The 110,192-nt window shown below is 36.9% G+C and overlaps 1 protein-coding gene across 1 annotated transcript; it reads left to right on the top strand.

Annotated features, from left to right (window-relative positions):
- The first annotated feature begins 5,606 nt into the window (after positions 1 to 5,606).
- On the top strand, positions 5,607 to 102,095 carry LOC139152840 (neuronal calcium sensor 1-like). The gene is made up of 8 exons (XM_070726194.1): positions 5,607 to 5,904; positions 8,544 to 8,568; positions 46,585 to 46,633; positions 63,672 to 63,761; positions 66,189 to 66,267; positions 72,278 to 72,366; positions 88,790 to 88,867; positions 100,003 to 102,095. Exons 1-8 carry the CDS (start codon positions 5,700 to 5,702, stop codon positions 100,096 to 100,098), a joined length of 711 nt encoding a protein of 236 aa, XP_070582295.1. The 5' UTR covers positions 5,607 to 5,699; the 3' UTR covers positions 100,099 to 102,095.
- The last annotated feature ends 8,097 nt before the right edge of the window (positions 102,096 to 110,192 follow it).

Raw genomic sequence — 110,192 nt, 5'->3', positions numbered from 1 at the left:
TAAAAAGAGTAATTCTTTTATGAAGAAATTTTAAAAATTTATGCTGCACTTTTTCAATTCTGTCAGAATGGTGTATACTTATGCTATTCCAGATAACAGAAGCGTATTCAAGTTTAGATCTTACCATGGTATAGTACAACAATTTTAAAACATGCTCACCGTTAACACAATGGCTATTCCTCATAATCAATCCAAGAACATTTCTCGCACCCTGAATCATGTTATTTATACAGTCACAAAAATTCAATCTTTGGTAGAAACGGAGACGTGACGCCATTGCTACGTATATGATGTTCTCATAAGCCGTTCGTTGCCTTTCTATATCTCGATGGAGATGAACGACATCGCTACATCGACTTTAATCAGATTAAAATCGACATAGAAGAGGTTAAAATTTTTAAAAAGTTAATTGTGTACAAAAGGTCAAGACCGTGTCTGATTTACAGTTTCTTACCATTTTTGAATAATCAGTATTCAGAAGTTATTGAATACTAGGGCTTTAAAATTTTAATTCGTTTTTTCAGATAAAAATTCAGTATGGCTGCTGCAATCCCAATGCTACATATTATTTGTGGTGTTCAAAATTTGTCTTTGTCATTGCTAGTTACTTAATGCACAGTCTTCTATGGGTAATGGTCTTATGTTTACGTCATCTTCGGTCACCGAATATTCTCCATTGACTCGTTATCTGTTGATTTGCATACCAAAACGATGCTCATTATAAACTTCAAATCGCATGAATGAATGCATATCTAGGAAACCGAGCATCAGATGTTGATAACACGATCGGAACTAGTTTGGGATAATTGGATTTTCATATTTTTCAAATTTCTCAAAAATGTTAGGTGCCCTATAGCTGAATGTTGCAATATTACAAATCACTCATAAAAACAAGTGCATAACTTAAAAAGAAAAGCAGATGAGCTTACATTTGCAGATCAAATAGACATTACTTCACCATCCAATTATCCCAAATTAGTTCCAATCGTGTTTGATGGGATTCATTTCGAAGGGGTTCATGAATATATTGATGAAATCACGTTAGGGGTGGGTGCATATCAGAAAGAATACTGTATATTCCTAAACAGAGTAACAATGTTCTTCAGCCCTAGGAAAATGAAAAAATAAACCATGGTACTCAGGTGTAACTCGCTTCCACGGAAGTCATAACTATGACAAGTCTGCTAGTATTCGGCTGCACACGAAATTTTACGATGATCGAGCCAATCATTCGCTCACGATTAGTACACTGGTGTTCTACTGGCTCAAGCCCTCGAAACAAGCATTGCATATACTGGTATTGATGAAAGTGGGCGTATAAGTCATTGTTTTGGTATCAAAGAGGACCAGAATCTCCCGCGAAATTACGTACGCCAGACTTTTGACGGTCACAATCTGGTTAGTAGAGTTCGAGGTAAGGATGAAAAGGTATCAGACTTGTGTAACCATAGACCCAAATAGTGCAACAGAGTCCATCAAATGACAAGAACTCATAAGGGGCCTAAACCCGATCGAACTTGTTTGTTGCTGTTTTCGCGTCAGGTGTTCGCTTGTGCGCAAGCGTTAAATTTCCAATCTCGCGATCGACATTCTATACGGGTACCTTAACTTGTGAGAACTGAGTAAAGTTTATTTGTCTCCAACTCGCAAACCAGACGTCATATGCTAGTTTCCTGTCCTCGGACGATGGGATTTTGTTCTGTTTCTCGGTAACGGCTTTTAATTAACGTCTATTCACGATAACATCAGCACTTCACTTTTCCATACGGATGTCACTGAATGATTCAGAAATGAGTTGAGATTAGGGCTTTTGTCTTCAAATCAGTGTATTTTTGAGGATTTTTTCACAATGTTAGCATGCGTTAGTCTGTTTTTCCAAACGCTTTCAAATGTGTTAGACTTGTTAATCTTTACAAGGTTCAGGAAGTGTTAATGTCCTTCTGAATTATCGACCTTCTGAATCATCGTCCATATCATCTCCACTTTACCAGCCTTTTTAAAAATACTTGAATAACATGTTCACAATCTTCGTATGATTACTTTTCTTGTAATAACTTAATCTTAGATAGCCAGTCTAGATTCAGCAAAAAGTATGCTTATAAAACAGGTTTTCTTAAATTAAGATAATCTTATACACACTGTCGATGGCGATTATTTAAACACGTTGTCTTGCTTGACTCATGGTCACTCCACAAAAGTGGAGTGACCGTGCTTGACCTTTTGAAAACTTTTGATGTTGTGATTAAAAACATGTTTTTTTCAAAGAAATAGCAAATTGATAGCTATTTGGGTAGGATGTCAGAAAAAGCTTTTGTTATTTAGGGTGTTCCGCAAGGCTCTATATTATGTCCGCTTGTATTTACACTTTTCATGAGCGAGTTGCCTCTTTCGGTTGTATCTTCCCATTTATATATGTACAGACGGTCAGACTTTATCTGTGCGTGATAAAACAATTGATAACGTAAACTAGGCTCGAAATAGCGACGTGTTACCTATGGAGTAGACTCTTATTGCATTGTTGCATCACCACAGAAGGTATGGATAAACTTTTTAATCTGCAGATGAGAACTGCAGTGTGCGTATGATCTTACGTTATAATTTTACTGCCTTGGACTTATTCTCGTCATATCATGTTATGTCAATAAGTCAAAGAATTCACTACTTTCTTGCTACTTTTAGCTTTCAAATATTAGACTTGAAACGCCCACAGTACATGTCTGATATCTTAACTTTCCAAGTTGAATTCATCAGTCAATTTCTATTCAGAATACGGGGTTGTAATATCCCGACAATATACCCTATGTATGGGTCAGAGAAGTTTTAGGTATCTTTCTACAAAGATTTGAAATTGTAATTGTAACCTTGTAATTTAAAATATGTTTCCGATGTAATTAACGTCAAGGTAAACTTGAAAGTATCTTATGAAAGAAAAGGTTCTTTAATCTTGTAACTTTTTTCTATAAAGTTTCACCTCTTACTTTTATTATGATTTTCCCTGTTGTTCTTTCTGTGTTTTTCAGCCTCCATGAAAACTAGTCTCCCGTCTTCAGCTGCTCATCAAAAGTTTAAATAGATAGATAGATAGATAGATAGATAGATAGATAGATAGATAGATAGATAGATAGATAGATAGATAGATAGATAGATAGATAGATAGATAGATAGACAGATAGATAATAGATAGATAGATAGATAATAGATAGATAGATAGATAGATAGATAGATAGATAGATAGATAGATAGAGAGAGAGATAAATAGATAATAGATCGATAGATTGATAGATAGATCGATCGATCGATCGATAGATAGATAGATAGATAGATAGATAGATAGATAGATAGATAGATAGATAGATAGATAGATAGAAGATAGGTATAAGATGTATCGCTCATAAATGATGATAGGGTGATCAAGTTATTACGTAAACATAGCAATCAAAAGAGAGCTGGGATAAGCACACTTGAACAATGCTACAGGATTCTAACAACTGCCAATATGATAGATTTATTAGCATTTGCTTCTACTGCCTTCTGATATCCTTTGCCTAGGCTCAGCGCTTCTTGCATAGATCTCATTCGCCGTCGTTATTCTCTTCTTCTCTTTATGATCAAGATGTAAAAATGTCCTGTTTCTGCAAATTTTGATGATCTTATATAGTAGGTATAAGTCGGGTATAGCAGAAACAGCCAGCCTTGGCGAAAAAATAAACTTAAAGGGGCGGCTTTTTATCAACGTCTGAAGAAATTCATTGAGCGAACACAACTGCCAAAGGACAGCAAAGGACTAAAATCAAATACTAGTAAACAATTACTGTCAACAGCCACTAATGCGAGAACCAGACATTAAGGACTGCCGAAACTTATCGGAATTATTTTGAACTTAAGCAGTAGTGCTAGTAAAATTTGATGAAGACTCATAAAGTATAATTGTGTCGCTGTATACCTAATGGACTGATTGACATCGACTTACACTTTACAGCCGACGTGTCTTCAACCACAGGATAGTTTCCTTACAAACACCGCTTAACATTTTCAGAGTTCAATAGCTAATCGGAAAGAGGAAGGAAGTAAGCCATAGTTGTCCCTGAATAACAGTTTTCGGTAATTCTTCTTTAGTGACAAAGGGCTGAAAAATTGGACTTGTTCCAATAGCATACATCTTAAACGTCCCTTTAAGCCTACAAGAATTCTCATCTATATTTTCCATATTTATGGGTTTCAGGTATGATGTTAGGTTACCTATATCAAACATTTATTACACTAATTTCTGTAGATCAGTCATTTTCGATCACATGACCGGTTCAGCGTGCCTTGTTTTGTACGCAATACAAAGCGCTAAGATGTACCTGCTTATGATTGAAAACATCAATTCAATTGTGTCTGTACTTTACCTAAACTATTTACTTCTTTCAGATAGGTTAATTTTTGTCAACACTTGGCATACTTAAAAAAGCAAATGCTCGCTCTCCTCAAATTTTCGATTTTCACAAAATACGGTGAAAACGTTCTTAACTTTATGGGAGCTTCAGAATGAATCATCACCAGCAGTAGATCATGAACCAAACTGAGAAATTGTGAGAGTCAAAATTTCTGTTTCCGAGCCGCGCTCTACGTTAATCACGAACTTGCTGTTGATATCGTTTCCATGACAGCTCGACCGGATCTGCCTATCAGAGCCGATTTGTACGTACAATTCAGCGCCGGCGGTCTTGGCAAACTTGCCACAACATTCGGATACAACAGGCGCCACCACGCGGTCGTACTGGCTCAAAACTCTCGACTTGCGCTGCGGAAAACTGTCCCACCTGTTGGCGTCGTGGTACGCTGAGCTTCGATTTACCAGTTTACCGTTTTCTTAACTGTTCTCTTTGCCAAAAGCAAAATAATCGTATTAGCAGTACGTACAGGTAACGTATTTACAAAAATGTCTGTTGCATAACCTAAAGGATACTGTTTTAATAATTTTCTGTTCGTGAAACTGACATATTTCCACGAGCAATTAGGCCTAACATCTTTGACCTGAAAAACAGGCACAGGCAGGGACAACAAACCTCGGAAAATCAAGTCAAAAGAAAACAAATCATCAAAGAAAATACTCCAAAGTGGAGATGTTGGGTTTCAAATACACGATGTTTTGGACAACAATTAGCATTGGTGAAAATTCTCATCGAACGAGACAAAATCAAGGGAGAAAAATTGAACAGACAACAGGACTCCTCGGGATTTTCGTGACCTCAATTTTTCATTGACTGGAAAAAACTACAATTTATGGAGTTTTTGAATTGCTCACTTCCCCATAGTCAAGTCATGGTTATGCATATGCTATGCAGTTCCCGATGCCTCGTATGATGAATCACGGACAAATAAAGGAAAGAAACATCCTATCTAGCCACAGGTGCTTTGGGGTGGGGTTGCCAATGTGATAATCAGTTCTGCACCAGGTGTATACAGTAACATGCACGACTCGCGACTGCGGCGGCAGGAGCGCCTGTTACCCGCCGCAACGCGATCGTATAGAAACGATCAGTTGGTTGAAAAGTTCCTCTGGTATTTACACGTGATACGGTCAACGCATACAAATTGTCCACCCGGAGCTGAAGGCTATAATTTAGTTGGACAGGGACTTCCCTCCCACTGCAATGTTTGGTCACGTGACGCCATAGTAATGAATTAAACATGGCGGTGGTGAACAGCGGTATATGCTACAGCTAAATGGTCCGGCAACAATCGCCGATCTCTGCAATATTTTCAAAGGAACCCACTTCTCCGGAACGGAAGCGAAGTTTCTGGATATTTCAAGGATTCTGCTGTCTTGGGACAAGACTGGCGAACTTCAAACGATGGGCAAGGGAACCAGCAAACTGAGCGCGAGTGAAATCAAAGAACTGCAGCAGTGTACATATTGTGAGTATGCGCGACTGTGTGTCAGTCGCCTTTGTACGTACACGAGTTGTAATCACACAACAATCGTCGATAAAAATCGCATTTCGTTGCGATACACATAGGCCTTTCTCATTATTATGGCCCACTTCAATCCTTTAGCGATACAGTCATGGTAAGGTTTAACGTTCTATCTCATAAATACTGCATGAAACGTTCGTGGATTCTTACCGCTTACGAGGCGGGCTTGATACTCATTGTGTCTTGTTCACTGAAGACACTGAACGTACGCTCGCTGTCAAAAGTGTGGATTTCTGTTACCATGCCTACGGGCTGCTCTACGATGGATTTTGTCGCCTGTCCGTCCCTTGATCTCCCGCTGGCCTGATGGCGCTCAGAAGCAGCGATCTCCGGCTGTGTCAGAATTTTCGAAATGCACAGTAGCAATAAAAATTCTCTCTCTGCACTGTTCAGTGATGAAGTCAATGGTATTGTTTGTGTGTCAAGGGTCTATGGTCAAATCATGTGCTTTGTTTGAATTTGTGCAACGCGTCTCACCTTCGGTCGAAACTACGGCACTTCAGTGTGTTGTAAATTCTTGTGTATTAAATTTAGGTCAGCCAAAACTTCTAACGGGAGTTGTTACTCAATGTATCCATTTTGCGCAGTACAGGGAGCGTTTTCCAAGTTTGAAGATTTCTCAGTTATGGTTGTTTATGTACTTAGTGTACTATGTGGCCGTGGAGTGATTGATTTTTCATAAATACTCGTTGTTTTGAAAACCAGATATGTAAAAACAAAATACATGTTTGATTTGCCGAGGCATTCATATCAGTGAACTTTTACCACTTAATATTATTTTTTGTGTTTTTTTTTTGGGGGGGGGGGGATGAACGTATTGCGGAGGATACACATACTTGCATGTTGGACTCGTAATGGTGGTTTTCCGGGAATCTAGACTCAGGACACAAGAGAATTCTGTTTGTTCCCCGTTCTGCCTGCAGTTTACTGCGTGTTGTCCAATTTCATGAACATATTTTGCAACTTTTATGCTAGAAAATTAGACACTGTTGATGTCATTTACCCCATGTCAGATTAATTATTATTTCTACTGGTTGTAACTTACTTGCCAGAAAAAAAAATGGTTAGGGTATGGCAATGCAAAGTTGCCTGCGACAGAAACTCTACAGCTTGAAGAATTTAATATAGATGATCTGAAAGTATGCCATGATTAATTTTTCTCTTTAGAAAGTATTTTGCCAAACATTAGCTTGTATGAGTGTTTAAAGGGACAATAGCTCGCATCATTTTATGCATAAAACGATTTATTTTCTCATCCTACTCCTTACATTGTAAGTATATTCATATGAAACATCAGCCATGTCAACACTTTCATTGTGAACAGTACAAACAGCAGTATTTTTGTCATCAAATGAACTCTAGTCTGGATTTAAATTTCACATTACACATTAAATACGTACAGACTGTGTTGATACATTTATGTCGAACACCAGGTGCGTCATCATGATTTTAGGAGTCAAAACAAAACTACATTTTACAAACAGAACAAAAATAAGTTTGAGAAAACCAATGTTCCACACCTCAACAGTTACATGTTAATGGAACTTAAATCCAAATGATTTCATTGCATATACTGTGACAACCCCCTCAAAAAAATAATTTTCACTCTTTAGCCAAAAAAACGCCACCAATTTTCATTTTTTTACGAAATCAATGAAGTGTGTGATAAAATTCATTGGCAAGGGTTATCAGTGTCTTCCATTATGGAAATTGCCCACGGCATAATGTGTTCCATATCATTAACATCACTGAATGCTTGTAATGGAAATGCATTTGAATCACTCTGAGCCAGAGATTTCTACCACACACACAATAAGAAGATCAGTGCCATCACTGTAAGCATTGAGATCATAAGGAGAATGCAAAACTAAAGATCAATATTTAAGAGGCATGTTTATCCAAAATATGTTTAGCTGCAAATAAATTGAAGAGCTCACCAGAAGCTTTGTAAGACAACTGTTTCTGGGATTTAAAAACTTTCCAGTCACGTGTCTTGGATACTTTTTTGAAAGATGTCTATGCTGTAGTTTTTTCAAGATCCTGTCTGTAATATCAGTTGTCATCATGAGTATTTTCATGCCTTGATTTCCACCTGCAGAATCTGTTGGTCTGGGCTTAATTTATCATATTTCAGTTTATTTTTCAGACAAAAGATCTGTCATAATATCAATAATTGCCCATGCATTATAAATGAGGGGGCTCAAAATACAAGGATTTTAATACTCGTGTGATAATTAGAAATTTTTCGCTAAATTTTAATAGAAGCTGCCATGTCCATAATTCAGTGGTGATAGTATGGTACATTGTAGTACATCAGTACTTGTGACAATATACTTTTTACTTAAGTAATTTCTAAATCTACATGATTTTTAACACAAATTTGAATCATTTTTTTAAATATCTACCAAGACATAACATTCTGAATTTTTGTGCAGTTTTTCCTGCCTGTATACACCAACATTTGTAAAGTAAATCATTTTTCAAATAAGATGACAATCTACTAACCTACCTCTCACTTTCTCTCTCTCTCTCTCTCTCTCTCTCTCTCTCTCTCTCCATCAATTTTCTGTCTCTAAACTCAGTTGACAAAAAGGAGCTGCAGCAGTGGTAAGTAATGTAATATCATGTACAACACTTATCTATTAAAATACTGCACTTTTATTGTTCAGTTTATCCCTAACAGACATACATCATTTATGTCGAATCAACAGGTTGTTTTGATTCCATATTTACAGGAAACTCCGCTTTCAGTTAATTCATTTAAAACGAAAATTTACTCACTGCAAGTTAGGAGCCCCGGCTCTCATAGCAAGTGGGCTGTATATTATCACTGTGAGCAAACTGATACTATTGCAGTATAAAACCTAATGCGATAACACAACATGGCCTCCTGGATGTATATGTTATCTTTATGGTGCAGTGCGTAAATATGATTTATCAGTTATGTGAAGGCCAGATCTGTTTTACAAGCATGTAATTCCTGAAACAGAAGAGATAATGATAGTAGCCAGTGTGAGTTGATGCTTGAAAAAACAACCAGCTTATCTCCTTGCCATAAATCAACAGTTGTGATCTAACGTGACTTGTTTCTACTGGCACACTGTTCAGTGAAGGTAGCAAGAGAGCTAATTACATCAATTTCACACTTCCGCACTCGCCTCAAAATTCGTTTTCAGATTCAGATTCAAGATGTATTGATAACTCTGTGCTTGCACGCTGATCATGTATTAATATCATTATCTCTGCTAACATGAATGAGGCCTCATCTCATGTAAACACCTGTCCAAAATTACATTTGCAGTCAGTAACTAATGTGATCCACAGTCTAGTATGTAGGCTGTACAGGTGCATGCATCTGGGCACTCTCGCTTGTAATATATGATCATTTGCCTTTTAAGTGAATCTTTCATCTCATAGTTACTGTACATGCATTATCTGGACTGATAAACTATGGTTATCTTCATGTGGAGGTGTTGAGTTGATTGAAGATACATGTTTGGCATAAGTCCAATTTGATGATTTTAGATAATTCATCAAATGGCATGTTTGCTCAAAGTATCGGTACATAGTTTTGGATATATCCGGTTAATGCTGAGATATGAGTAAAAAATTTAGAATTATTGAAAAGGGCATTCCAAATATTTCCAGTTTGGACTCATGAAAATTTTGCTGATTCAGTTAGTCGGTTTTATAGGTGATTTTAGATACGTTGTTTGCCATATTGTCAGGTGATGTAATGTGGAATTCGTGGAAATGGAAATCTCAGTAATTACAATACAAGGACTATATAGTAGTAGCTTCAGTGTACCAGTTTACCTGTTCACCCCCAAATCCCTGTAAACAGGTCCATGATAACCATTGATAACAATAGGTTTGGGACAAACCATGTCGGTGAAAGGGTTAGAATATGAAGAAGACCGGTGATGTTGTTGTTGTCAGTGTTTTCATTACTATGAAATAGCTTCCTGATATTGAAATTACCACCTGACCTAGTATATGTAAGACTCCCAAAAACTATGATCCGTACCGTTTTTTGTTTGAATTTTAATGTCGACATTTCTGACAAGGAGAAGAAATGTGTGCACCATGTAACATTGGTGTTGTTTTGATATTGTCTTTATTCAACTTGCAAAGGCATGACATACATGTACGTTGTTAAATAATGCAGTGTTTGAATGCATCAAGTAAGCATTAAGACTTACTAACATTTCAAAATTACACCAAGTCTTGTCTCTGACGAGTCATATTTTGGAAATGTATCCATATGTGATTTTGTTTCTCAGCATAGAGAACACATCATGTGAGTATGCTTTGGTTCTTTATTTTACCTGTAAATTCATGACCTAAACATGAGTTTTACGTGATCAGCCTCCATGGCATAGAACTATTTCCAATGTGATGTGATAATTCCTCTGCTTTCATAAATCAAGATGTCTCCGATAAGGTAGGATGCGCCTCTGGGATAGATACTTGGACTCTCAAAGTATTACAATATGCTTTCGGTCTACCACTTGTGGAGTCTCGTTTTGAAGCTTATGGATGAAATAACAGTTTTCAACAGCTTGTTTTTATGAAAATCAGGAATTTTTTTTTTCTCCCATACAGACAACAAACTAAGGTGATTTTGAATTTCAAATATTGATAAATTTTAGGTAATTTGTTTCTTTAGTACCAAAATTTGCAAAGTGACCAACGATTTTTATTCTTGATTTTGAAAGAGAATGGTTGAAAATTTGCTTGAGGAAAGTTTGAAGAGAAACAGTCATCGGATCTGCACTTGTGCGACTTTCTCATTTATAAACAAAGTATTTCGTGCAGGATATCAAGATGCACCTCATTATCATAGCTGCAGAATTAAAATTATGTGATGTAGACTATGACAGACATGTTTTAACTTTCATCAATCACCATCGTACCTTGGATACAGTGTTACCATTGGTCGTATGGGTCCCATACGACCTTTGACTCAAGCGCAGTATCCCTTTAAGCAAAAGTTTAATTCTCTCAGTTGTGAGGCACGAACCACCTTCAGAGGACGGTTATAGATTCTCTTTTTGATGAACTGAAATCCCTCAGCAACACTGGCAATGCAATATGCTTCTATTGTATATTCAGGGAAATCTGAAAACATCAGGGTTTAATAAAATGAAATATGCAAGATCATATTTCTGCTATGATAAATGTCCCTGTATCAACACACTGCAAAGGTTTATTTACATAAATGTCAGTAGCCAGAAGCCATTTCTCAACGATGACATTTCACTGTGTATTTTTCCAGGTGATAAATACTTTTTGAATCTGAAATATTTCATAATTACCCTACGGTAGATGATCAGTGCAAACCGACTGTGTGTTACCAAAACAAAAATTGTTGGAGGAAAAATATCAAGGGTTATGGCTACAATCCCTGTAGTCAAGCGTACATGTGTGCATGCCAATATTCTGTAACATCATAGCGTTTTTTGTTTGTATAGTAAGTCTCTGCAAAAGAAGTATATTATATGGCAGTTTTTCTCTTCATTTGTTCAGAAACGCATGTACTGAGCATTGGCCTAACGGTCTTAAATTACATTGACTACAGTTAATCTGAGCATTGGCTTAATAGTCTTCAATTACACTGACCTAAACTACAGTTAATGACTTCTTTCCAGTAATTGCTTCTACGCATGCAGCCTGACATAACAAGAATTGGTCCAAATCACTAGCTTTACCATGTCTTGTAATGTGTACATTATAGACAGGTAGACATACAGTCATGCATTGCGATAGGTCAGTGCTTTGGTGGTTCCCCTAATGATGGACAAAATATGGGAGAGTACCTGTGTAACATCAGTGCCAACTTTCCTTGGTTATGTCAACATCTCCATAACAAAATGGCCATATACATGTTTTACTGCACCTCTTTACCCTCATACAAATGAAGTCAGGAGTACACGAGCAATTCCATGTTTGATTTGATGATCCCTGGGCCAGTTTTAGAATATAGTTCAGCATTCCTGTAGTTGAGTTTGCGAGTCCGGCACACTCTGTGACAAACTAGAGCCGTTCATACCGTTAGTATTCACCGATGCATGATGGGTAAGTGGAATGGAATGCACAGGCAAACAATTTTGTATATCCTTAGACAACTTGGTTTTCCTCGGTTATGAAGGTCATCTCACCTTAGAGTGATGAAAATATTAGTATTATTTACCGATACAGTGTTTGACCATATATAACCATGTTCATGTTGCTAGGACTTTTAATGGTAATATCAAATGTAACTAAATATGACAGTTGCTCATATGGTGTGTTGCAGGGTTTCAACTTTTCAGGTACATGTAGGTATATGGTAGTATGGACATTGGCCACCCAGATGTGTATGTTGATACTTAAATGTTTTGGGTTTTATAATTCTGAGATATTTTTAAGTTTCTTAAACATGTCAGTTTTGTTTGTGAAGAAGTCCCTCTCAGTCAACTGTTTTCAATCCGATTATTGTCACTTCAGTGGAGTACGTGCAGGATGAGCTGTGACCGGTCCATGGCTTCCTCCACAAGTGTTGCATCACTGGTGTATTCTCAGGCCCACTGTATTTGAAGAATGTTCATGTATTTGCTGTTAGCAGGTGCCCTGTTCTGAATTTAGTATCGATGCCTGAGGTCAGAACCAAAACTTTATGAATAACTCCCAGAATGCAGCGATTGGTCACAAAACGGCTTTGAGGGATTCGGAACAGTTCAGGGAAAACTATAAATAACTTTCCCTTTTCATGCCCACAGACAGCAAGATCACGTCATGTCTGAGATTATCATACATGTGTACAGCATCTGTAACTCCTGTAACTCCTTCCCAGACTGTTTATTAGTTTGACCTCGTGATTTTCAAGGGTAAAGTTGGATTTGAACACTTTAAAATAGGGATGACAGGGGTCAGGGTTGAAGGCACTTCCACATACCTCAAGTATCCTGCAGAGACAATACAAACAAATTCTTTTACTTTTTTTCTCTAACATCTGTTGAACAGGTCTGTAGCAACTTTGTTTTTTAACTTGTAGACCGCATATCTAAAGTGTAAAATAATAGTGGAGTATAAACTGTGTTGCAAATATAGTATTGCAAACTGTGTTTTTTAAACACACATTGAGACAGGTTTTAGATTTCATAAATCCCTCAAGACAGGTTTTAGATTCCGTAAACCCCTCTTGATTTGATACTATCCAATCGGGTCTGTAAGTATGAAGTTTGCAAATAGATTTCTCAAAGGTTGATCTTTGATAAATTGGTCTATGTGATGCTGTAAATCAGTTTTGAAGACAACCAAAATGTGTAAATACACCAGACGATACTCAATTCTGAATAAGTGCCGAGAGTAAATGTGTGTTTGGTTTTCATTCCAAGCCGCATCAAAATGTGTTTAAGATGTAATAATTTATTCTTCACATCGCGAAAACCTGCCTGTTAATCCTCTCTTAGTCACCACAATTTATTTGTGTCAGTCTGTGTGGGCTGAAATTATTTACCATTCAACTCTGAAGTAGTGTTGTCTTGCTAACCTTTGTGTTTATTATTGAATACATTTCCTTAAAAAGTAAACTCAAGTTTAGTCGGGCAGTACTGTCACATGAATTTAATTTCTGTTCGATGGTGATTACTTCCCTGATATTTAACTAAGGTGATAATTGCTCAAGTTTACTTCAAATATGCAAATTATGTATTGCTATGTAAATTGTCCACCCTCTGATGGAGAACAAACCCAGTCACCCCTTCAAAGCTAATATTTGACGAAAGCTTTATTCTATGGATTTTGGCTGGCAAAATATAAGTATTTTTGATAATAAGAATTTTTTTTAGTTATCCAACCCCCATGCCTGAACTCAAGCTTGTAAGTATTTGTTTTTATCCTGCATCAGTTTCTGAAAGGCATCTCTCATTCTGACAATATAACTTTCCAAATCAGCCAATCAGCAATCTAGAAAAGCCCAGCTCATTTGCATATGCATAGACATACCAGGTATATTTTGACCCGTGGTAGTTATATGCCTATGACAAATTTTGTTTTATTCTCACGTTCCAAAAATGTAACTTGAGAAGCCAACTTTTACCGTATTGTTTTGATAAAGGAAACAAGTACAAAGTGTGTGTACGGAAAATAGCCTGTTTGAGCAGATGAAAAAAAATTGCCAACTATTGAAAACATATGCCCACCCACACAGCTCCATCAGTCCTGCACAACAGGCAATGCTTGAAGGATACGTGGGTGTGCACCACCAGAAATGTGACAGCCAGTACTTATTGGATATATAATTCTTGTGTGGGTGTTTTACTTTTACAGTAGGAGGCTAATATTGAAGTAACTCCATCCAACTAGCCAGCTAAATAGTTTTTTTAGCCATCAGGGATAAAATAATTGCTACCAATATAAAGAAAAAGTAATGTTGAGTGTGTTTATGTGAATATTAAGTGGTGTCAATAACCTGAAAGTGCTATGTGCAGTGCCTGCGATATTGTAAAAGTTTACTTTTGTCTTTGCATGGTTGGTTTTACAGTTAGATAGAAATTTTATCACATGTTGGGTCATAGATACATCTCAAAAGAACATATTTCGAGCCAAACTGGAGTCGAATCTGTATAGTGGTTTAGTTTGATGTCCTCTTGAGTGAAAGTCTCAGGTGTTGAAACATTGGGCCTCTTGCTGAATAGCAAAGTAGTAAACAAATAACAAACAAACGGACAATAACATACAGCCGAAAAATGGAAAATTAAAAAGATATAAATAAATACTGGTAGGTAAATAAACGAAGAAAAGAAATAAACATACTGCCAAACAAATAGTTACACAAAAACCTAATAAATGGAGTGACTGAAAACTGTATAACAAATATGTACCATAGAACAATTATGAGACTTCTAATCAAGGAATATAATCAACTTGCTGTGGATAATGGAATTGCTCTCCATGGACGTAAGTTTTTTTTTTGTCCATAATGATGATTGATCTCAGTATTCAATAGCAAGATGATGTAGTGTTTCTTTGTTGACCTATAATTAAAGGAGCAGGCTGTTTATCAGCCATATTTCAAAATAATTGAGTAACTTGATAGAACTAAATTTACAGGAAAACAAGACCCTGGCTGAAAGTAAATAGTTAGTGTTAACTGCGGTAACTTAAAAACCCAGGAATGAAGACTGGTAAACCTATTGTTTTCAGTTATACAGGTACTTGCTAAAGGATTCTTGTAGAAGTACCACAAAACTTGTGGTTCATGAAAATAAAAATTTCCCCGGTGAAAACAAAAATCAGGATTGAAGTTCAAAAGTAAATTGTCCACTCAACTACTTGTAAAGTGACAGGTGCAAGGTATTCTAGTGATCGACTCATCCTTCCAGAGACCTGACAACACTTCCTGGTTATGCAAATGAGTTCAGGGTATGACTCTCTCCCATTGTAAACAGTGATTGACCTGACCTCTTTGTGACCTCTCACCCAACAGCTCAATCTATGTACCTGCAGTTTTGACATTTGTAGAACCAATTTGGCTGGTTTTATTGCGCTAATGGGGCATGCTGTATACCATTTGATAACCTGATATTACCCATCACTGTGAACTAGTTATTCAGATCATGGATGTTCAGATGATGTTTAGTTCTTGTTCTATAACTAATTTTTCATCACTTGGACCTGTGATGTACAATATCATGTTTCTTTTAAAGTGGTGTAGATAGCTAATTACACAATCGACAGCTACTCTGTATGATAAACTCCTCTCCAAGCTGTGAGTTTTGTGCTGAAGTGACAACAGCTGTGTCGTTTGGTATTTTCATTATTTTTGTTCTATTATACAGACATATCATTTTTTCCGCCTGAAGCATATCCAAATACAAAATATTAACCTTGGGAACACAGATGTTGTATGCAATGCGATTGTTGACATATAATTCTGACTAAAAGTCAGGTGAACTTGTCAGCATTAACATTATACAAATATTGGTTGTATTGACAAGTTGGAACACTGCCCCTTTCTTCATGATATTTACAAATAGAACAAAAGGTAACGGAGAATGTGCACGTATCTCAAGTTACATCTATCGGAGCTTTAAATATGAAGGCCCCTTCAGATAGTGATAATAGCTTTTGAAATCTACCTGTAATGTGAGACTGAAAAAACTCATATTTTACGTCTTTATCATGCCAGCAGTCTGACAAAATCCAGTGGAAGATCTCTTACATGCACTGTACATCATGCAAGCAGAATATTCACTTTCTGTAACAGAAAGTGCCATGCATTTATACCTTGATATGCTTGATCACTGACAACGAATTAAATATTCATGAGAACACACAATGGCTATCAGTTACAGAAACATTAATTTGAGTTTTGCATTGTAGCTACAAGCAGACTACACAAATACATGTCTTTGTACATCTTTCATCATTTTGACTTTACTGCCATGTAATGCTACTTAGTTTATAAACAAACATGCTTGGATTTGGATTAATGCTGCTGTGCTGAGTTGTTGTGGTATTTTCGGTACTTGCTGGGAATTTTGCCAAAAATGGGCTGGCTTTGCTGTATTAGACAGTAGTAGTACTGAAACGCATGTACCATATATTAGTCAATGAATAAAAATATGCTTATGTTTGTGAGCATTCTATGTATTGTGAGTATTATATGATTTGTATTACATATGTACAGGTATTATGTATATTTTCCTCATATGTATATTTTAAATCTGTTCAAATATTTTAAACATATATACATACATAGTACACACTATATTTATTTCTGTTTGTTTGTTTAATTTAAACTACACATACAAACATACATACATACATACATACAAACATACATACATATATACGTACGTACATACGTGCAAAGATACATACATACATACTGTGGTACTTACATAAATACATGAATTAGGGGTTAGGGGTTGTATCATACCCGAGAGAAAGCCAAAAATTGGCCAAAACATTCACAACACGTTGCCTCAATAGAATGCGTGTAACACAAGTTTCATCAATTTATGCATTGAAGTTATTTGCATGTGTACACACAGGAACACACACACTGGCTTATTATGAAACTTGTTCGTGAAAAAGTATTGTAAAATTTGTAATTGAAGACGTGGCTACCACATCTCGGGGACACGTACAAAATCCCTGGACGGCTTCTATTACTTACGTTTTCCCGATCCCTGTGCGGTCTGGTCAAGCTCCATCTTGCCAGCCAGTTGGCCATTGTTATGCAAATGATCTTGTGCTCTCCTGTCGATACTGATTCAATACAAAGTTAGTGAATATGATTGTTCATCAAGTAATTTACATTATATTACCATGCCTTGCCTGTCGCATTTTGATTGGTCGAGCTGAACCACGTGACTGACCACAAATACACAGTAATGGTCTGTTTATATGCCCGTGAATATGAATAATAAGATTTTCAACTCAAAGTATCGTAACTGTATAGCTCAAACGTAAATCATAGTCAATCACAAATAAAATGGAGCACCTGTGGGCCAAGTTGAGATACTTTTTTCTGAAAATATTTCCAGATTTGCCAATATTTTACAGCGCGCGTGACAGTGCGTCGCGTATTGCTCAGTTCTGGGGCCAAGTTGTCGTTCGCTCCGAAAATTTTCGCAAATTTTGACGGTTTTCTCCGGTTCGTTGATAATATAATGGAAATAACAGACTCCGCACTGACCATTAACGTTTATTTATGGGCGCGGGCTCGAGGAAAGCCAAATTAACGGGCTCGGCAAGCCTCGCCCGTTAATTTTTGGCTTTCCTCTCGCCCTTGCCCATAAATAAACGTTAATGGTCAGCGCGTCGCCCGTTATTTACAATCATCATCATCATCATCACCGTGTTCAAACAGTTCTTAACAACACTTTCACAATGTGTGTTACAACAACACCTTATTGATGAAGGACTACAAAATCCATTACAGACAGGTCATTGAACCCTTCCACATCGTAGTTACCTGGTTACAAGTCCAATGTACATCTCCCATGGAAACAGTACGGTGGCGCAGCGGCTTGAAAGAAGAAGCTATAATTGCATATAGATCACACAAAAAAATAAATCCCTTAAATTTTCTCGGTGAGATTAGAAAGGGGGATGAATGAAATTCTAAACCAGTGAATAATTTCATGATATTAAATTCCTTCTTCCAATAAACATAGCTAGTGTAATAGAAACAATGTCCGATAAATGCTGTCTTGACAGATAATATACACTTCGTAGTGGAATAAGAAAAACACCATGACTGACCTCGCAATTTGAAAATGCAATGTTGAGCGTCCATCAGTGGTTGATTTTGAAGTAATTAAAAGTTGATTCCAAAATGGCAATTGAAAAAAAGGAGGAATTCTTGAATTCTTGCTGTAGATGAAATATTGTGGAAAAGATACAAATATTCACCTGCAGCCAATATTTCCCCATGAATGAGTGGTCGATGAAGGGAAAGGATGTAGGTCCATCCATAAATTCTCTTCTTACAAAACACAGCCGGAACGCTCAGAGATCAATCTACATCTGGATATTGTCACACATGTACGTGTTACCATTTCCTGAACTGGTGTTTTTCCCAGAGCAGCTCATCGCCAATGAATTATCAGCTTTATCCAAAAAAATCAAGTAACCTGTACAGGAAAAAAGTACCAACACCATATAAATAGTTAATTACAACGAGAACTTGGTATGCGATACCACAGACCACGGTCCCTCCACAAAACAGACAAGGTGGGGATACCCATGGATGTAGCAGTGTTGCCTTAATGACATACCATTTTTTCACATGGTCAAGTACAGGACTTTGACGTCATGCATCTACTGTTCAACTTGTACCTACTGTATCTAATGCTCACCGCAACAGTCGTTATTTATTATTGAATTTTAGATATGTTGGTACACTATGCTATGAGTTCAATCTCACCAGGAATATTCCCGTACAATACTAAGTCAGTAAATAGCTGGCTAAACTTAAGGAAATAATATTTAATTAAATACACATGTTGCTTTCGGTGTATGCCAATAGACCCTAGAAAATTTTCCAGGGTCTTTGGCTTACAAATCTAATTCATGCTGTAAAAGTCCTTTTTTTTACAGTGAATCCTTTGACACAATCAGCTTGCCATTGAATCTCGCCATTTTTAATTTTAAGGAAACAATAGCTACTCATTAACATCACAATCAATGAAATGCAAATTATAGTCTCTAGGATTGAGCTTTGAGCTAAAAAAAGGATGGGTTTAGGGCCTCTGTGCGGTGGGGCTATGTGTAGACAGTAGCAGGGCCCCTGTATATATGGGCTGTGGTTCATTGCAGTGTAGTTCCAAAGTACCTGTTGCCACACTGTTATTCGATGGTTGCTATGTAACAAGATATGGCCATAAACAAACAATTAATCTTACTTTAGTTGTGGGCAGTGTTGCTATGGCAACTACACAGTACATCCAATATGCTCAAATTCCCATGGTTCAGTTCATGTGATGACCTGTTTATTATACGTAGAGGTAGTGCCATACTACATAGGTGTTCAAACCTGTGTCCTGCCAATTATATATGTCACCACTAGGTCAAGTTTGTTACATGTCCCATACATTGCTCTATAACAGAGGTTTGATCATTTTTGAAGGCCCCCGTAAACAGAGATAATGTAAACATGTTTTGTATTGACTAAATGTACTCTAAGTATAACATAGCAAGTCAAGTTGGTGAAAATACACAAATGTTTTGGCTCAATTCTAGTCTGTATTATACTGACTTTGCAGATTAGGAAATGATAGGACTGGCCCAGTAGGATAAGGGTTAATAGTGTCAAGTCTCATTTATTACTGTTACAGTACTGTATAAGTATACTGTATGAGTATGTTGTGTAGTGTAACAGAAATATTAGTGTTATTCCTATCTCCTGGTTGTACTGTACACATCTTGAAGCCTTCATGGTCACTATGGGGATTGAATGTTGCTGAACCGTGAACTTTGCCACATAAAATCAAAAAGTAAAAATGTAAAATTACAATTCGTGTTGCTGAAATTCTTGTAGTGTTATTTCATCTTGACAGTATAATCAAAGAAATTGGAAATCAAGTCAAATTTAAGGTTCCATGAAGCAAAATAGTACAGTTCTGAGAAAATTCACTTTCTCACTCTTGGTAAATGTCTCAAACTGAGTGTGATGTTTATGCTCAATACAGCATTGAGGCTGTAAGTTGTACTGTACTTTAATTCCAGCAAGCATGTATGATGAAAAATGTCTTGTTTTAATTACTTATATCAACGTTATAGAGTTAGTTATAGTACTGTTGCTTTTTCAGTGTCACTACTGTCCTGTCAATGCTACAGTTTCAATATCAATGAAAATTCGGTTTTATGATTCCAATTTTGATTCGCTATAGTGTTATTGGTGTATATACATTAAAACAATAGTATAAGGTACGCTTTACACGGGTTTTCACAAACTCATGAAAAGTTCATCATGATGGCATTTATATTTCATGAGGACTTTGTACTTTTATCGAGTAGATGTGATTCAATCCATCTTTAGGGGATGAAGATGCTTCTACCCTGTAATGATTTTTTTATGTTACATGGCAATCTAAAGATCATGTTTCTAATATTCCACTCTGCCTGTTTCGTTCTTAGAGACTCAGAGTAAAATGATTTATGCATTGTTTAGGGTTGGTTTGCTACAGAGTGAGTTTTTTTCTACCCATTTGTCCAAACAAACCTATATGAAGTTGTTATTGGGGTCAAAGTTCCTTTGTTTCTCAATAAATTTGTAATCAACATGTTTACAGACCAGTATTTATCAATGTTGTGACTTACAACAGATCCAAGTTACAAGATTACGAAAAAAAGGACTCAAAGGGCTTGAAGCTGTAACTTCTTAATATTTTTTTCAGTAATTTTGTTTTTCGTGTTAATTGTGAGTTCTTGTTCTACTATATACCCACTGGTCGTATTTAGCTTGTCAACACAGCGTCTGCACATGTAGAATACAATGTTGTTGTTTACATTTGAATTCTAGTCCGGACCAGAATTCACTCACAAGAAGAAAAATGCAGTCAGTTTATATACATGTACAGGTTGAGTTGACACAGCTGAATACTGTGTACCTCAACATGCTTTGTGAAGCACACAAGTAGAACAAAAAACTACATGTACAGTTTAAATTTTAAAGTGAATAAATTATCATAGTTACTGCTACTGCGCCCCTTAATAGAATGTAACAATGACCTCATCGGTGATCTCTTTGTGATCTTATCTCATCAGATGTTTAAATTTGTTTTTGAAGATGAAGTTGTAAATTTCACCATCTCCAAGTTCAGTGTTTTCACAGCTATTCTCTTTCATTTGTCTTCCCTATTTCTAAAATCATGTGTCCATGATACCAAGAAGCATTTTCAGCTCATGCTTGGTAAATTTATTGAGCTCCAGATTCTAGGCTTCTAAGGGAGCATTCGTTATTTACGGGGAGGGGGGGGGGGTTGTGGAATTTGAGCGACAAATGAAACGTAAAAAGCGACCCCCCTCCAAATCAAATTTCTAAAATTTGACCCCCTCAATTCATCAATTGTAAAATGTGACACCCCCCCCCCCCTCCACCCCCCCCCCCCCCCCCCCCCCCCCCCCCCCCTCTGAAAAAAAAAATTTCATCAGATTTGATTCATTAACCCTTCGCACCCTGTGGCCCCGGGCTGAAAAAGTTTCCTCACATACTAGAGAATCAACATTTTTGGTGAAATGCCAAAATCAAATTTTTTGCACACACATGAACTTGTAATCGCTCTAGTCTAATCAAGTACACTAATATCAATAATCAAGAGTACATAAATATACAGATTTACCTAGTTTTATATTGGAAAAAAATTATTCATAGTTTCCATATAGACAAGATTATAGTGAATCAACATTTCGGTGACATTCCAAAATCAAATTTCTTGCACAAACATCCACTTGTTACCACCCTAGTCTAATCAAGTAAATTAATATCAATAATCAAGCGTACATAAATACACAGATTTAACTAGTTTTATATGGAAAAAAATTATTCATAGTTTCCTCTGACAAGATAGTGAATTAACAATTCGGTGAAATTCCAAAATCAAATTTCTTGCCCACACATGCACTGGTAACTACCCTAGTCTTATCAAGTACATTAATATCAATAATCAAGAGTCTATAAATACACTGATTTAGCTAGTTTTGTATTTAAAGAAATTATTCATAGCTTCTCATAGATTATGTATGGAGGACCTGTGTATTTCTATTTTGCCTGGGAGTTCTTGTGTGTTTCACTGTATACCTAGGGAGTCCAAGACGGGAACTTTCCAGAGAGTGTTTTACGTTGCATGCTGCACTGGCACTGGAAGGTTTGAGTGTCAGCGTGTGCTTTTTAAGTCAGATATTTCTCTATTTTGAGTCTTACTCAAGTCAGCAGATACCCTATGTAAAGAAACCGGTGAGTGGCAGAGATCGAATTTTATGCGGATCGGACTGTTTATTTAAACCCTATGCCATCCTCTACTTTAGTCGATGGAACGAACATTGCTCACACAAGTGAAAGCCGTGCCATATATTTGCAATATACGCACTGCACGCTAAGATGATAATATCACCACAAGTTGAAAGCTGATCTTTCTGCAGCAAATTGTGTGTTAACTGTGAACTTTATTCCGTTTATGAGTTCAGTCAGATGTCTGAGATTGTCATGATAACATTATTTATGATCGTTCCACTGAACTTTTGTCGATGCGCGGAGTTAGCAGAGGAAGACTTCAGATTAGTTCGGCATGTCCCGACCGGAAGTGTAAACAAAGATCTAAGATGGCTGCTCCCGTGGTAGCTGAACTGGACGCTGCTTAGCAGTGAATTGCGTGTGTTGTCGCCGACTTTCATGTGCAGACATTACACGGGACTTACAATTGTGCTCATCATCGAACATTAGTTAAAGTCGCGTGTGAACTATTTGTGTTTCCCAGCCGCGTGGTCAAGTCTGAGGTACCTCTGCGGTAACGTTAAGTTTTCCATAGAAATTGTTAAGCATTTAGAAAGGGTTTGAACAGAGTTTTTGTTCTGAAAGTGTGACTCCTGCCGTCGGGAGGTCGATCAGTACGGTTACTGTTACCATGGAGTAATATTTATAGTTTTGAATACGGTCTTACTATTTTATATGTGGACCCCGATATTTGACACAATATAGTAATATACAGAAGTTGTTTGTTACATTATGACTGTGTGTTGGTTCCTCATTTCATGCCCCATGCTGTGTAGCCCTGCGTACAGGTGTGTGCACGTGTGTTCCCAGCATTACATGTATATGGCCTCTACCAAAGCCCTGCAATGGTCTTTGAACAGACTTGAGGTCTCTGTGGCCTGGATCTTGACCGCAATGAAGACTATAAAAGGTCTTTTTGGCCGAAATTCTGCTCTATTGGGGCAAAATCCTTTCCCTGCCTACCTTTACCTCCTAACCAATCCCAGAAAAGATGCGATTGACTTCTCCTAACGTCCGAAACCGCTCATTTTCTGCAACATAACATACTCGACAAGTTGTTTACCCATGGAGATCCCCATTTTGAATCTCGCTGCAGAGACCCCGGTTATCTCCACAGACCGTTGCAGGGCTGTGGTGGAGGCCGTATACGCCAGGAACACACAGACCTGTACTCAGGGCTACATGCTCTGTTGCTGCTCTAGAGAGGTTAACGCCAGTCTCGGACTTGTTGGCCCTGCTAGAGAAATAAATTTGGCTGAGCTTTGGTCGGTTATTATTCTGCCGTCTCGAAACATCGGTTACACAAGCAACATTTCGGTGAAATTCCAAAGTCAATTTTGTTCTCCATAACTCAATACAAACCTTTGTAAAATTTGACCCCCCCTTCAATCATTGATTGTAAAATTTGACCCCCCCTAAAAAGCCGGTTTGTAAAAGTCAACCCCCCCTGATTTCCACCAACCCCCTTCCCCTTAAATAACGAATGCTCCCTAAGATACTGAGCCAATTTTCTCAGCAAGGGTGTAATGCTAATAATAATTCTGTGCAAACAAAAACACGAACAACTCTGCAATTGAAAAGGGAGTCTCTAAACATTTGCATTTCAAAAATAAACAATTTCCATCCAAGTGCAGCTTGTCCTGAATCGGTTATTGTTTGCTGATCGTGTGTGTACATTTGTACACACATCCTGTTCAGTTTCCATGGCAACAGAATTGTATCAATAAGCTTTGTGCAGTAGTTCAGCAAAAGAAGGTTACAATACCACAGCTGTAATAAACATTGAAAACCACTTACAAACAAATATTTATATTTTTCTCGTATAATCATAGCTTGATTTGAAAGGCCCGCAGCCATTTACCGGTAACTCTCACACTGTACTTGGAGATCAAGGGAGACTTACTCAAATCTCTGTACATTCCTATCGCTATGGTAACAGTGCAGTCTATCTTTGTATAACTGGTCAAATACATTACTCACCAGCAATTTATCAATGGTTTGGTATGAAGCATTACAAAATAAAATTTTTGTAGAAAATTTAAAACGAGTGACGTGTTGATCAGGAAAGTACATTTTTAGAGAATATATATTTAGAGAACTTCACTAGAAAATTAGAGAGAGCGGTGACATTTGAGTGTGGTACTTCAATCAACAGATCAGTCCTTCAAAGCAAATGGAAGCCAACATGGGAGATGTTTACTATTGTAGTCAAAGCATGGTGTTTTGAAAGAAATGAGATATTTACGCCAATTTCCAATGTTGTCATGCAGTAGACTTGAAGTGTGGTTTAGCTGGGAAAATAAGTCTTGATTTAAAATAATACAGATAATTTGAAATGCAGGGTTCTGTTGAAATGTAAACATTTTTCATTCCTGATGTCATGTATTGAATATTGTAATGATAATGAGAATCAATAGATTTCATAAACCTTTGATGGATGTCTGTTTGATACTTCACTAAGTTCACTGTAAGGTTCAAGGTGCAATTGTTACCCTGTATCATTTCAACCAATTGAAATTTACCTTTTGCACTCCACGTTGTTCATTTTCACATGCAAGAAATTTCTTTTTTGTCAAACAGCTGTAGGATAATTTAACCAGTGTAAAATAATACACGTGGACAAAATAGTGATTGCCTTTACATATATGTGAAAATTTCTTTTAAAGGCCTGTGTCAGGCGTCAGATTACCTTGTGACCAGGAAATTTACTTTTCTAGATTACAATTTCAATGGAAAACAGAAGGCTGTGACACTTCCAGAATCCTCTTTACAGACTAGAACAAACTTGATCCCTGGGATCAAGTCCTCTACCTTCAAAGAGGCAAGGTAGGGTAAATTTCAAACATTTATTGGTTGGAATATATTACCTGTCAGAACACAGTCTGAAATATTAACACATGAAAAAGCTACAATTTGTAATGGTGACTCTTTTATGCAACAGAATGAATTTCTCCTAGTGTAGTTTTTATCGTCAAGATCAACAACGTGACATTTCTACAGTCACCAGTCAAATACCTTCAATTCATTTCCTTGTTTGTAATACTGGGAATGGAGGCAGGGTTATGTAACAGGCTGGTTTGCAAACACAGCCATACAGAATGTTCAGCAGCAAATACTCTGTATCTCAGACATTCAGTTACAACGCGTCAAATCATGGATGTCGGTTTTTTTTTAACATCTCAGTACCAGCATCAATCAATCAGTATCCTTTTTGAATGACAAGGTGTGACCTAGTTGTTTGCACCTGCCCGCTCACAGACGGCTCAAATGATAATGTTGCAGCAAATTTAACCCTTTCACTGCCATGGTTTGACCCAAACACACTGTTAAACAATGGGGGGTGTGGATCTGTTTATAGGGAAATGGGGTGAACAGGTTACATGAGAACACAGACTCATCAAACATCCACCACTGACTGCACAGACCAGAACTGTTTTGTAGTCACTTTACAGATGTGGCATTTGTATAAACAACACTGTCTGGAATGAACTGTCTCTCTTTCAAACCACACAGTGTCAGAAAAGAAATACATCACATCTTTAATATCGTGATCAAATATACATGTGAATACTGAAAGCCAATTTTCATAACATCCTTCACCACGAGTAAAAAACTTGCCTAATTGACATCTGATCAATGCAAGGCATTGAATAGTTGAACTGTGTCAGTGTTTGGTTACACAAAGAAGTAGAGTGTGTTGTATTGTAAGTACTTTGTTTTTGTTTGCAAGATATTTACCTAGGTGTGCCATAAAAACAAAAGGGATAATATGTGACAATATTTTTAGCATTTATGTACAGTAAAATACACACTTAATCTCTTTACTTCTCCCGAAAGAAGGTAAAGTATTAATTAGCCTTGTAAGGCACAAGACATTGTATACAACAGTATGTAATATGTTACTATTGTTTGTGTTGACAAATGAATTGTAGCACACTAAAATTCAGTCGTCAACAATAACACTGGACTTAGCACGCATAAAGCTGACAGGTTGGGTACAGAAAGAGGAAATTTACAAACGTAAAAAAAATACTGGAAAATATATCAAAAGTTACAGTCACTTGAAATATTAGGATATTAATCAGAAATCAAATTATGCAGGTATGAACAAGTATCATGTGACATTGATCATGACAAAAGCTAAGCTGTTATGGTGTGGGTAGTATTTTTGGTACAATACTTTGCAGATCAAGTGTAGCAACACCAAACTTTTGTGTGAGACCGGATAACATGAAGCCCACAGGGAGTGTTGTTCAGTTGCGGCGAGCTATGATTATCTGAGAAGATGACATGGAAGTCAAGTCAAAAGGTGTCGGTCATTTCACTTGGCAAGAGGCTCGTATATGACTCAGCGGGTTTGTTTGAGAATACTGCACACCTGATCCCGCAGTTCCGAAATCCTTTAATTGGATATAATGGAGCCGGGATCATCCTTACGTGTTGAGCCGTCTTAATTTGTCCGCTGTCTAGTGATCTGACGCAGGATGTCTTGCCAGCTGTATATTTAATGAGCCGTGTCAAGATACTTCATTGCAATTGCCACGCAGTAGTGGATTCCGGGAAGTGCTCGTTTCTGTTACGTATGCATTCTCGAACCAACGTCATCTCCAGAATGTCTGACAGATGTATGCATAGATTAGAAGTCTCTTATTGAAATCAAAGCAAAGGAAATCTTTACTCAGACATCTAGTCTCAAAACAGCCATTAATAAATGATAATCCAGCAGTACTGTATCACAAGCCTGAAGGCTAAATATCTTCTAAATGGATACCATTTGGTAATTTATCAAACTTTATCTGAAGTAATCTGAATTCTTTGTCTGAAGATGAACTACAGGTCACAATGTTGAACTCGTTTCCAGTATTTGGTCAGTCAATGCAAATCTTAGGGGCATGTACATGTATATGTAGGGGCACGGACATGTATATGCAATTGCATGAGTTTCTAATGACTTTTTTTCTGCTATCCCACAATGCATTGCTGCAGCCATTTGAAATATTTATATGCACGTGAAAGAAAACATCTTTTTTTGAAGCATATATATTGTCCCGCATTACCCAGTGATATAATTCATAATGCCAAAAACAGTTTGGCGCCTTTTGTTTCCATTGGAGCCAATTATTTTGTCCAGGATACTGCGTAGCCACAAATTCCAAAAACTGATACTAACCCTAGTGCAAAAAAGCACCATGGAACTGGTCCTAATGGCGTGCAACTGCACAAGTGGACAAGTTTATAGTAACTGTAATGTATCATAAACTGAATGACATAGAATTAGAGATGGTACTTGTGATAAAGTTTAGAAGATAGGACTGATAGACTACACTGAAATGTACCCCCCATCACGTTTGATGCTGACCTGGGAGACAATAATTTTGGACCATGACTTTTAATTTGCTCTCCTGCTCTATGTAAATGCTTATATGTTGAGAGTTTGAAAGGGCCACCTAAGACAGTCCTAAGTATTGAAAAGTTTATTTCATTATACTTATAATGTATCAGTAGTGATGATTTTGTCAGTGTGTGTTGATCCTAACCAACATCATGCAACTCTTTTTTTAACATTATAGAAAAAAAACGTATTGCAATTCCTGTGACTCGAGCCCTGGAAACAATGCAGGATTGTACCTGCACTGTACCGTACAGCATTGCCGATCATGATTTCCGCAAACAAAGCAGTATACATGTACCACATACTGGTATATTGTAGTTATAAACCAGCAGCGTGTGCGTGGGCTGTATCTGATGGGGATTTGTTTGCATGGAGCAAACATCACTTTAAGTGTGTTTGTTTCCATCCATGCAATGAAAGTGCACATGCTCATGAACTGTTAGGTTTATTGTAAAATGTGCCTTGGGGACAGACAGATGTATTCAGTCTCTCAAATTTTTACGATTCATTTCTGATCTACCAATTGTGGGGGTTCATTTTAAAGCTCTTGGAGTAAGTAAACTTTTCACTGTTTTAGTTTTTAGAAACTTGAAAATTTTATTTATCCTCATAGAGCTAACATAGAGATGGCAGCAATTTTGAATTTCAAATATCGGTTAATGTTATTGTTAGGTAATATCTTTCTCTAGTAACAAAGTAACACAGTGGCAAGTGATTTTTATTCTAAATTTGATGAAAGAATGGTGGAAAATTTCATTTTGGAAAGTTTGAGTGAAGTTTTAAGTCTTTCACTTTCGAGGCGCATACTACATGTACCTTAAGTTCGTACAAACACATACCAACCCAAGCAGCTACTTTTCCAGTCAGGTGTTGTGTCTTGCTTTAAATGTCTGCAATGATGCGGCTGAGAAAATTCAAAGGCTTACTCACTAAAGATGGAAATGATAGCTTCATGTATATATCATCTTCCTGCATCCTGGCCAAAGATTGTCTCTTCGCCATGGAGAAGTATTATACTGGGGATACAGAGTGTTGCTTAGCAACTAAAATGCTTGGTCTCAAATTGACGTAGGACATATGCATCTGACCATGTTATTGTGTACATATGTGGTATTCATTTACTTGTCGCGTGACTCCGACTCGCACAAATACACGTCATTTGGTTCAGATGCCCGGAAAAGCTAGTAAGCTACATGTACCTAGTGATGTTACACACAGCAGTAATTCCCATACAAAGTGGCTGCTAATGTTTGCCAGGTTTTGCACAAGTATAGTCATTTGTATATCTTATAGTGTGTCAATTTTTGAACAGATAGCAAACAATGATGGGAGAAAATCTCATATCTTCCTAAATGCCATATTGTTGTCCATTTTCTTAATGTCACTGTTCTGTCAGACATAAAAGGATAAGCCAGGATTGTTTTTGTTTTTTTTTTAGACAGGGGGCTTTGATTATTATCCTAAACTTTCTGTTCCATGACAGTGTTCGCAGTGACTTTTTTCTCCTCGCGTACGGCATACGCATTAGTCTGCTAAAATTGCGTAATGGCTGGATTTGAGTGCGTAATTTCACTTCGCACTCGGTTGATGAAAAAACTGAAAGCAAAATACAATGTGCCGTTGAATAAACCTACACTACATATTCGGATTGTACGATGTAACATTATTTTAATGAAAACAGTTTAACGAACAACTTGAACAATGTTGAAACGTAACAGCGAAGGGTATACATGCAACTGTCACAACACATCGGGCAACCCAAAAGTTGGATTTATGGCAGCTTATCCAGACGGTTTCTGGACGTTTCGGCACCAAGTCGTTTCGGCCCAAGACGTTTCGGCCTTCCAATTTCAGGCCCCAAGTCCGAGTCGTTTCGGCACCGCAACCCAAGGCGTTTCGACACCGCTGAAGGCTACCTGTGGGAACTAGTGCTGGAGCGTAATGTTACAAATCAAAGTACTAAAAAGTATAGTGTCAACTAACATTCACGTATATGCTTTAATCTTTGTGAGAACATGGGAAGAGATCGTAAGAAAAAACTTCATATTATTTTCAAATCTGTGACACAAGTTTATCAATATCAATAGCCGCCGACACGGCAAAAGTTTGAAAGCGGTGAGGAAACAGCACGGCAAAATTCACACAAAATTCACATGAAGTACTGGTCAGAACGCAAAGGTCACGTTTACGAATATGACGGATCAGTCAATTACTAAATAGTTTGAAAAAAATCGAAACACAGATGCCGAAACGTCTTTGGTTGCGGTGCCGAAGTGACTTTGGGCTGGAAATTGAGAGGCCGAAACGACTTGGGCCGAAGCGACTTGGTGCCTGAACGACCAGTTACCATCCAGACACTTCTGCAGTGTTCAAAATTTATCAGGATTCCGACGAGCTCTACGAATGAATCATTTTTTCACGGACTCGTAGAGCAAAGTTGAAAGAAATTAAAACAGATTTGTCTGCTTCGACGCCATGCTGCGTGTGTGCTTGATCAAAATTTGGGAACAGCGAGATGCGATGATCGTGCACGGTTGGCATTTATATAATTTGTCGCAACATTTCTGTCAATCACTCACTTTCAGAAACTATCGCTCGCCTGAAAATTAGCAACGTAATTCATAGGCACAGCTGACATGATAACGTGCCAAACGTGATAACGTGTGGACTACAATGCCGATTTTTCAGACAACGCCCAGAGAATCCGAAACTTTCCACACAAAATGAGTGATTGACAGAAATGTGTTGCAACAAATTTCGTCTGGTTGTCGCCTAAGCTCAGTCATGGGGAGTGCTTTCGGTGTTATCCTTGCGTATAGAAAACGCATAACGATTAAAAAAATGCGTACAGAGTCAATTTCAATGCGTAAATACGCACGATTTTTGCGTAAACGCGAACTCTGCATGATTGTTGATGCCTGATGTAGCTTTGCTGTTAATGTTTTTGAGAAGTTTTATATCTGAGTCAGTCTGAATATGTGACAGTCCATCTTCTGGCTCTCAGACCCATTGGTCAGAAATCTTGATATTCCATAGACGTGGGTGATGACACAAGCAATGGACAGCAGGAATGACCGTAACTCCTTTCAGAGACTGAAAGTTTTCAATTTTGCTTTTTAAAGTGAAGACATACCAAAAGATAATTTTGAGATGGTGATCTAACAGTTATGTGTAACATCACTTCCATTTCCATGAAGTTTTGAATTTTCTGTCTTTTCTTCCCCCAAGTCACATGACTTTATCATTTTAATTGCCCTGGTTTTAGGAACAAAAGCAAGTTACATTGAATTGAAGTCTGGGAACTACATAATTATACAGGATTGTGGAGATACAATACTGTACAACATAAATTAATCATCTTGACCAGGTCTGTACACTATAAGGTACGCCAGTCATTCATAGTGATGTCATGACACAATTAATGATATCACTGAAATTGATTGCCAAGTCTAGCAAGTGGCATCATTACAATTAAACCACAACCAGTCTTGCTGTATAGAATTAACATCATGAATACTGTATCTTTCATGCTATATAGACAGTTGATGAACACTACAGTACAGTGTAACAAACACTCATCCGTTCTTATTGTTAGAAATCATGTCGCGAGCAGGTGGGAAAATGAACGGTGAGTTCTTCAAAAGAATAAATTTCAAGGGGGATGTAGGTACTGTATAATCCTTTTACTATCATCGTTTTGCCCAAACCCATTGTTATCAATATTTATTATGGACCTGTTTACAGGGAATTAGGGGTGAACAAGATAAAGAACTGTTCTAACGGTTGTATGTTAAACTTCATTCTAATGGCACTGTCATCTGTCTGAGCTTGACAATGTGTTAATATCTAGAAATTCTTGCTTTAAGTAAAGGGACAGGCCAACATTGCTAAATGGGGAACTGTTAACTGTAGAGTGTGAAAGTGGACGGTATCTGCGGCATTCTCTTTGAAACATCCACATCTGCTGTATTTTATGTAATCCCTCTTTTAATCCATCAAACCTGTGGTAAGTGAACAAAATTAGCGATGGACCAGCTGGTTTTATAGTTTCCGGAAGTTTAATGTATTTTTCATGTAATTTGCGATGCAAAATATCTCTAAACCTCGTAAAATATTATGTGATTTTTTGCCTGACTGATTACAAGTGCCGATCAGCTGATAAAACTGATCATTTTTTCACAAGCATTCACAAAACAAATTGCAAATAAATGTGATGATTTTACAAGGTCAGAGAGTGTCTTTGGCCAACATGGCCATGAATGCATAAATGTAGAGCTCTTCAGAATATTTGCTGGCAACAAGACCATCTTAGATTCTAAGATAGCGTACAGTGTGCAGTATGATCCATTTAGTGTTGCTTCCTTACTGTGTTTCCTCATTCTCATCAATAATACATGTAAATGTGTTTTTCAATGGAAAAGACGAGTTTTAAAGGGCCAGTAATGCTAACTTTTGATGATTTTTTCATTACTTTTATTTTGTATATCAATCGCAGCTTCTTATTATATTCCCAAAACAAAATTGAAACACCCACTGTTTACCTTGTCAACTTAGCGTTTATATGTATAAAATGCATTGTTATTGTTTACATATGAATTCTAGTCCGGACCAGAATTAACTTGTCAACGATAACAATGCAGTTTATACACGTACAGGCTGAGTTGACAAGCTGAATACTGTGTATATCAACATGCTTTGGGGAGTAGAACAAGGAATTATGATTCACATTCAAAACATAAATAGTGAAAATAATTGTCAAAAGTTACCATTACTGGCCCTAGAAATAAACAAATATTCTGTGTAATTTCCAACATCATGTTGGTGAATTTCACAGAGTCACTTTTGTCTCTAGTATTTGCTACCAGGAAATAATTTGCATAAAGACAGGTGTTTGGCTTAGGCCTACCTCACAGACACAGTGTGGGGAGGATGCATTTCCCACCAATCATTTAATTTCCCTTGCCATAATACAATTTTCGCCAAATTAATGTTAAAGCTTGTCTGACATTTGAATTACTATAATTATACTCTTGTGTGCAACCAAGTCAGGACTTATACCTGATACATCTACATGTAAAATGTATGTGTTGTCTGATGATTCCTTTTTGAACCCCATATAAAATGCGAAAACAAAAGGATTATTGATATTGCCATCCTATGGCAGATAATTGCACCCTGGAAGTCGTTGTGGCCCCGTGATGTTTGCCACAGTTGTCCGTCCTTCTCCCTCCAGGGACTGTTTTGAAACTTATTGTGACTGCAACGTCACCATTATATCTTCCTGCGGCCGCACTAAGCCAAAACTGATCTGGTGAATATGTACAATTCATTAAATACACTGTACAACATGTAAAGGTGATCAACACATTTCATCATTTGGATGTACGTGTAGTCCCGACTATCTGATACAGACGCCATTTGTTGTTGCAGCTTTCTATGTTCCCAGACTTATTGTTGGTTTCTCAATCTTTAAAATTTGGAAACTGAATTGCCAAGCAAGGAGAAAGCCTTGTAGTGTTAATTTACAATGATCAGTACAACTTATATTTTAACATTTAGCATTCAATTATATCATATATATACTTTAATAGACAATATCATATTATCTGTAATGCGACACGTATTGTTTCATTCCCGTAATTTATCATCAACTGTCAGAGCTTTTCCTACACAAATGTAGCACTACCAGTTGCAAATATTGATGTTAATATGTTTACTGTTCTTCCAACTCTTCTTATATTTTGCTTTGACAGAGTATCACGGCTATTTCACTTATCCATTCCTATTTTAATCTAGCCACCCATAATGCCCCACAAACAGGTCCATAATCACCATTGATTATAACAATTGGCTTTGGCCAAAGGGTTTAAAATGCCATTGAACTGGACTCTCCAAAACATTTTCATGTTGAGATACATCATAACACTGGTACACTACTAAAGTGAGTGCTGATTGGCTTGTCAACAAACAAAGTGAGGGCTGATTGGCTTGTCAACAGGCATAGTTCTGGTGAGTGTTGATTGGCTTGTCAACAGGCAAAGTGTCGAGTGTTGATTGGCTTGTCAACAGGCACAGTGCTGATGAGTGTTAATTGGCTTGTCAACAGACAAAGTGAGGGCTGATTGGCTTGTCAACAGGCACAGTGCTGGTGAGTGTTGATTGGCTTGTCAACAAACAAAGTGAGTGCTGATTGGCTTGTCAACAGGCACAGTGCTGGTGAGTGTTGATTGGCTTGTCAACAAACAAAGTGAGGGCTGATTGGCTTGTCAACAGGCACAGTGCTGGTGAGTGTTGATTGGCTTGTCAACAGGCACAGTGCTGGTGAGTGTTGATTGGCTTGTCAAAAGGCAAGTGAGTGCTGATTGGCTTGTCAACAGGCACAGTGTCGAGTGTTGATTGGCTTGTCAACAGGCACAGTGCTGGTGAGTGTTGATTGGCTTGTCAAAAGGCAAACTGAGTGCTGATTGGCTAGACAACAGGCAAAGTGAGCGTTACTTGCTAGCAGTGGCTGGCAGTGAATAATACATGTAGCTAATTCACGTAGATAACTTAAATTTAGCTGCATCAGTAGTAACTTTTTAGTCGGTCCATTTCGAGTTCATAGTTTTAGGTACAGACACTGGAAAACCTGACATTTAAAATTAGTCTGGTCCTCAACAATTGCTTTAATAGTCTCTCATACACAACTGTGTACGTTGTCCAAACAATGTGTGTTCATTGAGGTGTACAAGGAGTTTACATACACCTTGCCATTTCTGCATACATGTATAATGCTGATGTACAGACAAAAATACTGAAAAGATAGAGTAATTCTGCATTCAACGGAAATAATGGGCTTGGTTGGAGTTTTTAACGCAAAATCAGGAGATGAGTTCAAATTTGTCAAACAAAAATTGACAGGCAATCCCTGTTTGCTCAGATGGCACATATGGACGTGATAGACAGCTGTAAGTTGTTCATATATACCCCAGGAGAGATGAGAACTTAATTCCAATTAATCATTAATGTACTTAACCCTTTACAAATCCCACACTTTGTACTAATAAAAGGTCTAGCCACTATAATGAATAAATTGGGTTACAATCACAGCACATGGAATCCATAAACTAATTCAATCAATCTCTGCAATAATTTCGATAAACTAATTTCAACCACTCCCTCTGAACTTTTCAAACTATCCTGCCCTGAGGAGATATTTGTGAAAAATATTGAGTTTCTTTGATTCTGCTTTCTGTGAGACTGTCAGTTCAAATTTGTTGAGTGGACTGGTGCATCAAGGTTGTCTGTTCATCCGGAAGACAGAAAATAATTCAGTTTTTGAAACATTTTCATCGGTATTGAATAATGCGGAATTGGTGAGAGCTGCACTAAAATGGACTTGTTCAGTCACGACGAAGAGTTGATAGAAGACTTTTATTTTCTGTTAACGAAAACAGCGCTTGAATGCCTAATGCTTTTTTGTTGTCATGGATGAGTGTCTGTGTTGATGACATTTTCCGTGATCACCGGCATAATGGAAATATTTTGTCTGTTCATCCATGCATTTCCTCCATGTGTGTATTTGTCTGAGAGGATTTCAAATTGGTCTGGGTTCAAACATGTACATGGCACCGCTCTAAGCTATATTTTGTATTTTTCATAGCCTTCTTCTGCACTGTATAACCCTTTCAGACTTCAGCTTTGAATGTTTTGGGAATTGTGGTCAAACATGATACCAGTACTCAGTGTTTAAGGCAGCATGAACCTTGGGGACAGATATTCCGACTCTCAATTTTTTTCAAAAACTTATCCCATCTACTACTTGTCGGGGCTCATTTTGAAAGTCTTGAATATGAAAAATTTTCACCATCTTTTTTTTTGAAAATCGAAAATTTTATTTTTCTTCATAAAGTTAACACAGGGATGGCAGCCATTTTGTATTGTAAATACCGGTAAATGTTAGGTAACTTGCTTCTCTAGTACCAAAATTTGCATGATGGCCCCTGAAGTTCTTGATTTGGTAACAGTATGGTTGACAATTTGATCAACCCTTTGAGCGCTGTAATTGTTTGCAAAATTTTACAAATTTCAATGAATTTTTCTGTAATTTTTTGATAATTTTGGACCATTGGTAATGGACATCACATTTCATTTGCTACAGATTTTTCTCAAAATTTTGGCAAAACTTTTATAAAGGGGACAAAAATAGACTTTGGCGCTCAAAGGCTTAAGAAAATTTTGAACGCAAGTTTAAATCTTTTACTTTTTAGGGACATACTACCTTACATGTAACTGTGTGCATGCTTTTGTTTGTACTTGTAATGGTATACCAACTACATGTATAGTATTGTTGTTTCATTGATATTATTTTCTGCTTCGAGAAACTTTCGGGTAGAATTACGTTCAGGGATTACACAAGGTGTTTTTGTATGAAATGAGGTTTCAACACAGCAAATCAAGGGACACTTTACATTTTGATTGAAATGATGAATGCTTCCTTATCCATCGTATTTCAAGACTGAAGACGTGATTGTCTGTTGTTGTGCCATGGCATTTGCCTCGTTCTTTTGTTTAGTTGGTATGTTTTTAACTCCGTAAAAGTAACATTACATGTGATTACAGTATACTGTACATCATAACATATATGAGTGCATCGCATGAAACTATTCTTCCATGAAAACGGTTTTTGACTTTTCAGAATTGTCGACTTTTTCTAAATCAGTCTCATCAGAATTTTATGCCCCAGTTGTCTCAATGTACCCAGCTTTTATAAAACACTGTCCCCTGGTATTTTTTCAAACTGAACGACTTAAATCTCCTATAGTAGCTGTCTTCTCTTTGATTAGATCTGATCTCACAGTTACTGAAATTGCGTCCTTGAAAAGAACTTTTTAATCTGCAGCATCTTTTGAAATAAAGTGCCCCCAGGAATTGGGAATGTTAAGACATGCCACATTTTTAGTTGTCACTCAGGAAATGACATGTTCCCATAAATATATGTGGAGCATATTCATAAAATTAATATCAGTTAAACAGGAACTTCCCCTATAAAAGCCGGATTATCGTAAATCTATGCAAATGTAAAAAAGCCGTGCTACTGATTGGACGTATCTTTTTTGGTCTCCAAATTCCATATTTTTGTCATGTTTTGGTGTTCATTGTCATTGAATCTTGCATATGATGTCTGTGAATACATTAGGACTAAACTTGAGTGGAAAATAAACTGAAAAGCTGTTCTGTTTTTTGTTGGAAACACATATGTTTCAAAATGTGTTCCCTGTACAACCATTAGACCCCTCTTTGCAGATGTAACAAAAGTGCCCATCATGATAATTCAATTTATCATACAGTCAAAACGATGCTATGAGATTTCAAAACTCCCGCTTAGTATATTCAAATGACTGCGTCATCAGTAATCCCCCTATTGTGCGGCCACGGTCCTGTTCCTGTTTAAGAAAGCTTGATGGATACTTCGTGGCCATACTCCCTTTGCATATACCGGCAGACCTTATAATTTAACTGTAGTGTTCGTGGCTCAGCAGTTTTCTCCACAGATACTAATATCATTGAATTTGTATGTTTATTAATCTATTTTCGATATTCTGATATACTTATTGATTAAAGTAGCCAATACATATCATATGCCATGTTGTGCGACATTGCTGTTTTATGTTAGGAATAGCAGTACAAATTTGCATCATCCCATATAGAAGTTACAGGCAAGGAAGCTGTTTCGACAACTTGAAACGGTAAATGCAAATCCTGCAGTACAAGACTGCTGAAGGGAAGCAGCCAAATATAGCAAGATAGCAAGCAGGGAGTTCTGATATCATAGTAAAATGACAAATTTGCATATCAATAAACCATAAATTTATATTGATAGGCGTATGAAAGTTTTTGCCAAGAAAGCGGTCACTCTTGAGCTGGTCTACATACCGGTATATGTACACAGTGCCAATATGGGTAACATTTTTGAATTTGATAATGAGTCATTCGCATGCAATTTGCATACTTACAACAGTATCATGAATACACATGGCATACAATTACATAATTCAAGTTTGTCATGCGTCAAGCTTTTAGATGGCTCTGATCAGCGTCGTACAATTTCATGGATTTTGAACATCATGGGCTTACATGCACAAGCAGCACTTAAGAGACCAGCTGGTACTGTACATGAACTGTATACACAAGAACACGCAAAGCTACTCTCGCAAGCAGCCTTGCATGTGTGTCTGTGATATTTTTTTGTCCCCTGCTGTCGCCATTGGCTTATAATTGACAAGCTGGTACAATGTTCACAGATACGGTACATACAGTATAATCCATGTAGAATCTGCTCTCTTGGCGTAGAGATGCCATAAAACTCATAATAAAATGCCAAAACATTGTAATAGACACTGGAGATTCTTTATCTGCACAAATGACATTTTCCCAGGAATATACCGGAACACCGTCACCTGTAGGCAGCTCATACCGAATGGGTGAATGAGGAAGATGATATTTTGATAACACCTTGATTGAAGTTGATTTGTCAGAAGTTTTTTGATAAAGACATTACAACTATTTTTGTCCTGTATGATCACAGTTAAGGTAGTTCGCGCCTCGAAAATGAAAGATGTAAACTTCAACTTTTACTCGAATTTTTCTCAAGCTAACTTTCGACCATTCTGTTTCAAAATTAAGAATAAAATCATGGGTCATTGTACAAATTTTGGTACCATTGTAGAGGAACAAATCACCCAGTATTTATCAATATTTGAAATGGCCACCATCCCTGTGTTATCTGTAGGGAAAATAATTCTCTATTTTCACAAAACCAAACTGGCAAAAACTTTATTTGTTCCACAAGCTTCAAAATGAGCCCCCACAAGTGGTAGGCCAAAAGAATATTGCAAAAGTTTGAGAGTCCAAATATCTGTCCCTTGAGACTTGAGGCACATTCTTACTGTGTACGGGTTGGAGAACTCTAACATACACAGCAAGCAGACGAGGCACTGTACTGTATAGAAGATTCAAGTTGTGATAGATACATCTGTGAAAGGTATTGGTAAATTTGGAGCCACAATAATCCAATAATTAAACTTTATTTACCATGAAAAAAAAGGCATAGATATTAAAACCTCGCTGATTATATTATTTTTATTACTTCCTGTCAATTTTCTATTTTATTGTCCCATATAGAGCAAAGTATAATGGAGAAATTCATATTAAAACACGCATCATAATTTTTATAGTCTGCTACACAAGAAAGCACAATGATAGGCTACAAATTAATTTCTTACTGGGACGGTCCCAGGATTATCGTTGAATAAAATGTACCACTCTTAATAATTTGAGGTCGTTGTACCTCTTCCACATTTCTGATGCACATTGTATATTACCATCTTCATATAATTATAATTTTAAAATTCAAACATGTTCTAAAAATGTAACTTTACGCACATTTTTTGTGGAGAACTGTATTTTTAAATCTCTAACTGAATAGCATATTTATATATAAAAATACCCATGGTTACAAATTCTCAAAAATTGCCTGGTTGGCTGCTGTGATATCACAGCGGTGCTGTGGCATCTATATGGATCGTGCTCGGGGCAAGGGTCATCGCCACAGAACCGCTGCGATCCACCCCATAGACTTTTTTGGTAGTTTACCCGGTACTCCAACACTGATCGGTGTCACTGATTTTATAGCACACAAACAATGAAATCTATTAGTCTTTGAATAAAACAACTTGTACCCGCTTTATCATTGACTATTTACTACTCATCTCCTACTCCCGCTAAATATTTTGACGGTGACAACATGTATTTTCGGCCATTTTTCGATGAGCCATCGACAGCTTCTGCTCGAATTTGAACTTTCGACCTCAACGTATTCAACAGGTTTTACGTAAGAAGGCAAACGTCGCATAAATCGTTGACATCTCACAGGAAAATGATTGAAAATACGTGTTCTTATCGTCAAGGTAGCTATAGCAGGAGTAGAGCATGAGTCATTATTAGTCAATGATAAAACAGGCACAAGTTAATTTATTCAAAGACTAATAGATTTCATTCAGCAACACCGATCAGTGTCTCAGTAAACTACAAAAAAAGTCTCACAGCGGTTCTGTGGTGATGACCCTTGACCCAAGCACGATTGATAAGCCACAGTACCGCTGTGATATCACAGCTACCTGGGTGGCTGCCTCTGTATTTACATCTTGCTCCAGAGTCTATGATTAAACCAGTGAAATCAGGAAATTTTGTCATAGTTGTACCCAGTGGCTCATGAGGCAAGTTCAACCAAATATCGGTTCTGAAAAGTAACAGCATACATGCAATTATTATACATCTACCATCGAGAACAATAGAATTTAGCGTGCGCTAAAAAAGCCGAACGGAACGCGCGCCCGTTCCGTAACACGTACGGTTTCAAGGCGCCCCATTCCCTGCGGCTGTATCTGCGCGTTCACTGTAGAACGGTTTCAAGGGACCCCTTGGACGAATGCCAGAACAAGTCTCGCGCGCACTCTGTACGTACTTATGTGTGTAGACTCTCCACAGTCGCTGTGCCTTGTTTTGTGCGCGCCTACGATGGGCCTGCATTCGAAGGCTACGCTATGCAGCTCTGAGCATGCGCTGCCAGACACAGCAACTGTCTGTTCTTGCAAGGATATGAATATTCATAAGGGTAGTGACCTCAAAAGAAACACCTATCTAACTGGGCAGAGAGAATATATACTAGTAGCTGGTACACCTATATACGCGGTATGTTTTTATTTTTCATTTTTAATTTTATTTGGCTATGCTACTTGTTAGTTTTTGTTTTGATTAACGGATGTGTGGAGCTCTATAAAGTACCCGGATCAGGCAGAAATCCGACCGGTCGCTTGCAAGAACGTACAAACCCTGGGATTCACGTCGCGTCTCTGAAGGGCACGCGCGTGTTCAAACAGGGAAGAACGCGAATGGCAGGGTCTCTGCCAGACTAGTATGTGTGTAGTGCACACACTCCAAAACTTGCAGAAGCGCGTCCAAGGTAGCGTTCCACACTGGCGCGATAAAATCGGATGAAAAATTGTTGACATTGCACGAAAACGGTCACTACTCCGACATTTTGATGCCCGATCAGGAATGTAAGATGTATAATAATAAGGTTATTACGAAAATACCACAAAGGATGCACTCGGACATTGGCGCCTAGCATCTCCCTCCGCTTCGCGTCAGGCGATAAGCTGCGCCAATGTCCTCGTGCATCCTTTGCGGTATTTTCGTAATAACCTCATATTATCTGATAAATGCATACAAAAAAATTATTTTGTTTTGGTCCAGGGCCTCCAACATAATAAGCAATTCCTTTACCACAGACGTTGTTTTGCAACTTCAACAGACCGATAGGACATTAAAACTGATCAAATATTGTAAGCTGTTTAAGGTAAAAAATTACAACATGTACCAAATAATAATGAAAATTTATAGTAGGATAGCCATGAACTGTTCATTGATAAGTGGTGGTACATTCAAGGGGATCTTTGTAATCACCTGCTTGTTGTTTTTGTTGTTGCTGTTGTTGTTGTTGTTGTTATTTGCCAATAAAATTGAAGAATTTAACACTAACGTTTTATTGCTAAAATCACATTGTCATCTTTGCACTATAGTAGTAACCCTGTGAGCACTGTAATTTTTCCAAAAAAAATATCAGGGCAACATTTTACCAATTTTTGTGAATTTTTCTGTAATTTTGTCCATGATTTTAGACCAAATGGATGAAAAAAATTTGTGTGGATCTGAAAGAAATTTGTGGCGTTATATTATATAAAGGCAACAAAAATCAACTTTGGCACTCAAAGGGTTAATAATAGGAATTCCTTAACAGTAAGTACAAGGAAGGCCAAATGCTATGGTCCTTCCTACATGTACATCCAAACAATGCTTAATGAAAGCTAGTGCACCTTCCATCTCACGCAACAAACTTGACAGGCCAAAAAATCATGACTTGTTTGCAACTGATCTATTGCAAAGTGTTATGGCGAGAACTAGCATAAATAAAGATGATCTCCTGTGGGGTTTACCGGACCTAACATCTTGTAAACTGGTGAAAAATAGCGATATCATATCAGAACATTTTTTGAAAACCAAAATAACACAGTTTGCGAAAAGACCAGCTTCTACAATGCAATGAACATGTACCATTACATGGTTTTGTGTATTAAAAAAATGCAACTGTATAACTATACATGTCATATTCCTGGTTGACAGTTTTCCCCTTGAGTCAATAAAGTGATAATTATGCACCTTCCCATGTGTACGTTGTATTGTTTTCCAATGCTATTACTGCATTGTGCATTCATCTTCATCACACATGAACAGAGAAAACTAAGTCTGACAGAAGGAAATTAGTAATTCACTTTCATTGCATTTCAAGAATTTTCTGATCATTCAAATACACAAAGATGCGAATGCCACATGTATGACTTGCTTTTCATCATCTTGTTATGAATGTTCAATCACTAGGATACTACAAATATGAAGCCCTTTCCAACTCTTTCTCCAGTCTACACGTAGGGCTTCATCGTATATTATTATTAAGATGAATACTGTACCCTTTCATAATGAGTACCGTAGTTATAATCTTGAAAGAACCATAAGTCTGTTGACCTAAGGTAGTACACGCCTCGAGAATGGAAGACTTAGACTTTCCTCAATGAAACATTCAACCATTTTTTTACAAAATAAAAAATAAAAAACAGGGGTCTCCATGCAAAGTTTGGTACTGGAGAAACAAAGTACGTTAACACTTACTGATTTTTGAAATTTAGAATGCTGCCATCCCAATTACCACTCTTTGGGAAAAATAAAATTTGCAACTTTCGAAAAAACTTAGAAGTTGAACATTTTTATCATTCCAAGTGCTTTAAAATGAGTTTCACAAGTGGTAGATCAGAAAAGTATTGTAAAATTAGAGTCTGAATATCTTTCCCTGAGGCACGTTCTACCTTAATGATAGATTCATTATTTTATCTTCTGTGTATCCGTAGCCAGACTCATTTAATAGAACAGTGTGCATAGGAAAAATACCATAGTTCAATGATTGAGAATAGAAGAAGACTACAGTATGAGACCATACTGACTGTGGGGATCCATGGCTCTATACTCTAAATTAAATTTCAGTAAAAAATTAAGACTTAGACAAAGATATGGGATTGTTCATTCAGTGTATTTACTCTTAAAAAATCTTCCTTGGCATATAAAATGTATATAGTAACTGACACCCATGGTCACTGTTGCAAGTTTGCAGGATTTGGTTGTATCACTCAGTTACGCATACTTTAAACATGACGAAGAGCAACCGAATTAATTTTCCAATATGGTACGTGTTTTCAACTTCCTCTATAGCTGGAATTACTATGATGAGATGTGTCAAAGATAATCCATCACAATACAGGAAGGTAAATGACTTTGATTGGAAAATTAGTGAAGAAATCCATTAATCCTAGCATCACAATGAAATAGTTAACACGGGGGAGCACAATGCTGAAGAGGAAAAAAAATTATAGCGTGGCATACCGGTTGATATGAAACTCTACATGCAGGAATGTTTTCCCATCATACAGGTGACTTATTGGATATTATGAATTTTTTTACCATGATTCTATTTCTCTAGATAACAAGTAGATCTATACTATGACCCATTTGCTCAGCAACATACATGCTGGGTATTGTATGCGTAATCCATTCCATGTACACCGGTGTACAATCATTAGACTATTATTAATCTCCAAGATTTCACTAATCCCCCATTAGTGTATCTGTTACTGAAAAATAAAAATATCCATAATGAAGAATATTTAGGTTTCTCATGTGTCGAGAAATGATCAACACTTCCACTTTCTCTGTAAAGCGTTGTTACAAATATTATGAGCAGGAAATTATTAGCAAATTGTACAGATTCCTGGCCACCTAATCAGAAGCTACATGTACAGTATCAACTTCTCTCAGACAACAGCAGCAAGAATTTTCTGGAATACCACATTGTATGTGTAGTCATATTTAGAAACAAATACATTTTTTTTATGCAGTACATAAATAACTTTGTAAAAAATAAATTGTACAAGTTGTCAAATCTGTAAAGTTTATGGGTGTATGTTGACATAAAGAAGTGACGTTGTTGTATTTGAAAAGAATGATCATCACATCCCACTCTGTAGCTGAGACCTGTTACCATCAATACTTGTATCTCAAGCATATCATATACATGTACCGTACATTTGATAGCTGGTACTTGACTGTCACTGTAATGTTCAGTCTCAGATTATAGAACATTTAACATTACCAATGCCTTGTACATGTATGATGGAATCTGAGACTTTCATAAGAAAAAAGTTTGGCTTGTTACATAAAAAAGAGTATAGTGAAGAAATATTCAGCATGGAACACACTGCACATGTCTGCATGCACATGTCTACCAGAGCCTATCCGTCAAGGAACATTATAAGCACCCTTGCATACCCCCAAGATCTGTATATTCAACAGTTGCACTGTGTGGGGAAATTTAGACAAGTACCGGCATGACATACCAGTAGTTGTAATAATACCGATATGTTTCAACATGCTATCTGAATTTTCTTTAGGCTATCGTTCTCCTTTGTGAAATCACAGATTTACCAAAACTTCAGATTTCATGTCTGGTAGTTGTTGAGATTTATGTGTCTTGATGATGACTTTTCGATATACTATGTTAAGGTATAATGCGCTTTAGGGACAGATATTGGGACTCTCAAATTCTTCACAATTCTTTTCATATCTACCACATGTAAGAAAAATTTACCGTCTTACTTTATCGAAAATCTAAAATTTTATTTTTCCCATAGAGTTATAGGGGTGGCGGCCATTTGAATTTCAAATACCGGTAAATGTCAGGTAATGTGTTTCTCTATCACTGAACTCTACATGGTGGCCCCTGATTTTCATTTTCATTCTTCATTTGATATAGTATGGTTGAAAATTTCATTTATGAAAGTTTGAGCAAAAGTTTAAGTCTTTAACTTTCAAAGCGTGTACCACCTCAATCATCGTATTTTCGTTTACAGAGTTTACGCTTAAAAAATGAGATGTAAAACAGTATATGTTCATTACGTAAGTTTAAAAGTTATTTGATACATTGAAGAGATGCTGCGGAGTCTAGGCTATGCTACCTGAGTACTCAAATTTTGTGCAAGAAAAGCAAATTGATGTACAAAGCTGAAGATAGTGTTACATATATGTGTTGTCCTGGCATAATGTCACCTCTTAAATTTAATATTTAATTATTAGGTTTGTCTGTTTGGCTCAGTGTGTGTCCCTATTTGATGTAACACATGTAGATTTCATTCAGTGGCAAATATCGTGTTCATCAGAAGACCTAAGATTGAGTGATTATTTGAACTTGAAAATGGTTGAATGTCAAGTGAAATGTTGAACACTGAACATATAAGTAAAAGGCCTTCAAAAAGCGAGATGTTCAGTGTACATATTTTCTCAAGAAAGTCAGAAACAGAACACTGCATGCATCATCCGTGGCAGAGATTGATTACAGCTTGCATACATGTACATGTACATGTACTTGTTAGAAAGCGAAAAGCATGAGACATCTGTAGCATATAATGTGCTCTTTCCCTCTTGCTGTGTTCTCTTGAAAAGAAACCTCATCACATCAGCTTCATCAGATTGGTTTCAGATAATTAGTTGTGCCGTATTTCGTATGGGTTGAAATAATGAAAAATCTGGCAGAGGCATATCTTTGAAATGAGATTAAGCTCCTTCTATTACATGTGTGATTCCCAGGGCAGTGGCTGATAGTTTCTACTTCAGTGTTTCAGGTGCACTGAAACAGATATAGCAAATAATATGGACTGTTACAATACTGGTACATTTTCAATACGCAATGTGTCAGCCCTATGTATCTCTTGATATTTCCATGCGGAGATTTTCATTACCCCGTTGCCCCCATGGCTTGGAAACTGAACCCAGTGTTATCAATAATGATTGTGGACATGTGGTGATTAAAGGGAATTTGGATGAACAGGTTAAACCCGTATGATTGCCAAGTTTAAAGGCCTGTTTTGTGATCCCAGGGTCTAATTGTAAGCTATGAAATTCCTTTCCTATCACGAATGCATAAACAGCAAACACCAATACATGTAGCCTTTTCAAGGAATACTCAAGCAGTTTACACAGAAAAAGCGCATACATGTACATATTGTGATTAAATTGCCACTAGATAAAAAAACCAAAGAGACATTTTTGTAGTTTTGTTCAGGATGATGTGGAATACAACGGTCTGACCACTGATGTACTTTTGCTGGGGATCACTTTTTGTGAAGTAACTCTGAAGTCTGAATATGCAGTGTCACTTGCATTGTCTTACACCCAAAACTATGGCCTTTAATCCTTTGAACCTGGTTCGGACAAAAATGTCCGCATGATGTCATAGGTCACCGGGGGTCAGGGTGCATAGGGTTGTATAATGTTACATGTACATGTCAGGTTACGGGGTACAATGTACCTTTCTTTCATTCTGTGAAACACTATCCTCCAGTTATTACATCAATATTAATTTGGGTAAAACCATAGACCCTAGGGCTATAGCAAAACACTGAAATGGCGTTTGATGACCTATGATACATGTATATGATGTTTTGTAAATTTGTACATTTTGGTATTTTTCATGGTAATTCTGTCTGCAGAAAAGTCTTCCTTGACGTCTGAGTTTTTCTATCTGTCTCATTTCTATTCACAGGCATCGTGATTTTATGAAAGACTGCCCAAGTGGAGCCTTACGCAAAGAAGTAAGTTGATTTTTATAAGAAATTGCATTAATTTCAGATTTGCTGTGGGGAAGTGGATGCTGTACCTTCAGTTGACTGTCACTTTTGAGACTCAGGAAACATTATTTCACAAAAACAAGGAGCTTTGAAAACTGTAATGTGTTCAGTGAATGTACTGTGTATAAACATGTTGGCTTTTAAATAACCTCTGACCCTGTGTATTGGCTCACATATACCGGTACTGGTAGATGTATGTATATGTTTAATGTTTAGATGCAGTGACACTTAGGTATTAATGATGCGTTCTCTATCCTTTTATAGGTAATATGATAAAAAATTTTTTAGTGCAGTGCCTAGGAGGCATTTGCACACCTGATATGCTTCTTCTTTCCTGTGGCTCTCAAACTGATGAGTCTACAGGTCCTTTCATGTTTCACTTGACTGCAGATAATCTGGATGAAGCAACTGAGGAATCTGGGAAACATAAAAAGTTAATACTTTAAGCCGCTGAACCCTCGGGTCTCTGATTGCTGCCTCTAGTCTTCATGCACGTTGTTTCGACACTATCGGACTATTATGCCATGGATAATAGAAATGTAGGGTTAAATCTCAGCTGAAAGCAACTGGCTAATAACTCACTTGGAAAATGGATGTTGAAAGTGGGGGCAATGTATTGTCTTTTGATAAAATTAGAACAGTACGTGTGCAAATTAAAGGTATACTGTCACCTGTCCCAATTTTGCCACAGTTACCATGGAAAGAGAAAATCTAACAAATCACAGATTTTAAGCGGGTGGCCGCTTTTTAAAAACAGCGCCCTCACATTGGTATTTTGAATACCAAGGAACGCCCCTTTGACCATATATGGGCATATTTAGATTACAGGTGACTGTATACCTTTAAGTATCACTGGTCTATGAATTCACATGCCAAATGACGTTAAATTAAGATGGTGGCAATATTTGTGCATCAGGGTAAAATCAGAAGTTGTCAGATCATTTTGTTATGGATACATATACAAATGTAATCCCAAAGTAGCTGCGGAGCAAATGGGAAGCTTTCTGATTTCCCTTCTTGTCAGACGTCGTAATTCAAAGTGATTTGCTCCTATAGCCTAAGGCAATGATTAACTCAGTTTTTCCTACCATAACATAATCGACAGTATTCGCTTCAGGCAAATATTTGATGAAACGTCTAAATCACAGCAATTTATAAAAAGGTTGATTTTTTGCCCACACTCCATGGACTGTACTTAAGAATTCAAACGATTGTCACTTGTCTTCGCTGTACTGGTATGTATCATATACCTATGCCCTGTATTGTGTCTGTACTGAGTTCAGTGACATGATATATCATGTTGATTTGCATGTCAATAAAGTGATACGCCTTGTTGATTTGCATATGAAAGGAATGATCAGCGCGTCTTTCTTTCATTCAAATGAATATTTGCATATGAAAAAGTGATACGACCTGTTGATTTACATAACAAAGCCTGATACGGCCTGTTGATTTGCATACCGGACTACTTACATGGTGGCGCCCTAATCAAAACAAACCATGGTGCCCGTCTATGATTTTGATTCTGACTACGATATCATGTCCGATCTCCAAAAGAGGCAGGGTTTTGAAGCATAAGGAAATGCGGGTTAACTAAATAAAACACATGTGTCGATATCGGATTAACCTGCTAGTAGTGCTACCAATTTGAACAAATTAAAGAGCAGGGCATCACACCGTACGGGCACTGACAGATCGATGACCGACCAGCTGTTTCCGTCCGTGCATAAGCACAGACGCGCAGCGCAGACGACAAGCAAAAGTGCTATCAGACATGTCGTCGGGTTCATTTAACCATTAATGTTGCCACGTCCACGTTCAAGTCTCCACCACGCAAACGTCGTAGGGCCGTGATATATGATTCTTCGAGTTCTGACAACTCCCAGGACTGGTGATCTTCCGAAACCAGATTTTTCCAATTTCGTTCGCGCTCGTATTCTCCAGATTTCACACGTTGGACTCAAACATGTGACTGTTGTGTTTCATTGAAGTTGAGTTTGAAATTGCCGTGTTTGTTTTTTTCTCGCCAGTTTAATGACTCTTCCAGATCAAATATCAATTTAAAAAGATTTTATTCGTGATTTTGTTAAAATGGTCCATCCGATTTTAATTGAAATTTTAACAAAAGTTTTCCGATTGCATGCGTATGTGGAGGATATATCATTGTCAACAATGTCGTTCCTTGTGTAGTATAATTCGTGAGCTGTTCAGCCTGAGTTTCGAAGTTATTAAAGAATTTTCGAACTTACATCGATGCAGTGTCTGTGTAGTGAATAAACCATCTAAGATGCCTCATTTTCTCTGTGAAGGAAACTTCGGTAGATATCCTACATGTTTGGTGACAGAGTTCAAGCATTTCTCTGCTCAACCGTAAAATAATTGTCAATGAGCCAGCTGATTGATTACGTCAGACGCAAGTATATCAATCCGCCTTAGCGAGATGACGCAAACAAATGTAGTCCATCAAGAAAAACAGCAGTGAAACGTATCATATTTTAATATTCGAGATTTATTCATTCAATAACGTGGGCATAGGTATATGATAAAGAGGTTATCCCTCGATATCACGTCTTGGTGGGGTCGTATTGCTGCTCGTGTGGTTGTGGGCCGCATCACACGAGTCGAAGCGGCCCACAACCGCACTCGCAGCAATACGACCCCTCCAAGACATGATATCGAGGGATAACCTCATAGTATCATGCATGTTGTACACACAACATTATCATACTGGAATATCATATTTTGATATGAAATGATGTGAGCCATTGCAGTATTAGGGTCATTCCTAGTACATGTATTTGTACGCATGCACATGTCTAGATGGAAAAGTGATTTCTCAAAAATCCCTTTAGAATTGACTGTTCACCTGAAAACAAAGTTGTCTGCACAAACTTGTATATGTGAATTTTTAGCAGTTGAGTAACCAGTTCCAAGAGAAGTACATGCACATGAATAAAATTTTATTGGTGTATTTCTATTGATCCATTTTTCATGCCGGCCTTAAAACTGTAGCAATAAAAGCTCCCCCCTGGCTAAGCTCTTGAGACCTATGAAACAATAATTTGAACCAGATACATATTACAGAAGCTGCAGTTTCACTTGGAACTTGTTTTAGGTTTAATGAATGTCAACATTATTCATGTGCTTGAACCAGAATGTCACATCACCAGGCATTGTGCCCCCCCTGCCAAAATGCAAGGGGAGGATGGGTATTATTCAAGGGTGATTCCAAATTGATGACTTTATTGACCGACTCAAAAACCAATTTTCCAATTGTGAATTACATGTAACCTATGAAGTTATGAAGATAAGCCATGAAAATAATCCATGAAAGTCACTTCAAAGTTTAACTTTCACTGTATCCGGTAAATCTGTTTCAAAGTCACTTCTTGAAAAAGTGACAAAGTGAAGATATATTTGCCGCATGTTATTTAAACTGAAGGTATTTCACAATGTAATTTTTACCACGTCCATTCAATTGGTTTACGCACTGGTCTTCACATGCACACCAGCCCTTCCTCAAGAAAAGCCACAATAAGCTTTTATACCAGTAAAGTGATGAAGATCTCCCTTGAAATTTTGACAGATACTGGTACTGGTACTTTTACACCCGGCTATCAAACGATGACATTATTACATCATTATTACATGCCACATACGGTATATCGAACATCGCATATGCCCCAAAGGATTCAATGATAACTTGGTAACTCTTGACGTCGGGCAATAGCCACCTGCCCCCAAGCATCTAGTCTCTTTTAGGGCTACAATACACACCCAGTATACAAGTACAAATTATCACTACCTTTCAATTTGCCGTTGATGAGGTGCAGTTCATCATATCAAGTATACATACAGGTATTTGATTTCCATCAGAGACCATTTGCCGCGTTCATTTGCCATCCTTTTGTTTTGTAAAACAGGTGCAACTAGTCTCCCTACTTTCATTACACTATTCTGTATGGTTGAGGACACGACAAGCGGAAAACTCCTCTCTCAATCTAGCATACTTTCCTAAATCATTTACAATGGGAATTGAGAAGTATGGTATTTTAAAAAAGTACCTTTCAGAATTTTTACAACTAGCCTATAGTGCATTTTTCTAGACATGGGCGACATGGTAGACTTCACGGAGGAATCTAAAATGGTACAAATTATGATAAATTATGGGAAATCTCTAGCACTGTACCGGTACACATCATTTTAGACAATCATTAAGTTGCCTTGTATGTGATGTACTGTATACGTACCCTCAACCATTTACCGGTAAATAACGTCTGCCATATCCTCATACATATGTCTGTTCATTGATATTCTTTAGTAGTGACAACTCAACTAATCCCCAATAATATAATACCAGTTTTAAACACCCTTCGCAAAAACATTTATGACATTGCCATATCAGCTGAAGGCGTAATCTTATGATGTTTTCCCTAAGAAACTATGATATCTATTTTAATCGTACTGTGACACGAGCAGAAAGAAATGACCCTAGAATTCCTGAACAAGAAAATTAACTCTCATTTTAAGTCCACAAGATGAAAACAATCACATAGGACAGGCATTTAGGAATCAGCCATACAATATTAAACACAACTGAAGCCTTTTTCACCGCAAATAGTGTCTAGGGTCACTGCTTTAAATGCAGATTCAATTCTGATTGAGCGGTACAGGTACATTAAGGCCTGTATGAGTCATGAAATGCGGAAATCAAATTACGTTACCTCTCTGTGTAGTGGCAGATTAATGCTAACAAAGGTGAAAGAACAGACATTGACTAGAGACGATGTCACAGCAGACGTGTTCTTCAATCAGGAGATTGGTGGTGACAGAGAGATTCACTCAGTCAGCATGAATTGAAAAAAGTATTATAATTTGTAGAGCTCACTGTACCCTAAGTTCATTTAACGTAAATGTATGAAGCGGATACAAATGAAATCCAACACAACACTATCTACAGGATTACACACCAATAGTGCACAGTGTCCATTGTACCTTCAAAGGAAGCAGTATTCCTCTCATAAAATTGAACCAATTACTTTGCTTTCTTTTTCATTTAGCATGTAAACATTAATATTCATACATGAAAACATTCATTTCACATAATTATTCCTGGTATGATACTGAAAGATTTAAATTGCCAGGCAACGGTTGCTAAGGGAGATTTGTGCCATCTGTGTGAATATGGATTTATGTGTGAGGAAATACAAGGTAATGACGTATATACATGTATACCACTGATAGAGATCACTGGTTATAGATCAAGTGACTGGCACAGAAATATGCAAATGAGTACAAGAAGATTTTGAAATGTTACAGAAACTATGGATTTTGTCAAAACATTTGAAACTTACTGTTAGGTTTTATCCACTCCAGTGCATGGGACCTGGACAGCAGTTTGTGGAAACCTGTTTTTAGTCAGCAAAATTCCACTTTCTCATTTTTTCTAATCTTGAATCTCTTTTTCAGCCAAATCTTAAAAATCACAAACATTTTCAAATATCCATGCTCATCTATTTTTTTTTGCTTTCACTGAAATTTTGTAATGATATCATCAATAGTGACAAATGAGGCTTGCAAGAGCTAAAACATGCTAAAAAAACTACAAGAGTAAAGAAAAAGATGCCTGAAAGGTACACATTTGTATGCGCAAGAGTGTGCACTGAACATTATGGAATGTTGCCACCAACAGTAACCCTTTGCACCTTTAATCCTTACTATCACCATGAATATGAATCTCTGTAAAAAATCAGCAAACATGTGAATGCTGCTCACACTGTCCAGAAACCATGATAGAAATCCAAAGTTCTGTAATCAAGATAATCTGTCATCCTGCCCAGACAGTCGGTCGTATTTACCAACACAGACAGTCCGGTGACATTTAATGAATTTCATGCTTCATTCAGGACTGGTATATGACATAACTAGAGTCCATTTCAAGAAAAATGTCTAGATGAGAAACAGAATTAGTTTGTTCTGTGGTTTCCTTTATCTCCAATTCAGGAGGATAAATTTTTGAAAGGAAATCACGGAATGTGTAGCATAATTCAAAGACATGTACAGAAGACTTCACTGTTACCTTTGTGCAGTCATAGTACCTGTTTACATGCACATTACATGCACAATGTATTGGTAAATGTTAGCATATGGTACAGAACTACATGGTCTGTTGTCATGGACAGTGCCAAATTATACAGTACCAGGTACCAGGGCCTAGGGATGTAGAAAATAGGGAGCACTAGAGGGGCAAAAACAAGTGGCTGCAAAAGCATCATTTAATAAAAAATATAGTTATTTTGCAGTGTGGCCACACTACTTGTAACTGCCTGTACTCTTATCTTTGCCAACTTTAACCAAAATGTTCTACATCTTCGGGATGTACATTTATTTGAAAAAAGTTTATCAATTTGGCTGGTCTGTGGTGTTTCAATAATGCTGCTGTAGCCCTGCACCAGTCTTGCATGGTTTACTTGTATGCACACCGAATATCATAGAAAGTTTCATAAATCATATGGGATTAGGAGTTTATCACTGCGCATGCCAATGGTATTATGGGTTTTTAAAAATATTGTCAAATAATCTACCATACAATACTGCAACAATATTTCATAGTCCAATAATATGAAATTGACAGATGGATCTGACAGTTATCATGTTTTCATATGTTGCCATGTTTTCTCCAGAGAGTGTGCGATGGTGTGAATCCTTGCCTATTTACTGTATGTGAAATCCCCCTTAAACGCAAATGCATGACATGCTCCCCTCTACAATCAGAGCATTGATAGTGTTATTCATCACCATGACTGCTGCCTGTAATGTGTAACAGCACATTGTTAAATTAACCCACTGTGTAAAGTGATAAAGCTTCCAATCTGCTGAAATATGAGCTACAGATGAAAGATTATCAAATAGTGTTTGCTTTCAGATAATGCAAAACTGTGTTTGAACTTTTATGAATGAAGTGTGAATGATTTGCGCTAATATATACAAAATCTAATATATCTAATATATACAAAAAGTAACTCTAATATATATATATAATATATATAATATATATAATATATATAATATATACAAAATGCTAGAAGGAAAACAGCAAGAAACTGGGACTGAGTTTAACAAGAAATTTGATCCAGGCTATAACCTTAATTGTCTACCTTAAAAAAAATCCTAATTTACTGACTTGAATTTGCATATTTTATGATAGTCTTCTCAATTAGAACCAAATCTCCCCCCCCCCCCCCCCCCCCCCCCCGAAAAAAAAAAGAAATATTAGGAAGAGAGGGACATCCCCCTCCCATGACAGTAACAGGGAGAACACACTGATGTTGATGTACTTGATGTGTACATGCGACAGTAAAATGCTATGTTATTTGATGTTTTCCTTTAAATTGAAATTAAAGAGAAAAATTGCTATTTCCAAGTTACATGTCATGTACATTAATACAATCTGCTGGCATGCATATGTGTATCCGTTTATTTAATGACATCATGGTAAGTTCATGGCCTTCACATTGCACATTTCTGACACTGAACTCAACTGGTACAATTTCTGCTGACATTTAACATTCCATAGGGACTGTTATTATTTAATGGTATTTCTGCGGATAATTCTAGTGCTTAATGCTTTTCCCCCATTAAGAGGTTGTCAGTTATGTTGGCGGTCAGCTCTGACAAAACTAGAAAGGAATGTATTTGATGTTATACTACAAAAAGGCGTGAAAAATATTTTGAGGATGGCTAAGCACAACGAGCAATTTTTGCTATCATCATTGTATGAAAGGTAGAATACGCCTCTAGGACAGATACTCAGACTCTCAAATTCTTTCAATTCTTTTCTGATCTACCACATGTAGGGGTTCACTTTGAAGCTCTTGGTGTATAAGAAACATTTTTACCATGTTAGTTTTTTTAAAATTGAAAATTTCATTCTCCCTCATAGAGTTAACACAGGGGATGGCAGCCATTTTGAATTTCAAATATCGGTAAATCTTTGGCAATTTGCTTCTCAAATTCCCGACTTTGCACAATCAACCCTGATTTTTATTCTTGATATGGCCAGAGAATGGCTGAAAGTTTCACTGAGGAAAGTCTGAGCAAAAAGTTTAAGTCTTCACTTCCGTAGCACATACTACCTTAATTTATATTACCATGCACTGGCTGTAGCATTTTGATTGGTCGAGCTGAACCACGTGACTGACCACAAATACACAGTAATGGTCTGTTAACATGCCCGTGAATATGAATAATAAGATTAACAACTCAACATTATATTACCATGCCCTGCCCGTCGCATTTTGATTGATCGAGCTGAACCACGTGACTGACCACAAATACACAGTAATGGTTTGTTTACATGCCCGTGAATATGAATAATAAGATTAACAACTCAAAGTATCGTAACTTTACAGCTGAAACGTAAATCATAATCAATCACAAAATAAAATGGAGCACTTATAGGTCAAGTTGAGATACTTTTTTCTGAAAACATCTCCGGATTTGCCAATTTTTTACAGCGCGCGTGACAGTGCGTCGCGTATTGCTCAGTTTCTGGGCCCAGTTGTCGTTCGCTCCTGAAATTTTTGGAAATTTTGCAGTTTTCTTGGGTTCGCTGATAATATAATGGAAACAATAGACTCCACTCTGACCATTAACGTTTATTTATGGGCGCGGGCTCGAGGAAAGCCAAATTAACGGGCTCGGCAAGCCTCGCCCGTTAATTTTTGGCTTTCCTCTCGCCCTTGCCCACAAATAAACGTTAATGGTCAGCGCGTCGCCCTTTATTTCTATAGTATCGTAACTTTACAGCTGAAACGTAAATCATAATCAATCACAAAATAAAATGGACCGCTTGTGGGCCAAGCTGAGATACTTTTTTCTGAAAATATCTCTGGATTTGCCAATTTTTTACATACAGCGCGCGTGACGTGGGTCAAATATTGCTCAGTTTCTGGGGCCCAGTTGTAGTTCGCTCCTGAAATTTTTTGGAAATTTTGACGGTTTTCTTGGGTTCGCTGATAATATAATGGAAATAACAGACTCCACTCTGACCATTAACGTTTAATTATGGGCGCGGGCTCGAGGAAAGCCAATTAACGGGCTCGGCAAGCCTCGCCCGTTAATTTTTGGCTTTCCTCTCGCCCTTGCTCACAAATAAACGTTAATGGTCAGCGCGTCGCCCGTTATTTCTATAGTATCGTAACTTTACAGCTGAAACGTAAATCATAATCAATCACAAAATAAAATGGACCGCTTGTGGGCCAAGCTGAGATACTTTTTTCTGAAAATATCTCTGGATTTGCCAATGTTTTACATACAGCGCGCGTGACGTGGGTCAAATATTGCTCAGTTCTGGGGCCCAGTTGTCGTTCCCTCTGGAAATTTTCGCAAATTTAGACGGTTTTCTTCGGTATGTTGATAACATAATGGAAATAACAGACTCCTCTCTGACCATTAACCTTTATTTGTGGGCGCGGGCTCAAGGAAAGCCAAATTAACGGGCTCGGCAAGCCTGGCCCGTTAATTTTTTGCTTTCCCCTCGCCTTGCCCATGGTCAGCGCGTTGCCTGTTATTTCTGTAGTCACAAAAAATTAGTCATCAAAGGAACTTTTTGAATCGGTTGCATTGTCTGGCGATGTGTAAATGTAACATGCAAATGAAGTTTGATATAATCCACATTTTCTTGGCCGATTTATTTAGCATTTAGGCCAAAGTAAGTAAATTCTTTGTTTTGCGTCCACTCAAAATCCTGAAAGGTACGCGGGTAAGCGGGTAAAAAACACACACAGAAAATTTAACACAAAACCTGTTTGCCTTTATTGGACAATTTTTCTCAAACCACATGAATACTCCTGTCACAGTATGACACACTGTATGATCACTGTATGCATTGTCATGACAAATGGATAAAAATAAACAGTAATTCTTTGACGTTTGCTTTTCTCTTATTAGTTTTAAATTTCTTTCTTGTGCATTCAAAGTGTCCACATGCCAATTCTATTGCACAGCACCTTGTCAGCCTCATCAAATTACGTAAATCTGGACAGTTTGAGGAATGTGTACACTATAACAGTATACAGTAGCAGTCTTTTGTCCTCAAGTTCTTGTACGTTTCTTTCAAGTTTCTTGTAATTTTATGCTCTGATGGAATGTCATAGTTTTGCTGAAAGGTGTCTGTTTTGAAAGAAAACACCAAACAGATGGTAACTTGTAGCCTCGGCATTCAGTTTTAGAAAGATGGGGCATCAGACAGAAGACGACATTGATGATATAATTGACAGAAGTATTCCCTGTAGCTTCCTCGGGACCATCCGTAAAACCAGCATATTTCCTTTCCATCAAATAAAAGAAACATTTCGCAATTGTCAGTCTCCACACACAGACTCATCAGACCCAAATTTAGAAGGACGCTTCACATCTATATTCCTTGCACTTTCAAAGTACCACATCCAAGATTGATTGAAAATATGACGTATCATGGCATAAACGGAAATATTCTACAGAGGGTCAAAGCTTGATTGACAAACACAAAACAGGGAGTAGTCATAAATAGAACATCATCTGAATGGAGACTACGTCACAAGTGGTGACCCACAGGGTTCAGTTCTTGGACCAGTACTCTTTCTAATCTACATCAGTCACACTGGTGGTGAAATTATTTCTGAACTCAAAAAAATTACTGACAATACCAAGACATATCACCCCTTGCGAAATTGTAGTGATCCTGAAATTCTACAAGCTGGTTTGGACAAGCTACAAAAAATGAGTGAACACTGGCGGACGTATATTGGCTACAACAACCCCTTCCATAAATAGTCAATGAACAATATTTCACTGGGACGTGAAGAAAATTACTTGGGCGTCCTACTTCATTCTACCTTAAAACCTTCAAGCAAATGTGATAAGTTTGCAAAAAAGCAAACAGAATGTTGATCTCATCAAACGATCATTGTCGATCAAATCAAAAAAATGTCATTCTTCGTCTTTACAAGCAACTTGTGAGACCACAGCTCGAACATGCAGTACAAGCTTGATCACCATGGCTACAAAAGGACATAAAAATCTTAGCACGGCAAATAATACCTAAACTCCAACACTACAATTATCAAAATAGACTTAAACAGCTTGGTTTAATAACACTTGAACAAAGAAGAATTCCCGGCGACATTCAACTCTATAAAGTTATCAAAGGCCACGACCACTGTAACCTTTCACTTGAGTTAGCAGCCAACTCGAGAACTCAAGGACACTGTCCCAAACTTCATAAACTAACCGTTCGACTTAACACAAGGAAGTTTTTTGTCAGCAATAGTTGTGGACACCTGAAATAACTTACCAGCCGATGTCATTAATGCAGAAAGTGTGACTCCTTCAAGAGAAGCTACGACCGCCTACTACAAGTTTGAACATTCACAGAGGGATTCTAATATACTTTCCCTTACCCAAACTGAACAAAAAAGTACGTAAAGGCCTTCCGTTTAGAGGACTGATCACTGGCTTGTTTTTTATTTTCAAGTTAAAATGGACGAATGAACCAAATTTTTGGCAAACCTGAAAGACCGATAAACTAGGATAGGCTTCAACACTTTCCGATTTTTCCCTCTGCCATACTCTCTGAGTCGTGGTACCCAAGTCCAATCGGCCGACTGAATCTCTCTCTGTTCAAATCCCGATTGCTCGCAATGACCATGCCTTCAAGTTGCCGTGCAAAGGTTTCCTGTTTTGTAACTTCGATTATTTCCCTTTTTCATCCATTTTTTATCGTGAAGGCAAAGCCACAACAGGCAAAGCCACAACAGACAGCGAGAACGTGAGGCCCCGGCGTGAGGCAGAGAGTATCGACAGGGGTAATGTGTAGAGAGTACTGTTTTACGTCACCGCATGGTCCATTAGTGAAATCTGATTGTCGTAAAGGAGTGTTTCATCGCAAAGTTAAAAGCCACGACTTGCTTTTGCGACAAAATAACGAAAGGAAAATTTGTGTTTTTTTTCCAAAAAATCTCCAAAAACCTAGGCGCGCGCGGACGCAAAACAAAGAATTTACTTACTTTGCATTTATTTAATTATTCAAGAACAGTTTGTAAAAATACTAATCACCTGTTATTTTGTGTCTTAGAATGTTATCTGAATGATACTAAAACCACGAGCATGAGCTTAACCCTTTCACCACCATGGTTTGCCCCAGTCTCATTGTTTTCTGTGGTACAGGTGGATCTCTACACAGGGAAATGGGTGGAAGACTTCAAAAAAGCATGTGAGATCTTTGAAAGAAAATTCTGTGACATTTTCTAGGTACAATTGAACTTTTAAAGCATTATTGCAAGACAACACAGTAATTACTACAGAAGGTCATTTTGGATGTTATCTGTCATAAAGTACATGTATATTGATGCACATCAGAAGCAAATGTTAACACTTTCACCGCGGGAGGGCGCATTCTGCGCCAACGGCCAGACTGCGGGAGGCGCGTAAACGCGCCAAGAACGTACGCGTTTATATGCGTTCGATATACGTTGGCTTTGTCTGATCTACATCATGTTTGTTGACTATTTCCTCAAGCCTAGTGTAGCGTACGAGGTAGAGGTCAAACCTAAATGAGCATGCGCGCCAAATTTTTAAACAAATGCCGCTATACTCGGTCATTTCTCCGCCGTAATTTGTAAGGATCGTGTGATCAGTTGTTATTTTTCTGTCAGGGGGTATTTAAAAATGGCGACGCGGGCATAGTTTAACACTGACTAAGCCCTTGAGCATGTTTTTCTAGACAGTGATAGTGGAATTGTCACAGATCGTGAAACTGAACTCGACGGAGATAGCGGAAGTCAAATTTCAAATAATAACTCTAATACCAAACTTGAATATGTTCCCGAACCAGTTGAGCAAAGACGGAGATTGCAAGCAAGACAGAAAGGTAGGCCAGCTGAGCATGCTGAGAGAAAAGTGCTACAAAGAGTCGGTGACCGACGTCACAAATGTCGATGGGGTATCCTGTGGATGTTGTACGACATCAATCTATCAGTGACGATTACACATCGAACTAGCTACAAGTATATAAGTATATACCCTATATAATATATATCTCTTTTGAATATCAGATGATACCTGTTGTTCGAAGATGAACTTGTAATAAATATGCATATTTACCTTTTTAATGTTGAATATGTTTTAGAGTATGTGTTCCCCTGCTTAATATAATGTAAGTAGTAATTTTTTAAGTGTTACGCTGAAAAAAATACATTTATGTATTGAAATAACAAAAAATGCAACATTTTTGAATTTTTTCTGTCAAATCCAATATGGCCGCCATTATCACGTGACCTTCCAGGTGAGTCACGTGACATTTTGTTCATTTTATGATGCTCTGTCATATTGCAATACTCACTGAAAAAATTGTCCCGAATACTCGTATAGTTACAAAGATACAACTCATGCATGTAACTCAATATTTCTAAGGCCATATATCCATAGAAAACTACGCACAGGAATGCACGTATAAAAATTAATTACGCAGTGAAAGTGTTAAAGAACGTGTGAAATAGGTCAACTTTGATGCATGCATCGATCATAAGAATAAGGGCCCCCGTTTCTTTAGCATAGCAACATTCTTGCAAATGAATCATAAAATCCATTAAAAAGCAATTTTGGTGTCATGATTCTTGCTAAAATATCAGGTGTAGATACTCCAATCACTCAGGAGTAGGTGTTTGTGTGTTTGTTACCTCCAGTGATGTACATGTGAAATGTGCCATTTTAGTTGCGCAAATTCTTTGCACACAGGGACTTTCCTGTTTGCCAGATATGACTACGATTAACTCTTTTCATTGGTTTGAAATTTGGAAACAGCCTTGGTTTTCCATTGCTTACAGTATGTACTGGACTTTTGTTCATGTTGATGAATCAAACTTGTCCTAAGCACGACAAAGTGGTATACATTGTATACAGTACAATTTTACATCAACTTAGGCAGCAGATTATATATGACAATGGTCAATCAGCAATTTTGGCAATGATCACAGAAAATTTGGCTGTGATCATGTTCAAAACATGGTCACCATTGTCAATTTTGGCAATGGTTGCACAAATATTTGCTGTGATCATGTTCAAACATGGTCAACATGGTCAATTTTGGCAATGGTCACACAAATGTTTGCTGTGACCATGTTCAAACATGGTCAGCATGGCCATTTTTGGCAATGGTCACTCAAGTCTTTGACACCATGGTCAGTTACCATTGTCATATCATCGACAACCACGGTTAATCATGGTTGTCGATGAAAAACCATGGTACCATGGTTTACACGACAGCGGGGTAACCACACCAATCCTGTGATAAATGTTGTTCTCATCTCCACAATATGTCTCTTCCTGCTGGTCGTGACTTCCTATGGTTCCGGCACTGAATACTTCAAGATCCTCTTACTATGACAAAACTGTCTGTATTTCAAGGTGAAAATGTGTTGATGGAACATCTTTAAGCATTCTCTGCTTCATCTTGTTTTGTTAAACACCATTAACAATTCATCGAGTTTTCTTTTGGATTTATACCTACAACCTACAGTATCAAATCTACGCCATATCCTGTTTGTTACACGTGTACATACATGTACCGTATACGGTACTTACCAAGCAAAGATGACATTGTTGCAACCTCCCTGCTACATGTACATTTCCACCTTAACCCCTTGAATGCACATAATTTTTCCAACCAAAATTTAATGCAACATTTTGTTAATATTTATGAACTTTTGTGAAATGTTTTTGATAATTTTGGACCAAATGAACATTACATTTCGTTGGCTACAATTTTTTAACAAAATTTTGGCAAAAACTCGAAAAAATGTTATAAAGGTGACCAAAATTGACTTCGGCGCTCAGAGGGTCAATTAAGAAAGGTGGTTCAGTGTACCATAGCTCACCTAGTAAAGTTTTGTGCAATTTTTATACAACACCACAAACACACACACACACACACACACACACCGGTATGGGTTCATATTGGCATGTCCATAACCCAAAACGCAACTAGTGAATCATGTGCATACGGCTAATTAACATACATTTCATGCTCTTATATAAATTCAAGCAAACTTTGTAAATATAGTAGATGCACATTTGATTTGAGCAAGAATTTGGATCTGCACGTGTGAGTCAGACACATCAGGACAGGAATACATCAATGTGTATCTCTTTTTATTCTCATAGAAATATGACAGTGTTGTCATTCACAAAATTTAAAGAAGATTGAAATTTGTTAAACCTTGGTAATTGTGAAATGTAAGAGAACAGCTTGATTTTGACAGTTTGTCATTCCAAGAAGAGGAAGCATTGTAAAGTTCTATATCTTTTGCATGTCTGATAAGTTTTATATCTATCGTAATGAAGATTGAAGTACCAAAATGTAATGCGATATTTCTGTGTCTGATAAAGTACCACCTGAACAAAAAATCATCTGAATATAAAATATTACTACACGTTGCCATGGTGATAGATAATTTTGATGTGCATCGGTTAGGAATATCTGTAGCCAAGTTCATGGTATCTGCAGTTTGTTTTTGTATCATCTTAGTCCAGATGTTTAATTGGCAAAATTAGTCAACTGAATCAGTCTGAGTGTGGTCATACGGTCAGCTCCTTGTAGATCAGACATTCACCTTTGACACGACTCCTTCAGCTTTCTGATTATGGATCAGCTGCCTTTATCTACAGCAATTTGTCGCATGGAGAATTGAGACGCCAGATTGAAATCTGTGGAAGTCACTGTTGGGCATCAAATACGTATGAAAAGCTATAAATAGAAATAATCGCTGCATGACTGGGCTTCTGGCCATAAGGGAAATGCAATGTACACGTGCCCTATTTCGTACAACTTGTTCATTTAGCACAGAGTGTCATGTACAGGTTAAGTTCAATACCTGAATGTACAAAACGTGTGTTATCTCTCTCAATGGAATCTCATAAAACGAAAAGAGGGGAACTTGAATTTCCACTACTAAAACTTTGCACTGATGTTTCGTTCAGTTTTGAGTCTGAACAAGCATACAATCCTGTACAGTGTATTTACATGTAAGAATGTCAGTAGAGTTGCAATGAAGTATGGCGTAAGCTGAAATTTGAATATACGGTATAATTTATCAAATTGGCACAGTATATCTACCCGGTAAAATGTTAAAATATTAAGTAATTGTTTCAATGTACTATACCAGCTTTTATTCCAGGTTAATAGAGGCCCTGAGATTCCCGGGGCTTGAACAATTGAGTTTCTGCCATAAGCAGTATAATGTAATAACCGCAGCCCCATTAAGCTAATCCCATCCCCTTTAGCTTTGTAAATTCAATAACAACGTTACACAGCAGCATTATCTTTCCAAGTTCTTTCAGTGATGCAGTTGATGTAGTTGTAAGCTGTTAGTGATCATAGAATTACATGTACAAGTATATTGCTTACTTCCATCTGGGCATAATTTATCTTAATTTTAAATTTTTTAATTTCTGAAATATTATCGAAAAGCACAGCACATTGTACTTAAAAATACTGTAATTTTAGTCAATATTCACATATCCTGTATTAATTGTAATGTATCTGTAGTTATGATATCTTTACGTGATCCCTCTGATCCTGAAATTGTACAAGAACAGGAAATGCAGCTAGTTTTCAATCGGGTTCGAACTCACAACATACAGCATCCAGTCGCCTAGCGGAGAGGCAACAGACAGAACCGCTCGACCAAATACCCACTCTCAAAAAGAGTAGTTCAACTGTCAAATACTCTATAAGATTGCTAATCTCAAAGGTTATTATATCTTTCCGTCTTGTCATCTTAAGGTAGAATGACCTTCAATTTTGTTTTTAAACTGCACATTACAGTAGAAGAATACTCTTTATAAACAGCCATAAAGTGCGTCGTCGTTTTACTGATTTACATTACAATTACACATGCACATTCATGCACAAAATTGATAAGTTTATGTCTAAAATGATATTTCTGTGTGTTTTAACTTTCAGGAGTTTCAAACAATTTACCAACAGTTTTTCCCAAATGGTGACCCGAGCAAGTTTGCAAACTTTGTGTTCAATGTCTTTGACTCAGATAAGGTGAGTTGTCACACTTAGACCATGCATGCATCTTCACATGCTGCCTGAAAGATGCTATGAAACATTATACCATATTCCATAAGTATTTCATAAACCATGGTAGAAAAACTTAAGATGGAATGGGCTCTTGTCAAAATATCAGCGGTAACTGAAGCTACCAAAGCGTCATCCTTGAGTGTTATATAAAAGCCTGTTCCAATTATCCATAGCTTCCAGCTTCTTGTCACCTATCGGCATATGGGAATTATGAGATATTCCATGCACATATAAAGAGATTTGCCCTGGAGTCAAGGGAAAAATGACGTCAGTTTTGAGCATTTGCTGAATGTATACAGCAGTTGCCATGACAACCTCCCTATGCCTAGCCCAATTTGGACGTACAGTCTCTGCTCATATTGCACAGTATTACCGAGCTAAGATGTCTTTTCATCAACTTATCATCACCTTTAATTGTCAAAGTCTGCAATATACTCATACTTTTTGCTCTGGGAAATTTTGAAAGAGCCCTCTTTTAAAAATTTTGGTTTATATTGATTACACCATGAAATTCATCATGTGTTCTCTATTGTCAGTGTGAACCCTAAAGGGACAAATGGAATATTTTAATAGTCTAAAAGAGGATCATAAAGCCCCATTAGCTGTATCTTTTTGAATTTTTTTCCCGATAAGATGGTTTGAAATCAAAAGCTATCTAGAAGTATGGACAATGCCCATCATGGACCTATGTGGCAATGTGTCATCTTCGAACGCTATTTGAATTATGTTTGCTTGTTTGTTTGTTTGATGTGATTAGTTACACATGCTATTCTACTTTTCGAAAATTTGGGTTGATGAATTATTGTTCCCATGCATTAGGTTTATGGAGCAAAGACAAGAGAAAAACAAACAAACAAACATTTCTGTTGCAAACAAAAAATCGCATGAATGCAAATGAGTTTGTCATACTTGGTTATCAATATTTAGAATTCAGTGGAAAGCACTGCTTTGTTAATCTACATCTTAGCATGATTTTAAGCTGACCAGCAGTGTACAGTATATAGCATCATACTAACTCTTCAACCACTATGGTTTGTTACTAACCTTATGATGTTGTCAATAGTGAGTGTAAATCTGTGAACAGGAGTGATTTGGCATGGTTGAACAGCTTAAAAACCAGTGCATTGATGTCGCGTAATCCTGTGTTATGTTTCAACAGCCTTGCAGGCTGTACCATTTTGAAATGGCTTAATCTCACAGATTACATGCCAGGTGCTGCCACAAACTGCTGAAAATGTCTGTCATTAAATGAGGCAACATGACAAAATGACTGCATGTCCACTTTGAGAAATTATCTGATGTATTACACTTTGCAAAGATATCAAAGTAGTAAAGCTAATAGCATTTGTGTAGATGTATATGTACATTGAACTTTTGATAGATATGAAAACCAAATTTAAGTCATATTGAAACAAAATGCAGATTTTTATATTTTCAATGTTTACAATTCTTTACAAGTCTCTGGTTTGTGTGGATTTGTTTTGAAAGCTTTGATCATGTTTTCATCACCTTTTTTGTTTTTTAAATCTTTGATATAAATTTTTCTCACTGAGTTTACATGAAGACTGAACTTTATTTTCTATGAAAATGAATTTGAAGGTAATTTGCTCGGTGACCACCAATTTTGATGTTGATTGTGAAAGAGTGTACTTTTATCTTGCTTTCAGCAACATGTGAGGAAAAACTGTCATGATTGAAATGCATGTTGCTTTGGAGTTGAAAGAAAGCATCAATCCATTTCTGTTGCCTTCCATAGTGAGGATATCATGGTCAATCACCATAGTATGACCTTTGCCATGACAGCCAACGTTACATGTATGAAATCAAATCATATCAAATCAAATCTTGTCAAATCAAATCTTATCAAATCAAATAATATCAAACTTATCAAATCAAATCAAATCTTATCAAATTACATGTCTCAAATCAAATTAGATCAAGTCAAATTATATCACATCAAATCTTGCCAAATTAAATCAAATCATATAAAATCAAATCTTACCAAATCACTCCATACGGTCTATCAAATCTTTAATACACAAAATCTTTTCAAATCATACATGTATCAATTCATATAAAATCAAATTAAATCATGTCAAACATATAATCAAATTTTGTCAAATTAAATCAAATCATGTCAAATCAAACCAAATCAAACTTTACAGTGTATGAAATCTTATCAAATCATACCAAATCTTATCGCATCAAATCAAATCTCACCAAATCATACATGTATCAAATTATATTGACTCTTATCTTATTGAATCAATTCTTATCAAATTGAATCAAATCTTATCAAATCATACATGTATCAAATCATGTCAAACAAAATTTTATCAGATCAAGTTAAATCAAATCAAACTTGCAATTTCATTCTCTTCTTGTCTGCAGGATGGTTACATCACATTTAAAGAATTCATCTGTGCGTTATCAGTAACATCAAGAGGAACGCTGGATGAAAAGTTAGACTGTGAGTACCTAAATCACTTCACATGTAAAACATTCAGCACACAGGTGATCCTGCTTGGCATTGGATCTTTGGCAGCTCTCTCTCAGCAGTTTACATGCCCAGCTGTCAGAGTTGTTCTCTACTGTCATTGTAACCAGGTTTGTAGACTGTCAGTAATAATGCAATGGTTAGGTAAAACAAATGTTCATTGAATTGGACAATTCAGCCAGTGTTGAAACAACTCTCATGTAGTGAGCTCTGTAAGAGTGCAAGCATAAGCTGAAATTACTGACTTGTTCAACACAGTGGGGAAATCAGCGGTATACACTGTATTTGACCTAGAGGAAATTTAATTGGTCTAAAGTGAGCAGTTGGACGTCTGTGGCTGCCATGTCTCCATGGCAACAGGCAAAGCCACTTACCGCAGTGATTGAATGGTTATTCAACAAAACTGACTTAGCTAAAAAAGGAACTGCTGGGCAGATACAAAATATGTATTAAAATAGTAAGTTTTTGACAGCATGTGAAACATTTGGAACATTTCTAAGTAACTATTTACCAAGCGAAGCATTTGTATGATCATCTCATGGAAACTTGAAATCAATGATTGATGTCAATAACCATAAAGATGAGAAGTAGTCTGGAAAGTATAGTATGTGCTGGCAAATTTCACACGCAAACAACATTTCCAGGCCATTTGACCAGGTAGGTTTGCAACAGCTGTTTCCTTTGTGTCTTCCTTCACTAAGCTATTTCCAAGGAAAGTGAGGGATGTTGATGTGCAGTGTGCCATAATTGTACAGCAATCATTAGCTACACATATTGAATTCCCCATGAGAAATAGCTTGACAGAAATTTGACAGAAAATTTAATTTATGCCAACTTTCAGGCAAAATATACTTAAATAATAGCTCCATCAGGAAGATGCATGGATTTCCAGGGAAAATATTATATGACACATGACATTAAGGGAAAGCAGATCTGTCAAAATCTAAATCTTCATGTGGGTGTGAGCTATGCAATGAATAGCGACACATGGCATATAGCGAGTCTTGATGCTATCTTCATCGAAAGCCATTGAGGTGTTTATATCGTGGCGCAGTCAGTGAGGACAACCTTTTGCCATTTTTAGGATGAAATATTGATGGCTGTCCATCTTCCTTTCCAATCGTACCTGTACTTTAAAAGTGCCGGTACACAGTGTTGTAGTGTACACATGACTATCTGTTTGTAAAGTCTGATCTTTCACCGTGTGACCTGATATGACCTCAGGGAGGAGATTTAAATCACACAGGTTGCTGGCCTTCTGGGTCACTAGGTCAGCCTGGCCAGCATGCTAAAACCTAGACATACTTTTATGTCTATTGAACAGAAAAGTAATCAGCCTGATAAATATGAATCGGCCATTTCTTATTCGAAAAGTAGAATTGTAAAACTGACATGAAGGTATTTCAAAACCTGGGCATTTCAGTAGATCTTGGAAAATATGTTTCAGTAGGTGAGCTCAAAATAGGGTATGCATTGCAGTTTGAAGCCCTTGAAGCCCATGTACCGGTATCTCTGTTGAAACTTGTGTTAAGGATGTACGAGCGGTACGCGCGCGTGGAATTTGTCACTTCCCATAGGATTACATTGAAATTTGCTGGAAAATCAATTTCTACTAATGTCATTTTCATGAAAATTTGCACAAAGCTCAGTCTAGAGAAATAATAATACTGATCAAATAAAATTATATGGTCACCGCGCTAATTTTTGAGATAAACAGCATTGAATTATTTCGTCCATAGAAAATGCATTGGAGAAAAAATGCTGACTCAGCATTTTTTCTCACAAATGGCAAAATTCATGGTCATTTATCTCACAAACGAGCGCGGTGACCCCTATATTTTATCACACATTTTGATAATACTTACAAAGGAGAATCCAAAAATTGACAATTTAGAGAAATGACATTACTTTTAATTTTACCGATCGTACATCCTTAAGGGGGATGAGGTACTGGGAAATGTATTGTACTTTGTGATTTGGGTAAATGTGTCTCGGAGGCAGACATTCAGACTCTTAAACTTTTACAGTCTTTTTTCAGTCTACCACTTTGAGGGGCTCATTTGAAGCTCATGGAATAAGTAAAGTTTTCGCCAGCTCACTTTTGTGAAAATTGAACACTAATTTTTTCCCCATAGATTCAACACAGGGATGGCAGCCATTTTGAATTTCAAATGTAGGCAAATGTTGCCAGAGACATTGTAATTTGTTTATTTAGCACCAAACTTTGCATGGTGACATCCCCTCCCCCCCCCTTTTTATTGTTGATTTTGAAAGAGAATGTTCAAAAGTTTCCTTAAGGAAAGTTTGAGCGAAAATGTAAGGCTTTCAGTTTTTAGATGTTAACTACCTGCACAGAATTTCATCAAAAAACTCTTGAGTAGATGAACAGCTTCTATCAAATAAAGTACCAAGTGTGTGATAGACATCGTGATGATATTAAAATGATTCACCATTGGGACTACTATATTGTAGATAAGAACGGAAAGATTTAGACATCGTTTTTATTTATGGTAACATATTCCCTCGGGTGCTTTCTACAGTATATTAGTCTGCCGGGAAATACTTAAATTATTAATGAGTAGTTTGACAAACTACAGAGCTTGGCTGGTTCTTTGGTGTATAGAAGACATTATTATAGAGTCAAGAAAATCACAAATGAAAACAAGTACTCAATAATTGAAATAATTTCATGATTAAAAAACTAAAACTAAATATAATTCCGATGTGATAGTTGTTTCTGGATGTACCTATACTGGTAGGCTCAGTGTCATTTGTAAACATATTTTGTCAGCTTCATACATGTTACATGTATGTTCAAAGTACAGAGGGAGAGGCACAAGTACCAGGCATGTATACATGTATAATCTATCAAGATTAAATTTGCTGTAAACATTAAGAATCTCTGCATACCTGAAGCATTTAGTGACATTTGCTATAATTTTTGCAATATTTACAGCATGTAGTAATTAATGCATGACTTGTTCATGCATGTCGGTGTTCAGTATTATGACTTAGATATTTTTCTTTCTTTCTACTGCGGACACCATTTTGAATCAGTTCTTGTCTCAGTGGGACCTTGTGAGTGGTCCATGGGATGAATTGCTTGATTTTTATAATAGAAAATAACATAAATGGATCAAATTAGCATTAAACTTGAACAAAAGGATTATTTTTGAATATTCAAAGTATGAACTAAGTTCTTTGTGCTGGATTGATGGCAGTGAAAATTGCTCTGGCAGCAAGCCAGCATGTAAAACATACAAACCTGTTCCACCTGCTTGGAATGAGTCGTGTACTGATATGTAACAACCCCAGCTGTACTGATGAATGACTCCATACCTGTCATCAATTATCCAGTGGACTACAGCACCTGATACAGATAAATACAGTTAAATCAATGTTTACAATCATGATTCCATGAGAAATACTTGGCATGGTTTGTAGTGGATACTTGTTTTATTCACTGACTGTTCCTTGTACAGCAAAAACAACTTTGTAGAAAGTTGTGTTTAGGCATTTGATGACCAAAATGTGCATGTTTAGGTAATTTGTTTCTCTGGTTCCAAACTTTTCATAGTGATAGGCCCCTAAATTTTATTTGTGATTTGGAGAATAATTGAATGTTTCATTAAAGTAAGTTTTAGCATTGAAGTTTAACTTTGGAGGCATGAACTACCGGTATCTTAATAAGCCCACAGAATTAGGGCAAGTCTATTGAAAGAGATTGTTGCTGTTCATAGAGAATGCTGCAAATTGTAAGTCATTTGTAATTAGAGATACTGAGAGACAGGAATAGTCAATGAGATCCAGACACACAGAGATAGACTGCTACAGAACTGGTTTAATGAAATTGGCTTGGATACCAAAAGAGAAGGACACTCAAATGCAGATGATACAATAATAATAATAATAATAATAACTTTATTGACGTTATTCCCTCAAAGGTGAACATAGTCAAGAACTAATACTACAAAAATAAGAAAAGGATACTTATCAAAAAATAATAAATATATACATATATATATAAATATATGATATATATAAATAATAAATATATACATATATATATAAATATAAGATATGACTTTATGCAGAATATGAAATGTGGGGTAATCTTAAAAAATATCTGTTTCTTGGATAAATGTTGTGAGGTATATCATGCTATCTGTATTGCTCATTATGTAGCAAAAATAGGTGATAGGTGAAAGACATAGGCAGAGCGACAGAGACACAAAGGTACAGATGGAGATTAAGGCAGTATGCGCCTCAAAAATGAAAGACATAAACTTTGGCTCAAACTTTCCTCAGTGAAACTTGCAAACATTCTCTTACCAAATCAACTATAAAAATCAGGGGTCACGAGTAGAGTTTAATATTAGGGAAACAAATTACCTGACATTTAACGATATTGAAATTCAAAATGGCTGCCATCCCTGTGGGAAATATAAAATTTTTGACTTTAGATAAACTAAGACAGTGAAAATCTTTCTCCAAGAGCCTTAAAGGTATCCCAAGTACATGTAGTAGATCAGAAAAAAAGGTATAAATTTGAGAGTCAGAATATCTGTCCCTGAGGTGCATTCTACCGTAAAAATAGAAAAGAAGCCAGTGAGAGAAAGTAATGGGATTTGTACAGACTGTCTGCGTAAGGCAGTCATGAAATTGTTGCCATGGAGAAATGCATTTATAGTGACATACAAACAAGGCATGTTGATGTAAGCATGTACATGTACACCCACGCAGGCATGATTATCAAATAGTCAATAAGTATATCTTTAGACGCACACATGTATATCTACCTCAGGAGAAATTTCTAGTATCCAGAATCACTTGTACATCAGAATAGGGTTACAGTGTACATGTATCTCAGCTGTGAAAGAGTTACAGTAGCTGCGCATGGATCTGTCAATTCAGAAACAAAGTGGATTGTGCATGAAATAGATTGTTTGCAAACAAGAAAGTCACACAGGCATTAAAATTTACGACAACTCATCCCTTTCAGGTCTAGCTAATTGGTATAATTCCAGAAACTTTAGATACCTTGTAGTTAGAAATTGTACCAATTAAAGAATTAAATGCTATACGTAGAAATCTTGCTGTATTTTGAGATACACAATAAAATATACTATGGTTGGAAGTCTTGTGCACTTTGCATGAAATCCAGTGCTCGAACAGCAAAATCTCTACCACTGATATTTCTATGCTCCATTTCTACTCAGCTAAAAAAATGTTGAAAAGAGCTTTGATAAAACTTTAAATATCAATCCTGCCACCATGGTCCCTCCACCAAGCCCATGCACTGTACGTAACTATCTGTACAGTAACACATGTTAAGGTTGTATGCGCCTTGAAAGTGAGCGACTTAACTTTCGCGCCAACTTTCCTTAATAAACCTTTCAACTATTCTCCAACCTAATCAAGACTAAAAATCTGAGGTCACAGTCCCAAGTTTGGTACCAGAGAAACAAATACCTAACTTTTACGGATGTTCACAATTCAAAATGGCCGCTATCCCTGTGTTAACTCTATAATGCTATGGGAAAATAAAATTTTTGATTTTTGAAAAACTAAGCAAGAGCTTTAGAATTGTGCTCCCATAAGTGGTAGGCTATAAAAGTATTGAAAGAGTTGGGGAACCTGGCTATTTTGTCCTAGAGGCACATTCTTCCTGGTAACTAGATTCCATGATCTAGAAGCCTGTATGGAACTCTTATTTGATGAACATTATGTTAAATAGATACATGTATCCTTGAGATTCCATCAGACCTGTAAGTAGGCATTTAGCCAGTTGGATCTGAATAAATAAAAGAAAAGAAAATAAAAGATTTAAAACAATGAGAAAAAGATTTTTGAGAAAAGTAGTAATTTGATACATTATCAGGGTATATCCTGTAGACAGTGCTGAAAATTTAGCCTTTCATGTCGGTGAAAGAAGATAGAGCGTCTCATATTAATCAATTTTCTCTTCTTTGTCTTTCTGCAGGGGCTTTTAATTTGTACGATTTAGATAATGATGGATATATTACAAGACAAGAGATGTTGGACATAGTTGATGCAATCTATAAAATGGTGGTAAGTACTCTAACATTAGCCTAATGTTTTTGTCTTCCGCACTACTGGTATGTTACCGTTTTTTTCCCGCCAAAAATTTAATGAAGGAAAATTCTGCGAGGAGCAATATTTAAGCTTCTCTGAATGAACTCGAACATCCAAAATCCCTGAACATTTATTGTACTTGGGCCTCAGCCCAAGTACATTTGTTTTCATTCGTGGGAAAAAACTCTGTAAGGTATAACCATTCCTGGCTGAGATCATGGAGGGCAAAATGTCTTGGCTTCATCTTTCTTGGCATAATAAATGGCGTAATGATGTTAACTGAATGGAAGTGCTGCTCTCAGCCAGTCTTGAATAAGTGCACAGTCCCTCTATCCACCGGTCTGGAAACGCCTATTGTAAAAGGTGTCAATCACCTAGACCGCACAGCCGAACCGCGATACGAGGGCCAGTCACGTGATAATGCGTAGCTTGGGTGTGTCCTGCATGCCACAGTCCCCGATTGTGTGTACGCTTTTCTCGAATTTTCGCTGTTTTTGGCTCTGTTAAGTGTTCTCTGCGTCTATCTACGACACGAAGACAGAAATTATCATATCCTGAAACCGGTGTGTTTTTCGTGATCCTTATCCCATCGTAAATGATGATAGTGTGCGATAATTTCTGGGGTTGACCGCTGCGAGTGTGTTGACGTACGTAGCACAAGCAACGGCTGGAATCACACCGGAAAATTTGTGGTCCCCCTTCTCTTGCAATGCTAGTAGTCAGTGTCTCCAAATATGATCTAAATATGTTTTCTGTGTAATATTCTGTGAAATCATGCCGTTAACTGAACAGAATAGGAAAGACAACTGCAGAAATGCATGTAGATTTTAGTTGTGTGGTCGCACATTTTCCCATGCAGCGTCAATATGGCGAACTCTCGATACGTACGCTCGCTCAGGCACGGCTGGAAACACACCGGAAAATTTGTCGTCCATTTCTCTTGCAATGCTATAGTCAGTGCCTCCAAATATGATCTAAATATGTTTTCTGTGTAATATTCTATTAATATTCTGTGAAATTATGTCTGTTAACTGAGCAGAATAGGAACGACAACTGCTGAGAAATGCACTTAGATTTTATTCGCATATTTTCCCATGTAGCGTCAATATGGCCACAGTAGAGGGACTGTGATATAGCGAACTCTCGATACGTACGCTCGCGCTCAGGCACAGTAAATACCTTTTACAAAATGCTATCATGTCAACACAATAACAAGTTTGGTAATGAACTACTCAGCTGTCGATGTTAATATTCAGCTGATTTTGCCTGTCTTCTTGATTTCGGGCAATAGTCCATGACACTTGCGAACAGTGCATGGCCATTTTGTTTTTCGATCGTGATCATAATGCAACCATAATGTGTGGTCCCTTTCAAGCTTTATCTAGAGGGGCAACGTTACCCATTTAATGAAAAAATAAATTGTTTAGTGTTTCTAAAGTGAACAAGTTGTAATGTTTTGTGATATTCTGAAAATAACAACCCACAAACGTCATGTTTTTGAACGATCACATTGCGGCTGTCATAGGATCGTGGGGTAGCGACATCGATATAGCGGCCAGTTGAACATTGTCGGTGTCCTTTGTTTAAGGTGTGAATCGTGTGTTGGTTCATATCACGGAGTGTCACAAAGCAACCAGCCACGTTTCCAGACCGGTGGATAGAGGGACTGTGATAAGTGAGATGTGAATATTAATGCTTCTCTATCTGAGTTTTTGCCACAAAATCTTCTGAATATAATCAAAATGTGCATCGAAATGCAACAATTAATGCACCCTCCGTTTCCTAGGCGATGGCACGACCCTTGCTACACCCACTGGACGAGCCAAAGTGGGAGGGGTAATTTCAGTTTGGTCGAACAAGAGGGCTCGAGACCAGAATTTAACATTTAAACTTGAAACATGTTTAATCGCTGACAAGATGTGGACTAGTGTTAACCGAAGTAAAATTGTGAAAAGGAAAGGTTTTATATCCCGGACACAATGAAAAACATTACGACTGGAAACTGTACCCCCAGTTGAGAATAGTAATGCCCACAGCGATGGAGAACACTTATCCTTGAGCTGAGAAAACCAGACCATCATTTCGAAATAGAGCTGCAGATTCGAGAAGCTCGTTCAAAATAGCTAGGTACACCCCAAAGGGATGGTTTCGAGTTTTGAGGGCAAATTTCGCCTCCTTCATATAGAAATCGTACGTTTGTTTTTCCAGGAGAACACACCATTTGACACAAAATTTGCATGTAAAGGGGTCGCCAGTAAGCACGTGGTCAAATCTGGCATAAGAAACAATATGAAATGTTGGGTAAAGCCAGTCCAAAATAAACTGATTTGAACTTTTGTGTTTTGTAATTTATACCACTGCAGTAACATTACCTTTTTTGACAACATCACACAATGTAATACGTTTGAAACTGAATACTCCGACGTATTCTGTGTCCCCTTTGCTAAAAAATACGGTATGCCGATTACCATGTAAGGAGATGATGACGTCAAGACAGATTTGTAGTGTGTTTGGTCCTGGATGGTGCACGAAGTTTTGTCAAGGTAGCTTGTGTATTTATTTCCTAAATGGGAGAGATTAGGGTCGATCTAAACGAAGGCCGAAGAATGTTATGATCCTCTAAGCGAGCTGAACTCTAAAGCGAATGGTTGGATAATTTGGAGGATGTCTAGAATGATTAGTCTCATTAAGATTATTTGGCGGTCAGTATTGAATTTCAACTGCGTCACAAGTTTGCGAAATGAGTATTCCGTCGAACGGTCACCGAACGATATTTTAGAAATCTGGAGACATGGCACATCGCATTTTTATATTAATATTTTATATTTTACAAAGATGTAAGAAGCAATGATTTTGTCGAAAATTCTGAAAAAAATATAGGAAGATTTGATCGCGAACACATTTTTACTTGGGGTCAACTAGCTCTGCGTACGATGCTGTGTGTTCCGCTACAGCTAATCGCCCCGCTCACCACAGCCCTGCAAAGACCCGTATGCGTACGTAGGGTCGGTGACTTCAAATCCATTTTGGGACTTGACGTAAAAAGCCAAATTACTGCCGAAATTCAGCGTTCTTGGGCCCAAGTCGTATCCCAGCCTACCTCAGCTACTCGATCGCTTCCAAAAATGACAGTCTTTTATTCACTTCTCGTAAATAACCGTCGATGTCGGCAACTCTCTCGCTAGCCCTGCGTACGATGCTGTGTGTTAGCTGTACCACATAGCATCGTACGCAGGGCTAGGGGTCAACAGGTATCTGCTAAAGTGCGGGCTGCGGGTTGCGGGCTGCGGGCTTTTAGAATTATGGTTAGATTTCTAATATATGTAATATGGCATTTAGTATATACGAAATAAAACCTTTAGAAGGTGTCTATTATCAATAATCATGATCAGGTCTATCGTACAGTATCCCTTTCCTGCCAAGTCCATATTTCACCATCAGGTCAAGATGGTTAAAATTAATGAAACACAACATATTCCATATGATGTATTTTAACATAATACTGTACATTTGAAGGCTGTTGAAAACATAAATGCTGTAAACTTGATTTTTGGACTAAATATGCTATAACAGACCAAACCAAGTGGGTGAAAATACGTCAAGTTTCTGAAAAAAAAATCAAAATCTGCTAAATTAAAAGCGGCGATTCCGAGGACCACTTGATTTATTCCGACCTGCCTGGCCATTACAAATAATTTCGGATCTGAATCACTTTCTTTCTTGCCATGGATGTCAGTGAGAAATAATACCAGACTGACAAAAAAAAATTTGCGCCTCGGAAATGTCGCCACTTATCGCGGAATGAAAATTGTTACATTTCTAGTATCAGGCCATAGGAAGTAAATTCTTTGTAATGCATCCATTCACAATTCGGTTCCAGGGCAACACATACAGAAAATTAAACAATGCCTACTTAAATGCAATGTGTAAGTTATAGAAAGATTTGACTTCAAAAAGCGTAGAAGTGATGTGTATTTAAATGCCTTGTATTTTTCATGAAATCTTTAAAAAGAAAAAGACGTACAACAAAGGACTTAGTTTACTTTGCCGTTTCGGTTCAACCGAGGTCGCGACCGCAGAGAACGACATTCCGCTAACATTTTACGCGAGAATTTCAGCGGGAAAAACACACCGGTTCGTTGACTTATTTTCAGGAATCGATCTAATAGGAATATTTTTGAATGAGTTTGTGTTCTGTAGCTCTCAATAATTGTGTATCTCTTAATATCATGAACGTGGTATGACTTGCACCTGCAGTATGATAGTCGCTCCATGCATTTGATCTAGCGTGACTATGAAAAGTTTCCTAGGACTATTATCGTGTTCACCACAATAGAATAATTTTAAACGGCATTGAAACGATTTTGAATATTGTGCTTTTATCGGCGGTTGAACTAATCTGAAGTGTGAGAAGGGCATGGCATTCTATGAAAAAGTAACAAATTATTAGGCGTGTCCAGTTTCAACGAACTGAAGTTCAGCTCCCAGTTCATCTGTGCTGTCAACGATCCGAAACTTACTTTTAAACTATCCATCCTAATCATAACATAAAAAGTTAATATAGCGAGTTGTTGTGAAATCTGTCGTGTGCTCATATTGTTACTCATCCGTGTTCAGTCATATCATTTCGAAAGCTTCGATCGGCAGTGCGCTGTGCAACGGCGAATGTTGGATGGGAAATGGACTGTTCTGACGTTGGTGGTGCTTTACCAGATGTAAGCTGAAATAACGGCATTATTCAAGAAGTTCACGGCTTTTGTTCCTAAGGGATGGACCATTAGACCTTGGGAGGGGGGGTGGTCACAATGAAATTGTGAAAATTTTTTTTTACTATTGTAAATTTCTGAATTTTTTTTTCCAATTGAGATTAGCTGTGCAAATTTTTTTTTTCAGAGTAAATTTTCAGATTTATAATTTTTTTTCGTTCGCCGCTGTCTGAAGATAAAGAGGGCAAACATGTGGTGCAAGCACCACAAGCGGCCACGCAAGCGGTCACTGGGAAGAGGTCAGGAGAGGGGTGTCCCCCTGCTGCTGTTGGAGCTTTTGAAAAAAAGAGATTAAAATGGTGTTATTTGGTGGCACTTGGGGAGTATTTTTGCGGGGGGTGGTCAGGAGGGGGTGTCCCCCTCCTGCCGTTGGAGCTTTTGAAAAATAGAAATTAAAATGGTGTTATTTGGTGGCACTTGGGGAGTATTTTAGCCAGGGGAGGTCAAGAAGGGGTGTCCCCCTCCTGCCGTTGGAGCTTTTGAAAAATAGAGATTAAAATGGTGTTATTTGGTGGCACTTGGGGAGTATTTTTGTGGGGGGTGGTCAGGAGGGGGTGTCCCCCTCCTGCCGTTGGAGCTTTTGAAAAATAGAGATTAAAATGGTGTTATTTGGTGGCACTTGGGGAGTATTTTTGCGGGGGGAGGTCAGGAGGGGGTGTCCCCCTCCTGCTGTTGGAGCTTTTGAAAAATAGAGATAAAAATGGTGTTATTTGGTGGCACTTTGGGAGCATTTTTTTCGGATTACACATCTTCCTCTGAAACATGGTCTTCTTGCTCCTCAGTAGCTTCGTATAGTTTTGAAAATTGACTATTTTGGTTTCTGGCTTCCCTTTCTACTGCATGGTGAAATACCTACATTTACCCCACCAAACATCATGCATATCTCATGATTTACAATTGATTTTGACAAGCTGAGAAGCTAAAATAAGCTAAATAATATAGTGAAATTTGCATATTTGTGTTTTAGAGCAATTGTTGCCCTTTTTTGATCAAAACATCTATTTCTCTGTAGCAGCATGTCCAAATTGATTGGATGTGTATAGATGTGTTGAAATTTCAATATTTGTCTTTTGGGCAATTTATGCCATTCATGGTCAAAAAATCTGTATTCTCTGAAAGGGCTTGTCCAATTTCTTTGAAATTTGCTACACAAAAACGATTAACCATGCAGATTTATTCAGTATTTGCTATCGAGAAACTTTCAAAGTTCAACCCGTTTATGTGTTTTTGTGTTGGGATTTGTTGGATAGATGGCATGCTACGTAGTGTATTGTTGAATGTTAAAACATGTGTTGCTGTTGTTATTTGAGGCTGTTTTTTGAGAAAAAAGAATTGAAAATGCCTTTTTAAAAGCAAAATAATACATAATGACTTGATATGTTGTTTTATCATTATTGACGTGTTTCTACTTGTTCACCCATTCTTGCATTCATCATTGTAATAAAATGCTGTGAAAAAAATGAAACTGATGTGGCCTGCATCTGTTTACCTTGATCTTAAAAGGCAAATACAACTTTCTGTCTTGACAACCATACCATAGTTTCAATGTTTTACCTAGTGTACCTGCTTGGTTTGTACGCAGGAAACAAGTAGAAAACAGGCTCTATAATTTCATAATTTTCAAGTGATCAGAATACAAAAGTCCTGAAAAGATAAGATAATCACAACTTCCAGTAAAAGGATTACTCTAAATGTATAAATCAAAATTAAAAATGTGCCGGGAGGATGTATTAAAAATACAGAAAGTTGCTTACTGTCGGTAAAATCTAAAAAAAATTCAAAATTTTAAAGACTTTTGCAGATTTTTTTTTACGCCTTTGTCTTCTTATTTATTTTTTTTTTATTTTGCAAACTAGTTTGAAGATTTTTTTTTCCTAACTTTCTGCTCTGAAAATTTTTTTTTTCTGTTTTTGACCACCCCCCTCCCAAGATCTAATGGTCCGTCCCTAAACAAATACGTCTAGATACTATTTTGGCATTTATTCTAACTACTAGCGAAAATGATACCGAAAATCACGCATTTTTTTATGCCCGCAACCCGCAACCCGCAAAATAGCGCATCCGGGGTCAACATGGGGTCGCAGCCATGTTGCCTCAAAACTTATTTCTGTCTGCACTCAAAACTCAAAAATGTCGGATATGAACCTGAAAAATCGATGCAATTTTGTCAAACTTCGGCGAAATTTCAGCATATAGACAAAATTTCATCTAGGTAAGGTAAATTTACTGAAATTTGATCGACAAATAATCCTGAGCTTGAACGTGACAGCTCGCCTTCTCCGGGAAGTCAAGTATCCAGCTGCTCACACACAGTTGCCCATATGGCCAGGTTTATGAGATTGTTTTCAAGCGACGGCGGCAGACCGTACGGGGCTCTGGATATGACCTACCGCCGGTGTAGCTGTAATAACTGTTGCGTTGTTTTTAGTGCCCACGGACGAAGTCCTGGGGAGTTATAGTATAGTTATGAATAGTACCCAACCCCATACAGATGCACGTCGATTTGTTTCACAATGCGATCGAATTTGGCCGTGTTAGAGGACTTTTTAGTTTACACCTCCATAGACTTCCATGTATAAGGCAGTTCTCCATAGACTTTCATGTATAAGGCCAAGAAAAATAAAAATTTAGTTTCTCATCGTATTCATATTGCCTAAAGGATGCAGTGACACAGTTTTTTGTCCCCACGGATAAAGTCCAGGGGGCTTATAGATTGGGTCATATCCGTCCGTGAGTCCATCAGTGAGTCCATCGGTTCACGCAGATATCTCAGACATTTGACAAAATATCATGTGACCTTGGTGACCTTTGACCTCAAATATACATTATTGTCCATAACTCAGTAACCACAAGTGCTAAACCTTTCATATTTGGTATGATGGGACACCTTATGACGCCACATATTGTACCTCATTAATTATGCGCATATCTAATTTTGAGCGAGCCAATAGAGCTAGAGGTCTGATTTTTAGTATATAGGGATAAGTTAACAATATAATTTGTTTGACAAAACGTCACGTGACCTCAATGACCTTTGACATCAAATATACATATTTGTCCACAACTCAGTAACCACAAGTGCTACACCCTTCATATTTGGTATGATAGGACACCTTATGACACCATATATTGTACCTCATTAATTATGTGCATATCTTATTTTGAGTGAGCCAATAGAGCTAGAGGTCTGATTTTTGGTATATAGGAATAACTTAGCAATACAATTATTATGACAAAATGTCACGTGACCTCAATGACCTTTGACATCAAATATATATATTTGTCCACAACTCAGTAACCACAAGTGCTACATCCTTCATATTTGGTATGATAAGACACCTAACGACACCACATATTGTACCTTATTAATTATGCACATATCTAATTTTGAGCGAGCCAATAGAGCTAGAGGTCTGATTTTTGGTATATAGGAATAACTTAGCAATACAATTATTTTGACAAAATGTCACGTGACCTCAATGACCTTTGACATCAAATATATATATTGTCCACAACTCAGTAACCACAAGTGCTACACCCTTCATATTTGGTATGATGGGACACCTTATGACACCACATATTTACCTCATTAATTATTCGCATATCTAATTCTGAGCAAGCCAATAGAGCTGGATGTCCGATTTTTGGTATATAGGGATAACTATAGGGTAGAAATCTAAATATGCCATCTAAATATTAGACATCTACCATCGAGAACAAAAGAAATTTGCTGTAATTTGAATATTTAAGGAGTTTAAGCAATTCGCTATAAATAAAGAACCCCTGCCTCAAACTCCACAAAAGTTGCTAGACATATTTTGCCGTTGTCATGCCATTGCTTCGTTTAATAACCAGTTAATCAAATGCCTAATTGACAGGAGGAAATTCAAGACCATATTTGAATAGTAGTGCAGTCCTCAAAATTACTCTATCTCGGCCCAAGTACTCATTGCCTTCAGCAATACTGCCTTGTTTTTACTAAAATTATGCAGTTTTGCTGAAGTTTTAATATGTGTAAATGCTGGTAAATGGATGGGTTACCATGGTAAAATTCCTTTTTGTCCTCTCGGAAGATTGCATCGGTGTAGCTTTATCAGGAGGATACATGTAGCTAGATACAGGGTAACATGACTAGGACCTTCATTTGAACATTTAGCTGAATACTGCCCTTAACTACAGAGTTCAAGAACAATAATTTGGACAGTGAGAAAAAACAGAAAAAAATTGTTGAAATTCAACCTGAATGCGAATTCATCCAAGATCCACTGGAGATTCTTGAATTGAAATCTGAAGCCAAGTCTGATGTGTACTAATACCTGATTTGGAAGACTGCTTGTAGAAGTCGGCACAGAGATTCACAACAGAATCCTAGCATTACGTTTTCAATACATTGTGAAGATCATTTTTGCACTGTTTATAGGAGATCAACATTTCTTCCATCATTAGTAATGTTGCAAGGTTCTTACATTTTGATTAAATTAAGTCACCAATAACATTTATCTATTTTCCGATGAGAACGAAGCGTGGCTTCATCAGAAATTCAAATCAATCAGAGCATGCTATGAAATATTATTCGTCTATACAAATTTGCAAACCTGATGATAATCAGTGTTCTCTACCGCTTGTAAAAACAGAAGGATGGCCAATTTGCATAACAATGCATAATTTGCATATTCCTTTGTTGTGAACATATGTGTTCTTTTGTTTGGTTATGAATATGTAAGTAGGTTGCTCGAAAAACAGAGTGATGGCCACTATCAAAATCCCCCTGTGAAGAACCCTGCCCATTCATTATCAGTGATGAAAATGCATGAAAAATTGCATAAAGTGTAAAAATTGACCCTTCACATAAATACGTAAAGACACAAATAAACATATGAAGATTTATCAACCGCATAATGCTTACAGGTACTATAACTGACCTAAATTTGAAAACAGAACAGAAATCTGGGGATCAAATTGCGCCAGTGTGCATATCTGTTATTGACGGTAAAAACTACTGTGCAGGTATTTAGGCCATGATTCCTTACTGCAAGTAAAACCTCTCATGATTGTAATATTATTGATGTCCCCGCGGACGAAGTCCGGCGGGGACTTATAGATTGGGTCCCGTCGTGTGTCCGTCCGTCCGTCCGTCCGTCCGTCCGTCCGTCCGTCCATCAACAGTTTCTCAGACACTGCTAAACTAATTTTGTTCAAACTTGGCACAAAGGCATAGGACTATGACCTACAGATGCACGTCGATTATTTTGTGATACGATCCAATATGGGCGCGTGGCGGCCATTTTATTGCGATTTTTCATGTCTTTGGACCATAACTCAGACATCCTTGAACACATTCTGCTCAAACTTAGCACAAAGGCATAACATTATGGCTTTCATATCCATGTCAAATTATTTTGCGATATGTTTCAATATGGGCGCGTGGCGGCCATTTTGTTGCGATTTTTCATGTCTTTGGACCATAACTCAGACATCCTTGAGCACATTCTGCTCAAACTTGGCACAAAGGCATAACACTATGGCTTTCATATCCATGTCAAATTATTATGCGATATGTTTCAATATGGGCACGTGGCGGCCATTTTGTTGCGATTTTTCATGTCTTTGGACCATAACTCAGACATCCTTGAACAGATTCTGTTCAAACTTACCACAAAGGTATAACACTTTGGCCTACATATGCATGTCAAATTATTTTGTGACACAATTCAATATGACCACGAGGCGGCCATTTCGTTTGCGATTTTTCATGTCTTTGAACCATAACTCAAAGATCCTTGGACCGATTCTGTTTAAACTTGACACAAAGGCATAACACTTTGTCCTACATATGCATGTCGAATTATATTGCGATATGATCCAATATGGGCGTGAGGCGGCCATTTTATTGCGATTTTTCATGTCTTTGAACTATAACCCAGACATCCTTGAACCGATTCTGTTCAAATTTGGCACAAAAGCAAAACATTATGCCCTTCATATGAACACTAATTTATTTCGTGATATGATCCAATATGGCCGACAGGCGGCCATTTTTTTGCGATTTTTTCGTGTCTTTGAACCATAACTCAAACATCCTTGAACCGATTTGGTTCAAACTTGGCACAAAGGCAAAGCACTATGGCATACATATGCATGTATCAATTAAGCTTGCGATAGGATCCAATATGGCTGCAGAACTGCCATTTTGTTGGAATTTTGCATGTCTTTGAATCATATTTCAAAGGTCATTTCACCCATTTTGTCCAAACTTTGCACAATGATCAAGCACTATGGCATACATATACATGTCAATTTACTTCGTGACATGTTCCAATATGGCTGCCAGATTGTCATTGTTTTCCAATATCGCTGTCAGATGGTCATTTTTGGATTTTTTCATGTCTTTGAGGCTTAATCATATGCAAATATTCTTTAACCAATGTTGTTGAGACTTGGTACAAAGATAAAGTACTATGGCATACATATGCATGTCTACTAATTTTGTGCTATGATCCATATGGTCAATAGACAGCCATTTGATTTAAATTTTGGTGTTTTTTTATGTCTTTGAAACATAAACATAGGTCACTGTCCTCGATGGACTGATTTTGTTCAAACGTGATACGAAGATAAAATACTATGACTGCATTCTTGTGCACATTAATTTGTTGCATTATATGATCCGAAATGGCTGATTACAACAACATGTGTATAGTATGTGCCATCATGACACTGGAGGCTATAATGGCATCGTTATGTGTGATGTAATCAAAAGTTCCTTGAGTGGTCATTACCGGCAGAGATGAGTCATTTATTGAACGTTCCTCAGATTACTTTATTATGCAAGTCACAGGCCTGATGCACCCGTTGCATCAATGTCATTCCACAGCCACCTAGACCACAGCTACCTAGACACCAAAGATTATAACAAAATGGACAGCGGGGACTGTGTCATCAACGATGACTTGTTATTGATGTATCAGTGAACTCTGGCATACTGCACTATTGCCAGGTAGCTGACTTTATACCCCTGGGTGTTGGCTGACATTTCCCATTATTATTCACTTATTGCAGACAGGGACCCTCCTTTATCGATACAATTTATGGTGCACATCTGAGTAACAACATCTATCTTGAAAACTTGATCAAATTTTTTTCCCCAGTGAAATTAATCAGTCGGGGTCGGTTTTACTATGTGTTTGAATTTCATCAGTTTTTATTCATTTGTTTGATATACTTGTGGCACTGATAGGGTATATCCTGGATTTTCACCACAGACAGTAAGGTATAATGCACCCAAGGGACATATGTTCAGACTCTCAATCTTTTTAGTGTCTGTGGACAGTCTTTGGGGAACTTATAGATTGGGCTCTATCTGTGCATCTGTCTGTCTGTCCATCCGTCTGTCTCAGACATGCCTTGCCCAATTTATTTCAAACTTGGCACAAGGATAATCCACTGTACCTGGACTGCATGTCAATTGATTTTGTGATACAATCCAATATGGCTACAAGGCAGCCATTTTCTTGCGATTATTTTCATGTCCAGAGCTATTACTAAGACATGCCTCAACAACTTTCTTTAAAATGTGACACAAGGAAAACACACCATAACTTACATAAGCGTGTCAAATGTCTTTCAGGTACGATCCAATATGGCCACCAGACGGCCATTTTCTTACAATTTTTTCACATCCAGAGCCATTACTAAGACATGCCTTGACAGATTTCTTTTAAACTTGGCACAAGGATAACATTGCAGTTTACATACCGTACACATTTTCATGTCCAGAGCCATTACTAGGACATGCCTTGACAGATTTTTTTTTTAACTTGACACAATGATAACACTTTTACTTCCGTACGCATACACATATCAAATGTCTTTATGATATGATTCAATATGGTTGATAGACGGCCATTTGCTTACAAGTTTTTTATATTCAGGTCCGTTGCTAAGACATGCCTTGGCAGATTTCTTTTAAACTTTGCACAAGGACAACACACTATGACTTACATACGCATGTCAATTGTCTTCATGATATGATCCAATATGGCCACTAGGCGGCCATTTTCTTGCGATTTTTATTGTCCAGAGCCATTACTAAGACATACCTTGACAGATTTCTTTTAAACTTGGCACAAGGACAACACACTATGACTTACCGGTACATGTGCATGTGCATGTCAAATTTTTCATGATACGATCCACTATGGCTACCGGGCAGCCATTTTTTCAGCCAGCTACTCTTTCAATATTACATGTGATAGTGTTCTGTACAACCACCTTACTTGAAAAAGTCCCTACTACTTGCAAGATACTTGCCTCAATTTCTATCCTTGGACTATTTCACTACAACCATTGCCATCCTCTACAAAACCTGACCTTGCCAAAACGATTTTCTTGCCAACATGCCCCAAGCACTTTCAGGTCCACCCTATTCAGGACACTTTGAACATAATCAAGTATTCATTAAAGATTGTACGTAACAGCGCCCTCTACAGCCTTTTTTGTATTTTCCATGGTCTAATCCAGTTTTTGAAATGAACGCAAGGCATCTTCAGGATATGTCACCACTTCTGTTCAAAGAGAAAAAGGAAAAATTATGTCTACCTGGCACTTTTTGACTTGGAAACTACATTTAGATCACTTTTGTACACTTACAGTTGCATGTTGACAAATTTGGTGGGGACTATGTCATTGACAATGACTTGTTACAATCCGTTTTTGATATTCCACTTGTTGTGGATCATTTTGAAGCTCATTGAGACTAAAAATTTCATACTATGCTTATTTTTGTGACAATCAAACAACAAATTTTTCCCCATAAAAGTTAAAACACATATGGCTACCATTTTGAATTTTGAATTTTGACATTTCAAATGTCCAGAAATATTGGGTAATTTGTTTCTCTAGTACCAAATTTTTTGTGTGATGACTTCTGATTTTTATTAGCTCACGTGTGTAAACACGTGGGCTATTGTCATAGCGATGTCTGTCTGTCTGTCCGTGTGTGTGTGTGTGTGTGTGTGTGTGTTAGTGTGTGTGTGTGTGTCTGTCTGTCTGTCTGTCTGTTTACACGATAACTCAAAAACGCCTGAACGGATTCAAGTCAGATTTGGTACACAGGTACCATATGCTACTTGCAAGAACTGATTAGATTTTGGTTAGTGTGGCTTGCATATTAATGAAGTTATGCAATATCGTTTTTTTCCGTACAATGGTTTCCCTATGGAGACGGTAATGACAGCGTAGACATATATCAAGAAATACTGCACAAAATTTCATGAAACTTTTCACAGATTACAGTCTTAGAACATTATGATGATACTGTGAGTGTCATGTCAATTACCTTCTCATTTGCATATTTAATGAACTTTTGTTATTAGTGAGATAACTCTGAAATTCCTGCACCAAACTTGATGATACTTGCAACAAATATTGATCTGATATATATCTAATTATACTTAGAAGCATTGGGCAGTGTCAAGTTAATAAATAGGTCATTTGCATATTTTATGAAGTTTTGTAATTAGTCATATAACTCAGATATAACTTCACCAAATGTGATGAAATCTGCTGCAGATACTGATCCGACTGATATCTAACTGTAGTGTAAAGAATTCAGAAGTGTGAAGGGTTCATTTGCATATTTAATGAACTTTGTAATTTGGTATATAACTCTGAAATAACGGCACCCAAGTCTTTGAAATTGGGTACAGATATTGTTTTGATAAATATCTAATTGTACTGAGAAGCATTTGGCAGTGTCAAGTTAACAAATAGGTCATTTGCATATTTTATGAAGTTTTGTAATTAGTGATATAACTCCAAAATAACTGCACCAAATGTGATGAAATCTGCTGCAGATACTGATCCGACAGATATCTAATTGTAGTGTAGAACATTTACTTGTGTGAAGTTAATTAAGGGTTTATTTGCATATTTAATGAACTTTGTAATTAGTGATATTACTCCAAAATTACAGTGTTAAATTTGATGAAACTTGCTATACAGATATTGATCTGATAAATATCCAATTGTACTGAGAAGCATTGAACAGTGTCAAGTTAATAATTAGCTCATTTGCATATTTCATGAAGTTTTATAATTAGTCATATAACTCCGAAATAACTGCATCAAATGTGATGAAAACTGCTGCATATACTGATGTGACAGATATCTAACTGTGTTGTAATGCATTTAGTAGTGTGAAGTTAATTAAGGGTTCATTGCATATTTAATAAACTTTGTAAATAGGTATATAACTCTGAAATTACGGCACCAAATTTTGTGAAACGTGCTACAGATATTGATTTGATAAATATTAATTTGCTATGAATCATTGAACAGTGTCAAGTTAATATAAGGATTATTTACATATTTAATGAACTGTGTAATTAGTGACATTACTCTAAAATTACTGCATTAAATTAAATAAAACATGCTACAAATGTTGATCTGATGGATATCTAATTGTCCCATAAAGCATTTAGCAGTGTCCATTTAATGAACAGCTCATTTGCATATTAAATAAAGTTTTGTAATTAGTGATTAAACTCTGAGAGTACTGTGCGAAGTTGAAAAAACCTGCTACATATAGTGATAAATATATCTCATTGTTCTGTGAAGCGTACTACTATTAATGAACCTGGTGTAAAACACATGAGCATATTCAGTTCATATCTGGTTCAATTTGAAAGGGATTATTTAATCTTTTCTCATTGTGAATGTCTGAGCAAAGGTTTAAATCTTTCAATTTTGAGGAGTGTACGACTCTAATGAGAACAGAGAGGGAGCTGACTCTCCCTTTCAGTATTGCTAATGGTTTCAAACTCATTCAATCAAGCGCCATGGGAACACTTGTTATCCATAGAAATTACTACTCCATGCCTCTTCATACAACCACCCACATTGTGTATTGTAATATTTTATCATAGAGGATGTGAAGGGAAGTTTGAAAAAAAAATGATGGGTGGCCCATTGACCCAGGGTTTACAGGATGAGATTAGGCTGCAGTACGTTGCAGCATCAAGGGACAGAGGGACTTCCAAAACTACTCATCTGATAGCTTTGAAATTTGGTATACAGGTTCCTACAGATCACCTAATGATATTTATTGCAATTATGATGAAATCTGCAATTTTTTTAATTTTGGGGCAATTTTTGCCATTTTTGGTCAAAAAACGTGTTTGTCAAAAAGTACTGGTCTGATAGCTTCTGATATTGCCAGCACTAAGAGACAGAGTGACTTGCATATATGCGCCACCATTATTACAGAATATGCGCCAATCAGCCATTTTTCTGAATGGCAAATAGAAAGTCAGAATTTTTTCTTCAACAAATCCATTGTTATATTTGCTTCACAGGTCAATATAAACACAGTGGTGTCGTGTTAAGGATTTTAACCCCTACATGTGGTACATTAAAATCGTTTAAGTTTTGGGGAAAAACAACAAATGCCCTGATAAATCCTATACAGCAGTAAATGACACTGATTTGTCCAATTACCCTTCACAATGTGTTATCCTCACTTCAGACACAGCCCCTCCACAAATTTGCGGAGGGGCCGTGCTTTAGACAATCGCAGTTTCTAAGTAGGGGAACGTTGAATAAGTTTGATGTGACTTTCTGTTCTTCCTTTGCAGGGCAATATGCTAGATCTTCCCAAAGATGAAGACACACCTGAGAAAAGAGTTCATAAAATATTCTCACAGATGGATACGGTAGGTTTAGTCTTTCCCTGAATATTCAATAATTTGCCAAAATGAGCATACATGTACATGTACATCCTGCCCTGGTCTACATACTTTCATTTGTGAAACACCGGAGACTTCAACTAAATTTGCACTGTAGCTTGTCTGCTTTGATGTTTAGTTCTAGCAATCCCATGGAGTGATTCAAATATGATTTTTGTAAGTCAACATAGATATGTCAACATACAATTCCTTCTTTAACCTGTTCACCCCAATTCCCTGTAAACAGGTCCACTACCACCATTGATAACAATGGGACTGGGCCAAACCACGGTGGTGAAAGGGTTAAAACCCACCATGTTAATATCTTAAAGAATTGGTTTGTGGAACATTGATCACATTACGAACAATTGTAAATTGTGACTATAAATCAACAATGATAAATTCTTAAGAACCTTTTTGCAGTGTCAGTCAAAACATTTCCTCCGTCAGAAAGTGCATATCTGAATTTTACTGTGATGATTAAATGACCTCATTCAGACTGGTTGAAATTATGACAAAATCATGAAATGCTGCTCCTTCAAAGATTGAAATTTTTGACTTTTTGTTCATCAAGGTAAAAACTTTGATGTAGACTTTCAAATTGAACATAAATTACAAACAAAGGACTGGTATGTAACTTGCTTGGCATTGTAAACCATCCTCACCATACATTTTGCTACTCTGTAGTTTTTTCAGAAGGATAGGGGACCTTTTAAGAGGGTAATAGGTGTAATTTGGCTCAGCATCAACATCAACTGTGAGGATTGTACAACTAGAAACTTCGATTATTCAAATAATTTTTGTCATGCAAAATTATGTTAAAGAGATGGGGGGTCATCCTGTCTGCAACTGGGCTTGTGTGACCCATAACAATGGGTTTGGTGCTATGTACAGCATATCCTAACATCCCTTATGCATATCCAAAATTTTTAAATGGTAGCCATACTAAACTGGTAACCATGGCTGAAGCAGTTTCATATTAATGTAGGGACACAAGCAATGTTTATTTGGCAAAGTCACGCAATAGTTAGAAAATTACAAACTGGCGAACTATGAACATGCATCAAATAATGAATTTGATTCACATTTTCACGACATTCATCACCAACTTCTGGGAAGAGGTAATATAGGTATCAATAAAAACATCTTGCAGAACATTCAACCAAACTAGAAATGTTAAAGAAAAATATTACAAACAAACAGTTTGAAGACTTTAATTTATTCAGTAATTTGATCAAGGAAAGTCAAGTTATTGTACAGGAGAAATAGTAGCCTGACAACAGGGAAGCTAGCTGACTTATTATAGCACAAAAACAATTACTTTGTTCAGTAATTGACTGAAAATACCATGCAAATATCACATGAAACAAAAGTCAGTTATGCCAATACCTTCAAGCTATCATTCCTAGTTACCGCTTTTCTGTTTGTACGGTAGACTGATCATGCATTTAAAAAAATATGAATATAAAAATTTTATCCTGGTTTCCTAAGGGAATACCAACAAGAAATTGTTAATTGCAGCCTTTTAAGGCGTAATTATTCTCTTTCATCCACATCATGGACATCTCTCGTAAAATATGACATTAAACAATTCTGTCTCATAAAATATTCATACCAATGCAACTTGGTATTGTAGATTACATGTTGTTGTGTGTATCATATTGAACGGTCACCTTGGATATAGAGTTGAATCATTAAAACATCAATGCTTGGCATTGCCTGATGATCTCTCCCCTCCATTTTCATCTGTAATGTATCCAGCTTAATACTCACAGGATCACTAGCAAGAGGGATGGGTAGGGAGAGGTTAGGGAGTATTACAAATGGAAATTATTGTGGTCATCATTTCCCCAATTTGCCCATTCATCAAATGCTCTAATTTGTTTTGAAGCTGATTCTTGGTCAAACAGCTGTCTATCTTCTACTGCTCTAAGACTTCCATAAAACTGAGTTCATTTTTTCCATGGCAACAGTGATGAGAAGTATAAATGGCCACATATTTTATACTCATCAATTTGTGCTGCAGCTTTGAAAAATTGGCTAATTATGCAGGTCAAGTCACAGCAATGTTAGGTTAATATGCTGTGTACTACATGTATACCAGGTAATATATATCGTGTTGCTTTACTTCTTAAGGTAGTATGCGCCTTGAAAGTGAAAGACTTAAATTTTTGCTCAAACTTTCCTTACGGAATCTTTCCACCATTCTTTTCAAATCAAGAATAAAAATTGGGGGGTTGCCCTGCAAATTATAGTACTAGAGAAACAAATAACCCAAGATTTACTGATATTTACAATTTAAAATGGCCGCCATCCCTGTGTTAACTCTATGGAGAAAAATAAAATTTTTGAATTTAAAAAAACTAAGCTGGTGAAAAGTTTTCTTGCACCAAGAGCTTTAAAATGAACCCCAACAAGTGGTATATCAGAAAAGAATTGTAAAAGTTTGAGAGTCTGAATGCCGGTATGTGTCCCTGAGGCACTTTCTACCTTACAGTGAAAGATGCTGCACAATAAAAGAGCTAAACATTTTCTTGTCAATGAGAAAAGTGTAGTAATTTTTGATTGCAGATTTTAATATAATTTTACCGTTTCATGATAAATGCAGAAGAAAAAAGGAAATGTGAAAAAGGAAGTCCACTGATGCTGGATATCGTCTTCAAGTTTTTAAATCTGCATGACATGTTGAAGGGCCTTTAAGTCTAACTTTGATGATATTTTCGCTATTTTTGTTTTTTATGTCAACCATAATTTCTCTTTCCACTCCCCACATCATGTTGATATTCACAGTATTCAGCTTGTCAGCTCAGTCTGTACGTGTGTAAACTGTTGTTATTGTCGACAAGTGAATTCTAGTCTGGACTAGAATTCAAATGTGAGCAATAACATTGCATTTTACATAGTGTAGATGCTCTGTTGACAAGCTAAATAGTGGGTATTTCAACATTCTTTAGGGAGTAGAATAAGAACTTGTAATTTGCATACAAAATAAGAATAATGAAAAAAATCATCAAAAGTTAGCATTTCTGGCCCTTTCAGCAGCTTCTCTGGTATAGAAAATTATGATTTTTGAAATAATGAGAAACCCTGTGAATATGACTCTGCCATGATATTTCCTGTAAAAATAACGACAATAACCCTTGTAGTCAATGGCACATGAAATGGCAGTGAAAAAAAGAAATTGCATTCGTCTAAAGAAGCTAAAACCATTTTCGTTACTAAAGGAGGAATTTCTGTTCCACCATGGTAACTGCATTGATGACAAGATTGGGTAACTCTGCCATGTAATTTAATTTCATTGTCAAATGTCAGCCGCGGAGGGAGATGAAGAGGTGAACCATTTATGTCGGTCAAAGACTTCCTTCAAACCGATGGCCGACAAAGCAATGACTTTTTTGACTGCCAAGTTTCCTTTGTGTGTTTCTTGTGTGTGTTGCATGATTTCTATGGTAACGAAGCACTACTTCAGGTGAACCCTGTATCGTCCTCATAAAATATTTTGAGTATTCAGAATGTTTATTTGCAATATGCATGAGACATTGACTATTTATGTATATGTATGGTATAATGATATAAACCGTTCTTGATGTCCACAGTAGCAGAATTCATCGGAATCAAAATGATATTGTAGATGACGAAAGTAACAAATACTCAATTGAAGATCAAAGGGAAGGTGTTTAAAAATTAGATTTCGACAAACTCCTACAACAAGGGTTTAGAGACTTTGTAAATGACCATCCCTTAGACAAATGTTGAGAAACAGCACTGGTGAAACTGGAGACACAGTAGGGAGATCTGTACTCAGGGTAGATAGGAAAGGTTGTACGTCATGTGTGATAAGTCATCTTTTTGAGAATGAACATTCATAATGAAAATAAACTAATGCACTAGTGATTACATGAGGTTGATAATATCATACCCTGGAAGCTACCTGAGAAATATTTTATTCGCTGAGAAATTACAAGCTACAATTATCAATACTGAATTTAGACCTGCGACAAACATAAAAGTGGACAAGAAAGATAATAAGAACAACCACTTGACCATTTTCACCAATTTATTAAGTGTCATGACCTTGGAAATCTATCATGTTTCTGGGTAACTTCATTTAGCCTGTTGCCATGGCAATGGTTGGTGGGCAACCACGGCTAACTTTTGCTAGTTGACGAAAACATCCGTCATTGTGACTGAATTTCCTGCGTAACGTTGGCTTTTGTGTCATTTCAATGATTTGCAGAGGAGACAGAAAATGGCGGGAAAGAATGTAATTCATAACCTGTAATTGATACATCACTTCTGACTCCATATCTGAACAATAATAAATGGATTTCTCAGTGATAGGACTGACCCATGCTACTGGGGAAGTTTGTTACTTATTCTGTTCTTTTGTATTTTGTAGAAGTAATATATCTTCTGTTGAAGCAAATCTTTTATCTAGCTATAAACAGCAAAAAATGACAATGACACCTATGAGTACTGCAAAGACCCATCCATATTGAAGTTTTTTTTAATTCAAGTACTACCATATAGATCAAATTGATGAAGTTACCAACATTTGAAATTCAAAATGGCAGCCATCCCCTTGTTTTGTTCTATGAGGAAAACTGAAATTTTCAATTTAAATAGAATGGAAGCTGGTGAAAACTTTATTTTCTCTGTGAGTTTTAAAGTGAGCCCCCACAAGTGGTAAACCGAAGAGCATTGTAAAAGTTTGAGAGTCCGAATATCTGACCCCGAGGCGCATTCTACCTTAATCGTAAATGATAAAGTAATTAACTAATTCGAGCTCAAACGTTACCTAGATCTAGGCTTCTTATCATTGCCTCCTGAGCAGAGTAAGATGCAAGCCAGGGTTTCTGATGTAATGCGTTACTGATGTTTCTCTTCCATCCGGTTCAAACCATCCTGTATCATGCCTGGGCAGGATGATATAATCAATTACCTGTGAGTGAAAGCAACGACGATAACAGCCAACCTCTCCATTTAAATTCATGGTCTTATGTCTTCAGTGGCAAAGATGGATGGGCTTCTAATGTATTTACTGGATGTAGTGTAACAGTCCTCTGACCTTGATTTTTTTTTGTAATGGTGTCATAGTGTAGTGTGGTGAGTTTTATAGATGGAAAACTGTGATGAAAGGAAGACATGGTATATATATATATATATATATATATATATATATATATATATATATATATATATATATATATATATATATATATATATATATATATATATATATATATATATATATATATATATATATATATATATATATAACCGTACTCTCTCTGCCCAAGTTCAGAGGTTGCCATAAAGCCATTATGGTGATAACCGGGAGGGCACATTGTATACATTTCGTGTATATATATATATATATATATATATATATATATTATATATATATATATTATATATATATATCTAATATATATATATATATATATATATATATATATATATATGTATATATATAAAATGGTGAGTTATAAGATCTCAGCAACACTGATCAGTCGACAAAAACCAAACATTTGTTAAGCTATATTAACCCTTTGAGCACTGTAATTTTCTCCCGCCAAAATTTTAGTGCAAAATTTTACCAATTTTTATGAATTTTTCTGTAAATTTTTGACAATTTTGGACCAAATGGACATCGCATTTCATTGGCTACAGTTTTTCTCAAAATTTTGGCAAAAATCTGAGAAAAATTGACTTGGGTGTATTTTATAGAGGGGACAAAAATAGACTTTGGCGCTCAAAGGATTAAACAAAATTTGTTAGTGCTTGAAAGAGATAAGGCTGAACTGTTCATCTTTCTTCCTCCCCCTGATGAGTAAGATTCCCTTCAGAATTATTTCTTAGTAACACATTTTCCTTCAACCCTTTCAACACCATGGTTTGACCCTAACCCATTATTATCAATGGTGAGTGTGGGCTGGTTTACAAGGATTTGGGGGTGAGCAGGGTAATATGTTGAGATAAAAAGCTCACAGGGAGGCAACCTTCCCTGAAGCATGTTATTTTTCTTTTCACTTTTTTTTGCTTGCTTTAATTAATGTCTAGACATGAAATTCATCCGGGAATACATATTTTCCATGGAAAGATGGATTTGCTCTTTATAGCTGTGAATACAGTCATTATTCATGTGATGTTGTTCCCATGATTCATTGCATTATACCGATACATATTGTTTGTTGCAATGGCACTTATTCAGTTGTAAGATGATGAAAACAGCATGCATCTTATCCCTGCAGTGCCAGCTGTATTTATTGAAGTTTCTTTCCTGTGAGCATACACATTTAAATCCATATATCAGGGAAAATATTTTCCGGGATGTGGATTTTAGGGGTTTTTCAGGAAGAAATGCAACCGCATTTGGAAATATCACATCACTGTTTTCATAGATGATGGATGCTCAAGATTGAAAAATGTGCTCATATCCAACTCAGCCTGATTTAACATAGTTACCAGACTTTATTAATTCCATCATATATTTTCTTTTCTATGAAATAAATTTATTAGTCCAATGAAGTTGCGAATGTTTAACCAAAGTCAGTGAACAAAAAAATAATTATCTGTTTAATTCTCCCTATTCATCACCAGGCTGTAGTTCAGTCAGCCATCATTGGTAGAGGATCTAAACCATTTCATATTAAAATAGGGGAAGCCAGAGGAAAATTACTCCGTATCAAAGATCTGAGTGGTCTTACAGATGACACAAGTTTAGAAGAACATAATCTGCTTGAAAATTTTGATCTTCATATCCCAATTTTGATCCTAAAGAAGAAAAACATTTCACAGGAAATTCCTTCCAAATGTGTGTTATGTAAGCTTTCTGATAGTGTCAATTCAAATTAATATGTAGTTATAACCGAAGAGTTTCATAAAGTAGGGTCATACTTTTCAAGAATACGATGGCAAGAAACTTGAAAGATGAAGTTTGGTACCAATCTGAGGGGTAATGATTTACCTGCATGCAGATGGCCAAGCATTCCTCTGATTGGTTACTTGTGTTGTCATAACATTCTGTTATATTGACAAATCATGAATTAGTCATGAGTTTTAGGCAAATTAGCTGGTATTCCAGCTTAACTTTTGAATATTTATATTTGTTATTGTCTTAGTGAAAGAAACTGCATGCGCAAAAAAATAACAGGATCATCACCTGTCAGGGAAGACAGCATGATTGGATCTCTCTAATGGACAATACCCATGAATTGCCATAAGCCTGGGAGAAGGAAATGTGTAAATTTTTGTCACAGAAAGAATATTTTGTATAAGCAGTGACCTGAGCTGTCAATATTTTACTTCCAAAACGTTGAAAAATGAACAGAAGGCCTGCTGCCAAAACTTCACAGAATGCTGTCATCAAATTCCTCCCCTGAGGTGGCAATGCCTATGTGATATATATTCCTTCCTTCAGGCTCTACCGATGTAAACATGTCATTAAAACCAGGTGCAGCTGCAGCGGTGTCAAATTTTAGTGAAAACGATAAGGCAGGTATTTGGGTCAATATGAGGGGAAAAAATTCATTCTCCAGATTTTCTTTGCTACAGGCAGCAGGTGAAATTACTTTTTTTCATTTTGATTAAACCAGGAATTTCCAATAATTTTATGACACCGTGTGTGCCTCATCAATGCAAGGGCATATTATGGGATAGAAACGCACACATCAAATGTTTCTGACAAATAAGTTTACAGTGTTGTGAAATGCCAAGAACACTGTAACTCTTTAAACACCAAGTTGCAGTACAGAAGAATGAATGGAACTTTAAAAAAATAATTGAAGTTGGCAAAAGTAGTCAGAGGGATTCCACTGGATAAAAAATCTCTAAAGTTTTCCTGCCCTGTCCACGGTCCCTGCCTTATCCAGGGTCCCTCCACATCTATCTAATGTACACTTACATTACTGAAATAGACTGCAAAGCACTGTGGGAAAACTAGGGATCTCCTTGAAGCTATATAACCTAAGTTTTTTCATATAGATCAAATGGCTCTTTAATACTAGTAGTCCATGTACACATGGGCAATTGGGTAACCAGTGACAACTGCCATTAAATGTACTTCTCCAAATGAACAACTGGCAGTGCTGAAAAGTGAACGAAGAACCACCTTAAGGCAATGAAAAGAAAACTATCCTGGAATTAGATTGGAATCCTGAGAAAAAGCAAAAGACAGTGAAAAAGCCAAACTATATACTGGTAATATACTAGACATACCAAATGGTATTAAATATGTGACTACATCCATTAAAAAGAGTGACAGAGGATGGATGGAAATAAGAAAGTTGTTGACTGCTGTCAAATCTTGATTTTAATAAAACTCTCCCAGCCGATAAATGCTCCTTCTGTGTAAATTCCACAACTGTGCATGTTGGTTCCAGTGGAAAGGAGACTGCTTGAATTACCCACTTTGGAAAGCCATTCCTGAAAATAAACCATGATAATTTGGAATGAAGTTTGCTAACAAAGACACAGTAGAGCAATGTGACTGTGTAGAATGTTCAGACTTAGGTTTTTACAGATGGTGAGATCTCACTGCTCTTTCTCTGACAGTCAGTTTTGAGTGTAAACTCAGTGCTTAAGCTGAGAAATCAATGCCACTTGGCCAGGGATTGCTCATAGATTCTATCACCTGCAGTAAGACAGGTTTGACATTTCCCAGTATTATGATGATGAATTGGTCAGAATCATACAACACACGATTGTCCAGCTGTTCTACGGATTACTTCACTGTATTTTCAGATTAAGGTTTTGACATATTACATGCACTTTTAATAGTTTATTACCAATATATCATTTCTCACGGTGATAATTACTTTTTTCATTGTCATTTTACAAGAGATCACATAAGCTAAGTCCTAGGCTATCAATGAGACGGCAAATAATTAGTTTCATAAATTTTCCTTTATTGCCTGAAATGCCAATACTTATTTATATCACCAAGAAATTAGCAGCATGTCATACAGTTATTTATTTATTTATTTATTTTTCCATCCCCCACAGTAATTAAAAGGGGTGTTCATGTCAGTTGGCAAATATCCGAGATATTTTAAAAATTTCATAGATAGACTGCAGTTCTGTAATTTGTTCCACAGGGGTTATATCCATCATCAGGAGCTGCAATGTTTTGTTGGTAGGATTTTGAAATCACAAAATTTTATAGGTGGAATGTTTTTCCGCGCAACATCACTAAGATAAATGACAGTTTATGCCTGTGACACATGTTTACAAGAAATTGAAATGGAAGCACAATTCACATGGTTTACAATATGTATCTTCAATGTACTGTCTTGATATCATTAACACTGTGCCAGAGTGCTGTTATTTTTTCCCGCCAAAAATTAAGTGCAACATTTTACCAATTTTTTTAATTTTTCTGTATTTTTTTTGATAATTTTGGACCAAATGGATATCACATTTCATTGGCTTATGTTTTATATCAAAATTTTGTCAAAAATCTGAAAAAAATTGGCAGCGTTGTATTTTATAAAGGTGACAAAAATTGACTTTGGCACTCAAAGGGTTTAAAATATTAATCTCAAGGCAGGATACCTCAAAAAAGATTTCTTTTGTTTTTATTTGAGGCTATCGCATATTTTGCTTCACTTTTCATGAAAGATCCATTTTGTAAGTCGTACTACATATTTCACTTGACACAGGTGACAGTTCGTTACCACTGAACTTTTTTTTTAGCTTTTCGCTGTGTGTCTCCATCAACACGTATGAGCATTAGCAAATGTGTTCCAAAAATAGCATAACAAGCCGATACAGCAGTTTCCCGATTCAGAAATTGTGAATATGCCTCAAGAGTAATTTGTTTATCATAATGCTCATTAAGTATTAACCCTCAGTACAGTACACTTCATCTCTGCTTGTCCAGGAACACTCTTCCAGACAATTGGATTGACAGATTAACATTTTGTCGAAAATTTCATTTCTCGTGACCTTGAGGGACGTTTTAATTAGTTTTTCAGTTCATTGACAGTCTCTGGAAATTGTGATGAAGTCTGTTGACAGAGACATTCTTCAGCTGTGATGTGTATGCAGTTATTAAAATTGTCATTTTGACCGGAGAGTTTATGGGATATTTACCACGGCCAATAATGGTAAACCCAAACAGTGCATACAGTTCATGTTTGATGACGGAAATTTCACTTTTTTACTTCATTGTGGAATACCTGTATCTTAATACTTGGGATTTGGATATTTCCATGTCACAAGGGACAAAAAAGCGTAGATTTAATATCTTCATGAATGCTACCAATAGACTGTCCTACACTCTTTATATAACCAAAATATTTGAACAAGTGTATGTGTTAAGTGTGTTATTACTGTAAAAACCCTATTAATTCGACCACTCTATTAATTCGACCGCCCTATGTCTTTCTCAAAACATAATTTTATTTTACCCATATCACTTCGACCACCGATGGAAGTTGGGACTTTCTCAACCTCCTAATAATTTGACCAACCAATCATGACAAGCTGTTTTGAACATTTTATTTTTGACAATTTGTACCAAATGGACATCACATTTCATCGGCGACAGTTTTGATCAAAAGCTTGGAAAAATCTGAAAATAAAATTGTCAAGTTTACACTCTATAAAGGTGACAAAAATTGACGTTGGCATTCAAAGGGTGAACAGATGTGAACTATTTTATTTGAAACTGTTTTCTTTGAAATACTACACAGAGATAGTGAGGGGTAGCTATAGTAGGCATACACTGACACTGCTCAAGCTTGTGTTACAGAAATGTTTAACATACCGGTATAATATTATTTATCATGATTAATAAATCAATGTATTACTTACCAGCCCCTATGGCCGTACATGATTGAATCTTTCAGTCATTGATGCATAGTGTTTAAAGGCCTGTGTTGGCACCAGATTGTCTCATCAGAAAATTTACCCATCAGGTTACATTTTCAATAGAAAATAAAAGGCTATCACATATCCATAGTCCTCTTACAGACTTGAACAAAGGCGATCCCAGGGATTGCCGAACAGTGCCTGCAAAGAAGCATTGTTTGAATATGTAAATCAAGTCACAAAGTTCACTATCACTAGAGAATATTCATTTGATCATTGAGAATCTTTCATTTATTCATTCTTTCCAGAATAAAGATGGGAAGCTGACCAAGGACGAGTTCAGGGAAGGATCAAAGTGTGACCCGTGGATCGTACAGGCGCTATCACTGGAAATTCCACAGTAACATCAAAGCAATATTGCTGAATGAAGTGCAGCTCAGAGAAAGAAAAGCAAAAAAAAAACAAGCTACATAATCACAAGGATCATACAAGCACTCATGTACAGAGTAACAAAACTGCAAAAGGGCAAGAGATGTTTTTCAATTTTACGAAAGCTCACCAATGTTTATGAACTTAATACCATGACATGTCCTTTCACATGTTTATCATGCACTCTTCTATACCTTTTTAATGGTTCTGTTGTCCATTTCTGAGACAAGACTGTAAATAATTAAATTATTGTTCTGTTGGCATATTGGATTTGATGTGTGTACAACTTTGACAAAAAAACTTAAAAAATTTTTATCAATTATTCAGGCTGCTACAGTTGGCGGGTTTGGTTTTTCAAATGTCAAAAGTCTGTATAGGATACCATAAGGTTACATCGCAAAAAGTCATAGACCGTATTCTATTCTAGAAGTGAAATGTTTTCATTTAAATGTCAAATTGATAAATATTTAACTAATCTTTTGTAATTTTCAGGCAGGCTCATAAGCCATGCAACCCGGAGTAATTACTTATCCCCAAATTTTTATGTGTGTGTGTTATTGCTTACTTTTTTAAATGTGATGTTTTATTTATTGCTATGTAATTTGCTATGAGGAGAAAGTGGAACTTTCACCGAGGATTTTCTGGGATTTTGATAAATTTAATATGATGCCTTGAAACATGTGTTAAATTAACAATATAGTAGAGAAAGCGCTTGGGTACTGTGTTTGTTCCCGTATATGGAATAATACCATACAGAGACGGAAATTTACCTGGTCTTGAAGCATCAGAACCTGTCATTTTGAAAGTGAAAAAAGATGTGCTATTGTAATTACATCATAGGTAAGGTTAGGATTTGAGAAGATGTTATATTTTAAACAATCCCAGTGCATTGGCATCGTGTTTTGCAATTTTGATATGTACAGCAGGTAGGCAAAATTATGAAAACAGACCCGGTTATATTATAGTAGTGCCCGAATTACTGGTCCACCAGGTGTGTAGGGGAAAGGTTGCACTCAAAATCATCTTTTTAAAAAAAGACACATATCTTCCTGTCTGACATCATGGAATAAATCACATATTAGGAATTTAGCACCAGATGTACAGGTTAGTGTTCCTCTCCAGAATTCCTTGATGTGTCTTTGCAGAAGTCGAGTGCAAAAGACTAAAAGCTCACAGCTCAATGGTAAGGTTTTGCTCATTTCCAGTTTCCCAATGGTAGTGCTCTCCGTGAATCACGGTCCCTCCACAAATGACTGTGCGTGAATTAATCGCGAAGTGAGAGTAGAAAGTGGGCGTGGGTTCTGAGATAAAATATCATGACTTCTTATTGCACCTGCAAAGTGTTTTCCCAGGTCGTAACTCTCAATAGGAGAAGCCATTCACACCTTCTCGTTGTTGTATGTACTGGGCATACATGCCTGGTCGGCTTTGTCTGTCAGATCCGCGATAAATCTCTGCTGTCCAATGGTAATGCAGGTTTGTTGTCAGTGCATGACTTTGCGGTGAAATTGCAGAGAAGGAAAATCCAGCCCAACCTAGTGATGCGTGACAATTGCAAACTTTGGTCATTCATGCGTATGTAGGTATGATAAGTAAGGTGAATATAACAGCTCGGAGAAGGCATTCCACGTTTCTTGTAAAGAGGGTCTGTACAGAACGCTTTAAATTCTAGGTTATGTCCAAATATTTCATTTTTACTGTCTGAGAATAATTATTGAAAAACTTGTTTGAAAAATAGTAAAATTGTCCTGTTATGTGCTAACTAAAAAGTGTGCTAACCAACTTTCAGATCATTCCAGGGATAACGCTTTGTTTTTGCATTTACAGTAATGCAACAAAGTCTCTTAGACTTCTCTTCTAGTGTTCAGCAAAAGTTGTCGTCTATAAACCGGATACATGCAGATAGATGGTTGGTATTGGACCATGCTGTGAAAACTTAAATCAAAAGAAATAAATGAAAGCTTTATTTGTCAAAAAAAACCAAACAGAAACTGCAAGTAAGTTATGACATAGACCCTTGAAAAAGATTCAATGGTTATAAAACTAATTTAGAACTGCCATCAGTACTCCAGTAAGATAGAAAAGACCAGAGTAATTTGTAGTTATGCATTTGATACTGCTCTTTTGCAAAAAAGTTCAGATCACAACATTGAACTTCATCATTCGCTTCAGTAGAATAGAGACTCGATTGGCACCATGACGAGCCATCAGCTTTACTACAGTTACTGTAATCTGGTCAAGGTCAATGTCTCTCTGCTGGAAAAGGAAATGCTCCTGCTCCTACTTTGACGATTTCATGACATGTCTCTCTGATGGATTTTCAACGTCAGGTTAACAGGGGTCATGAACAACCCATACTTACTAGTTTATTCCGAGTTCATGTGTCAAGTGCTCCTTTCAGCTTTCACGTAACTAACTTCCTGTTGTCTGGCACTCTGGAAGTGCAGAGATAGGTCCACTAAAAGTAGGGATAACCTTGAGCATACACCCTAAGTGTTAGCTCAATTACTGTGAATTTTTTGACAGAAGAATAGACGCATGATTCACACCAGAGTTGTTGAACTGCTTTCAATGCCAACAAATATTCCCTAAGGTGAGGCCTTAATATGCACAACAATTTTTAATTCCATTAAGTGAATTCAATTGTTATTTCCAATCTGGAAACCAAATCCATTTCTGATCTCCAACAGGATTTTATATTTTTGTGTTTCCGTCATCGACTTCACTTCCTTTGTCATCTTGTCCGGCAGGTTTGTTGTGTGGATACGTGAGATCAAGGTAGTATGCGCCTCCAAAGTGAAAGACTTAACATTTTGCTCAAACTTTCCTTAAGAAATTTTTCAACCATTCTCTTTCAAGATCAAGAATAAAAATCAGGGGTTAGGCCAAAAAAAAAAAAGAAATGTTTCTGGTCAGCGCGCGCGTCACTTGAAACAACAGCGCGTCACCGTTTTTTTTTTCTGTTTGTGGCCGGCGGCCGTGGCCGACACCAAACCAAAATGACTAAAGAGAAAGAGAAATCTTTGGGGGCATGATCAGTGACTGCATGAACAGTATATATGTGACTATATTGATAAAACTATAAAACTGACCCTCCTCCCTCCCTTGAGGGAAAAAAATAAAAAATAAAAAAAATAAATGCGCGTCGCCGCACCATTTTTTTAAAGGGCCATTATTTGTAACTTTTGACCATTTTTACCTCGGAAAATTCCATGTTGGAGGCTCATATTTGTTGCAAAATGTTGTTTTAACGAAAAAACAAACATGACCAGTGATGTTATATCCACATAAAACCGCTAATTTTTGTTCAAACGTGTTGCCCTTCCGAGCTTGTTTGTTGACGTCGGCATGTTCAGCGTGCTGGGGAGAACGCAGATAATGTTGACGCCGCGACCACGCCAGATGTACAAGTTCACGTTTATTGCGGGATCAAAATAACATTGCGTCGTGGATTGCCAGACATTGGCTACGCAACGTGCTCGGACAATGGACTTACGAAGTAGTACCGGCATAAGTAATGAATATTTATTTTGAATCGCTGTAAGTGGCTCGCGCAGGTGCAGAAGAATGCATACGTTGCAATCCGCGTGTCAACAGAGTTTGTATTTCTGTCCGGACAAAAATTGAAAATTTCGTTGTAAAATCACATGTTATTTAGTTGTAGGGCACGTAATGTTTCCGAATAATATGCGATTCTCTGTTTATTTGACAGTCTATTCAACATGAGCCAGTGATCATTTCAATCAAAACTAACGGAAAAATCGCAAGAAGATACAGCTAATGGAACTTTAAGAAATACCTGACAGAAACATTTCTTCTTTTTTTTTTGGCCTTACCGTGCAAAGTTTGTTACTAGAGAGATTGCCTGGCATTTACCAATATTTTATATTAAAAATGACCTCCAATGAAATTTTAGTTTTTCTGAAAAACCAAGTCTGTGAAATTTTTCTTACTCCACGAACTATAAAATGAACTCTCACAAGTGGTAGATTAGAAGGAATTGTAGAAGTTTGAGAACCTGAATATCTCTCCCCAAGGCGCATTCTACCGTGAAAAAAGATTCCAAGTGTAGTATGTCAGTTTGTGTTAACAGTACACTCACATCATACTGTCCCTGTAATGAATGAAGACGAGTCAAAATGTTGACTTTTTCCATTTTTTATCAAATCATCTGAATATAATCACCTTTCTTTTTCGAAGTCATAATTGGACTCTCATATTGCAAATTTTGGTTTACGACACACGTTGAATAGTATTATAACTTATCGTTTTCATTTCGTCCACACATATACAAGCTCTGGGCATGGATGCTGTGTGCCAGTTTCGGCTCAAACATCGTTACAAAAGGATTTTAGAACACTTTCAGGTCAAGTTTAATCAGCCACAAAATGATCCAGTATGACTCTGTGATTTCTGTACATTCTGTAGCATTGAACTTGCAGGAAGTCAGGTGCTTTGTGTTTGACGAAATTTTAGGATTGTAGTCGCAATTAACTTACACTTTACTATGATAGTACATATCTACAATCGGTTTGATTTTTGTGTCGTGATATGCTATGATGGTAGTTCTGTATCATCAAAGTGTCTTGAGAAGGTCATGGCAAGTGTTGGTGATGGTGCAGGTGTGTCTTCATGCTTAATCACTTCATTCAGTTATCACATATTTATATTTTCTTAAGATGATTTGACATCTCAGCCTTAGGGCCCACATTTAATACTTTTCGTCTCTTTGTGCTATTGACAACCATCAAAATAACCATCAAAAGAATGCAATGGCATATTTTGTGCGAAATTTCATCAGCAGATTGACAGGCATATATTTACATATTTAATAGTAGTTGCTCTGCACAAAGTACAGAACAACTAGCGTGGAAGGTACATTATTGCCTTCGGTGATATCAAAATTTTACTACTGTACTTTATATTACAAAATAGTAAAGGCTACAATTTAGTTGTTATAATAGAGTGTTTTCTAGGCTTCGGATTTTTAATGTCAGTATTTTCTTTCTCTTATATAAAGTGTATTGGCATCAATTAGAATTCCTAAGGCAAGTAGTCTGGAATTATTTCTCATGTATATAATTCTCATGTTTGTATAATGGACTTCATGGAACGATGAAATTTTGAACGTGCCGAGGACAATGGGCTCTTTCATGGAAATACTTGAAATGATTAATGCAGAGAGATGAGATTAATTGACCAATAAGTGGATGGATAATTAGGTTCATATTTGAAGTAACAGACTACACTGTGTGTGTTATGGCAATACATTCAGGTTAAAGGTCAAATCTGTTTTAATGACTTTCTCTCCTGTGTTGCTATTTTTGACCGAATTTGTAATTTTCTGTGTGTGTGGACAATTTAACGTCTAAGAAAACTGTAAATTAGAAAAGGCATGTGTTTTGAATCATGTGTTCAGTCTTTTATGCTTAAGAGACTAATGTCATGACACAGAGCGTTTTGAATTTTCACTTTGATTACGTGTAAGTTGTTTGCAAACAAAATGTTAAAAAGCTCTGACCTGTCGTTAAAATTTTTAGTTGTGCTGTTAGACATCCCAAGTGTTGTATTATATCTCCGCTCAAAAACACATGACAGATTGGTAAGTTGTTGTTGTTTTTCTTCTGAGACCGTAATGGTTAGTTAGACAAGGTTTATGAATATCTCGTGAAATGAGGTCCTCTTTAGATTGACATGCACTTCTTAACGGTATGAGCTGATGACAGCTCGTCAATGTTTGCGGGCTTCAGGGTGTTTGAACAAGCACCACAGGTGATAGTGTGTTAGGAGTCAGCGACAATGCTGAACTTATTTTCATCAGTTGCTGTAGCTGTTTTTGAGACGAGAGTACTGTATGTAAATTTATTTATTTGTGAGTTCATGGTGCATCCTTGGTTAAAGGTATACTGCCACCTGTTCCAATTTTGCCACAGTTACCATGGAAAGAGAAAATCTAACCAATCACAGATTTTAAGCGGGTGGCTGCTTTTTAAAACAGTACCCTCACATGGGCATTTTGAATACCAAGGAACGCCCCTTTGACCATATATGGGCATATTTAGAATACAGGTGACTGTATACCTTTAAAGGAGAACAAGTTGTAAATTTGCAAATCTAAAAAAAATTCTGAATAGGAAAGGTTACAGCCCCACATATATATCAGATAACATATCACTGGCTATGTGCAGCTGCTTGGAAGATTATATCTGATTGGTAGGTTGTTATTATTTACAGCAACTTAAGGAATCTGTACCTGATTGGCTGTTTCTTAATCATTCAATAAGAATTTACAAGGAGTTTTAGCCAACCAATTGGCTGAAAGCTTCCGAGACACTGCATATTAGCCCACATATCATGGCCATATTAATGCTCAAAGATGTAATTTTGAAGAAAGCAATCCCTTCGTGAAATGCCTAGCAATAGGAAGATTAGCTTTTTTAATTCATGAAAGATTGATTCACTTTGGTAAGAATGTTACTGTTAAACTCTGCTGTACTGAACTCTTTGTCATTTTTACACGCACTAGGTGTCAGAAAATGGTGCTTTTGGTCATCAGTAGACTGTTGACAGTCAGTAGACTGTTGACAGTCAGTAGACTGTTGACAGTCAGGTGCCTTTTCTTTTCTATTATTGGTATAGTCGCTCACACATATGGGCTTGGGGATTTGCAAGCATTGTGATGAAGGTGTGAGCTGAGAATCCTGCAGGCATGACCGCGAGAGCCAAAGGCACAAGATGCCTTCAGCTCTCATGATCATACCTGTGGCATTCCTAGCTCATGCATCGGGTACTACGCTTACAAATCCCCCAACCCCGAACCCTGTATGTGCGAGAGACTATACCAATAATAGAAAAGAAAAGGCACAAGAGACTGTTGATAGTCTAGGTCATCAGCAACACAGTTTTGACAGCAGTTGAGTATTTGCAAGAGTACCGCTTGACCTGTCAACCTATCCCAACAAGTTAGCTAAATCCCTGTGTTTGCTGTTACAGCTCACCAGGATGAAGGAATTTGGAGTCAGTTCAAATGTTGGATGCCAGTGTTTGATTCTTGATTTCTGGCAATCTACACGTGATGCCTTTCTATACAGCTTTAAAGACAGCCTTAAAGGCATGGCAAATGCAGTGCGTTGCCCAAGATGTCTTTTTTTGTCAAAGGCAACTGTCTACCAAGGATGGTTCTCCCAGTTAATTTCATGAGACAAAAGGAATACCTGTTAATTTATATGACTGGAAAGATTGAAGATTGTTTGACAGCATTAATCAAGCGTGACATTGGCAGTTTGCCTTGTAGTTTATTTTTTAAAGGAAATAGACATGTGTACTTGACAACAAGGTCATGTCCTTTATGATAAGAAACTTTGTTCTTAAAATCTATGTAGCAAGATAAAAACAAGAAAGTGCTATTAATCATTAGGGATTTTTTGATACGAGGATTTCTTCAAACGTTTTGTCAAGTCACTTTCCTTCTAAAACTGATAATATGTCTATTAACACAAGTCCACTCGAATGTTTAATTTGCGTTCACACAATATTGAAATGAACATCACTCATAGATTTTAAATGATTGTATTTGTGCGAATTTCATTCAAAGGCTAATTTCATTTCTATATTTCTGTGAAAGGTCATCTACTGCTCACCAACGGAACTACTTTCTGAATTGTCAGTTGATCTGAGAATGAATCTTCTTTGAAGTTTTTTGAGTTTTGTTTTTCACAATGTTACTGTCGGGCACCTCTATAAGTATGCACAGTTTAAGGCCTCAATCACTTGATGTGTCTTAGTGATCAGCACTGATATGAACTGTCAAAGTCAGTCATTGCCCTCTTAAAAAAAAAAACTCCATGTTTTAGCTTCCAGTTGCCATATAATATGGTAAAAGAAGCTATAAGGGTAGCAGCTGTTGGGTGTCCATCGTCTGTCTGTCTGTCTAAGTTGGCAGTGGTTGAAACTTGCAAATTGACAAACTACTTGCCCTACAAATATGAAAACTGGCAGAAATTTCCTTTTTTGATGCAAATTTGAGAGTATTTTAGTCATATTGATCAGTGTAGTAATATGCAAATGACCAAATAAATCATGAAAACAGTCAAAATAGTGAAAATTCCACACAAAGACACCCACTTTTTGACCTCAGTATTGTTCCTGATGTTGGTAATCTACAAGCTTTTTTGAGCAAAGTTGATGGATTAAGCGATTTGTAGATGAGCAAAACTGATGGTGCAACACTAAAAGTTCATAAACTACTATCACTGACATAATGTTCTAATTGCAAAGCTGTCTGGGCATAATATAAAGCGAAAAGTTTTGAAATTTCTTGTTAATATATTTTCACACATTATTCAACCAGAGGCACACTGTCATTTCATGGCGGTATTTTTATCAGATGCTGTTGTGTCCTTTTTGCGATGCTTGAACCATTTCCTCTGTGCTCCGAAGGTAAAAATCGCCATCCCCCTTTGTCTAGTCGTTGCAATCTTGAATCATCAGAGAAACGACAGTAGGTAGCTAGCAGTAGAAAGCACAGTGACAGTGTACACACACTCAGTTTAACGAATGGTGATCTGAAAGTTTAAAGTTCATGTATTTTTTTATCTTTCCTATTTCATGCGGAGGCAATCTCTTCAATACTTATTGTGAAAGATTTGTATGTTACATTAATGGATGAAAAAATTACTTATCAAGAATGCGATGATTTAAATAATCTATAATGTTTATTTTAACTTTCTTTGCCTTGAAAAGCATTTTACTGTAAACCTAATCAGTTTGATACATTCATAATATATCTTGTATGAAAGATTTCTTCAATTCACTCAGAATAAATCATTCTTTTTTTGAGTATTACAAACTTGGCTTGTATATATTCTTTGCGTGGATTTGGATATGTCAGTCTGGAGCATATCAAGACATCACTTAAGTAGTTCGTGCCTCAAAACTGAAGGATAGTTAACGCCTTGAAATTGAAAAACTTTTAACTTTTGCCCAAAATTCCTTTTCAAAATCATGAATAAAAATAACGGATCACCAGGCGCAATTTGGTACAAGAGAAACATAGCTCTTTTTTTAGCTCATATTTGGTATTTATATAAATACCAAAAAGAGCTTATATGATGAGTCGGTGGCGTCTGTATGTCTGTGCGGATGTATGTCCGTCCCACACAAAGGCTCCCATAACGCCAAAGCTACCATCTCAGTATTTGGTGTACAGGTAGATGCAGGGGTTGAGATGTGACGTTGTTCAAATGAACACGTCAGTGTCAAAAATGTGCAAATGAGGTAAGAAAAAGGGAAACCCTGCAAATGTGTAGGAGTAGTGGCAAGCCAGTGACTGAAACAGGCACTGCACTGACCTTTAGTCATTTCCTGTCATTGTTTATGAACTGTTACATTTTAACAGACCTGCTCAAACCATAGACAGTAGAGGGGGGAAGACTGTCTATGCTCAAGCTAAGAGGGGCTAGCTGTTTCTGTTACGCATGTTGCTAAAGTTGACCTCCAGTACCTTAAGTTTCAGACCATATTTACTTTTGTCATTCTTGTTTTTTAGGTGTCCGTGGGGACTTATAGGTTTGGTCATGTCCGTGAGTGCGTGTGTGCGTCCGTCCGTCCGTCCGTCCGTCCGTTCACGCAGATATCTCAGAGATGCCTGGAGCGATTTCATTCAAACTTTGTACAACGATTACTTCATATGTCATACAGATGCACGTCGATTTGTTTTGTGGTACGATCAAATATGGCTGCCAGGCGGCCATTTTATTACGATTTTTTCATGTACAGAGCCATAACTCAGGCATGTTTCAACTGATTTTATTCAAAGATGGTACAAAGACATTGACCAATGTCATAGATATGCTTGTCAATTTTTTTTGTGATATGATCCAATATGGCCGCCGTGCGGCCATTTTGTTACGATTTTTTCATGTACAGAGCCATAACTCAGGCATATCTCAACCGATTTTATTCAAACTTGGTACAAGGACATTGACCTATGTCATACATATGCACGTCAACTTGTTTTGTGATACAATCCAATATGGTCGCCAGGCGGCCATTTTATTATGATTTTTTC

This window comes from Ptychodera flava, chromosome 16 (assembly GCF_041260155.1).
Source record: "Ptychodera flava strain L36383 chromosome 16, AS_Pfla_20210202, whole genome shotgun sequence".
NCBI classification, from domain to species: Eukaryota; Metazoa; Hemichordata; class Enteropneusta; family Ptychoderidae; genus Ptychodera; species Ptychodera flava.
This window is presented reverse-complemented; position numbering and strand designations above follow the sequence as displayed.

Excerpts from the sequence above, each read along its gene's own strand:
- LOC139152840 (XM_070726194.1), top strand. The coding sequence starts at position 5,700 with ATGCTACAGCTAAATGGTCCGGCAACAATCGCCGATCTCTGCAATATT. Across the intron at positions 72,367-88,789 it reads ATGCAATCTATAAAATGGTG|GGCAATATGCTAGATCTTCC; the intron begins GTAAGTACTCTA and ends CTTCCTTTGCAG. Across the intron at positions 88,868-100,002 it reads TATTCTCACAGATGGATACG|AATAAAGATGGGAAGCTGAC; the intron begins GTAGGTTTAGTC and ends CATTCTTTCCAG.